This window comes from Meriones unguiculatus, chromosome 15, assembly GCF_030254825.1.
Source record: "Meriones unguiculatus strain TT.TT164.6M chromosome 15, Bangor_MerUng_6.1, whole genome shotgun sequence".
Classification (NCBI taxonomy): Eukaryota; Metazoa; Chordata; class Mammalia; order Rodentia; family Muridae; genus Meriones; species Meriones unguiculatus.
The window spans coordinates 77,804,656-77,922,468 of NC_083362.1; the positions used below are offsets into that span (position 1 = coordinate 77,804,656).

Sequence of the window (117,813 nt, forward strand, 5' to 3'; positions counted from 1 at the left end):
CATCTGAAGTCCTGTCTCAAAAAACAAAACAAAAACCAACAAACAAAAACCTGCAAGGACTGGAGAGATGGCTCAGTGGTTAGAGAAATGGCTGCTCTTCCAGAGGACTCGCGTGTGATTCTCAGCACCCACGCAGCAGCTCACGGCCATCTGTAACTCCAGTCCCAGGATATCTGATTCCCTCGCCTGGCCTCAGCAGGCACCAGGCTGTGCATATGTCGAACAGACATAAGTAGGCAAAACACTCATACACGTAAAATAAAAATAAAAACACTTAAAAGCTTTAATGATAATTATAGTCACATAATAGGAGAAAGAAGGAAAAAAGAAGAAGAGGTAAATGTCTCATTTTCATTGTTGCCATTAGTAGTGGGGCAGACTCTGACATGAGGGCACCTGTCAAGAAATGCTTGATGAGATGAGGCAGTCCTCACTGAAAGGAAGAAGTGTTATGAACTAGAAACAGGTGGAAACCTTCCCCATGGACTAAGGATGCCACAGTTGGAGCCACTGTGCCAGCCCTATGCTTCATGGGGAATCCTGACCTCTGGCCCCACAAAACAAAAGTTAAACCTGGTTAGAAACTCAAGAGAAAGCAATAAGGGAACTTATGAAAATAAGAGCCAGGTGCTTGAGTAGCTGATGCTGGAGCGCCGCTCGGCATAGACGCCCGGCACCAGCGCACAGTGAGACTTCATCTCTTAAGAAAACAAAAGGGGCTGGGCATTGTGGCGCATACCTTTAATTCCAGCACTTGGGAGGCAGAGGCAAATGTGAGTTCAAGGCCAGCTTGGTCTCTGTAGTGAGATACAGCATAGCCAGGGGTACATAGAAAGCCTGTCTCCTGAAAAGGAAGGACATTATATTGTCCACTGAGGAGCTAGCAGGTACAGGAAGGAGACGGTGCAAGAGATTTTAAAACTGAAAATGAAAAAGTAGCGGTACCGTTTTTCAGACCACATGACTGCCCCTGGAAAGAAATAACGAGAGCAGGTTGAAACTGCGGCAAGCCGGGTGGGGTGTGTGGAGTGACTGGAAACAAAAATCTTCATTTTTCTTAAGGACAAGTGCAAACAAATTGCAGACGATAAAATGGAAGCCAAGGTTCCATTTGCAGTAGCAATAAAACGGAGGAGTCCCAAGAAATAAAATTAACATGACATCAACATGAAGGAAATTTTATAAAATGCTTCCTCAAGATAGATTTTTGAACTGTTTGAAAAGGCAAGCTAGGCCTGACAGTGTGTGCCTGTAGTCCTAGCACTCAGGAGCTAGGGGCAGGAGGATCATGAGTTCAACATTACCCTTGGCTACACAGCAGTTCAAGGCTACATAAGACTTTCTTGAAGTGGTTGGGGAGTGGGGAGAGTCAGTGGTGAAGTGTTTGTCAGGTAAACACGAGGATCTGAGTTCAAACACTAGAATCCCTGTAACAACCCTAGGCATAGTGACACACACTTAAACACCCAGTGCTGGGGAAGTGGGGACAGACAGGGCTCCAGGACTTGCTGGCCATCTAGCCTAGGAATCCTCATATGATGCAGGAAGGGGAAGCCTGGTCTACTCAGTGAGTTCCAGTACAATCAGAGACCCTGTCTGAGAAAACAAAGCGGATGGCTACTGAGGAACACCCCTGAGGTTGGCCTCTGGCCTCCACACACACACACACACACACACACACACACACACAGTGAGCCTGTCTTCTTGAACACCTAGACTCAGTATCAGAAATTAATCCCTACAGTTTTTCCTAAAACACTGTGGCAGTTAGCAACATCAACAAAACATTTCAAGCAGAAGCGCAAACGTTTAGGTTAAAACTGACCATTAGGCATCATGACTAAAATCCTATAGTGCTGTGGGGTGAGCAAACCAGTCTTCAGCCACAATGACAAGCATTCACATACCTTCGTCATGCATCTTGGCGTGGTAAAACACCATGACCAAAAGCAACCTGGGGAGCTTACAACTCTCAAGTCACATGCCGTCCCTGAGGGAGAGAAGTCAGGGAAGGAACTCAAGGCAGAACCGAAGCAGCTTCTACTGCAATGGAGGCTGCACCTTCACCAGTGGCCTCTCCTGACACTGAGCCTCAGCTGCTCTCCATGACCTCTTCATGCCTTCAAAACCAGTGTCCCCTGGAAAACTCTTGCACATTACCAAGTTCAGCTGCCATGTGAGTGATGTACAGCCCTGGCCCCTGGAACACACCTGAGGAAACACCTCAGAGGCTTCACCTTAATGATGCTGGTGCTCTTCACCCCTGGCTGGCCAGTATCCATTAACCCAGAGGGGAGAAAGTTAAACCTGAGTAGTTCTGCTCTCTTGTTAGTTAATCACAGCCAATTCTCCAGCTCCAGATAACCAGACACAGATTCTTAATTCAGAATATTGAGTGGCCTGTTTAGAGATTTAAGGACCCTCAGGCTTTCCTCTGAAGCTTCACAAGCCATGCTTCCGTTGCATTCATAGCTCTCAGTTTTCTGATCATCCAGGCTCTCCCCAAGCAGCCCACTGAGCTCTAAGAATGCCATGTTGTTTCCAGCCCAAATTCCAAAGTCCTTCAACAATCCTGCCAAAAAACATAGTTAGGTCTGTCATAGCAATGACATGGTACCACTCATGGTACCAATTTCTATATTAGTTAGAGTTTCTATCGTTGTGATGACACACCATGACCAAGAGCAACTTGGGGAGGAAAACATTTATTTCCGCTTACAACCCTCAGGTCACAAGTCAATCACTGAGGGAAGTCAGGAAACTGTCGTCTACTGCTTCCTTTTTCAGGATCGTAGGATTCAGGGGCAGCACTGGCCCCCAAAGGGCTGAGCCCGCATGCACCACAGGCTTGCCCACAGACCAGTCTAGTGGGGGCATTTTCTCCATTGCAGTTTCTTCTCCTCAATTGACTCTAGCTGGTTTGTACAAGCTGACAAAAAATGCTGACCATGATGTCATGTCTGAAATTAAGAAGTCTTCATATCATGGCCAGAAGGAAAACCTTGAACATGTGATTGGATAGCTAGAGGTACTGGAAAAGGGTTAGGTAGGTAGTTCACACCCAACATCAAGAAGTGATGGAATCATTGAAAATAAGACAAACGAAAGTGTGTCGTCTCTGGGAGGCAAAAGTGCTGAGCTTTTCAGTACTACTGAAGACTTAGACAGCTATTAATGCCCACGGCAGGCCTTTAGCACACACCCCTTTTTTATTGGCCTTTTTCTTTTTCAAAGTCAGGGTGACTTGACTCCCTAATTGACGGCTATTAGACCCCTCCGTGATTATCATCCAAGACTGCGCTCCCGCCAGCTTAGATGCACTAACTACCCCATGAACCTCCTGAGGAGACTACGCTGAGACTACAGCTGCTTGCTGCCACAGTGACTGCTTCCACCTGCGTCTGAGGGACAAAATTTTGTCACCACAAAAGCCTTGGTGAATTGTAGATGACTCTGTAGTTATTTTTACCCAGGAAAGAATCGAGTACTTCTCCCAGAGGCCAAGCAAAAGGCCTGTGACTGCTGCAAACACAGCCCTTTGTTGGCATGAAGTCCTACACATCAAGTTGTCTGTTATTTCTCACTTCAGATCTTCACCACTTCTAGAGTGGGCAGGGACGGTAACAGGAGAGACGCTGCAACAGAATGGTCACAGTGCAACAGCAACGTTAGCAAAAGCTTCAGAGTGGACAAGCCAGAAACACAGGGAGTGGAGGCAACAGGGGCTGAAGAGGACTGTGGGCCTTGGTCACTGTATTTGTTCTAGGGATTCTGTTTGATTTAAGGGCTAAAGGTCACAGATAGTCTTACAAGTTTAACATCCTCTTATAAGTTACAACACTTTTGTAACTTAGTAGTGGTGCTTAGTTTTAGTTATCACTTTGACACATAGAATCACCTAGGAAGACAGTTTCCATGAGGAGCCATTATCTAGCAGGTTGACCTGTGCGCATACTTCCTGCTGATTAGGGACACAGAGTTCCTTGACGTCCAATCTTTGTCATCAGAATACACAGCAGTCCAGCAGTCCAGCAGTCCAGCAATAGCAAGCACAACAGCAGGATGAACCAGCAGCCAGGTGAACTAGCAGCAGTGGGGCCAGCAACAGGGGGAGCAGCTGTCATCACACTAGTGTGCGAGGCAAATCATAATCTCCGTCTGGGAAGCAGGCTCTGATCCCGCACTTGGGGTTAAAGCAGAAACATGTTCACATAACATAACTAGGCTTTTAAAGGAACCAAAACTCTCACCACAGGCATGTATCTTAGGGCTTTGCTGTGAAGAGACAGTATCACCGCAGCAACTCTTACAAAGGAAAACATCTAATTGGTGCTGGCTTACAGTTCAGAGCTTTAGTCCATTATCATCATGGCGGAAGCATGGCGGTGTACAGGCAGACAAGTTTCTACGTCCTGATCCACAGACAGCAGGAGACCGTGTACCACACTGGGCGTAGCTTCAGCATGTATGAGACCTCAGAGCCCCACACTTCCTCCAACGTGGCCACACCTCCTAACAGTGCAACTCCCTATGAGCCAAGCGTTCAAACACGTATCTGGAGGGGCCGTATGTGTTCAAACCACCACAGCATGTCTGGGGGGGGGCTGTCTTGATGACTTTAAGTGATGTGGGAAAGCCCAGCCTGAGAGTGGGCAGGACCGCGCCTGGATTTTAGACCCTGGACTGTATGGGTGGACAGAGGCTGTGGGGCTGCATTCACTGACGATGCACAGGACTGGCTGCTTCAAGCTCCTGTGGCCTTGGCTTCCCCACAGCAATGGCCTGCAGTCTGGAACTGAGCTGAAATAAACCCGCTTGCCTTTGTCAGGGCACTTTATTGCAGCGAGAGAGGTGAATCTAGAACACGCATCACTGCAGGCCTGCCTGGCCGCTGTAGCTCCCGCGGGCTCTGCCTGCTGATGCTGCTGTGCTTCCACTCACTGTTGACAACGTCCACAGTGCTCAGGAATCCAGGCCAGCTGGGCCCATTCCACAGCGATAAGCCTCCAACCTGTTGCCTACAGCCCTCCGCCTCTGACTTCTAAGGCCTAGAGTAACAGGGCCCAGCACTCCAGGCTTAGAGCTGTGAGCTCCTGCTGTTCCAGCACCTAAGCTAAGCCTACGTCACAGGGCCCGGGGCTGCCGTCACTGGGGCAGCTCCTCCTTGCTTACTTAGGATTTCTATCTGAGTGGAACAAAAGCCGACTGGAAACAAAATCCCAAACACAGTCAAAGAACCACACAGGCATGCTTGGACATCTGGAGCCTGGAGTGAGCCATCTCCATAGAGGACTGAAGCTAGAACCACAGCAAAATGGCTTCAATCCAGGACCTTTGCTAGTGCTGGGGTGGAAACAGACATTGGAGAACATCGCTCCAATCTGGAAGAACAGGCTCTTAGAACTGACTTTTATAACCTACATAGGGGTTAGGGGGCAAAATAGCCTAGCCAGCCAGAACCCACAAGTGACAGACCTCAGGAAGCCAGGAGACACACAGGGTCCCCTTTGGTAAAGCTACAAGGCAGATACACAGAACACTTCAGTTTAGCAAATTAGTAAAGACTGGCATGGACTAGAAGGGGCAGAAGGGATGTCAGCCTTACCATGGCCACAGCCCACTCATTAGTACAGCCCACTTATGGCCATAGACCCCACAGTCATAGACAACGCCCGTGGTCACAGCTCGCACAGTCACAAACCTCATGGTCACAGCCCCTATAGTCACAGCTCCCACAGTCACAAACCCCATGGTCACAGCCCCTATAGTCACAAACCCCATGGTCACAGCTTCCCATGTAAACAAGCCCAAGGGCAGGCTTGCCCAGGGTGTAGCAGATCCCCACTTCATGGAGGTCTACCCCTGAGAGAGGATAGTAGGGCTCTCTATCAAGGTTGCTGTTAGAGCCCTCGCTAACTGGCATAACATAACTCTGGCCGCTGGAGACCATGAAATGCAGCTTCATATCTTTGACCTCTGGGTTCATGTAGACCTTAGCCCTAGGTCAGCCTTAACCATTAACAGAATAAATATGCTCTCAAAATGTCATGGCATCTCTGTCCTGTCTGCAGGCACACAACCAACACTATTGTCATGTGTCTGATACACCTCCAAGCTAGCTGCTCCATTTTTGAGGAACATGCCTCCCTGGGGTCTCCCCTGAACCTCCACAGCAGGTCCCAGAGAAGCTCATGGGACTTAGCGGGTCCTGTTTGGCCCTCGCCCGGCACCTACTGCTACACCAGCCCTCGTCTCTCCTATGGCTAAAGGTGGTACCGAGCGGGAAAGTTTCTAAAGCCAGCGTGGTCTTGCCCCAGTCTCAAGGCTGTCAGTAGAAATAGTGTGCGAGATGCAAGCCCCTGAAATCACCCCTGAAGCATCCTGAGTCACGACATCCCAAGATCCCTCTGGAAGCCATGTCCCACTGTATATATCAGCATCCCAGAGAGACTCCTGCCTTCCCCATCCTCACCCGGCACTGGTTATGGCTCTTGACACCAGGCAGAGGCAGGCCAGCTGCCTGCCTTGGGTCACACACGGCCATTCCCTCCCTGTAGTTCTCAGGCTGGGGTGGGGACAAGGAGCAGGTGGGAAAGGACAAGGGAGGGGTCTCCACAGCTGCTCCCCACTTCAGAACAGCACAGCCGTCTCCACAGTGCTCAGGAATCCAGGCCAGCGCAGGGCTGGGCAGTTTTACAAGCAACTTCAGAAGAACTTGTCCCACACCCTGGAGGCCCACGCCAGGAGACACTGGCTGTGTGTGCCTGAGCCTTCAGATTTGAAGGAAAGCAGAGGGTGAAGAGTATCCAGGCCTGCAGCACAGTCAGGGTGGGGGAAAAAACCCCACTAGTCCACACGGACCTCTCCAAGTCCACGCCTGTGTCCCCGATATCCTGCCATGGCCTCCAGACCCACCGTGAGGAGTCCTGCCCTCCCTAGTGTCCCACTGTCTTAGGGAGTCCCAGACATTTGGGCACTGAAGACCCTTCCTTGATGTTCTCAACACAGCTGTATTTGTGGAGAGAATTTTATGAACGTCTAAATGCCCTCAGGCCGCCGTTCCTCAGCTAAGAAACACTAGAGTGAGGAAGGCACAGGGAACCCTGGGACGCAGCCCAGGGCCACAGTGTGTTAACACCCACGGCTTAGCCCAAGACTCCCCGCCCCATAGCTAAGCTTGTCTTCAGGGCTGTCAGCACCCACCTCAGATTTCAGGCAAAATCAAATCCTTTTTAAAGTTCGGGCAAAAATCTTGTGTTTTTTGATTTTTTTTTTCCAAATAGTTTGGGCTTGGCTAGTCTCGAGTTGTACTCTGCCAAGCCCTCCGCCCTCCTATAATTTAAAGGAGGAAAGAGCACAAGAGACAAAACCACTGTGCATTCCGAGGGAGCCGCGGTCTGCTGCTGCTACTGCCACGACCGTCAGAATTTATCCAGGCAGCAGAGAGGCCCTCCCCTACTCTGTGTACTTTTAGTTTAAGGTTATTTTTTAAAGCTTAATTAGGTTAAGTTAGGTTAGGTAGGGTAGTTTAGTTTAGTTACGGTAGGTTAATTTAGTTTGTTTAGTTTACGCTCCTCAATAAGGTGGTCTCTAAAGGGAGTTAGTGCCCTCCCAGCCTAGGCCACTATGGCCAGGTGAAGCCTGAAGAGGCCCTGTCTGTCATACCACTAAGTCAGCACGTGGGGGCCATGGGGAATTAAGATGGGAGGAGCTGCTTGTAGCGGTTCCTGAAAAGAGGCCCAAGCTCTGAGACCAGCCCTCCACTGTTCAGGGTCACTTAGCAAAACTTTTCCTGGATCCCTCAGCATCCCCCCAGGGAGGGACAGACAAGCAGAGGCCACCCTGGGGTTCCACAGTCTCAGCGTGCTTATGACACAGGAAGGGGCTGCTCTATGACACAAGAGCAGGCCTTGGGGGATGGGGTATACATGGCCTGGGACTGGCAGTCAGGAAACCAGGAGGGCTGAAGGGTAGCTTCTCCAGCAAGATGATGGCCCCAAGCCAGAATTTCAAGCCAGCCTGAACATGGGACTCCAGAGACCTGGCTAGACTTTAGGGACACTAAAGTTCTGGGGTTCTGGGGTCACTTCCTGGTCCCCAGCCCACCTGGGGTGCATGCCTTGGTATAACTGTAGTGGGGGATGGTCAGGGCCTTGGGCCATCTGCAGATGGGCACCACACCCTGTGGTTGCCGCTGAACCACAAGCCCACATGTAATGACAAGGCCAGCCGGCCTGTCCCTAGGGCTCAGAGCCAAGCAGCAACAATTCTGAGCAGTGGTTTCTGCTCCCTTTCTTAAAGAACTCGGGTGGGAGTCCTTTACTTCCCCTGCACCCCCAATTTTGCAGGTCAGCTGAGAAACAAGCCCTGGGGCACAGAGGCAGGCACATCAGGCCACAAGAGGCTCAAACCAGCACCCAGCCCTCACTCAGGTGCCTCTGTCCCCAGCCCTCAGGCAGCCCTCGTGTCTGCATCTCAATATAGCTCGCCAACATTTAAAAAGATGACTCAGTAAAGTGCCGAGTTCAACACCCAGCACCCATGAAAAAAGATGGACACAAGGGCATGGACCTGGGAGTACTGAAGAGTACAAAGGAGGACCCCTGGGGCTGGCTGGTTAGCCAGCCAAGCCTGCTCAGCGAGCTGAAATAAACCCTTCTCCTAAGTTGCTTTTAGACAAAATGTTTTAATACAGCAACAGAGATAAAATTAGAATGATGACTAACCTTTAAAAAAAACTATTATTCTTATATTTGTTGGTTTGGTCATTATTATTGTTGCCAATATAATGGAACAATGTAAAAAAAAAAAAAAGCAATGTATTTTGGTTAATGAGTTTGGGCTTAAAGTCCATGGTTGTTTGGCTCTCTGTTTCTGAGCAGGAGTGAGGCAGAGCATCAGAGGGCACAGAACATCAGAGGGGGTGCATGGAGAAGCAAAGATGCTCATTTCATGGTGCCAGGAAGCAGAAAGAGGTAAGAAAGGGAGAGTGTGGGTGAATCTTCCCAGGACTCGTTCCCAGTGCCCTGTCTCCCTCCGCAGTCCTACTTCCTAGGTTACTGCTGCCTCCAATAAAGCCACCACATCCTGAGCCCATCCATTGATGAGGTCAGAGCCCTCACAGTCAATTCACCTCCCACTACACTGAGAACACGGCTTCAGCATGTGAGCATGTGTGTGTGGGGGGGGTCCAGGTGTGACAGTGTACATGCACACACACACACACACACCTATGAGCATGCACATATCTGTGCGTGTGGAAAGCAGATGTCACCTCTGGCGTTATTCCTCAGGAATGCCATCCACCTATGTCAAAACATCTCTCATTGGCCTAGAGCTTGCTCATTAGACCAGCTGGAGTGCTCAGTGAGCACCAAAAATCTGCCTGTCTCTGCTTCCCCATTGTTGGGATTGCAAACACACACCCGATGCTCTATTTTCTGTTTGTTTGTTTGTTTGTTTGTTTGACACGAATTCTAGAGATTGAGCTCAGGTCCTCGTGCTTGCAAGGCAAGCACTTCACCAACTGAACCCTATCTCCAGCCTGAAGTGGTATAGTTTTGTAATAATTAAAAGCACAAATGTTTTAAAATTAAAAGTGTGTCACAGTAGCTGAGACAAATGCACAAGCCCTGCACAAGATTAAGCCAATTAAAATCCTAGCATGGATGGGACTCATGAAGTCCCATTCTATCTGAGGGGCTATCGGCACTTGATGGCTACTGGGGGACAGAGAGTCAATTTTCTTTAGGGAGACTACATATGGCCCACTAGACAGTCCTAAACCCAAGCATCTACAGGCAGCACTAAGTGGACTCAGTGGGTTTTAGGGGTAAAAATACAAGAAGTTGTAGGGGGGAAAAGTGAGGGAGATTGGTGAGAATAATTGGAAGAAAGGGTATAGGTTGGATTTGGTCAAAATATAGTAAATGCATGTATAAATTTTTCAAATGATAATTTTAGAAAGGTTATTTAAGCCAGGCAACGGCAGTGAATGCCTTTAATCCCAGCACTCAGGAGGCAGAGGCAGGCAGATATTAGAGGCTAGCCTAGTCTACAGAGTGAGTTCCAGAACAGTTAGGCTACACAGAGGAACCCTGTCCCGAAAACCAAATATATACACATATATATACATATATGTATATTTATATTTGTCTATATATATATATATGTATATATATATATAAATTATTTTTATAGCCCAAGGTATCATCAACAGAGATGATATGTTACCTGGAAATTGGACAGTACAACCAGTAAATGATTAGCCGATTTAGTGGCTCTGTGAGGTGAAAGATCACCATTTGGCAGTCAGCCTCTGCCACACGCAGCAACACTCAAACCCTTTAAAGATCGAGGCGCAGGATACAATCCCCCTTCACAAATTCCTCGTTGCTTACAATGCTTAGCTTTTTAAGAGAGGTGAACTATGTAAGCAGGTCTATATAATGAAAACTGTTAAACTTGGTTCAGAAGCAATCAAATAAATTAACCAAAGGGAAAGATGTGACAGACACAGTAAATTCTGGGATACAGACTCGAGTTTGAGATGGGATCTGTTCTCCCAGCAATAATCTGTAAATTGAGGGATGTTTCAGCCCGTGTTCTTGAGATTGATGGGCTGAGTTCAAGCTTCATGTGGAAAACATTTGAAAGAAAGGCCAAGGCACTTTAGAAAGTATGAAATGTGTATCCTATAAAACAGTTATTTAAGAAGGCTTGGCCCGGATACGTGCACAGGAGCAAGATGGGGTATCTTGAAGCACACAGCATATGAGTGCTGGACCCAATACCTGCCAGCATTTCACACTTGTCACTCTGGGAGGGGATGAGACCATCTGTCAGGGCGAAGCCTCAGGACTTGATCCTCTTCCCTGGAGAACCCCTCACAGACACACCCATAGGTGAACCCTGCTAACCCCCCATCCAGCCACCTGGCAATCAAACTGGAGCACCACACAGTTCTTGAATTCCACCCATTTTCTGCCCCACATTTTCTGCCCCATGGTTTTGTTTTCTCTTGAGTTCCAGCCATTTTTCCATTGTTTTTTTTTTTTTTTTTTTTTGAGATTTTTAGTCCAGTGGTGTGATTTTTAAGTTACTAGAAATCTGAACTTGATCAGAGTCTTTTTTTATAAAAATCTCTCAATTTTGCATTAGAGCTGCTTTCAAAATCTTTCATTGGGGAGAAGGATGGAGGTTGCTGTGTGACGTACTGTGTATGAACGATAATTCTCTTCCTGACTGATAGTATCGTACGAAGGAACACCGGACTCCTCGGAAGTCCATGTGGTCTATGCACTTCACCATATCCAAGAAACCCATCTAATTTAACATCTTCTAAATGATGACGGTGCTTTATCACTGTTGTTTCTAATGATGTGTGTGTATGCATACTCCATGTTGTCCACAGTGGGTGTGTGGAGGTCAGAGGACAATTGTGGGGAGTCAGATACCTCCTTCCACCTTGTGTTCTAGAGATCAAACACTGGCCATCAGGCGAAGCTGAGCCATCTTTCCAAGCCAACAGCCCTATTTTTACGGTCAGAAAGTATATTCTTTTGAGGTGTTCCAGGAGCCTATAGTTAACTCAAGGTTCAAATGAGACTTAATTTAGAATTTGGTTTGGGGAAGCTATCAATAATGTCAAAGGGTTTAAAACCCTTGCCTAAGGCCCCAGGTCATCGTGAAATAAAACATGGCAAGGAACGCACGCCTTTTACACTTCCCTTAAATGAGCAAAAGGTAATAAAAGGCAACAGGAAACAGGAAAAACTGATGAAATACAAAGTCTTTGTTGCATAAGCCAACTGCTTAAAAGAGGAGAAGAAGAGGAGGAGGAGAAGGAGGAGGAGAAGAAGAGGAGGAGGAGGAGGAGGAGGAGGATGTAACCTCATATCAAACCAAAATTCCAAAAACCTTGGTCCTCCCTCTCAATATTGAAACCTTCAACCATCAAAGTGTCATTGAACTTACTGTTTTAATCATAAAAGTAAGTGACTAGAAATGAAATTCCTTCTCCATAGACCTCCAACTTTCTCTACACTGAGTAATTGCTGGGATTGAGTGTTTGCTCATTTGCTTAGTTTTGAGAAGGTCCTAGCTCTAAATCCAAGCTATCCTCTTGCCTCAGTTTACAAGTGCTAGGATTACAGTAATGTATCACCACTATTCACAATTTTATTTAATTTATTCATCAGGTTTGATTTTAGTGTCTTTCTCCTTTTGTATTATATAATCAGTTACCTTAAGACAAAAGCACTCTTTTTATCTTTTAATTAAAACATGTCTTACAGTTTCTCTTATTAAAATCATATACTTTCTTTGAATATATTAAATATACAGTCACATCCCCTTCATCCATGGTTTTGTTTTCTCTTTTTTCAGCTACTGAGTGACAACCATGACCAAAGAAATATTATTTGACAAATTTATATAAGCAACTGCACTATATAAAAATCACAATTTATATACATTGCACAGTATTTTGAATATCGGGCAGAAATCTGATGTCATTTCATTGTGTCCAGCAGAACACAAGGTGGACACAATGCCATCCTTCCTTGTCAGGTGTGTCTATGGTGTGTATTCCACCCACCTGCTAGTCACATTGTGAGCTCTCGGCTGTCGGATCCACTGTCAGCACGAAGAGTTGAGAGAGATCATGCCCTCAAAACCCTCACGACAGTGTGCTGTCACGGATGCTCTGCCTTGACCTCAGTCATTGTTAGTCTCCTGCCGAACCTAAATTGTGAACCAAACGCTATCACGGGTTTGTGCATATAGGGAGAACAGTGCACACGACCACTGCTGCCCTCATTGGTGGAGGCAGGCACTGGGGGCTCTTCAAGTGTCTCCCCAGTTGATAAGAGGGGTAACTTGTGATTTTTACCCTTTTTTGTTTGGTTTTGTTCTCTTTTCAAGACAGGGTTTCTCTACGTAGCTAGCTTTGGTTGTCTTGTACTTGCTTTGTAGACCAGGCTGGCCTTGAACTCACAGAGATCCACCAGCCTCTTCCTCCCTGAGTGCTGGGATTACAGGTGTGTGTGGTTATTCCTCTTATCCCTATTAGTTTGGTAGTTTTACTGTCTATATTAATCAGAATTGTAAACCGTTGGTAACCTTAATATTCAGAGAAAACTAAGATGCACATTGGCCTCTGGGCATGACCTGGGGATCATCCTGACTATATTAACTGATGTGGGAAGATGGGTCCATGTGGGTAGGATCCCTCAGCTGGGGTCTCAGGCTGTGTATGTGGAGAAAGGGCACCGAGCTGAGCATCTGTTTCCTGATCGGCAACGGCATGTGACAACAGTCTCAGGCTCCAGCCGCCTTGACTTACCCACATGACGAACTGTACCTTGGACTTTAAACCAAAATAAACCTTTTCTAGCCTAAGTTTTGTAAGAGTATTACCACAGCAATAGGAAAAGAAGCTAAGACACCATGGAGCCCAAATATCACTAGTTTTTCTATAATAAGAAGCTGAAAAGTAGGAATTTAAAAGCATAGACGATCTGAACAGGTATTTTCCCACAGAGGACAGGCTGTCTTACACAATACCTAAGTTTGACAGCTATTTTTGAACAGGCCCAAGCTCTCTTATCCTACTCTTATTTATTTATGTGTGTTGGTGTCTTGTCTGAATGTGTGTCTGTGTAGCACATGCTTGCAGATGGAGGCCAGAAGAAGCCATTGGATTCCCTAGGGCTTCAGTTACTTACAGTTCTGAACCACCATGTAGGTACTGGGGATTGAACCTGGATCTTCTAAAAAGAGCAACTAGTACTCTTAACCCCTGAGCCAACTCTCCAGCCCCTCTGTTATTCTTTAAGTGTGTACAAGAACCAGACAAAATTATATGTAGCTTGTATTTGCAAGTCAAGCAAGGGTAGGCTCCCAGAGGCCTGGCTGCCCAGTGATTCCCTTCAGGCTCCTGTTCAGTGTGCTCTGTGGCCTGGTGTGGCCACAGCTTATACTCTTAAGTCATTGGTGCAGGCCTAACATAATGCCATATACTGAGTAATTTATAAAGTACAGAAGCATTTCTCACAGTTCTAGAGGCTCTGGTGGCCAGGAAATCCAAAATCAAGATGCCTACACCAGCAGTGGCCTTCCTGCACCAAAGAGACGCAAAGACCACAGGTGGGGATTGGGCCGGGTACTGCGCAACTTCTTAGAGCTGGGTGCTGAAACATCATGACCTTTACAGAGTGGCACTAATGGTACCAATGAGCCCCAGTCCCAACACTGCTGTCCTGGAGATGGAGTTTCCACATGATTTTTGAGGGACTCAAACCACAACAAGGTCTCTATGGCAACACAGCAGTGCTTTGGGTGTATGAAAGGTCAAGCCCTCGGCAGTGGGCTGTGGACTGGAAACTGAGCTAAGGCCTGGCCCCACTCCAGGAGCTTGGCCAACTTCCCCTCAGCTTAGTGTCTGCCTGTCCCTCTCCCTTGCACTGAGCAGCCCAATGGGACCCTTGGTGACTCATCCACAGAGTCACAAGGCTTCTGAGGGCCAAGGAAGGACTTGTTGGCCCTGGACAAGCCCTAGCATTAGACGGCCAATAAAGACATTGGAGGACGCTCGCCTCCAATGGCACCTTCCCTGTCACAGAGACAGACGATCGTACGTTGTGGTAAAGACTGATGCACCAGCATTTACAAAAAGGCAGAGGAATGATCTCTGGTGTTACAGACTCGCAATCCCAGCACTCAGGAAAACGGGGCAGAAGGGCTACAAGTTCAAGGCTGCCTGGGCAGCTTAAGGAAGTCCTGCCTCAAAACAAAAGAGGGGAGGGGGCTGTGACTACATAGCTCATTGAGAGACTACATAACAAGCCCTAGCATGTACAACGCTCTGGGTTCAACCTTCAGCACAAAGGAGTTTTGTTGCAGATTGATTGACAAGAGACAGAGGCCAGCTCACTTTGTCTCCTTCCCTCCCATAGCAAGGAAGAGACTAGCTCACTCTGTTGCCCTCTCCTGTCCTACAGTGAGGAAGAGGACAGTTGGTTGTAACAGGTCTTGGTGGACTATTCCTTCCCTGGGCACTGATGGTTCACTCTGGTCTATCCTGCAGCTATGACCACACCCCTGGCTTCTAATTGAGGTTCCAGAGGCCAGTCTGCCCCTCAGCTTCTGCTCAGGGAAGAAGCCCTGTGGACTGCGGGGCGGGGCGGGGGGGGGGGGGGAAGGTCAGCATTTTAGGTCAGGACTTGGGGTTCCACACCTTCATCCTGAAAAACTGTTCTCAGTTTTTAGCAACAGGGAAGTTGCCATCACGGCTCTGTTCCCCCAACCTCCACCACATTCTAACTGGTACCATGCCACTTTGGAAGAATGACAGTGTCACCCCTGCATGGAGCTGGCTCCGCACAGCTGCCTGAGGCTCCAGTCTACCGACCTGCCCCAAAAGGAACACCCTGTTCTCTTGAGCTTTGCTGGAATAAGATTCACATAACAAAATTGCCATAGACCCATTTACACCATTGTGGAAAATACCTATTCAGCTCCTTTCTCCTTTCTCCAGCTGACCTTTTTACCTTTGATTATAAAGCCTCTTTATATTTTCTGAACACTACATCCCTGTCACGGGTGATTTGCAAGAGTTTCCTCTGATCCTCTGGGCTGTCCTTTTACTTGTTGGTTACACTCCCTTGGTGCACAGTTTTTTAATTTTGACAAAGTTGAATTCATCTACTTTTTAAATTTTGTTGCTTGCCAAAAATCACAGCGAGGAATCCTTTTCTAAATCCAAAATGACAAAGGTTTTCACCTAGGATTTTCTTCTAAGAGCTTTATAATTTTAGTTCTTTGTGTCTTTTGATCCATTTCGAGTTCATCTTTGAGCATGACGTGAGGGAAAAGTCTGACTTCGGCTGGCCTGGCCTGGCTTGCTAAAGGGACTGACTATTCTTTCTCCTGTAATAGTCTTGGTATTCTTATCAAGTGACCACAGTTGAACACGCTTTATGTCTGAGCCCTCAATACCATTGATCTGTATGTCTGTTTTGATTACCATAGCTTTGTAGTGAGTTTTTAACGTGAGTCCCCAGCTCCAACATGGAGACTTGATTGTGGCTATCCAGGGAACATCCTACGCCTCGTCCAGGTGCCCAGTGGCTGGGTGCCTGCTGATGAAACAGGCCAGCATGTCCACCACCCTCTATGGTCTCTGTCCATCTTGAGAAGAAAAGCACTTTGGCATGAGGCCTTCAGGAGGAGGGTGTCTGTCATATCTGTCTGCTCCTATAAAGACAGTTTGCCAGACTATCACCAGAGAACAAGAGTCGAGGGCCAGTCCAGCTAGCCCAATGCCACCAGTTACCTCTAAGAAGGGCGGTCCACTTCCTGTGTCCACCTCCTCCCCTGGTTTGATTCAAGGATAGGACATACAACTAGGCTTGGCCCCTAGTCCGCTGCCTCCGGGTCAGCTCACGGCCGTGGGCTGTGGGTACCAGCTTCCTGGACTGTCATCATCAGCTGCAGCTGCGGGCTGCTTCAGTATTATTCCCCTCTTCTCTCCCTGGATTAGCCCCTGACTCTATGTGAGCAACACCCTCACACCCAACACTGTGGCTGGAATCCTCTTCCACATCCAGCTGCATCTGGTCGGATGAGACTGAACTCCTTGACCCACCCAGGATCTTGGCAATGGGCCTGTATCCCTCCCAGTCCCCAAGCATGGCTACCCTCAGGTAGGCAGTAAGTCCCCTCTCCTGCAGCTAGATACTGGCACTCACAGAAAGTACAGACCCTGCTGGCTCCCCTCCAGGTGTCAAGAAGCTGCGTACCCCAGCTGTCCAGGTCCACTGCCCTTGGCTCTTACCCTCTTTATAGAGAGGAACACATATGACACACGGGGTTGCAGCTCACCCACCGAGGCTGTGCAATGCCCAGGCCCTTGCAATGCCCCCTTTATAGCAAGACTACCTTGTGTGCCCTTTTCCCCTGCCTTAGGCCAGTGCCTACAGTGTAGACCTGAGTCCTGACCCAATACAAGCCCAGATCCTGCTCACCCAAGTGTACAGCTACCTCTCCTGCCTGTGTGGTGCCAGCAAAGGTTACTGAGGCCACAGCCACCTCCCACCAGGCCTACGGATCTTAGCAGAGTTGGAGGTGATGTCTACTCTTACTCTCTGTGTTTCCATGGCTGGTAGGTGAAGGTACCCTCCTATCTCCTGCGCTTTGTCCAGCTCAGCTCTGAGGTAACTCTCCCTAAGGATAATCCTGTGAGCAGCAGCCAGGAATCCCAAACGAGCATCAGCAGGGGCAGCAGTGTCTATAATAACCATCAGGAAGGCAGGGCCCCTCCACACTGCTCGGAGTGGCTGTGCCTCTGCTGCACCACCGCACAGCATCTACTCTAGTGTCTGGCCTTGAGTGAGGTCATATCTGTGGATGTGCACAGAGACCAGAGAGTGACATTGTCCAGGTGATGACGTGAGGGAGTTCCTAACTAGACTCCTGTTGGTAGATGATGGCCTTGCCCAGAGGAGGCTCAGTGCGTGTGGCTGCCACAGGGACCTGCCAGATATTCCGGCCCTGACCCACATACAGCGACGCAATATCGCAAGTTTCTGGGCCATGCTATAAACAACAGTGGAGCTCCCAAGGAGTTCGGTGGTCGGTGTCCTACATGCTTCTTCCTGAAGCAGATGGAAGTTCAGTGCGGTGGCTGTGGGTGGTGGTGCCAGTCCTAGCCCACCAGGCAGCCCTCGTCTCCACAGCTACTAACCATGCATGTTCAACTGGCCTTACCCACCTGGTGGAGATGGCATACACCTTCAATCCCAGAACTTAGGATGCAGAGGCCGGCAGATCTCTGGGTTCTAGACCAGCCTGGTCTATAGAGAGAGAGTTCTAGGACTACACAGAGAAACCCTGCCACAAAACAAAACAAAAACAGCCTTACCCTGGAAATGGCTGTTTTGAACACAGAATAAGACCTGGATCTAGGTCAGCCTAAGAGCCATGTCCATCACACGAGAATGATGAGGGCTGGAGACAAGTCCTCTGCCTCCTAAGGTTTCAGGAACTCTATCTATATGACTACAAAACCCTTCTGCTCCGAACCTCCAGAGCTGGAAGCATTGTGAAGCCTCGCCTACGCCAAGGGAAAAGCTGGCATCTGAGGAGGGCAGGTAGAGCATTTGACTCAGTGGAAACACCCTTCCAGAGATATAGACGAGGCTCACGCGGCTGCTGCCACACACACTCAGGGCTGAGCTCCGCTCAGCAGGCAGAGTCCCCGCAGGCCTCTGATGGAAGCCGGTTTTATGAAAAGAACAACCAGGCTGCATGGGCTGTAGAAGAACAGACCAGAAGTGGGCAGCTGTCTAAGCAGAAGAGTTACAGGGAGGCAGGCAGAAGCCCCGCGGAGAAAAGAAAGCAGATGAGCCTGGGGACAGCCCAGCTCCTACTGTCCCAGGGCCCTGAAAGTAACAGCATTCTGGTCTCCCTCCACCTATCAGCCAGGTGGAGAGCTTTGTCCAAACACATCCGACCTGGCTGGGAGGTCACCTGCAAGTTTCCTCTTTCCTCAGTAACCTGTCTCAGAGTCAGGGGCAGCAGAAACGAGAACCGTTCCAAGGATGCAAGGACAGCTGGGCCCAGAGCTGAGTTATCTGGGGCCATCTCCTGGTGGAGGTCTCGGAGGGACAGAAATGGGCTTCTGCAAGGGCATAGCTGCAGCCCATATGGGTGGCCCAACCTTGTCTGAGCAGCTCTTCTTTCAGCTGGCCTGGGTACGGAGACATGCCCAGACTTCCGGCTGATCAAAGGGACGTGGGATTCAGCAGACTCGAGCAGCTGCCAGCGTGCTGCCTTGATGTGGAGTGCCTGCAGGCAGAGGTTTGGGGCAGGCAGGGGGTAAGCCCAGGTAGGACCACCCTTGAGCAGAATGCATCCCCCAGCACCCCATTGCCCACTCCAGCAGCCCCCAGTAAAGGGGGAAATAGCACCTTACTTTCCATAGCCTGCACAGGAGCAATCTCTAGGGCCCATCTTGGTCTGAGACCCCTGTGTAAAACCCCAGATGCCATCCTGACCTAACACAGTAATGAGATTACATTTCCCCCAGACATGGAGTGCTCGGGGCAGAAAGAGGTAGGAGGGACAGCTCTCCAGTCCATCGTCCAGGCTCTGCAGAACCTCTCAGGGTCCTGCTTCCTTCTGGTAGAGACTCTGATGCCATTTGCTGAAAGATCCTGGTCCCCTGGGCTGCCCCAGGCTACCAGTAGCTCCTGAAGGCCAGTTTCCTCTTACCAGTCCCTCCCCCAGCTTCTGCTTCTTTCTCCAGGGTGCTATCCAGGGTGGGCTCCCTACAGGGGTGTGGGCACCCTAGGTTTTCCATATTCCCCAGGCACCACATCACCTCCTAAGAGGTCAAAGTGTCGTCACCTGGGCCTACTCCATGCCTCTGACCCCTGCTGCCTGCTGGCACCACTTTGCACCTATAACAGATGGCAGTGACTTTGACTGTTGGCTCTTTGGAAGTTGCTTTTGGAGCCACTGAAAGATGATCGTGGAGCTAAAGAGAACACAGAACATGTTGGTTCCACCAGCTGGGGGAGGTAGTGTCAGATCACAGGAAAAGGGAACCAGCAGGCCCTCAGCCTGTTCCCACATCCCTCTGGGAAGTCGGGATCTCAAACTTCTGAGAACTCAATATTCCTTACCCCCCAGATCTCTTCATGACTCTATGCAAGCTGGGTGCTTGGGGTCAAGCACTCTGTTGGCTTTCTCCCCTCAATTTCTTACTCCGTGACAACAGAAATGCAGGCCCTAGCTTCAAACAGCTTGGAGGAATGCAGTTTCTCTTTATGTTTTTGTTTTCCATTCATCCATGTCTGCTTTCTGTCTCACAACTATACCATACCTTGGGCAAGGGCCCCAAGGCATTCCCATGTGCTCTGCATACAGTGGTCCCAGCACCCATCCTTCCAAAATCTCTCATTGTAACCCCGTTCCCAACTTCTACAGGGGGTAGCCCTAACCAGGCAAAAACCTGGCTTTGACATCCAATGCCCTGTTGTGTGACAAGCTATGCCTGCAACAAGCTATGAGGGACAGCTAAGTTGATGCCTATGTTGCCTCGTGTGTGACTATATCCCTGCGGCCAGGAACCCAGGGGCAAGTAAGGCAGGGTCTGGTGGGTACACTGCTCATGTCAGGAATCACGTGGTTCCAGCAGCCAGCACTTGAGGATGCAAGAGCTCTCTCGCCACTGTTATCCTGCAATGTAACCACTCTCCCTTCTTGATAGGTTGGGGGCAGCAAGAAAGGAGGCTGTATGAGTGACGGAGGTTGAACAGAAGAGGCGGTCGTGTGCCGGGGTGGGGGGGAGCATCTTCTCTCTGTTCCTCCCCAGATCTTGTCACCTTGACTGCTGCTGGCAGCTGCAGCAGAACCCCCTCTGTCAAGAGGTCCCCTCAGCTCTGGCTGCCCGAATAACTATTCCCACTCAGCCTCCTTGCTCTTTATCACCAAGGTTCTGACAGGCCCTGCCTACCTAGAGCTGAGAGGACAGACGACCTACGTCCCTCCCCGGTTCTTGGCGTAAACTCTGTCTTGGCTATGGGCTGATGCTTTGGCAGAGCCTCACAGTACCTCCCAGAAAGGATGGAGTCCCTCTGTGAACTCTAGAGACAGCACCCAGCAGCGGGGCAGCTTGTTCCCTGCACATTTGGGACATCCCAAATGTCACGGTCAGCACTTCTTCCACCCCCAGAGGAGATGTGGATGCTGTGAGCTGGGTCCCTTCATGCAGCTGGTGAGTAGTGGACCCCATGGGTACCATGTCTGTTTCCTTTATCAAGGCTGAGGCAAGTGAGTTATCTCAGGTGCTACCTAACAAGGCCGACTCCAGAAGCTTTCTGTCACTTTTGGCAAGTGTCCTGATCAGTAAAAGCAGGAAGAGGAACTTGGCCTTGGCACGCCTCCAAAGGCCCCTCCCTGGGAGCACCAAAGCCACTGCCATCCCAGGTGCCCTACCCTGCAAGGGAGGGAGGCTGCTGGGGACCTGCCAGCCCTTATACGCTGCCCTCGAGATTCTTAGTCAGTTCCACAGCAGTCCCTAGCTGCTCACATGCATAGTCCCTCAAGGTTATGGAGAATCCACTGTGGAGAGGAGCACTGTCTTGGCTGCCAGTAGTGTAACCTGTGGAAAAAGTGCTAGGCTGCACCTTTGCAGGTAAGGTGCTAAGGATTTCCCTAGGTCCCTAGGGGAGAGGGAGCTACCCATACAGGGCATCATTTGACCTCGCATCATAGCAAGGGCCACCATAGCCTAGAGATCTGCCATTGCAGTCCAGAAATGGCCAGACCCTGAACCTTCCCTCAGGGAACTATCCAGGCTGGTCCAGTCACAAAGAGGCATGCAATGGTGATGGTGCTAGGTCACAGACAGGCCTCTACAGAGCCTCAGCCCAGGTGTAACCCTGAGCCAATTCCCAGGCAAGTGGTGGGAGGTCAGAGCACATGAAGAGCACATAAAGCAAGCAGGAGCCTGGACCAGGTGCGAGTGCCCTACTGACAGGGGCCCAAGCTGGCCAAGACGGAGTAGGCTTCAGCATGCAATGCAGGGGTTGGCAAGTCAGAAAAGTGATACAACGTAGGGTGTGGGGAGACCTGCTTAGCCTGGGTCTCCATTGGTGCTCTCGAGCAATGACTGCAGGGCATGGATGAACTGGGAATGCCTGAGAGTTATGGCAGGAATCCCAGCCCCTGAGGTTGGCACGGACAACAGTTTAGGACCACGGGTGGGACCTGAGGCATGGGTGATTAGGGGTGTTGCCACAAGCCATAGGCCCTGCTCAGCGGAACTCAGGAGCCCGGCATTATTTTGTCACATAAGGGTTATCTTATGGCTATCCAAGTGAGCCTTTCGTTTCCTTTCTTCCCATTTCCAGATTAGGTAGCTGGATTCACAGTCTAACCTCACTTAGGGACACTGGGGCTTTTACCCACGGGGTGGAGAGGAGCAGGAGGGGCAGTGGTGCCCACCGGCAGCTGCCAAGCAAGAAACTGCAGACCAGACGGGGTGCCAGTCACCTCCCCTCTCCCCCATCATCTCTGCAGCCGCGTGACAGCCGGTGGTGCTCCACACCCGGCCTGGAGCTGAGCTGCCCTGGATACTCTCCTGCTCACCCTTCTCTTTCCAGAGGTTACCTGCCACACTGCACCCAAGCCCACAGACCTGCCTCTGCCTGACTGCTTCTGCAGCCCAGCCCCTCAGGAGTCACGAAACACCCGCTGACAATCTGCAACAATTGAAGTCATTTGAGCTGGTTAAGTTTTTTGGCCAGTTCCCGCCTTCAGCCCCCTCACCCTCCTCCAAAACACGTCAGACGAGAACTGGAGCCGCGCAGGAACTGCTAGAAAGGACGTGGGGAGGCAGAGGCTGTTGTGGGGGAGCAGGTGAACAGAGAAGTGACTGATCGGGACTGAAGGCTGGCAGCGCTGAAAAAGCAAGCCCGGTACCTTAAAGGATGGCAAGGAGCAAAGAGGTGCCGAATTCGGCTGGGGGCGGGGAAGCCCCTGATTGGTCTGCGGAAGACGTGATGTCACGTCCGGCGAGGAAAGCCCTGCCTCAACTGCGCCCCCCCCGCCCCGCCCCTGCCCCCACCCCCACAGGTGGTGCCTCCGCCCTGGGCGCTGGGCTAGTGGGGGGGCTGCCTTCGGGGACCCCAGACTCGGCCTTTGCACTCAGGCTCTCCCCCGCTCCCGCCTCACCCGAGCGATGAAGCACACCTCGTGGACTGCAAGGGCCTGCGCGCCTCCCCCTCCGTAGAGCGAGGGAGCGCCTGGTGCGCCCCGAGCGCGCCCCCAGCCGCGCCCCGCCCCGCCCCGCCCCGCCCGGACGCTCCCCTCTTCCCGCCCGCGCTCCCCGCCCCTCCCTGCCCTTCTCCGTGGCCGCCGTGGGGCCGGGCGGGCGGCGGGGGAGGCGCCGAGCCGGGACTGCGCGTTCGCCCGCCGCGCTCTGGGCGGCCCGACTGAGCGGCCGGACCTCGCGCCTCGCGCCTCGCGTCCCGCGCCGCAGCCGCAGCCGGCTTTTGTTGTCTCCGCCTCCTCGGCCGCCGCCGCCTCTGGACCACGAGCCGCGCGCTGGGACCTTGGCTCTGCCCTTCGCAGACTAGGCTGAACGGGCCAGCCGGGACCGAGAGAGGCGCGCGCGGGCGGCCGGGAGCCGCGGGCCCCGCCATGGAGCTCCGGGCCCGAGGCTGGGGGCTGCTGTGCGCGGCCGCCGCGCTGTTCGCCTGCGCCCGCGGGGACCCCGCCAGCAAGAGCCGGAGCTGCAGCGAAGTCCGCCAGATCTACGGGGCCAAGGGCTTTAGTCTGAGCGATGTGCCCCAGGCAGAGATCTCGGGTGAGTAAGGGCGCTGCGTCCGGGGCCACCGGACCCCAGCACTTAAGAGGTCTGTCTTGGTCCCCTACCCGCGCCGCGGCTAGCCCCGGGCGCCGGGACTTGGAGTGGCCTCCTGCGCCTTAACTGGTCTGTACCCTGCGGCCCTCGCCTCCGAGCTCCGATCCGCTCTGTTGCTTCCCAGGCACGGCTCTCTGGAGTCCCTTCCCCACAGCGCTGTTCTGGCCCGGCTAGGGACAACCACTGGACCCCAGCGCGATGCGCTCCCTTTGGGCGTCTTCGACCCCCAGCCTGGCCCAGTGTGCTGGGGCGGGGAGGGGGCAACAGTCCCAGCTCCGGGACAGCGTGCCTGCCGCCCTTGCAGCAAAGCAAGCGGTAGCTTTGGGTCGCTCTGTTGGGAGGCAGATCCCGGTGGCCGCGAGCTGGGAACTTCTCTATGCGGACCTCTCCCACAGGCGTCAAGGGTTCTGCTTAAGAATTCACGCGGGTCCACAGCAGGAGCGGCCAAAGTGGGATTTGTAGGCAGATCCTGTCCTTCGAGCCTGGGTTCCAAGGAATTGTGAGGCCGCCGTGCGCTTCGGGCGACCCCAGGACTCGCGGGGATTCCTGCCCAGCAACTTGTGCCCGCCAGCGCCCCGACCCTGGCGCACTCGTGGTCGGACCGGCCGCCTGGAGCTGTGAGCCCAGCTGCAGGTGGTCGGCGTCTTGGATCCCGCCCAGGGGCCTTGTCATCTCTTTGTAAGAAGAGCGGCCCTCCTGGCGGCGGTCTCGGCCCTGCAGCTGCTGAGAGCAGCCCTTCCCCTCCCTTCCCTTCCCTGCCGCCTCAGGAGCTCTGGGAACCGAATCTTTATGAGCTTGGAGCGCCGATGCAATGTCCGAAGGACACCCCCCCCTCCAGCCCCAGGCTTTCCTGGATAAATGCGGCGCCAGGGGCCCTGGTGAGCAGGGAATTCCCATTGTAGGGTTCTTCTGCTACTGAGGGGGCTTGCAGGCTAGAGGCCAAACTCAACTGGTGCCACAGACACTCTGAATGAGGGAAGTAAGAGTATCGCCCAGAGGGGATGGCCTGTGGCCTTACCTTTTGTGGGAATGGTAGTAGGTAGCCAGGCCCTGGAACCCCTCTCTCTGGGGAGAGACAGAAGCCACAGACACCTTGCTTGGCCTGAGTCTCTTGACTATCTCCCCTTCAAATGCCCCCAGTACAGGCCTTTCTGTGCCTCTTTCTCTTCGGACAGCCCTGCCATTGTCAGGCCACCCCTGCACTTCTCTGGGCACTGTCCACCTGGGTGCCTGGCAGCACACGGTGTCCTGCTCGCGTTAACGTGCATGTGTAGAGCTTATACCCACACGCTCTTGTAGCTCTCTTAACCCTGCCAGACTCCAGCTCCCCACACATACCCGCCTGAGGCCTTCCAGCCTGCAGCCAGCTCCCCTCGGCATGGCCAGGCCTCCCCATCTTAACGCCTTCTTGAGCCTGTACCCACCCACAGCTACTGTGCCCATGTAGGCAGGGACTGGCAATGTAGGCAGTGGCAAGGGCACTGAGAGGGCAAAATAAAGAAACAGAGGTGTGTCACTTCCAGAGAAGCCCGTTCTCACTGTCCTGGGGTTGGGGGATGTGGGACGAGTAAGGATCTCAAGACAAGTGAAATGCTTTGATGTCTGTGATGGCCGTGGATACTGTCAGTCCAGCTGGGGTGTATGGGTCTCCTGCAGAATTACAGCAGTCTTCCAGTTCAGGATCACGCCACTTATTGACATGCAAGGCTGGGGCCTGTGTTCTTCCACCATCCCTATCGGTGCTCTACAGAGCTAGTGTCACACTGCCCTGGAGCCCCTTGAGCGGCATATCACAGCCCTTAGAGTGGGAGAGTACCTACAAGCCCCAGGGCACTGGAGAGAGTATTAGCACGTGGACTGAGGGAAACAGCGTGACCTCCCAGGATAGCAGCAGCCCAAGGGGCAGCCAAGCTCAGGGTCCTGTCTGGTTCTATGCCACCAGACCTGGATTCCAAGGACCAGGCGCCCTCTGGTGGCCCCTAATGGCACGGTCCTCTCTGCAGCTCTAATTCCTAGTGATCCCTTTCGTACAGTCCCCTGTCTGGAGTTCCAAAGAAGGCTCTCTTCTAAGGAGTATGGGAACCCCTGAGAAGATAGGTGCCTGCTGAGGTTCTGCAGGAGTTGTGGGGGCTGGGCATCAGAAGAACTTAGAACTGTCAAGCTTCTGGGCCACTGAGTAACCATGTTCCTGCCTGCAGTCAGGGTAGGCACCTCATACCAAAACCCCAGGTTGAGTATCCACTAAGCCCCAGCAGCACTCCAGTTCTCTATGTGGGCTCTAGCCTTCTGTACAATAGTTCTAAATGTGAGGTCCCAGGCCTGAGTGCCCTTCCCACCTCTTAGAAAGAGTTGTCTGACTTTCTCCAGAACCCAACAGAATCCTTGAGATCTGTGGCTCTCAGAAGTCACTGGCATTCCCCACCCTGGACCAAAAGTTTCTGTGGGCCCTATTCTTCCCAGGGAGAGATGCCCCCTGTATTGCTCAGCATGAAGCCCAAGGTGGTCCTAACTACTCCTCACTACCCTGGGGTGGTGCTAGGAGCTAGAATTTCATCATCCCTGGCACAACGGCCGGGTTTCTGTGTGCCCAAGGGAGCTGTGTTCCAGCAGGGCCATCTGTGTGATGCAATGGCCCAGGTCCTTGCTGTAGCACTAGGCTCTCCTGCTGGACAGGCCATCCTGCTTCTCCGTGGAAACTTCCTCTCTCAGGCTCCAGAGGCTTTCTGTAGAGTCAGCACATGCTGCACAGGTGATGGTGTCCATCATCTGAGAGTGTTCGTAGTGAACTGGACTCCAAAGAGGCATTTTTACAACTCCCTCGTGAGCACTTGGGGTCCATGTGAAACCACTGGACAGAAGAGGACAAGGCCCAAAACGCCATATACCTTCCTTAGAGCACTGTCTGGCTGATCCCAAAGCCTGAGCTGGCATCTGTACCTCAGGGAAGCCAGAGCAGACCTCCTTGTCCAGATTCTGTGCTCTGGAAGCTTCATGGCATCTCAGCTTGGAGACCTCAAGTAGGATTTTGCCACGCAAGCCTGGTGGTCCTCACAGCGGCTCTCTGTACTCTGGCTCTGTGCCCTCGGCTTCTTCTTGGGGCATAAAGTAATTCTAATGGATACTGCACAGAGCAGAATGGCTCTTCCCAGGCTCAAGGCACATAACGCAGGTGACCTAGAGTTTGCACAGTGATCTCCCGGCCTCACTTCTGGTCAGCCAAGGACAGACCCTCAGATTGTCGGTGACTGGGAAAGGCAAGCTTATCTTCGTGGGGGGGGTGGATTTCAGGGTCTTTCCTATGTCAGAACCTAGGCTGAAACACCTCCCTGAACTTAGAACCTCTGTCCAGCCCTGACCTAACCTGGCTGTAGGCATGGTCATCTGGTGTAGGATGCTGCCCACATGCTGTAGTGGCTTCAAGCTGTTGCCTCCTACCCAAACCCAAGCACCTTGCTCTGTCCTGATGGCAGCCTTTCTTGGTGGCGTTTGAGAGCAGGCCCGGGCAGGCGCCTGATTGCTTCAATCCTCCAGCATGGCAGTGCTGAGGCACAGTCCCCTGGTTGATATGGTTGGTCCTCTCTTCACTGGGCTCAGCTCCACCCTGTCACCATGAAAAGGCTTTTGTTCTGGGTAGGACGAGGGTGCCTAGATCTCTTAGTTGTTCTTCAGCAGCACCTCCATGGCAACCAAGGCATCTCTTAAGTGAGGGGAACACACTACCACTCCATTGTATGACAAGAATCCTTGGTGACCCCTTAGAAACCAGCTAACCTCACCTCCTTTTCTGCCTCTGCCCTCAGCATACTTTTCACCCCGGCCTCTCCTTGCCCTGTCACGTGACCCCTGCCTCCTAGGCCAGTCCCTCCTGTGCTCACCCAGGGCCACCCTGCCACTGGTGCCCTCGTTCCTTGACAGGCATATACACTCCTGCTTTGAATCTCACCTGAGCAGGTCTTAGGTCCATTCACGTGGTGAAAACTCTAAGTTCTTCTTATTTGCAATGTAGGGGACCAGCGCTGGAATTTGTCAGCATTTTCATTTCCCAGAGCCACAGTACCAAAGCACAGCAAACAGGAAGACATGTCTCTGCAGACATTTAGCTCATTTGCTTCATGGTTTGGGGTACTGGGAGGTGAGACCAGGCCCCGGGCAGAGACTTCCCTTCCTGTAGCTGTAGGAGACCACGAGCCCAGCCACTCCCAGCATCCTGAGATTTGCTGGTGTCCCTGGCGTGTAAGCCCACACCTTCACCTTTGCAAAGCTCCCATATCTCTAGCTCTAAACTTCTTAGAAAGACACCAGTTGTGTTTGGGTTAGAGCCCTCTCGTATGCTCTTAATAGTGTCTACAGAGACCTCACACACTAATGAAATTGCATTCTTGAGTTTGGGTGCGAGAGTCATACTTGCACATACAAGTTTTGGGAACTCAGCGATGACACCATGGTATCTACATCTCATTCTCGGCACTTGTTCGGCATGTTCTGTCCGGCTGCAGAAACCCTGGGCTCTCTGTTTCAGAGTCACACCTCTCCCGCCTGCTCCTTGCCCTTCCCACATGGGTCATGGTTCTCTTGTTGATATTATAGGCCTGACAGTGCTCTGTCAGTGGCCAGAACTGTAACTGCTAGCCACATCTCTGTGGTATGTCACAGAATCAGAGTGGTCGGGCAATGAGGTCATAGCCTGAAGACCCCTGGCTGGTATCCAGTGGCACCAGTTTACCTCAGACAGGCCACTTGTGAGCGGAAGAATCAAGCCAGCTGGGAGGCTCAGGCCTTAGACAGCTTCTGGGAGGAAAGTAAAGGAGCAAGGAGTGAGACAGACTGGGTCTGGTGGAGAGCCCCACAGCACGCCAAGCAGGCTGCCTCCCCCGGGGCGAGGGCCAGCCAAACAGGCCGCTGCTCACTTGTACAGAATGCTCCCTAGATTCTGAGGACTTGGCTAGGTGACAGGGTAGCCCCTGGGGGCTCTGTCAGTCTTGCTCCCTGGCCATCTGCCCAACCTCCCCCCAACCCCGGGAAGGACAAGGCCATGACAGAGGAAAACAGAAAGAGCAAGCCCTCTGTGAACTGAACCTAGAAGCCAGTGCCAAAAGGTCAGCCTGTTAGGTCTTCATGTGGCCATTACAGGTGGATGGCGTGAGCTCACTTGGCCCCTGGCCAAGGCAAGGGCTCAGAAAGGAAACCTTGCAAGATGCCTAGGAGGTAAATGCTCTTGAGCTCCTGGTACTGAGCCCTGCTTAGCATACACAGTCCCAGGCCTGCTACCCTAACTAGTTCCCATTTATACTCTGAGTAAGTGACAGCCCAGATTTGGCGATTGCCTGTTAGTACCAGCTGATGGTACTAACCTGGGCACTCACACTGCCTTATTTGAAGCACAGGAGACCTTCAGGTAGGCCTGTCTCATAGGTGCTGAAAATAGTGTCCAACCTGCAAGGGCGTGATACCATAGGGTGGAGATCTGGTTCTTAAGCCACAGACTCCCTGAGGTACAAGAAGGGGCAGAGAGCTAAGACAGCAGAGGCCAGCACTGGAAGGATCAGATTAGGAGGACATGGTACATATCCTCAGGGGCTAGGTGAGGACACATCATCTTGGCTAGCTGGCTGAGGAGACAGCGGTACAAGCTCGGCTGTTCCTCAGCTAGCCACACCCAAGTAGATTTCTTAAGGTCAGTGCTGGCCCTTCACTAGTCACAGATACCTGAGCCAAGCTGGCCTGCCTCCTCCTGAGGGACAGTAGAGAGCTGGCCAGACTGGAAGGCTCCCCTCTCCCCCCACCTTTAGTCCCTGAGTCAACACATTTAAGAGCTAATGATAAATTTAGTTGGGGCTTCCAGACCTTCCCAACTCCAGCGGTCCGGGGTCTCAGCCACACTCACCGGCCTATAGTTAAGATGGTGTGTTTGAGTTACGACACTACCAGATGTGGGATGGGAGGGTACCGATGAGGCCTTGAGGAGGTGCCTACCTCCCCGGAAGCTGTCCTGGCTTACTGCAGCCTCAGAAACACCTTCAGAGGGATTCCCAAACACCCAAGCCTGCTGTTGAGTATATCCCTGGCTGTGATCTGTGGGTGGCCCTCCCTCCTGATGTGTCTGGGGCATCTTCATTTGTCTGTGGCTACCTGTGGTCCCCATGGTGAACTGTGCTGACGTCTGAGTGTGTCCTCAAGTATCGTGGCCACAAGTGCCCACCAGAGGGGACTACAGGGAATACATCCCACCCACCTGTGACCATCTGCCAGTCGCTGGGGAGAAAGCTGATGTCACCTGCTGCCAGGGTTGGCTCAGGCGTTTACCCATCTGCAGTTGTCATGGAGCTCGGGACACACTGGACCACACAGTTCGCACTAAGGATGAAGCTCTTAGTGCGAAACTGTAATTCTTAGTAAGTCACCAAAATTCCTACTAATTCACCACTTCTAACCTCTGCCCCTCCCACATCTTGTTGTAACAGTACCCAGGACATCCTGATATCCTAGGACTCCAGGTTGGCACATCTCATCCAGCATGTGTGCATACAAGAGCTCTGAGCTGGTAGACACATGTCAGATGCCCTGGGCACACCCCTGCATGTGTGAGTTGATGCTCCAGGATCCGCTGCCTGGACCTTCAGCAGCGCACTGCTCGTAGCAGTTGTTGGGTGACGTGTTTAACGTGCTTCCTACCCCAGGAGTTGGTAGGATCTTCCACAAACACCAGCAGTACCAGGAGAAGCACTTGAGTGGGACGTAGGTCCACAAGTCATGGGGAACTTGGGGTGGGGAGAGGAAGTGGGGTTGGATCCGGAAGGCTAACAAATAGGCAGTGATCAGGGAAGTGCAAGCCAGAGGTCTTTACAGGAGCACAAGTGGAACTCAGGAGTTCAGGAATGTGGATGCAGAGACTGACTCCCAGCCAGGATGGAAGCAGGACCTGGGACTTGCCGCTTTTGTAGCAGAAAGCCCAGAATGTGGCACACCTACCACAAGTTGGAAACTCCAGTGGACATTAAACCAGCTACCAGGTCTCACCACATAGTGTGCTCATGGGGAAAGGTGACCGTAATATTCTGACAAATGTTTACCGCGTCTTCTGGGAAATAGAGGCTGGCTCCTCGGGTGAAAGAGAAGGCCTGAGTGTCCCACAGTCCTCTCATTTCCTGCTTCAGAAGTAAACTCAGTCCTGAGGAGCTGACAGCCTCCACCAGATGGCACTGGGGCCCAGAAAGGAGCCCAAGCCCAGCTGCATGGCAAGCCTGCCCAGGCAGGGCCAGTCTGTGACTAGGAGAGCCTGCCTCGGGGAGGGCTGGGCTGAGAAGTGAGTGTGATCACCAGTCTGAAGAGGTGTGGGAGGCTCACTAGGCCCTCTAAAACCCCCAGGGACACTGCTGGAACACCTGCTGGGTGCTGGGTGGTGTTGTTGGGGCTGAGACACGGCAGCAGACACAGCGCTCTCCAGGCTGTGCAGCTGATAGGATCAGCGGAGGCAGGCGGGTGTCAGTTTCCCTCTGAGCAGGGCCTTCATTGGCCCACAAGTAAATGTTGCTCAGGTCATTTGAAGGTATTAAAAGTACAGGGTTGTGGGAGTTCAGGGAGACTGCCATGAGGGCTCAGCAGATAAGAGTGTTTGCTGCATGAGATCCCCAAAACCTATGTAAAAGTGGAAGGAGAGAACTTCCTGCACAAAGTTGCCCTCTGACCTCTGTGAGCACACTGCACATGTACACGTTACATGGACACACACACTATAATAGTAAGTGCAAGGAGGGCTGTAAGTGTGGCCTAGCACATTCAAGGTCCTGGGTTTTGTCCCCAGGACCATGAGAAAAAGCATGTGCTGGAAAATGAGGAGGGCGTGGGAGTGTCAGCACTGAGACTGACAGCCACACACCTGCCCAGGTGCCCAACCCTAGGCTGCACCGGACAGGCCCAGGGCTCCCAGAGTACTGTCCTCCTGTGCAGCCCTGGCTTTCTCTTGGCATACAATCAAGCTCATCCAGTCGCAGTATGAAGGTCGCAGCCTTCTGTGTTACCTTGTGGGACTCCCACCTTGGACTGGGTGGGCACTTAGAGCTTTTCATTAACCAGAGGAGCCGGCCTATTTCCCACAAAACTCACCAGGATTTATAGCCAAAGCCAAGAATTTTGGAGTAGCAAAGTCTAGCCTGCTATGAGAGAACCAGAGAAGCCGTGCAGAAGGGACTGGAAGAAGCCACATGAGCAAGCCTTCAACAGGGTGGGAGGTTGGGGTGGGGATCACCCACTGTTACAACTGAAACTCCTGGCAAGAGCCTGCCATTGGTGACTAGCCTGGAAGGGACAGGTTTCCCTGAACATGGAGCCTCAGAGAAGGGTCTAGTCATAGGAATAGGGGCTAGATGGGGCAAGAAGGATGGGTATATTAGCAACTTTGTTGCCGCTGCAACAAAATAACAAGGCAATTTAAAGAACTTACTTTGGTTTACAGTTCAAAGGTGTATTCCAGGAGGATAGAAAGACACAGTGGGAGGAGCTTGAGGCAGCTGGTCACATTGTATCCACCGTGAAGAAGCAGGTAGTAAATGGCTGATGCTCAGCCTGCTTTCTCCTTTTCAGGTTGTTTACTGGCAGCCCTGGGGATCTGCCTTAGGTTGTTGCTGTGATTAAATGCATGAAACAACTTGGGAAGGAAAGGCTGTTTTGAATTACAACCCCCAGGTCACTCTTGCAGAGATTAGTCAGGGCAGGAACCTGGAGGCAGGAGCTAAGGCAGAGGCCATGGAGGGGTGCTGCTTACTGGCTTGCTCCTCAAGGCTTACTCAGTTTAGGAGTGACATCACCCACAATGAGCTAGACCCTCCCACATCAGTCACTAATTAAGGCATGACTCTAGGCTGTTCTTATGGAAGTATTTTCTGAACTGAGGTTCCTTTTTCCCAAATGACTTACTCGTATCAGGATGACATAAAATGAGGCAGAACAGGATCAGCCTGTGTGTGCTAGACAAGTGTTCTATGGCTGAGCTACACCTCCCTTTTTATTCAAAGACTGCGGCGCAGGAGATGGCACAACACAGGTCGGGTGGGTCTTCATACTTCAACCCCATCCAGAAACGCTGGCAGACATGTCCAGAAGTTTATCTTCTACATGATTCTAAATCCTGTCAAAGTGCTATATTAACCAACACGGGTGTGGTTACACCAGTGGCTGAGAATGCCGTGGCCTGTCTCCAAAGCAGGGGAGGGCTGGAAGTCAGCTCTGTGAACCCAGGGTAGGGTGCCTAACTTAGCCTGTGTCTCCTTGGAGTATAGATCTCTGAGCTACCCTGGAAGACACGGTCCATTCTGGGTGTCGGGATACAGCCAAGTTCTGTTCCCAGGCCTCCAAGCTTCTGTTTGGCAGAGTGGACAGTCTGGGGTCAGTGTGATAACATCTGAGCCATGCCGAGTGAAGACAGGAGGAAGGCTTGTGGATGGGAGCTCTTTGGCTGTTTGTGCTGTGTGCAATGGCACAGTGACACTGGGCTCTGAAGGAATGTTTGGCTGGGCCATTGGAGAAAGCCACACCCTTGGCTGAGAACCACTTCTTAAGGAAAGTGACCTACTCAGTGGCCATTATCCTAGAACCGAGAAACATCCTCTCAGAATCCAAGGCTGGTCTGTTGGACCTCACTAATCCGTACGGGCTCAAGGGCCAGCTCTGTACTCACTTGGCTGTGTGACTGAGGGTGGACCACAGTGCCTCTGTGTGTGTGTGTGCCCCCTTCAGAAGAGCCCCTGGGGAACAGGGATGTGTCCCTCACAGTGCTGTTTCCTCCAGGCAGGCTGTGAGTGAGAGAACCTCAGTAAAGAGAGAAGGCCAGCATCTAGGGAGGCTGAGGAGCCACAGAGAAGGGAGGTCCCCACAGCAGAAGAGAGACCCTAGCCAGCATCCCACAGTGCCCCTTCCTGAAGCTGTGTCAGCCGCTCAGCCACTGCTCACTGGTCCTGTCATACAAAGCCAGGGGTGGCAAGGAGGCCAGTGTCCCCAGGGTACAGCAGTGGTGGAGACAGGGCTGTGTGGATGGCAGGCAGCAATCACTCTCAAGGCCACTGTGGGAAAGCAGGAACTGACTTAGGGAGAAAGCCAAGGAGAGGGGACTGGGAATACACAGGTCCAGCTTCTTACCAGGCCTGTGCAGGCAGCAGCCAGCAATGAGAGCTTCTCTTTCCTGGATCCCCACGGCCTTGACACAGTGCAGTTGCTCCCTTGGGGAAGTGCTGGCTCCCTCTTTCAACTGTATACCTCCAGGGGTCCAAGCCGCCTGCCCCATACAGAGCTGTGTCGTCGGATCCCTGTGTCCCTCTGCCTGCTAGCAATCACTGCAAGAACCTAAGCCTGAGTGCATACAAAGTGGGGCCAAGACACCACCTCAGAAGAGAGCTATGTGAGCATCCCTGAGAACTGAGTTGAGGAGGCAAGGAGTGGTCCCATGACGCCACCTGCCCCTAGAGCCCAAAGGAGCTTTGAGGCTTGGGGACCATGCAAATGACAAAGACAAAACTCTGCTGGGTAGGAGTCCCAGGAGTGCTTGCTGAGGCTGGGAGGGGGCTTTATGGAATGGATTCTGAGTTTGTCACTAGTAACAGGAAAGGTGGCCCTCCAACAGGCTCTTGCCAGCAGCCTGGGGCCTCATTCTCAGAAAGGCTGGCCAGGACCAGACAGAAACTTTGCTGACCAGTGCCATGGTGACATCTGGCTCCAGCAAGGCCGACTGAGCCCTGGTTTTGCAAATAAGGGTTCATCTCAACTATGTCCTTGGGACTGCTGCTGAGCTAAATGAGAGCCCCAGAGGTCTCTCAACACCAGCCAAGCCTGAGCCAGGGGAACGAGCCCAGCATTGGCCCAGGATCTGATGTGGCTGAGTCACTTCACGCTAGGAACCTCTCTCGTCCCCTCTGAACTGTGTGCTTGTGGGTGGATGTCCATCGTTGACAGTGACTTCATTTAGGCCACACCCCATGTCTTAGGGTTTCTATTGCTGCAAAGAAACTCCAGGACCTACAAGCAAGTTAGAGAGGAAAGGGTTTATTCTGCTTATGTCGTTGTTCATTGAAGGAAGTCAGGCAGGGACTCACGCAGGGCAGGGCCTGGAGGCAGGAGCTGATGCAGAGGCCATGGAGGTGCTGCTTACTGCCTTGCTCCCTCATGGCTTTGCTCAGCCTGCTTTCTTACACAACCAGGACCACCAGCCCAGGGGTGGCCCCATCCACAATGGGCCCTCTCCCAGTGATCACTAATTAAGAAAATGCTTTACAGCTGGATCTCATGGAGGCATTTCTCATTTCTCAATTGAGGTGCCCTCCTTTTTGGTGACTGGCTTGTGTCAAGTTGACATAAAACTAGCCAGTGCACCCACCAAGGACTGCAAGACACAGCTGTGAAAAGGAAACCCAGCCAGTGGGTAGACAGTGCCTGGCTTCCCAGCATGGTGTGTTATTAACCGCTAAACCTCTGTCCCCATTAAACACTAACCCCCTCTGCTGGTTTTATTTTGTTGCTGTTATAAAAACACCCTAATGGGAAGCAACTTAGGGAAGGAATGCGTTTGTTTGACTTCTATGTCCAGTCTGTCATGGCAGGGAAATCAGAAGCAGGAAACTGAGACACCTGAACACAGCACATACACAGTAACAGCTGAGAAGAGCAAAGGCACCGTGCTGACGTCTTGTTTGCTGCCTAGTAGCTTTCTCCACTCTGTCCCAGGTCAGGTCTAGCCTGGGGGTGGTGCTGCCTACAGTGGACTGGCTCCCACAGGAGAACACGGTCTGTCTGGTTCCTCACTACTGGATCCCACAGGAGAACACGGTCTAGCTGGTTCCTCACTACTGGATCCCACAGGAGAACACGGTCCAGCTGGTTCCTCACTAGGGCTCTCTTCCAGGGTGATCCTAGATCGTGTCAGGTTGAAGGTCAAAACGAGCTGACGCGCTCTCCCTTCCTCCCCCACGTCTCACATGCACAGTTTCAGTCCCTGTCTCTACGGTTTTGACAGCCGTAGGGACGGCACTTGGCTTCTTTCACTGAGTATGATATCCATCTTACAGCATGTCAGAGTTCCTTTTTTGAGGCAGAACAATATTCCATTTTATAGTTACAGTTTATCCATTCGAACATCTGTTTTTACCTTTTGGGTCTGTGCATACTGTGTCTGTTTGATACAAACACATATTTGCCCTTTCAATCCTTTTGAGCCAATTTTTATATGAAAAATGAATGAATTGTTTATCTGGGACTCATGTGTAACTGGTGGAGGGGTGACATCTCTCAGAAGTAAGAGCACTTGCTGCCAAGCTGGTGACCTGAGATGATCCACCTAATGGAAAGGAGAGAACAGGCTCCTGCAAGTTATCCTCCGACCACGCATACTCTGTGGCACACACATACAAATGCATGTAAAAATAAAGTGTAACAGGCACCCTAGTTCCCTGCCCCCTGCTCTGATTGTGCTTGTGGGGAAGGGTAGGACCCACAGCTGAAAGCCACTGGCATGCCATGGCTGGGCAAACAGGTGCTGTCTAGGCACCAGCCTAGGGTAGCCATCCAAACCATGCAGCCCAGCCCAGGGTAGCCGTCCAGACCACGCAGCCCAGCCCAGGGTAGCCGTCCAGACCGCCACCTCTTAGCAGGGCATGTTGACTCCTGCTGTAGTCTTTGACTTCTGCCCGGGAATTCCCCTGAGATGGGAATCTAGGGATGCCAGCACTGCTTACATGGCCATTCCCAGCCAGAGACCTTGGGCATGTGGATTTGGCTGGCTGTATGCCGCCGGTCAGATGGGAAGTGATCTAACCAGGAACCTTGTGTGCTGAATGACCCGCCTCTTGTACCTGCTTGGAGGAAGAAGGTGTGTGTTAGTTTATGGCAGTAGCCTTGTTCCAGAAATGTCTGCACTGGGCAAAAGTGCTCCTACCTCTAGTATTTATACATGCTTTAACATGAGAGCTGACATGGCTGCTGGGGGGAGGTGAAAAAAAGGAAGTGGAGCTTCCTGGGAAGGGGGGACGGTGAGCAGGCCTTGCAGGAAGGTGTGGGATGGTCCAGAAGGAGAGCTACCAAGCCAGTAGGAACAGCTGGGCTGGCAACCAGTGGCCCTGTGTTTTTGTCCTGGACTCCATCCTGGTTATGACGTCTCTTTACCACTTCTGCCAGTTTGGTCCTTACAGGGTTGAGGTGGAGCCTGTACTATGTGCCTTTATTCCATGTGGACACATCTGAGGAAGCAGGACCAGTTTGTCCTCTAGGTCTCCTCAGCTGCCCTGTGGCCCAGAAGTGGGCTGGTGGTCTATCTAAATGAGAAGACAGTGTGGAGCCCAGGGGGGCTGGCATGAACCTCTGTTTCATGTACATCCCACTGGAATCCCCGCCTTACCTGGGGACGGACTGCTCAGGAAGGCAGGGCTGCAGTTCACTGAGTTGGCAAAGCAGCACTGAAAGCTCTGAGTGGGATTTCCCCTGCAGCCAAGTCATAAGGCGGGGTCTTGGTAGACATAAATGCAGGGTCCTCCTCATCTCTAATGTGTCCAAGAACACAGCATAAGCTATGGACACTGGGCCAAAACCTTTTGCCACAGTGGGACCTTTTTCCATATGAGGCACCCCTACCCAGCATTCACTGGTTAGATGGCCTGGGTGGAGAGTAGGCAGTTTAGAAGGCAGCCATTTGAGTCTCAGGGTAGAGCCCTTTCTTTGGAGAGTCTTCCAAAAGCCCTTGGTTGAACAGCTGCTCACCCAGCAGATTCCTGTGTCCGCAGCAGTGTGACTAGGAAGGCTGACGGGACCTATACAGTTCAGGGAGGAAGTGTGAGTAGGTGGTTTTCCCCAAGTGCAATCAAAGGCTGGAAAGGGGAGATGATCGGCAGGAGGGCCAGGGACCGTAGAGTGGCATGGGAGGAGTTTGGGGCTAGTTTGGCCGAGAGAAGCATCTCAGGGAACTAGAGGCAGGGGCTATGGAGAAGGGTCCTTGGGGCAAGGGGTATTAGGACTGGGAGACTATGGTGACCTTTGAGTGCCCAGAAAACAGTGGAGAGCTGGTGTTCTGCTGGAGAGGAACCCCCTCAATGCAGTTAGCTATCCCTCTCAGGAGGGAAGTCACCATCCATGGCCATCTCTAGCTACCCCTAGTTCCCCATGAGTATCTACCCTGCTAAGGCCATGAGCCAGAGCATCCACTGCACCCCACCCCAGCCAGGGGCTGGTAGAAGAGGCCTGATCCACAGGTCCTCAGAAATGGAGGACAACACCGCAGGCCTGGACGGGGGAAGGCGTCCACAGCCGCCTACTGTTTCCAGGGAGATGAGGCTGAGGTACACCAGTGAAGGCTCCTACTGCGGGAGATGCACTCATCCCGGGGCCTCCTTCAGTTGTGTGCGCCAGGGAGACTCCTGCTGCCCTGGGCTGCAAAGCACGCCGTGCTGGCGCCCCAGCCTCATCCTGGCCTTTTCCTGCCGAGTCCTGCTGCTCTGGCCACTTCACCGGCACCGGGAATCACACTTGCCATCTGGAGTACGTCCCCAGCTGGGGACACCACCGCTGGAGCAGCCATCCAGGAAGGGGGTTCTAAGGCCAGGAGGGTGTCTCCTGGCCCGTGCCAGGCTAAGTCTGCTAGCCACCATCACCGTTCCTGTCTGCATCCCCCTCCCCACATTTTCACCTCTCATCTTCAGCCCCATTCTCCCACAGCCGTACCCCACCACCACCACAGCCTCTCTGTGTCGCATCCCCTTCCCATCAAAGAGCTTGGTCACCAGCACTGATTTCCACTCATGTCTCTCCCGCTCCCATCCCCATCTCCCTGAAGTTGTCCTGCACCATCCTGGCTACCCCTCCCTAACCCTGTCCCTCCCTTTGCACCCCTACTGGCTGCCGCAGCACCCATCCTGCAGCAAGCCCCCTTTCTCTGCTGAACCCATCCCCCTCTCCGTGCCCCAACCCCCCACGGCAGCCTTAGAGCACCCTTTCCTCCCTGTCTGCCGCGCCCACTGCGGCAAGCCCCTACCCCGCCAATCACATCTCCCTCCTTCTCCTCCCTCCATCTCCTGCTTGCCGCAGCCCCCTCCAAGTCCCCCCTCTGCCTGCCGCAGAGCTCAGAACTCCGCACCAGCCGCGCCCACTGCACCAGCGCCCCCTCCTCACTGCGCTGCCAGAGCAGGCGCCGCCAGCATCTGCAGATCCTGCTTGCTGGCTCCAGCTGCACAGAACCATCCCTGTTGCGGAGGAGGCAGCGGTGGGAGCTGCAGGTGTCGCCCAGGCTTTTGTTCGCCTGGGCCTGGCCTGATGCTGGAGAGGCAGCTGGCAGGAACCCTAGCCTGTCTGGAGATGACCCTCCCATGGAGCCCATAGGCGTGCCAGCAGCCGATGCCCCCCAATTAGGGGTCCCCGTGCGTGATGGAGGCTCTTCTTGGTGATGTTGTCATTTGGGTGAAATGGAGACAGGGGCTTGGGGGTCGTGAAGGCATCCAGGAGGGTGGGAAGGATGGGGAGTGAAGGGGGAGGGCTGTGCTTGGTGCTTCATCAATTTCAGAGATGGGGTTGAAATGTCCTCCTGCAGGTGTGACCCTCAGGACTAGACAGGTTTGTTGGGGACATGGGGCAGGCAATAGTGAAGTCCCCTGGAGCCTGGGCAGTGAGTGGTCCCTCGGAAAGCTGGGCCATTTTCTCTTGGCTTTTTGCCACCACCAATCTGTCACACGCTGGAGACCCTCCACCTCTAGGACTGGAAAGAACCAGAAGCAGGGGGATGGTTTGCTTCCCCCATCAGTCAGCAGAAAGACCTGCTCCAGGAGCCAGCAGCTGGGTGGGGAAGAAGGCGGCCTGTGCGGCTCTCGTAGCTGTGCCTACTCTGGTGCCGAGAGCTATCCTCTGTACATTCCTTCACTGCCCGAGCCATGCAGGCTGTTGGAGTGTTTTAGGGGTGGTGAGGGAAGCAGGCTTTTCAGTTCTGTGAGCACAGGAAGCTTCTGGAGGGATGGGCTTGGGGGGAGGGGGTGTGGCATGACTCTGCAGTCTCTTGAGAATGGGTTTCGGAGCACTGGGTCCCTGAGGTGTCAGGGGAGGCCAGGTCAGAGAGGTGTGTGGGTAGCATCCGAAATGCCCTCAGGATGCTGGACTCGACTAAAGCCCTGGGGTGACTGCCAATGGCCAAGAGGGATGCTGTCTCTGTCAGGGAGGAGCAGACTCTGCAGCTGTCAGCAGGTGGCAGGCGGGTGTGACCCTGAAAGGCAGAATGCCACAGGCTGCTGTCTGCTCTGGAGAATAGTGGGGGAGGTGGGGTGCAGGCAGCCCGATCTGGGAGGAGGTATATAAGAGGTTGCTGCCCACGGGTTTGCTGCGACAGGATGCCATGCTGGATGTCACAAGAATCAGGAGCCTTGGAATCTGGGTAGGAGGCTTTGGGTTTGGGGCAAGGCTTAGTAAAAGGGGTAGGGTGAGGGAAACTGGCCATGAGTAAACAACCCCTTCCCCAAATAAAGCCTACGAACCCCAGGGGAGGACAGTGCCCGAAAAACCAATGATGGAGAGAGCTGGAAAAATGAAATCAACTCTGGTTGATAGAGATGGGTGGGATCAATGGGGACAACACTACAGTTCCCACCCACCTTCAGAGCTGAGAAAGAGGAAGCTGCTGGCGGGCTTACCCCGTTAGAGTGGAAAATTACCTTTCCCCAGCGACTGAACTGAGAGAAGGTGCTTCTCTGGAAGTGTGGAAGCCTTGCAGAGCCAGCCTTTGCTGCTCTGATGTTGAACACCTACAGTTTGACCTGCAGTTCCTGTCTAGGGCTCAGCGGGCAGCAGAGAAGCCTCCTGTCTTTGACCCTCAACAAGCAGTTCTGCCCTGCATGGGCTTCCGGGCAGCCTGGCCCAGCCTGCCCGGGGCCCTCAGGCCGGTGCCGGGCTCTGGCTCCGTGTCTTCACTCCCGTGTTTGTCCGAGGAGGGAGGGAGGGACGGGGGCGGTGCTGGGGCAACTGGAACAGCACAGGTCACCGGGCTGGCTGGGTGAGGTGGCCAGGCAGAGCCAGAGGGCTGCAGGGGAAGCCATTGGATGGGACGCGTTAATAGTGGCTGGCTGGTAACGAGTCTCCCGAGTCCCACTCATCCAGAGCCTGCAATGGAGAGTGGGGCAAGTGCCTGTTTCTTGAGTGTGTGTCCTTACTTAACTTCTTCCTGTTTCAGCTTCGTTCTCCTGTCTGTATGGGGAGGGGTCATAACTGGGTCCACCAAGATGGAGGAGGATATCAGGAGAGAGGGAACAGCGGAAGGGTCCAGCAAGGACGTGCCCAACTCTATCCTGCCAGTGTATCCTCACATTTTCTACCTGAAATCTTCGGCCTGCCACCCATGCCTTTGCTCTGAGTACTGCTGTCACAGCTGAGCCCAAGATGTCTCCTGAACCCCATACTGACACCTGCAGCCTCCGTCCTTAGGACTGTTCCCACCCAGCTCACTGCTGGAGTCAGGGACTGATGATCCTCTACAATGCTTCCCAGGATCCCTCCTCAGGTTGTAGTCACCCTGTAAGTCCCCCTACTCAGAGAAAGGCATGGCCTGTATCACCTCAGCACAGCAGACCATGAGCTGGAGCAGAGCCAACGGCAGGTCCTATGCTTAGCCCTGTGCCTATTGGGCAGGTGGCCTCCTTACTGACGGATAACCTGTGCTCACCCCTCCCTGCTGTAAAAGGAAGGGATTGGAACAGATGCAGGCCAGCGGAAAGGTCCCAGGCGTGCAGCTCCCACATGTCTGGACCCCACCCAGCCCCTCTTGAGGTTGGGTGCTTGATAACATGATGGCTCCCAGGATCTACAACTCCTGTAAGGGGCAGGTACCCTGGGCAGGAGGAGGAGGCAGAGGACACAAGGTAGGGGAGCAGGGGGGGGAGGGCCAGTAAGCATGTGCCTCCCATCTCTGACCCTTTTTTCTGGACTCTCCCAAGCACCCTTGAATCAGAATACAATTCCTTCTATTCTTCTACCAACTGTCAGCCACTGCCCTACTCTGGTGGGCCTCTGGGGACCCTGAGACCAGATGGGACTCAGCCAAAACTCCCCACAGGGTTCTGGATGAAGCACAGCTCCCCTACCTCAGTAAGCAGGAAGGGGGGCATCACAGTCAAGCCTAAAGCCTGAGAGAGCAGAGCTAGAGGTTGTTCTGCTGCAGGAGGGTGGGGAGTTAGAAAACGGATGGAGAGCTATCACCTATCCAGGCCCTTCTTGCCCTCTGGTGCCCCCTAACACCTCCCACCCCCCAACACCTCCATCTCCAGGCAGGCTCCAGGCACCAGGGGATATGTTTCTTCCATGTCAGGTCAAAGTCACAGAGGCCACACACAGGCCCACCCTGAAGCACAGGAGACAAGGATGTGATCATGTCTCTTAAGGATAAATGCAACCTCAGAATCATCCCTTAAGCTGGGATCTCCACTTTCATCTGGCTTCAGGTGGGCGAGGAGTCACAGAAACCTGGCCTCTGCCCCCAACACCACAATCACATCCTGTGGTACTTTCCAGCCCGCACATACTTCTTGACATGCTGTCCACTTCCCTCTTGCTCCCCTCAGGGGCCACTCCTGATGGCAGCTCTCAGCATGACATCCTTGAATCCTTTTCTCATCCCTCTCCTACCTTTCCATCAAGGCTAAGGCAAGACTATTTTTGGCACCCAGGGGCCAGCCCTTGCACCTACTCTAGGCTCTGGAAACTGCATCTCACTGGCTTTCTGGTGTAAGCCCTACAGTTATAACATCAAGGTCAGCATGCCAGGCTAAGGGAAGCTTCTAGAATCCCTGCTGACACTTCCCTCTTCCCAGACCCTCCACCTAAGGCTGGGTCCCTAACTCGACCTCTCCTCTGTCTGACCCATCCAGTTTCTGTGGGGTCTGTCCCTTCAGAGACAACCATGTGACTGCGAAGAGGGAGTGGGGCAGACTGGGGTCAGGGGCAGTGGGTCTTGGGTAACTCGGTTCCACACTAGGACAAAGCCTAAACTCCAAACCTCAGGTCCCCTGGTGTCCCTGTATCCTCAGCAGAGGGTTAGCGCCTCCCACTGGAAGTTTCTTCTGATAGCAGGAGGCCCTGTTAGGTATGGAGGAGCTGAGTGTGCTGTAAGGGCTCCGTGCCGGACACTGCACGGCTGATTGTGGGGCCGGAGCAACCCCCTGTCTGTAAGTGGGAATCAGCATTGTCTTGAGTGGTGCTGCCACAGTGCCACCGGGAGTGGCACCTCCACACAGCAGCACGGGATAGATACTGGAGAGGGAAGCTTCAGCCAGAACACTGGGACCAGGGACATGTCTAGCGGGGTGAGAGCCTTAGGCCAGGATTGGGTGGCCTCTGTTTGGGACCCAGTGCCTGCACAGAGCGTGTTTTTCTTCACCCAGACTGGTACCCAGGGTCCTGCAGAGTGCTGTCACTGGCACTGCAGAACTGTCTTTACTGGGTACTCCACTGTCTATTGGCAGTCAGCTGTGGAGCGAGGTAGACTCTGAGACTGAGGGGCCAAGAAGAAGCTGGGTTCTGTCTTCCTCCCTTGAGCTGAGGCACCTGTCTGCCAGGTTTCAACCCAAGTCAGCAATCCATGCGGTGGCCGAGCTGTCTCTTTGGGAGCCCTGATATGGCTCTGCTTGTGTGCCTGAGATGGGGGGGATATGTCACACAGCCCTCCTGCTCTGAGGCTCAGCGCTTGATAACTCAAGAACGCCTGTGGTACTGCATCCCTGAATCTTATCCGAGGACCTGGAAGTCAGAGCCACGGGAGCCGACTTGCCCTACCTTGTCTCTCTCTCTGCCTTTGCAAAGGGCTCCTAAAGTGAGCTGAGCCATGTCTTGGGCAGTCAGAGGCCACATCCCCCCTCATGCCACTGGTTTCCATCCTACAGGTGAGCATCTGCGCATCTGCCACCAGGGCTACACCTGCTGCACCAGTGAGATGGAGGAGAACCTGGCCAACCAGAGCCGAGTGGAGCTGGAGACAGCTCTCCATGACAGCAGCCGGGCCCTGCAGGCCACACTGGCCACTCAGCTGCGTGGCATTGATGGTGAGTAGGGGCTGGAAGGTGGGGGCTGGTGGGTGGGGGTAGGACTCAGGGGCTAGGATTTGGATGTTTAATGTCAGTGCAGGGTTTTCCTCTTCTTGCCAAGCTTGAATGGAACGATGAACCCAAGTGTCAGAGCCCTAGGGAGAATGAGCCTGCCCTTAGAGAAGAGCTGCTGTTCTTGGGGTGCCTCTGTGTCACAAGTAGAGTGCCCCTGAGGACCTACAGAGGGCTGGCCTGTATCACCTGCATCTTCTGGGGTCCCTGTGGTAGGCCCACTATCCCAGCTACCAGCCCCTGGCCAGGGAGCTCAGGCTGAAGGCTGGAAGAGTGCAGGACCTGCCCTAAGGTGGCTGCCTCTTGGCCAGGGGTAGAAAGACTCCTCCTGTGTGCTTCCAGAGACCAGGTTAGCTATCTTTTAGCATCACTTTTTTATGAACCCCTCCTGCAGCCTCACTGTATATGTGCAAAGGACAGAAGCCCAAATGGCGACAGCATGTTTAACAGGGACTGTATGGTACTGTGGGGTTAGAAGAGTCCCCTAGGAAGTGTAAGCAAGGAGGTTCACTGTCTCCAAAAGGGATACAGGACCCAGGCAAGGCTGCCCCTGCGGGGGCGGGGGGGAGCTGGGAAAACAGAACTGTAAAGCTGCAGAGGGAAAGCAGCTGAGTCTGTCTAACACACAGCTAGCCCATAGTGTCAGGGTTTAGCAATTCCAGCAGGCATCCCAGGAAAACATCAGCTGGAAATATACAAGAGCCCCTAACCATTTTGCGTACTCTGATACTTGTTGCTAAGCCTTCCTTGGTTACTCGGTGTGGGAGGGTGGAACTGAGCAGTCACAGACCCTGAGTCTCACTTCCAAAGATGTCGAAACCAGGGGCTCCCTCCCAGGGATGTGAAGTGACACTTCCCTTAACCTTAGAATCTTCGGTACAAACTCACACATTTCCACCCTCACCAGAAAGTACCCATCTGGGGTGCTGGGGTGCTGGGGTACTGGGGTGCAGGGGGTGGGTTTGCTGGAGAGCAACAGAAAGAGGTGGGTTGCTCGGGGCAACTGAGAGCACTGGGGTGGTGAGAGACAGGGCAGTTAGCAGGCAAGCAAGGGTCACTTTGGTTCCTCTCCCACCACCTCCACTACAGTCCCTCCCAGGATCAGTGAATCTTAGCCTCTGATGGTTTCTAAGGCCCAACTCAGAAATGTCTTCTGGAGAGTCCACAGGGACCAATGACCTCAGAGAGGACCCTCCTGACTTCTGCACCCCTAGTGAGGAGAGAGGTCTCCAAGAGCCTGAGGAACCCCCCACAATGTGGTACCCAGCTTTTTGACCATATAAACAGGTTCCCTGCCAAGCCCATGAGTAGACTGACAGAGAAGAGCCCTCTCAAGCTGCCATGCCTCTCTTCTGTGCCCAGACCAGTTCCAGCGCCTGCTGAATGACTCAGAGCGCACCCTGCAGGATGCCTTCCCCGGGGCCTTTGGGGACCTGTACACGCAGAACACGCGGGCCTTCCGGGACCTGTATGCTGAGCTGCGCCTCTACTACCGCGGCGCCAACCTGCACCTGGAGGAGACGCTGGCGGAGTTCTGGGCGCGCCTGCTGGAGCGCCTCTTCAAGCAGCTGCACCCCCAGCTGCTGCTGCCTGACGACTACCTGGACTGCCTGGGCAAGCAGGCGGAGGCACTGCGGCCCTTTGGGGACGCCCCACGGGAACTGCGCCTGCGGGCCACCCGTGCTTTCGTGGCAGCACGCTCCTTCGTGCAGGGTCTGGGTGTGGCCAGCGATGTAGTCCGGAAGGTGGCTCAGGTACACATGCTGCCCAGCACTCCGAGCAGCCCCTTGGAAGTCCCCCACGCTATGGCCTAGGTGCTTGGTAAACCCCGCCTCCCCCACTCACACCTGTTCACTGAGCCTTCTGGCCCTGAGCTTCACAGCTAGAGCCTATTATCAGTTGCTCATAGTGGGTCTTCAGATGTGAGTCCATTCTAAGCCATCTGCTGTCCAGTCCTGTGTCCTTGGCCAAATGAAGCTGTGGGCAGGATGGAGAAGGCCATTGGACTTGCTGGGCTCAGGAAACAAGAAAATGATAGAGTTGGGCCTTGAGCAAGCTGAGGCCTCACAGGCAAGCATGGTAGCTCCCTGCATGGGGCAGCGCATGGCAGACCCCCCTGGGGAGGGCACCAGCTTTAAACTGCCCCCATCCTTAGCTAGGTGCAGTAGGTCACCTCCCGACCTCCAGGCCTCGGTTTCTTACCTGCAGTGAAGACTAGTTACAGCAGTCTCGTGGGACTGTGACACTGGAATGTGTACCTGAGGTGGCCTGAGCCAGGCAAAGCTCCTCGGCCAGTTAGAGCAGAGCCCAGACGCTCCTGCTTGCATCTGAGGCCCTTTACAGCAGGGCTCCTTCGGGACTAGCTTGTGACCAGGTGCATGAGGACTTCAGGCTCAGGCTGCTTTTATGCTCCAGGTACCTCTGGCCCCAGAATGTTCTCGGGCCATCATGAAGTTGGTCTACTGTGCCCACTGCCGGGGAGTCCCTGGGGCCCGGCCCTGCCCCGACTATTGTCGAAATGTGCTCAAAGGCTGCCTTGCCAACCAGGCTGACCTGGATGCTGAGTGGAGGAACCTCCTGGGTGAGCTTTACCCCCAGGCTGTCTGGCCTGCCCTTGGGAGCACCATACAGGGGTCCTGGAAGGCAGTAGTCCCTGGCATGAGCCAAATGAAAGGCTTGAGGGCCTGATCTGGGTGGAGTTTTGGGGTAGAGGGACAGATTTTCTTGTCCCAAGGCATGTGGTGGAATAGCTGCCTCAACTGCATGTACATACACTTAAAACACACGCAGTCTGGCATACCTGTATGCTGCACTCAGTGGGCCTGTGTGGTGTGCACAGGGTCTCCCTGCCAATCACAGGTGTACCTACATGTACACACACTGGCATACAGACACACTAACACGTATGAATCACTGTGTACATCTGTCGATATGGGGCAAGTTAGCACACATACATGTCAGCACTGGTACCTAGCTGGCAGGGGCGGGTTATATGCTGATCTTTCATCCAACAGATGTGTTGGCACTGTGGGCCAGTGTGTGCATGCCGTTACATCTGTGCTGCATGAAAGCATGCACATGCAGACACACGGTTCACGTGTCCAGGGCCTCATGCACACACACCAGCCTATGTGGGCACATGGTGGGCCAGAAGCTATTCATGCATGTTCAACCCCTGTATGAGCTAACATGGATGTATTTGGACATGACCTAGGTAAGATAACAGATGTTCAGGAAACCTATGTGCTGTGTGTGGGTATCCACTCTTAATGGGGTCTCTGAGCTGCACAGGCATGTTAAGCTCATACAGTCTGAATGTGAGCTCACCTGACCCTCTGCTGACCAGTACCTCTGACTGGTACTGTCCAGACCATGTGTCATGCACGTGATGTATGTATGTATGTATGTGCATATGTATTAACAACTCTGCCAGACTCCATGGTGCTCATCACTGACAAGTTCTGGGGCCCGTCGGGTGCGGAGAATGTTATTGGCAGTGTGCACATGTGGCTGGCGGAGGCCATCAACGCCCTCCAGGACAACAAGGACACGCTCACAGCCAAGGTGTGTGAGGGCTCGGGCCCACCATGGGCACTGGAGGGTCCATTGCAGATATGGTCCTACCTGGGCCAGAGAAACCCTGCCATCCTGCCCAGACCCCCTTTGGTATCTCCCCAGGTCATCCAGGGCTGTGGAAACCCCAAAGTCAATCCCCATGGATCTGGGCCTGAGGAGAAGCGTCGCCGTGGAAAACTGGCACTGCAAGAGAAGACCCCCACAGGTACTCTGGAGAAGCTGGTAAGTTCAACCATCTCAGTGGCCACAGCGTATCTATGTGGGAGTGGACAAAGGCAGGCTTTGTCCCCAGGCTTCTCACTGGTCTGACTGCCATCCAACAGGTCTCGGAGGCCAAGGCCCAGCTCCGAGACATTCAGGACTTCTGGATCAGCCTCCCAGGGACACTGTGCAGTGAGAAGATGGCCATGAGCTCTGCCAGTGATGACCGCTGCTGGAATGGAATGTCCAAGGGCCGGTAGGTGCTCACCGCTGGCCACCTCTTCATGAATGTCCTAGAGCATGGGAAGCTGACTAGAGGGTCACACACCTACACCAGCTCCTAGCATCAAGCATATACCCCATACCATGGTGCCTGCATGGGTTACCAATGCATTAAGGTTCACTGGCTCTCAGGGCATCGTAGGGGTGCCATGTGCTATGCTTGGGCGCCTTTGCCAGAGCTAATGCAATGAACTGTGCTCTGACTGCCCCGTTGCAGGTACCTACCTGAGGTGATGGGTGACGGACTGGCCAACCAGATCAACAACCCTGAAGTGGAAGTGGACATCACCAAGCCTGACATGACCATCCGGCAGCAAATCATGCAGCTCAAGATCATGACCAACCGTTTACGAGGCGCCTATGGTGGCAACGATGTGGACTTCCAGGATGCCAGTGAGGCTCACTGGGGCTAGGGTGGGCTGGGGAGGGATCTACCCGGCTCAGAAGAAGGGTACAAGGCCTCTCCAGACTCCTATGCCAGGGGTTTGCCCTCTGCACTCTGCCCTCATGGGTGCCGTAATGGCCTCATGTCCTTGTAGCACAGTTGAAGGCCAGCCAGGATGTCTGGCTATCATGGAGCAGGTGGGACTTGCGGGAGGCAGACCCAGGGAGTTCGGGTGCAGCAGGCCTTAGACTCCCGGTGTCGCCCAGCACTCAGGTGCCCAGGTAGGAGGAGCCACTGCAGCCTTCTGTCCTCCCCAGGTGATGATGGCAGTGGCTCGGGCAGTGGTGGTGGATGCCCAGACGACACCTGTGGCCGGAGGGTTGGCAAGAAGAGCTCCAGCTCCCGGACCCCCTTGACCCATGCCCTCCCTGGCCTGTCAGAGCAGGAGGGGCAGAAGACCTCAGCCGCCAGCTGCCCAGAGCCCCACAGCTTCTTCTTGCTCTTCCTCTTCACCTTGGTCCTTGCAGCAGCCAGGCCCAGGTGGCGGTAACTGCCCCCTAGCCCCAAGGACTGTCTTGGCCAAAACATGCAACAGACAATATTTAATTCCCTTGGCCCTTGGGGCTGAGGGCAGGATAAGGAGACAGTAGCTCTGAGTGCTGGGGCAGGGTGCATGGGGTCCTGGCCTCCTGGGTCTGGCAGCGCCTGTCACCCTAGCTTTTAATTTTGTATCAGGTCAGCTGCAAGCCAGTGTCCCCAAAAGCCATGTATTTCAGGGACCTCAGGGGCACTTCTGGCTGCACACTCCTCCCTTCCCTTCCTGCACCACCCCAGAAGCTCATGAGGCCAGCCTGAAGGGCGGCTGTTAGCTACAACCCACCGGAGACCTCAAGTGAGCCTGTGCCTTCCTCTCCTGCCTCTTCCCACTGAGGACTCCCCACAAGACTCCGTGGGCCACAGACGTCAGAAATTTTGAGGCCCATCCCGCAGCTCCCCAGGAAGCCTGCGAGAGACGCCAGTATATCACTGTCCAGGCTCTGGCAGGGCCTTCATGATTTGCATGATACCTTCTGCTCAGAAGCAGCTCTGCAGCCAGGATACACACACACACACACAGAGATCAAGACCCTGTGTCACTGTGGAGCTCAGTGAATGTGGTCCTCAGAGAAGACCCACTGTGGGGTTCCCCTAGTGTGATGTAGGTGAGGCGGCAGCTGGCATGGCCACACTAGGCTCAACTCTGCCACACGGCTTGAGAGTATGCTCTGACCCCTCACATGGGCTCACAAAGACTGGCCTTGGGGGTCTACATGAGGAACCTCACTTCAGGAGACTAGCCAGCCACATCTAGCCCCTCTCTCACTTAGAAAGGTCACTTGGCCATGGGGATGCTGGGTGGCTAGTGAAACTTCAGCTCAGGGTCAGTGGGACCTGGCACTGCAGGTCAGGAAGATGTCTGGGGCCCTTCCTGACCCAGCCAGCTCTGTAGGAGCTGGAGGAGCATTGGCAGTCAAGGGCTTTTACAGACATGCACATTCAGACCCTCAGTGTCCTTGTCCACTGAGTGCTGCATCCCAGTCTTCCTTGACAGCACTGGAGAGGTCCAGGCACCACTTGGGTCCTGGTATCCTCCTGTGGCCTTGAAATCTGGGGGCACCTGGCTTACCATGGCTGTCAAGGCTCCTTCTTCCCTTCCAGGGCCTTGGGGATGCTGAGCTGCTATAGCCAAGAAGACAGTGGTCCTGATATGCAGAAGGCCTGGAAAAGGCTGCTTACTGCTTTTTTTGCTTTTTGTCACTGGGTTAAGGAGTCTACTGCCCAGTGAACCGAGGTCTGCCCAGTAGTCAGGTCCCAGGATGGGCATTCTCTGCGTTTGTTGGGCCCATGTCCTGAGCACACCCACCCTGCCACAGCCCTGCTAGTGCCACTCGGGCAGGGACGACCGGAGGCAGACCTGGGCTCTGGGATGTGAGTGCCTAGGTGTCGGGACAGCGGCACTTATGCTGCACGGGGCAGCCAGGATAGTGGCCAAGCTACTGTGTCCTTCCTCCATAGGCTCCCTGTCACTTGGTGCCAGTGGGTAACGTGTGTTCTTTGAGTCCTTGTATGAATTAAAGGCTGGAGACCTTCAGTGGATGTGACCTTCTGTAACCGTGGTGGGACTGCACGTGCATACGTGTGAGGATGGCATGCACACAGCAGAGGGCAGATGGGGGCGTATTGGAAGGGGCTTGAGCCTGGACTGTGCCTATGGCAAGGTCCTAGGGTTTCCATGTGGTGGCAACTATTGACCATCTGCAAGTCCGCCTGAGAAGAGGCCAGTCTTTGCCAACTGAACATGCCAGAGTTCATGGGGGGAGAGGCCAGGATACCAAGACCAACCAGCCTGTGCTGGCTGCACCTCTTTAACCCACCTCAATGCACATGTCATTGCCTTACCCATAGGAAGGTTCTCATTCCTACCAGGGTGCCTCAGAGGTACCCAGGAGAGCAGTGTAGAGACCAGGGATGTCCTGACACTCCAGTCTTCTCCCAAGCTGTCCTCTATCTGCATGCAGCTTCTAAGTAGCTTAAGGCATTTAGGGCTAGCTCATCCTCACCTCAAGGAGCTGGCCTGTCCCTTTGTAAAGCACACAGTGCCTGCCTCCATGGCTAGAAAGCTCAGTAGGCAGACTCAAAGACTCCCTGCTCAGCCAGGTGTGGCATGTCTGCTTTATTGGGGAGTTTTGACCCACACTGCTGCCTAAGTACATTTTACAGTATTGCATCCAATGGGTCCAATGTAAGCACAGGAAGCAGAGCCCCACCCCACATGCTGCTGGGCCACACATGCAAGGAAAACCTCCAGACAGATCTCAGGAGTGAGGCCCTTCCAAAGGGCATAGCTCCTGCTGGGTATTTGATTCCATCAAGGATATCTGCAGTGCCCCAGGCTCAGGGTGGCAACTGCGTCCTCACTCTCCACCTCCTGGGAAGCCCTGGTGCCAGGTGGCCCAGATTCTTCCCTGGGAGAGAGAAGTGGTGCAGTCCCCTCTCGGGTGGCCGGGATAGACAGCGTGGAGTGAGGCCGAGGCCCCTCCGTAGAGCCCCGGGGAGAGCTGGGCCACCAGGCGCTCACGGTGACTGCAAATGGGGTGCCATGTCGTGCACTCCAGCAGGGTCTCTGATCTGTTTGTTTTTGTGGACACCTGGCTCTTCAGCTTCGGGTTCTTTTGAGCTGGATACACAGACACCTGGTTCATCTGCTGCTTCTCACTCACGTTCTTTGTGATTTTGACACACATGGACACCTCGTTCTGGTTCTTGTTCAAGTTCTTTGTGAGTTCGACACACGTGGACACTTCATTCTGGCTCTGGTTCTGATTCTGGTTCAAGTTCTCTTTCACCTGAATACCCACTTCCACTCCTCTCGCCGTGGAGCCATTTATTCCCTGCCAGGAGAAGGAGAACACATGAAACAGGTACCCAACAAGGAACTCAGGAAGGCAGAGGTATCCTGAACAGCCAGCTCCCCCCTGAGCAATCCACACCCCCGCAGGCAGTCCTGCAGACTAGTGTGGGGCTTTTAGCCCCACACGTGCACTCAGCCATACTCACCCACTCAATGCCTCTACACTCCCAGCCATCTCACTCAGCCATACTCACCCACTCAATGCCTCTACACTCCCAGCCATCTCACTCAGCCATACTCACTCACTCAATGCCTCTACACTCCCAGCCATCTCACTCAGCCATACTCACCCACTCAATGCCTCTACACTCCCAGCCATCAAAGAAAAACAGCCAGCAAGGTGACACTGGGTGGGTTGGTGGGGTGCTAGGAATCCAGATAGCAAAGCTGCAGAGCTTGCAAGATGCTTGGCCGAGATACAGTGGCTGCTGGGTGAGGAATGGGGGCAGTCATTGCCAGCAGGCTTTCTCTCTGTATAGGAACTTCTCCTAGATGAGGAGTACCCCGTGTACACATAACTCAGGAACAAGTGAATTGCCCCAGAGGGTAAGACTTTAGTGACTGAACACTGCCTACTTTCAACACAGACCTGCTTCTAAGCTCAATCAACATAGCACCTGTGATCCAGCCCAAAGTGCGTAAGCCCTCAGAACAGGAAGCATCCATCAGCCTATGCAATCAGCCCAACCAACTTGTGTGATGAAATGTTATAAACTATGAATTGGAACAGGTTGCAGGAACACAGACTGCTAACATTGAACCCCTTTCCACACAAACATGAAAATGGTGTGAATGTTTCATAGTCAGTGGTACCTATGACCAAACACCATGGAGCAACAAGGTTAAGCTGCTCAGGAGAGACCAGGAAAGCTTAAGCTCTTTCCCATGAAGCTCCCATGAAGAGTCAGTGGCTGGTAACCATGTATAAAGAGCAAATGTAAGGGATCTGGAGGGCTCACCCACAGAGAAGCAGTGAGATGCTCTCAGAGAAAGAGAAGCCAAAAATCTCTGGAGAGGTGAGCTGAGATTTGTAAATCACAACATGGCAAACAGCTTGCCACCAGGACCAGCACCCTGGGAACCAGAGCACAGGCGAACCAAAATTGTCAAAGGTGTTGACAGACAGAAAGGGGGTAAATGGGAGCTGTAAGGTTAGGATAACCCTTGGTGGGTGATCTCTCTCACACACTAATTAGGCAAGTCCCAGAAGAGGAGGAAGTAACTCAGACTTACTTAAAGGCATAACAGCTAAAAAATTATCCAAATCTTGGTATGGGTAGATTATCTAGAGCTGAAAGGATTACAAGCAAGATCGACCTGAAAATGAATGCCTGAGACATAACCAGAAAAGTCAGAGCTGAGGAATTGTAAAGTCAATAGGAAAAGCCATCACATATAACGAAGCCTGTGTGTGTGTATCAGAATTTTTACCAAAGTTCTGAAAGGAAAAAAAAGAAAAGAAAAGAAAGGAAGGAAAAAAAACCTTTCAACCAAAAACACTATGCTTAGAAAAGTTGCCATCCAGAAATGAATGCAAAATATATTCACAGACTAAGTGAGATGAAATTCCCAGGTATCATGTCTATGCCTGCCTAACCAAAAATGTCAGTGGGAACTCTTCATGTTGACTTGATACCAACTAGCAATGTGAAAGCATGAAACTGTGCCACTCTAGAGGGAAGGAAGCGCACAGCTGAGCCCAGAACTCAAATGTCTCACCTAGAGTGGAAACAGGCAAAAGTATTTTTCTTAGTGTAGCTGCAATGGTTTGCTAATGGATGCACAATATAAAAACACTAGCATAAAATTCAGTGGGGAATAACAATGTAACTTTTGCAACTGAAAGGTCACTATAATGTAAAATAGAATATAAGGCTCAGGGAACATTGCAGAAGAGGGAACAGAAATATTTTAAGAGCCAGAGGACCTGAACATATGCTGTAAAATAGTGCCTTCTGACACATCAGGGAAGCTGCACCCATGAAATCTCAAAACTATGGTCACTGAAACAAGATCTCACAGTGACAAGCAGTCGGCGTGTTGATATGGATGGAGGAAATCTCAAGGACTACCACACCTAGATTAAGAAATATAGGCAATTAAAGACCTCTGAGAAAGGGATAGGTTATCCAATGCCAGGTAGTCAGCCCAAAATGTGTGTGTGTGTGTGTGTGTATGTGTGTGGTGTGTGTGTGTGTGTGTGTGTAAAACATTAAATGGACTCAGTAGGTTGTGTGTGTGTGAGAGAGAAAGAGAGTGAACATTAATAGTTTAAAAAGAGGTCATGAAATTGAGAGGGTGGAGGACATGAAAGGACTTGGAAGAGTGGGGGCAGTGGAAATTATGTAAATTCAGTACTCCAGTTATGAGCCACAAAATAGTTACACAAAAAATTTAACTCTTCTCAGTGCTTGGGAGGCAAAGGCAGGAGCACCAGGAGTTCTGAAGCCAGCATAGGGAACACAGCAAGGCCAATGAGGGTGGGTCAGAAGGATCCAGCAACACACTGTGTGTGAAATGTACTCCACCATTGTGGGAATGAGAATGGCACCTACAGGCTCATGTTTGACTGCTCTGACCCCAGCTGGTAGAGCTGTTCAGGAAGGGTTGGCAGAGGTGTGTCACCAGTGGGCTTTGGCTTTTCTCTCTGCCTTGTGAACTGTGAGCCCCCAGAAATGCTTTCTTCTACAAGTTGCTTTGGTCATGTTGTTTTCTCATGGCAATAGAAAGGTATTTAAGAGCATATATGGGCTGAAAGAGAAGGAATTTCAAAATATGTCCCATGTGAATACTAACTGAAAGACAGCAATAGAGGTGTCTCTGTCAACCACACAGACTTGCAGTCCGAACCGCAAGGTCAGCATAGGATCACAAGACGGCAATTCATGAGCAGATAATAGCAATTGTTACGTAAACGTGCACCTAATATCAGTGCATTAAATACGCAACAGACACTGGCAGATCTGAGGGGAATGTAAACAGTAACTTCTGCATCCCACATTCTGTGATCTAATCCAGACAGGACAAAGAAACAACAAACTTGAAAAGTATTAAGGACCAAGGAAGTGTGGTAATATGCACACAGATGAGTCCATACCCAGCAGAAATGCTCTCAAGCATATATGGCCATCTACTCAAAAGGCCAGGAGACTACAACAGGGAAATGAATGTGTGTCTTGGGCTATGGACATCTCTAGAGCAAAGCACTGATTAAAATGTTACCAATATCTTTTCTAACCACACTGGTATGAAATTAGATATTGGTAATATGAGGAGCTTGCAAAATTCACAAGGTTGTGGGATAGAGAGAAAAAGAAAAAAGTTGGAGGGGAAAGACAGAGAAGAAGGGAAAGAGCTAGGAACACAATCTCATCTGTAGTAACATTAAAAAGTAAAGTCTATATAAATATAAATAAATATAACCAAGATATGAAAAACTGGGAATTTAAAAAATTGACAAGTTTAAAAAGTAAATAAATAAAAGAATATAAGTAAATATAAGTAAATAATATATATAAAGTAAATAAATATAAGTAAATAAAAGAATATACCATGATCTGGGTTGAGAAAATTAACACTGCTAAAATGCTGATACCATTCAAAACAATCTACAGATTCAATGTAATCTCTATCAAAATCCTAATACTATCTTTCATAGAACAATCCTAAAATTCATATGAAATTTCATATGAAATTCACAAGACCCTTGAGAGACAAAGGAATATCTTTGAATAAAGAATATGGAGGTGTGGAGTTTTTTCTATTTAAAACTGTTACAAAGCTAAACATTAACACCTAAGATCAGACATGGCTAAGAATACACGAGGGCCAAGAAATGTGCTCTAGCATATACGTCCAGCTACTCAACAAGGCTAGGATGATGCGGGGGGGGGGGGGAAGGGGGGAATTGTGTGGCCCTCCACTAGGCAGCGTGGCCTGCAGAGGCCTGCGGGCTCCACAGTCACGGGAAGCCAGGGTCTGGGGAATAACAGGGGACTGGATGGCTTTCCTGGACTTTAATGAAACAAACTAGAGGGGGAACCAGAGCCAGGCCTCAACCACACTGCCTGTAGCACAGACCCTGGTTACCTACTGCTCCATCTCCAGAGAACACTGGAGTCCCCAGGCTTCCACAGGGAACCCTGGTGCCTGTGATCTAGGCTTCCATCTCCTATCACAACCCAAGCTACCCTCTCTGTTGCCATTCAGACCCTCTCAGGTCCATCCACATCTCCTCTGTCTCTACTCCCAAGCTCTGGATGGCGACCTGGCCTGGACCCTGGCAGCAGCTCACTCTCCCAAAAGCCCGGGTATGGCAGGGGGTTGAGAAGAAGTACCCATCCTTGCTGCTCTACGGCCAGACTCTGGCCCCATCTCCCAGACCCTGCCCTCCCTTGTTAGCCCTGTTGACTTCCTGGTCCATGTGGAGCCGTAATCCCTCCATGTCCATAACCTACCAGGTCTTGCCTCTCTCAGAGCCCCTCAGACACAACCTGCCTCTATACTGCTTGCTGGCCTAAGCCATCACATACATGTATGCGTGATGCATGCGTACATACACACATCACATTCCTGGCTCTTCCTGCTAGAGCGCTGTCTTCGTGTCCCACACTGACCTGAGTTCAAGTGTTCTCTAAAGGCATTGATCACTTGCCACACCCCATGCCTCACCATCCTGCCTCCTTGCTTCAGCCTCGTTCCCTGCAGGCCTCCGAGGGCTCAGGTGGAAGGCAAGGTACCTTTTTACCTACACAGAAAGAGTAGGGCAGCTGAGTCTAACCTAAAAGAGAACCCCAAATTCCAGGTGAGCTCTGAGAAGGGGTTCTGGAGGGATGATACTGGGCCCCACAGGCATTGGCACCTGGAGGGTGGCCTAAGAACCTATGGGGAAAGGGAAAACGGGTCTCCAGAGAAACGGCTCCTCCTCTCCTCCAGCCCCCTTAGGAGAGTTCCTAGGTGCCTCAGCATCATCAAGTATGCCAGTCTCTGACCCCTCTGTCATTCTCTCACCAGCCCGGCTGACCCCCATGTGCTCCAGGAATGGGACTACATGGGCTGGACCAGAGTTGTAACCACTTGGGTGTACACTGTGTCCTTTACACATTCAACCTTCCAGGCAGCAGGTCAGGAGCAGCCGGAAGACAGGCCTGTGTTTCCAGCCACAGAGGCTGTTTCTGCTTCCCTCAGCTCCTGGAAATCCCTACCACCTTCTCTGACTTCGGGGTGCCTGATGGAGGCACATGCACTTTGTAAGGAAGCTGGACCCTGTGGCCCTGCTGCACCAGCTCAGTAACCCCGCTCCCCCAGCTCCAGGTAAGGTGTGACTACCCAAGGGCTGCCTGAAAGTGCCGACCTTAGAACAAGTGAATGAACACACATCCCAGCAGGGATGGGATGCAGATTCAAGGTGGAGGCTCAGCAGATAAGTAGCCACGGCACTGGCAGCTAGGATCACCAGAGACAGAACAGAGTAGCTGTTGGGGCTTGAGGCAGCTTTACTGCCCCTACTGTCCCACCCCTACCTTGGGACAGCACAGAACGTTCAGCCAATTGCCTCAATATTATGCATAAGGCCCCTAAGACAGAAAGAGTGCTGGTGGCAGGAGCCACGGATGGGTTCTTAGATGCTGGGATGAGCAAGTGCTTGGACTTGCTCTTAGGGAAGAGTGGGTTAAAGTCCAGTGGACAGCAGGTGTGTGGGAGAAAAGGCCTCTCCCTCCATCTGGCTATGTGCAGGCCTCTCCTGCTTCTGTTCTATATGTTCCCGAGTGACCCCACAGCTCTTACAGGCCAACTGCCCCAGAATGCCCACTATATATCCACAGATTGCCCAACAGCACTGGGGCAGCAGCCCTACTGTGGACAAGGAGGGAGGAGGTTCTACTCTGAGGGCCAGCTTTGAGTGTCACCTCCCTTCCCTGCAGGCAGGAGCAGCAGTGGCATGAGACGTGGCCACTTTAAAACTTTCTCACTTTTTCTCTTGTTTCTTGGCGTGACAGTTGAGGCCTGCAGCTGCTCTGAAGTGCAAGTGAACCTGATCCCATGGGAAAGATAACTGCTCTGCAGGGGTTGCCAAGGCCCTGGGAAGAGAGGGAGGGGTTGCTCCTGGGAAGAGCATAGGTAAAATTCCTCCTGATTTCCAGCCCCAGCCCTGCCCTAGCATCTTGCCTCTTCTTCCGAGAGACAGCTTTCCCAGCTAAGAGAGGTTTCCTAGAATATATGACCCAAAGCCATAACGCTCCTCCTAGCTCTAATGAGCAATCCCAACCATGTATGTGGTGCCCTACCCACCCCCGTTTGCCCTCGGTTCTTCTTCCCACCATCACAAAGCAATTGTAACTAGATGTTCTGGAATGTGGGTCCCTGAGACATAGGGATCAGACCTTCCTGTCCCAGAGGGTGAGGGCTCACAAGAGTTGATCCAGAGGAGACCATGCAGCTCTGAGCCTGCAGCTAGCAGGAAAGGTACTCAGTGGAGGTGGGCATTGCAGGGAGGCACCAGGGGCCAGCATGTCTGTGTGGAGCTAAAGACAGGCATGTGCTGCAATGGCAGGGAGGCCCCTAAGCCTCGGAGCAGCAAGGAGTCTTTCGAGGAGTGGACAGAGAAGCCAGAAACATCTTTCACAGGCTTGGGGGGGGGGGAGGAGTGGGCAGGAAACAGGGCTTCACTGAGCTTTGCTTTTGAAGGAAGAGATAAGCTGACTCCCGTGGGTAAGATGTGGTATGGAAACCAGAGAGGAGCTATCCACAAGAGAGAAAATGATGGAAGCACAGCCTCACATCCAACCTGAAGGTCTCAGCACTTCGAGGGCCCCCACTGCCTCTCATTGATATCAACTGCAAAGTCCCAACAAGATAATTGGGTTTAACGTCCACACCCACAATCTATCTGAAAGGGCTTCTGGGAGAAATGAGTTGGCTTGTCCAGCAGACAGAAAGTGTCACAACACTGCAGGCTGAGGCTGCAGAGCTTAGCAGGGCTCAACCGCAGTGCACAGGGAGAGACACCAATACCAGCTAGCACTGTCCATCTTGGGGAAGACCCAAAACCCTTCAGTTCTAGGTCCATCAAACAGTGACATGCTAAACTAGCTATGGTCACCTGGGCTAATTGCAGCCCCATCTGGAAACCGCTCCTTCAGCCTGTCAGGGATAGACAGATCTGAACACCATAGAAGCTTTGGGGTGGTGCAGCTCAGGCTGCAAGAAGCTGCTTCACAGGTGAGAAAGAAGAGGAGTCACCGCACAGAAGCCTCCATATCAGAGAGCGTGAGAAGGTGAAAGAACATAGCCATGCCAACACAGATGTCACACAAGGTCACTGTGACGCTCACCTCTTTTGGGCCAACATAACCTCTGAGAGTGTAATCTAGAACACAGGGAAATCAACAGAGGGAAACCAACAGAAGGGATAAAAGCCTGATGTGTGTATGACCCTTTGTAGACTGAAGGACAAAACGGCCTGAGTAACAGTCTGGTGCTTGGGCCACAGCAACACTGGTCACACACTGATTTTGAAATTGCGAGACCAGCACATTAGAAAATTAGCTTTAGATCTCATTAACTGTCATGTTTCAGGCAGAAATCAGTAAAGGGTGTGTGTGTGTGTGTGTGTGTGCGCGCGCGCGCGCAAGGTATCCTAGAGGGCTGTTTTTGCATGTACAGATTAAAATGGAAATATAGCCCCCAAAATGTTCTGAATGAACACTGATATTAATATGATTGTCAGTATTATCTTCCTTTAAATCATTACGGGGTAGCTGGGGAAAAAATGGCTCAGTGGTTAGAGCCCTTCCAGAGGACCTGGGTTCAATTCCCAGTCATATAGCGGCTTACAACCATCTGCAACTCCAGGTTCCGGAGATATATTGCCCTCTCCTGCCTTCCACAGGCATCAGCCATGCATGTGATCTATATAGACATATGCAGGCAAAACACAATTAGCACCTATTTTAATTAGCACCTATTTATATAGAGTAAAACATTTGATGAAAAAATGTTGCAGGACAAATGGGTATCACCCATACTCCTCAGATATGTGGGTGTATGTGTCTGGCTGGTCCCCACATCTGTGTGTCTGGAAAGGTGTGGCCCCATTTGGAAGGGGACACGAGGTGACAGCCCTGTGTGGTATCAGGTAATAGGCATTTTCCTTTGCCTGCTTTTGTTTTACATATGGAAATGTGGAACCTTCCTTGCTAACCGATGGTGTGGAATGCTCACGAACCCAGATGTTAACATAAGCCACAGCACCCCAATTCCTAGGCCCCCACCAGCACTAGCCATCTGGAGCAAGGAGTTAGGTCACCCATGACAACTGATCAGTGCTAGAGGACAAAGCTCCACTCCCTGCCTGTCAGGAGCCCCTCTTGGAAAGCCACCTATGGCTGATTTCCATAAGCAACAGCTTGTTGCTCTGTCCATAGGTCTTGCCTGCCACCTCTGTGAATCTCCACCTTGGAGCAGAAACCAAAAGCCAGGCAGCAATATTGCTGTGCTGCTGTTGGGAGAAGGGCTTCCTGGCTGGGGTCCTTGCTGAGCCTCACGGGCTCTAGTACCCCTTTTTCACCCCTTCCCCAGTCCTATACCTAATCCACTCTGCTCTCTGCCCAGATGCCCTTAGGCCTGTCCACCTTCAGGCAAATGTGGAATGCTGTAGTCCTCACTTCCTGTTTCCCTCGCACTGTGAAAGCCTGATTCTCTGGGGCAGACTTGGCACCCTTGGCCAGTGACCTTGCTCCATCCCTGTCCTTCGGCCTCATCAGTCCCTGTGACTTTTACTTCCACTGTGGCCCCAGAAGAAACCCAGTGCACATGAGGCAACTAACGCACTGCAAGAGCAGCCTGGACCCCACCGGGAGCTGGAATCAATAGAAGGAACCTTGATAGCAGAGAATTAGTTTCTTGGGTCAGGAGATACCTACAACTGGGAAAGCCAGTGCCAGCACGAGTCAGAGCTGCCACTGTCCTGCAGTCAGTTCTTTAGCATGGTCCCTTGGCCTGCCTGTCTACCAGCCCTTCTACAGAGCCCAGCCCAGCCCAGGCCCTATGAGAGACCAACAATGTAGACATAGCTAGCATGGACAGGGATTCCAGGGCTTGGCCCAGGTAGTGGCAGAGCAGGGCACAGACTTGAGAACACACCATAGTCACTTTATTGCCAGGTCAGGAGGACGAGACTGACGTGCAGCAGTATCGCAGACACTTCTTGCCTGAGGCCACTTCCCCAAGCTCAGCACCAATCGTCCTCCCCTCACAGAGGTTATGCCACCCTCCAGGATGTTTCGTCCGAGCGGGAAACTGGGTGGATAAGAGGAGGCATGGGCAGGAGTGTAGAGGAGGCATGGGGAGGAATATAGAGGTTCAACTGTTTGAGCAAAGACTCCGGGAGTAGAAGGCCAGACCCAGGAGCAGCGACCACCAAGCCTTGCCACCTAGACCAAAATGCCCTCTCCTGTGCAGCCCCACTCTACCTCACCCAGAGATGGCCTGCAGTCAACCCTCCCTATGAGTGACTTGCAAGTGCTGCCTGCAGCAAGAGGAAGTCCGGCAATGATACCCTTCAAAGGCAACTCCCCAGCCCTGTCCCAAGAGCTAATGGCTTGGCAGGTGCCTCCTCCCAGGTAGTGGATGATGTCCCAGATCCCCCAAGCCTTTCACCACCCCAGTAAGCCCAGGGAGAGGAAGAATGGAGGAGAAGGAGCAGGGAGGTCAGTACAGAAGCAGACAACTGTTGAGACCCACATGGCTAGAAATCCTAAGCAGGACTGCCTGACAGGTGCTCAGAAGCATCCCAGATGTTAAGTGTCTTGTGATGAATGGTTCTAGCAGAGGCCTATGGATAGCAAAACCCCCAGGCACCCATGTCCCAGCTCTGCAAGGAAGTGACACACCCAACTTTCCAGGGAGTGGCCATGCTTAGTGACAGGTGAAGAAGGGCCAGGATGAGCCCCTGGCCCCCCTGGTGTATTTGTCCCCACCCGACCCCTTCCCAGACACACACACACACACACACACACACACACACACACACACACACACAAACCACCTACACAGTCCCACTTGTAAGTTCTGGAAAAATATGAAACTGAAGCACTTTCAAGGGAGATGGTGACTCTCTTCCCTACCCACTCCTGGGGCTTGCACCTTTGTCCTGGGAAGCAGTAGGCCCTTTACCAGTACTCTCCAACATGGTACCCAACCTACTTAGGTTCATGATGTCATTGCAGTCCTTTTTATGGAAGTCGGTCCAGGCCTTCGTCTTACAGTACTTGCTGCAGGTCAGGATCCCATAGCAGCGAGGACAGGGTGTGAGGCGGACCCCAATGGAGCGACCACATTGGTAGCAAAACTTGTAAAAGGGAAGGCTGTAACAGAATCCCCAGGTCAGGTCTGTGCCCACACCTGAGATCCTGAGACATTCATGCCCCATCAGGGCAGCCATCACATATCAACAGACCCATTGTCTCTACCCACTGTGCTCTCCACATGGTTATTCTGAACAGTTAATATAGATCCAGCCACAAAAAGGCTGCTCAAACAGTTCAACATGGCAACTGGAGGCAGTTTAAAGTCCCAGGGAAATGGGTTGTGAGTAGCACTGCCAGAATGAGCTAGCTACCTGAGGACAGACTTCAGAGCTGTTTAGGGTAAGACTCAAAACACAAAACTTCATTTCCAGAGGAGATGCCCCCCATCACCCTTCTTTATCCCTGCCCTGTCCCTCAGGAATAGTGGGGCTGATGTCACCAAGAATGCATGGGTTCTTCCCAGAGGGTATACAAGTGAATCCTGTGTCACAGAAGCTTTCTGCAAGAAGATGGCAGGGACTTGGTGGGGGAGGGGGGAGGAGGACAGTGGCTGAGCTGGGCTGGGCTGTAGACCACCCAGATGACACCCAGACAACCCAGCTCACTAAATCCTGAGACTCCATGTTTGAGCCTCATTGTGGCGGGAACCTGTGCCTGTGAGTTGAGAAGCCTGGCCAAGGCTACGCTGCTGGTGCTGCTCGAGAGAAGGGGGCCCTGCAGGGGTCGTAGGCCAGAGCCCACAGCACTTACTGCTGCTTTTCCATGGCTGCGCTCTTACTCAGGCTGGAACTTCTCTTCTTCAGCCTGTGAGAGGCGGACAGCTCCGCTGCAGAGAGATAGGAGTCAACATCTGGGAGTCAGTGACTAGGAGGGGGGTTGCTGCAGCTCACAGAGGGGCTCTCTCCATTGGCCATCATCTGCACTTCCGTAGAGTTTACCCACCCACAGGCCCTAACTAGGTCCCATCTTCACCACCCACTTCCAAGATTTGCACCACTTAAGGCTACCAGGCACCCTTGCCCTGTTCACAGACCCTCTGAAGGAGATGCCCTGACGACTTTCTGTTTTTCTCTGAAGTCCTGATTATTTTTCCTTGTTCTTTCTCAGAGGCCAGTTGCAACTTGCTTAGAAAAACCTGGTTTAGTGTGGTCTGCAGTGATAGTTAGACTCGTCAGCTTGGTGGGATTTAAAAATCACCTAGGAGACAATACCTCTGAGCATGTCAGTGAGGGCTTAACTGACACGGCTCGACCAACCCTGAATTATAGGTGGCGCTGCCCTGTGGGACAGGAGGAGCCCAGAGTAGATAAAACAGGGACATGCTCTGAGCACCGGCATTCGTCGTCCTCTGCTACTGGGCAGAGGACACAAGATGACCAGTCACTTCATGTCCCTCTAACCACGACTTCCCTCTTACACTGTGAACCAAAACAAATACTTAAGTTGCAGGTGTTAGGTGTTTTGGCATTATAACCAGAAAAGGAACTAAACCAGAAAATTGGTGCAGAGGAGTGAGGCTGGTGCTATGACAAATCTGGTCTTGTGGGGGAACTGGAGTGGGGAAGGAAGGTAGAAGAGTTTGGAGCTCGGGGATAGCCAAGTTCAAGACTGCTCTAAACAGAGCTCACTGGGCAGTTCTGGTGGAAGTTTGAAAAGGCAGAATGCCTAAAAGAAACATGGCCAGTGCGGTCTCAGTCCATGAAGCTTTCTGACAAAGAATCTGGCTTCATTCTGCCCATGTCTCAAGAGGGGAGATTAGTTCATAATGCAGCAACGTCTTTGGCAGGAGAGAGCATGGCGTCAGGCTGTGCCAGGGTCCCTGGTCACTGTTGTTATTCAGATCAACATTGAGGGAGAGCAAAAAGTGAGGCGAGCAGAGCTGGCACAGGAGAAACTGTGTGTGCCACGGTGGAACTGCAGCAAGGGCGATCAAAAGCTTCTGTGATTCCATATGATTCTAGAAAATCCGCACATGTTTAGGCTTGGAGCTGTAGGATTTGGTATTTGCTTTGTTGGGATTTCAGTCTGATTTCACTTCAGTCTGATATTCTCTTGCTGTCTGCCTTAGTTGCTTTTCTATTGCTTTGGTAAGACACCATGACCAAGGCAACCTATACAACAATTTATTTGGGGCTCACAGTTTCAGAGGGGTAGGGTCCATGACCATCATGGCAGAGAACATGGCATCAGGCAGGCAGGCATGGTTGCTGGGACTGTAGCTGAGAGCTTACATCCTGGTCCACAAGCCTGAGAAACAGAGAGCTACCTAGGAATGGAATGAACTTTTGAAAACCTCAAAGCCTGCCCCATTGCCACACCTCCTCTAGCAAGGCTGTACCCTCTAATTCTTCCCAAATGGCTTCACCAACTGGTGATCAAGCATTCAAACACATGAGCCTATGGGGGCCATTTTCATTCAAACCACCACTCTTTTAGAACGGAAATGTTCACCCATTTACTCGTCATGAGATGAGAATGTGACTCTAGGGACAGCAAGTAGAGTACTGTGATTTAAGAGTGATGTATGGACCAACGAGATGGCTCAGCAGGTATAAAAGCACTTTCCACCAAGCCTGACCACCTGAGCTCAATCTCTGGTACCCACATGGTAAAAGGAGAGAACAGATTCTTGATTCTTGAAAGTTCTCTTGATCCTTACATGTGTGACAAAGCACACATTCACTACCTAACACACACATACATATACAGAGAGAGAGAGAGAGAGAGAGAGAGAGCTAAATGTAATAATAAAACTAAAATAAAGTGATGTGTGTAGAGGTCAAGCTGACAATGGGTAAACTCATGATTGTTAATTGTGATAGGCAAGCAGCAGGATTTAGAATCACCAAAGAGTCAGAGAGGTTTCACTGACAAAGAAAGACCCTACCTTATTTGCATGGAAGTTAATGGATTTTGTTGACTAATCATTCCCTTATCGCTTGCACGATCCCTGAATCACTTGCAGAAATAAATAGTGGGGTGTTGCATTTTTGTTTTGTTTTTGTTTTTACTTTTTCCGTAAGTTTTGATTGTCTTGGGTCTGCAGACGATACCAGGTTACCAGATCAAAGGCTATTGCTAGATCTGTTATTTTACAAGTGCTATGTCTATGTCTATGTCTATCGTGTAAGAGGAGGAGGAGGGACTTGTATCCAGCTGCCTGCCTCCCAGTCAGAGCCCCTTCTCACACTTCCCAGGCAGGTGTCGGCAACTCTCAGCTGCTCTTGTCTGGGAACGTTTTTCATTTACCTCCTTCTTCTTTTTTTTAAGATAGTTTTGCTAGCTACAAAAAAAAAAAAAAAAAAAAAAAAACAAACAACAACAACAACAAAAAACCTTAGCTAAAAGTAGTTGCTGTGGCTCAGTAGTGAAGAGCACTGGCTTCTCTTCTGGAGAGCCTAAGTTCAGTTGCCAGAACCCACATGGCAGTTCCAGGTCCAAGAGAACCACCACCTTCTTCTACCATATCTGGACAGCAGGCACACTCGTGGTACACATACACACATGCAGACAATACCATCATGCACATCAAAAAATTAAAGATAGTTTTCAAAAAGAAGGGTAATGTCTGATGAGACATCAATTATTGGTACTCACTTGAAAGTATTAAGCCATTTTTTTTCTTGATATCCTGATTTTCTCCTGGCCTTTGGGTTTCTGACATTTCATTATAAAGTGTTTCTGGATTCCTCTGAACTTGGATTTCTTGGGAATTATCTTCTATAGACTATAGTGATTAGCACTTTCATTGCTGGGCTGGCTTCTGAAGTGTGCCTAGGACTCAGCAGAGTGAGTCAATCACTTTGCAGCTATTTGAGGGGGAGGTCCTCAAGGCCAGTCGCCTGAATCTTGCTTTGAACTCAGGGCTGCTCCTCTGCCCTCATTTCTCCTAGTTCTCTCCAGTTGCAAGCCATCCTGTAGTTCAGCCCCTGACACCAGGGAATCAGCTCCTTCCCAGGTCCATCTTGCCACTGGGCCTGAACTGGTCTAGGTGCTATTGAAAAGGAGTCTGCTTCTTTGTCAAAGTTTACTGCTTTTCAGTGTGGTGCCAAGGCTCAACAGCAAGGAACAGCAAATCTCTCCATGGGTGACAGCCCCTCTTCGGGATCTACTCAGTGATGGAAAGGAACGGTTGTGTGGTCAGATCTTCTCAGATGAGATCTCAGAGGCCCAGCATTCTCAGTGGTACCCTACCCAGGGCATAACCTGGGCCCCATGGGGGGAGTCGCATGTGAACAGAGGCATCCCCTTTTAGTTAGTCACACCAGCCAGAACTCAGCCTCCACACTCTCCATCCACTTCCAAATGGGACGGCTATTTGTGCCAGGGAAAGTGAGTATGTGTGGGCAGGGACAGAGGCACAGGAACAGTTAGTAGCTGTGCGTGTGTATGTGTGTGCGTACGCCGAGTAGGTTCTTGAGCATGAATGTAGAGTGCCAACGTGGTACAGGGCGGGAATGTGAGTAATGTGTGTGGGAGGGTGGTTGTGTGTCTGAGAAAGCGTGGCAGTCCATGTGTAAGACTGGGTGTGGGGATGGCTGTGCGAGCATGTAGCTGGGAACTACTTGTAGAAAACAGGGTGGGCAACCGGAATGTAGAGTGGACAAGAGAACACGTGTGGGAAAGTTGGTACAGGGAAGGTTTCGGTTTTGTGTGACTATGAGAGTGAGACCATCAGGGGCCTTGTCAGTGGGGGAGGGTATGGACAGATGTAAGGGAGCACAGCTGGGGGTGCACCCTGGCGAACCTCACCCACCTCTCTTGCTCAGGTACAGTGCCTTCATGTCAAACTGCCTCTCCTTGATGAGGACGGCACGCCGCAACTGCACACCCATGTATTCTAGCAACCTTTTCCGGGCCATGAATATCTCCCGCTCTGCTGGCATCAAGGCATGGAAGGGACAGTGGGCAATCTTCCGGTCCTGTGACAGAGCATAGGGTCACTGTGGATCCTTGGGGATGCCACTCTCCGTCCAGGCACATCCAAGACCACCCTCAACCCATACTGCAGAGTGACTGAGTTGAGCAGGCTCCCTCTCCTTCCTTGGCAATGTGACTGTGAGGACACAGACAGACAGACAGTCACACACAGGTGCCCAAGGCCTGTGTGTACCATCATGAAGTCCCCCACCCTGGAAGAACAGGCTTGGCTGTGGGCTCCTAGCCTTGCCCAAGAGAAGCCGTGTCTCAGAGGGTCCTGCTCAGAACGAAGCCACACCTGGTAGAATCTGAAGTAGCCATAGTCCACAGCCGTGCCCACTGCCATCCTTTCACCTTGCGTAAGTAACACGGGCTTCAGAACATCCGCCCCGTAGCTGATGAGCCGATCAATCTGCAGAACACAGGATCTGTCAAGCACACAGGCCACTGGAGGGGGTGACAGAAGCCACCTTCAATACTGGACTGTGCAGGGTAGCTCTACATGTGACCATGTCATGAGGTGCATGGCTCCCAGGTGGTGTGGACATTCACCTTGCAGGAGAGCACAGCTGCCCACAAGGGTTATGGTCCCTAGCCTTCTACATAGTGGTACTGGAGGTTGGTCTGATGCATGTTGCTGGCCCTCAAGATCTGGCTACATCTATGTTTGTTTTGTAAAGCTGCCTAAGACATACCTGACTGGCTGATTAAATGGCCCATACCTTGGCAGGGCAGAATGGGGTAGGCGTAGCTAAGGCTTGGAAAGGACAAAAGAATCACAGGACAGTCAGTCAGGAAGAGGGGGAAAGGAGGATGCCACAATGGGTTAGCATGGAAAAGAAACCATGTGAACTGGGAAGAAGGGCTCCAATGATGGCGTGAAAAGGCCCGGATAAAAAATACAAGCAAGTACCATGGGATTATGGATAGAAGGTAGACCAGATGAGGAGGATTAAGATGGATGGCATTGGATGGGGGTTGGGAGATGGTGAACATAATGAGACATATAGTATAGATGAAATATCTGTCCCGCCCAAGGTAAATAAGGCACTTACAAAATCTGACAGGTGTCTGTGTCTTATTATTTGTGATAGCAGGTTAAATAATGCCACTGTGATAATCACAGGGCTAATAATAACATTATAAAGTCAGACACAGAGAGGGTAGACAGGATTGGCCTTCTAGCCTCATCCTAAGATGCTACTCACTGGAGAGCCCTCTTTGACTCCATTCATACTCATGGTAGCATCAAAATTGCAATGGTCAAGCTGTAAGGACACTGCTTTACTTCCTGAGGCGTGAACAGAAGGCGGCACATACACGAGGTGGAACGTCAGCTAGCCTTTCAATACATCCAGCTCACCCAACTCAGCAGCAACCTCTGCTGGCATGCCAGGGGCCACAACTGCTTCAGAGCAACCTCCTGAAACACTAGCTGAGCTGTGACTTAGCCTGTGTATTGTGTGACCTGAAAGTCAACATTCATAGTCAAGACCAGAGCCCAGTAAAACTGTGACAGCTGCAGTTGACTGACAGGTGAAGTCAGGAGGGTGTGGTGAGTGACAGCTTGTGGACTAGATGTGGCTTTCAGTCAGTAAATTCCAGCTGGGTGTGCTGGACAGCTGTAATTCCAGTACTTAGGAGGCTGGGGCATAAGATTGTAAGTTTGAGGTTAGGTGGAGCTACCAAACAAGACACTGTCTCCAAAACAAACACACAAACAAAACCCAAAACACCTCATATAAATGAATTCAGGCATTGGGGAAGGCACAAATTACTGTCTGCTTTTTTTTAAAGGCACATTTCATTCACACAGGTCACATATCCTGGGTTCCAGGAAGCCCTCATTTCCCAAGCACTGGGAGGTGGAGTCTGGGTGCTGTGTCCTTTAGTCTACTTTAGTCCAGACGTGATCTTGGGCTGCCCCAGCCTACCCCGCCCTGGACCCAACCTCCTACCTCCTCCCCAGCATCCTCCCATGCTTCCCCTCACCAGGGCAATCTTGTTATCGGTGGTCCTCTGTTGCTCATAGGCCAGGTCACACACAACGCACAGGGCAGTGCCCAGGCCTTTGGTCAAAGGCAAGTTGGGGTCAGCTCCCTGGGACAGGAGCTCCTTCACAACCTGGACACACAGACAGATTTCTCAGCAACCATAATCCTGGGCACTGCCCATGGGGCCCGCCCACAGAAAACATGATGGATGGGAAGGATGACAGGCAAGCATCTTAGGGAGGAGTTGCAGTTCTACCCAGGGCCTTGTTCTGACACTATTTTGGTACACATACCAGTGCAGCTTCTCTGATGGGTCCTGCTCCTGTCTCACTTTCTAGCCTGGGAAAGAGCCTGGGCCAGGTACACACCATTCACCAGGAGTGCATCCTGTCTGGCCCCTGTGACCACTCCTCTCCAGCTCCCCTTTTTCTTTCACAACACTCATCAGCATCTAAAACTGTGCCACATGTGGATTTAGGGCCAGGCTCTCCCAGCTATAATGTGCATTAAGGGGATCCCCAAAGCAGAGGCTCTATTCAAAACCTCCTGCTCATAGTGGTGCCTGCCTTCCCACAGAAGGTGCTCAATAAGCAAAGGTTAAATAAAAGAGAAATGGATGAGAGGTTTTGGATGGGTAGGCCAGTGGGAAGGTGGATGGACAAGGAGGTGGGTGGGTAGATGGATGGCTGGGTAGGTGGAAGAAAGCAGGCTGCCGTAGCTATATGACTAGATTGGCAGGTAGGTGGCTAAATGGGTTGAATAAGTGGGAGACTGGGTGGTGAACCAGTAGATGGAGAAGTAGAAAAATGATATGGAACCTGGTGGCCAAATGGAGGCAGGGGCCAATGGTGGCAGAAATAGCATAGTTGCTTGGTGCCCATGGACACAGGATCTGGGTGCATAAGAGCCACGGGCACAAGACAGGTGCTGGGTGTACAGGTGCATACAGTCAGGCTCATGGGTGCAGAGGGCCTCACCAGGTCATTTCCACTGGCAATGGACAGGGAGAGTGGGGAGTGGCCACTCCACAGCATGTCCGGATTCGCTCTGTGGGAGAGGAGAAGCCGAACTATGTCCCTGGCACACTGTGGGAAGAAAGGCAGAAGCTCATGAAGTCAGAGGCATAACTCCCAAGGAGCCTCTACACACTGCACTAACACAATTGCCACCTTTAAAGCCAAGGCAGTCGCTCAGCTGCCCACTCCCTGCACCAGCGCCTCCTAAGAAAAAATGCCAGAGGGAGACAGGGCAGGGGAGATGGAGGATCCTCAGACAGGCTCCAAACATCCATTATGAGAAGCAACAGGAAAGGCACTGTCGAATAAACTGACTGGAAACATGTTTTCAAAGGACAGAGGACGGCGAAGGTAACGACCACATCAAAGGCCCCGATCTTTGACCTGGATGATGGAGGGAAGTTCTTCCACCTGGGATTACTTGTGAATCTCATCCCCCAGAACTGTTGGTGGTCAGTGGTCTCTCCATTTCCCCCACTGTGTGGACTCCTCCCTGGCTGCCCTACATGCTTTACAATGTACCCTCAGGTTGTCACAAGCCCTAGGAGCTGGGACCAATCTCCTTCCCCAGCCCCTTTCCCAGCAGCCTCAACAACCAGGCCCATGAGATGCCAGAAACCTGTGAGGAGCTTCTGGGTGAGTTTCCATCTTCAATGGAGAATGTAGGTGTGGTAGCTGGACTGTTACAGCCTCTACGCCCTCATGCATGCGCTCCGACCTCCATGCCTTCACCAGATGTCCCCATGACCTAATGACTGTTTTCCCATAACTTCCAAATCCAAAATACACATGAGCGGGAAAGTGTTCAGGCCCAGGCCTCATACTGGCCAGAGCTTTGGTCAGGCTGTCTTCTTGGAGCCTCCTGCCTGTTTCCAGCATGGGTTCCCAGCTACTCTCTAGGGTTCTGGTGAGGACGGTGGGACCCTAAGTCTAGCTCTTTCTCTGCCCTATAAGGAAGTTTCATCTGATAGGCCAGTGGCTACCTCTCATCTCCCCATCCACCCTTCCCAGCATTACCCAGGAGCCTGTGCTTGTGCCCTAGAACTCCCCTCTCCCAGCCTCCCCGTTCCCTGCCCTGGCCTCCTCCAAGTAGTTCCCCATACAGGCCTTGCTCGGATTAAGTCCCAAGGTAGACTGGAGCCAAGTGGTTACAGGGCTGGGGGACACAGGCAGTGGAGGTGAGAGGATGATGGGGGGATAGTGAGGGAGGAGTGAGTAGTCCCTGGATCCCAAGCGTGTCTGACCTGGATGCAAAAGTGGCATCCTAGGCCAAGCAGGATGTGGGTCCATGCATGGCTGGGGAGCTACTCACTGCATGAGTACTCATGGACCCTTTTTCATATTTTCTATTCACTTTAGCCTGCAGAGTTCAGCTCCATTTGGAAAACGTGGAATTTTTGTGGTGGTTTGAAAAACCCACCATAGCAGCTTCAGAAGCTCTGGCCTGGACACGGCAGCCAGGAGTCCCACATCAAGAAGCTGGCATAGGAAGGGTGCCCACTTATACCACAGCTGCAGTCTCCTACCCAGGCCTACAGCAGAGACTCATGGGTGCCCGGTGCAACACCCAAATATGCACACACCAGTACCCACATGTGTAGATACATGGACACACACACACTCCAACTTACAGGGGAAACTTACATACACACACACTTCACATTTGAACACAGCTCCTGCCTGCCCTAAGGTCCCTCACACAGCAACCCTCAGGCTCGGGGCTCAGCGGCCCCTCCCCGTCCCTCCCTCTACTGTCACACTCCTCACTGGGACAACCCAGCCCAGCCAGATCTGGGCTCCACGGCTACTCACTTTCTTGTTGTCCTCTCGCTCACAGGCCACATGCAGAGCAGTGCGTCCCCCCTCCTCGGGGACGAACTTGTGCATGGTGTAGTAGCTGCTGGGTGGGCCTGGTTCATTGTTGAGCTTCAAGCTTGAGGGCAGGAAGTCAATCTGTGGTAAGCACAAGGCTTTGAGGCAGGTCCTGTGTGTCCGTCTCCCTGGAGTGCCCACTTGTAGATTATAGAAGTGTCTCTAGAGCCCCGACACACAGAGCCTCTGAATTCCCCCCTGAGCCTCTGTGACTCCCACAGCACTCCAAACGCACTCTAGGAGTGCAGAACTCACGAGCAAGCACCACCAAGCCTGTTTTGTTGTGGTGGTGGCGGTAGTAATGTTTTTGTTTTCTTATGTGGTTGGTGCTGAGGGATATAAAACCCAGGGCTTCTGCATGCTAAGAATGTTCTGCCATTCTCAGCATGCTCTACCATTTGAGCCACATCCCAGCCCCTCCCCCTTTTGGAGACGTGCTCTCTCTGTGGAACTTACTATGTAGACTAGCCTGCAATGGAAATCACAAAGATCTGCCCACTACTGCCTCCTGAGTACTTGGAATTTAAAGGTATGTGTCACCATGCCTGGCTACACCTCTGGACCTTAATCGATTATTTTCGCCTGGGGTATCCAAAGTGTTTTGGCACTGCTTCCTCCCATGACCACTACGGGGTGCTGATCCACCTGGCCTACCCACACCAGGAGGGGCCATGGCCAGGAACACAATGATGAGAACATGCACAAAGGGGGGTGGTGACAAAAGAGAGTGGCTCTTTTGTCATCACCCCCCTTATCAGTAGGCACAGTTACAGGTTCATATGGAACCTCACCTTGCCAGCTTTGTATATGTAGTCTTGGTCAGCTGCCTTGGCATCCACATCGGTGACTGCGTGGAGCAGCAGCTCGGTGATCTGGACGCCCTCCTCCCCAGGAAGTGAGGCTGCGATGTGGAGTGGGGTCAGGGACTGCAGCTGCAGAGGAAGCCATGGTAAGGGGGAAACCCAAGCTGCAGCCAGGCAGGTGAGGTCCAGTTAGGCTTAATGTTGGGGCCCTTGGCTGCCTGAGCAGATGAAAGGGTGCATACCTTCCTGCGACAATTTCAGGCTCCCACATCACCATCTCCTTCTCATCAACCCCATGGGTACAGGACAAGAAGGCCCAGGAGGCCACAGCCAATGAATGGACTGAATGCTTACAACAAAACCCACAGGCGTCCAGAGCCACCGCTATGAATGCTGGGCTTGGCCCCACCTCTTTTTAGGCCATCTGTCTGACACTGTCTTCTTAGAGCAGCACCTCCTTGTCCCTGCCAGGCCCTGGCTCAGGTACCACCAACACGAGCCACATACCTCCTGACAGACCTTCTGACACTCCCCAAGGCATCCCTCCCTGCACTGTGTGAGCTGGTCCCTGATGGGCTATCTCTGAGCTCCAGCAACTCATGCATGGTCATGGGGGTCCCTGCTCTCAGAATAAATAGCAACAGCTGAGCGAGCCTACCTGGAGCAGGAAGCACACCCCACTTGTCCCCAGCCCAGTTCCCTTCAGTATGACCTTACTCAAATAGGAAGGTATCCTTGGAGGACACCCTAAAGGCAGGGTGCACTGCAGGGTACATCTGGAAAGTAGGTGGGTGTGATGCAGTAGGGGAATAGTCCAACACTGGGAACCCAGAGAGGTAGTATTAGCTCTACGTGGACACTGCCTGGGGCAAACTCCCACAGCTACTGAGCTCTGAACTACAGATTCCAGACAAAAGGACAAAGTGCATTTGATGCTACTGAGCCACCGTGAGGTGATATTCTTTACCCAGTCTCATAGCGCAGCCCCACAAGGGACACTGGGGTCAGATGGGAACTGTGCAGGAAGCTTAGCCTCACCCTGACCTCTCCCTAAGGCACAGGCCCAGGTGACTTCCAGAGACTTTGGGAGTTGAGGTAGTGTGGTTTCTGTAAAGGTGCTTCTAGAGCTGTGGCATGGGGAAGGATCGAAGGACCAGGCAGGGCTGGATGGCACCACTGCTCAGTTGGGCTGCGCATATGAGCAAGGTTTAAACAAACTGAGCTCTGAAAGCCAGAAAGTCCACAAAGAAATCCTGTGGCAACTCTGAGTTTCCATCCTCAGAGTTCCAGCACAGCACACCGGTCCGTGCACCAAGAGCAATGTGTTTGTCAGATACATTCCCCCAAGAGGTGAGCCTAGCTCAAAATGGGAAGCAGCTGGAGCCTGCTAGTGCTGTCCAGACCACCAGCTTCCAGTGTGGGCAGCAACAGTGCTCAGCCTGCAGGAGGGGCCAGGAAAAGTAAGGCAGAAGGGACATAGGTCTTGGAAGAAAGGGAGAAAACAAACAAAGAAAACAAAGAAAAAAGAAACAGAGGAACAAAGAGAGAAAGAAGAGAAAAGAAAAAAGAAAAAAAAAGAAAAAGAAAAAACAGAAAAGAAAAGAAAAAAAGAAAAAGAAAAAACAGAAAAGAAAAGAAAAAAAAATAGAAACAGGTACATGGGCAGGAAATCCAGGTTTGCTTTTTGCTGGCTGAATTTGCTGGCCTAAAGGGCTTCAGGCACAGTTTGCTTCAGTTGCTTCTGTCTCTCCATGAAGCTGATGCCATAGTGAAAGAGGGTGAGTCTGGCCTTTGCTCCTCCTCATAAGCCTTTGTCTTACATTTGTTCCGAACACAGAAAAGGGATTGCATTAGAAAATTAGAAAATGGAGCACTGTAAGAAACAATACCCCTTCAAAAACATAGCTAGTGACACCATGAAACCCCAATGGTAAGCCTTCCTCTTGTGATGTTGCCACTATCAACACACACCAATGAACCTGCCCTACTGCTGGCCCTGAGGAGCTGTGGGCTTTTGTGAAGAGGACCTGGGTGTGTGTGTGTGTGTGTGTGTGTGTGTGTGTGTGTGTGTGTCCCACATCCTTCTGGCCAATGACACCTACCTGTGGAGGAAACTGAATATCAGTCCGGGCCCCACTCTCCAGCAGTAGCCTCACCCCCTCTACGTCTCCAGCCTTCACGGCCAAAAACAGGGCCTGCATGGGCACTTGACACAGGTTGGGATCAGCGCCTCTCCGCAGGAGCAACATGATGGTCAGCCAGCGGTTTCTGCGCCTGCGGGTACCAGAAGGACAGGGTCACAGGAGGAAGGGAATATCCAGGGTGGTTACCACACCTGTGATCAGGGCAGGACTCCCTCCCTACCCACGGGGGTGTGGTATAGACACTGCATCCCAGTCTAATCTTTCTTGAAAATACCCAAGGTCTGCCTTTTCAAAGCCCCGGTCCTCTCCTTGGGAGGCTCGAAAGCAGAGCTAGCATCAGATCTCCCTGTGTAGGCCCGACCCAACCTCAGCTGTAGTCTGGCAGGGATTCAGCCTAGAAGGGTCACTTGGCCTCACTGAGGCTCATGTGAGATAGGAACTGGCCCCTCCTGGGGTGGGTGCCTAGCAGTGAAGTGGATGAGCGCACACACGCACCACACGCTGCCCATGTGCTGAAAATGCAGCCCACCTTGTGCCCTTGTAAGAATGCTGTCTTAGTTAGGCGGTAAAACACTATCACAGAAAGCAACTTGGAGAAGAAAGGGTTTGTTTTATCTTTCCCTTCCAGGTAATGATCCATCATTGAGGGAAGTAAGGGCAGGAACTCAAGCAAAGGCAAGAACCTGGAGGCAGGATCTAATGCAGAGGCCATGGAGGAGGGCTGCTTAACAGCTTGCTCATCATGGCTTGCTCAGCCTGCTTGCTCCTACAACCCAGGGACCACAGTCTCAGGGGTGACACAGCCCAGTGATCCGGACTCTTTCACACCAACCATCAATCAAGAAAATGCACTATAGGCTTGCCCACAATGCAATCTGGTGGGAGCATTTTTCTCAGTTGAGGTTCCTTCTTTCCAAACAACTCTAGCTTGCATTGACATGAAAGTAGCCATCACAGATTCCCAGACAATAGGATGTAGCCTCTGGAAGCAGCTCCTCGTGGTGGTGCAGGACTGTGATGGGTACCCGCTAAACACATGGCACACCCCGAAAGTGATCCTCCGTCCATACCACACAGCATCAGTGACTTACTCAGCCATGGTATGTGCCATTTTCCGCACAGTCCCTTTGTCTGAGAAGGAGGGGACCTGCACCAGCGAGCTGTAGGCCTGGGCACTCTTCTCCAGGATGTCCTTTGAGACGTGGATAGTGTAGTTCCGCACACACATAGTAGACTCAAAGTTTGTGTCAGTGCTGTACAGGGTGCTGGCATCCACATTTTCTGCCATGTCCTCTGACTCTTTCTTGATGTCGATGTTGCTACTCTTCACTGAGATTTCTTGCTTGTGGGGTGTGCTCTTCCAGCTGATGGACTCTAGGGACTGGACATCGCCCAGGACCATGGAGTCATCCATGCTGCTTGAGACATGCAGTGACGACGGCTTCAATTCCACTCCACCTGGGGTGAACATGCCCGCATCGATGAAGTAATCTATGCCAGGATCCCCAAACAAGAACGACATTTTGGGAGTGATCAGGGCTTTGGAAGGTTCCTGTGGCAAAGCACCGAAAAAGGTCTCATTAGAGGAAGGAACTGAAGCTCTTCTCCCCACAGCAGCCCAGTAAGAACCCGAGTGGTGGCTTGGTGGGCCCTATACTCCGTTGCAGGCCAGACAACTCTGAAATCACTACCCTAAACCAGAAGTAAGCAACCACTGCTTGGGGCTCACAGTGCACCTGTGCCCGGGAGCCTACAAAACATGATGTACCTAGAACACTGCTATCCAAGTCAAGGAGTAGCTGCTTGGTGAGAAAACCCACTCTTGTTCTTCATACACACAGGGCAGGGCCTGTACTGGATACTTCATGCTAAACAAAACGACATCATTAAAATTAATCTCACCATTTTCTATTTTTAATATGACTATTCAAAAAATATAATTATGTGTGTGGCTTGTATTGCAGCTTAAATTCTATTTCTGCCCACTGGCGCTATTCTGCATCTTCTCTCCTTAGGCACCTTGGCTCTCAAAGAGAAGTCCCTAGACTTATGACTTGCATTTCACCAGGAAGCTGTCAGAAATATAGATTCTCTGTCCCTCCCCAGCCACACTGTCAAGAAGGGTCCCTTTTCAGCATGTTGGAGAGAGGTCATGCCTCAGGACCCCAGGCTACTGGGCATGCAGCCCATAGGGAACACACACGCCTTGGCACATGTGGCATAACTCAGGATGCCTTTGGGAGTTTCTAGGCTCTCTCTTCTGACCCCTTCCCCACTAGAATTATCATCCCATTCGCCATATATGGCCCTGGTTCACGCATGACGGAGGTGGCTGTGGACGTTTAGGTAGAAAGACAGTAGGATGCATGGCAGATGGTGATGGCGTGGTGGCCAATGGGGGCTGACCTGACACAGGGTCCTCTCAGCAATGTTAGGATGGAAGGATTTACTGGGGTAGTAGTGGAGGAAGCACATGCTCAGGGCTGTGAGACCCTCGTCTGAGCGCTTGTTCACATCAGCCCCGTGGTCCAGGAGAAGGTTGACAATGTCACGATGACAATGCACCTAGAGAGAGACAAGGTTGGACTCATAAACACAGGAACTACCCCTCAGCAGGACATGAGGAAGACCACCTGGCATCTGTGCTGCCCTCACAAGGCTGCAATGTAACGGGACACACAACACTTGTGTTTGGTCTTGGTGAAGAGACAGTTAAGTATGTGATGGGGAAATGAATGGATTCCTCCCAGCCTGCCTCCATTTGGCCTTAAATATCACTTAGCTAGTGGGGTTTTGCTTAGCAGCAAGGATTAGCCAGCTCCTATCAGACACTCACGGTTAGAATAGGCCACACAAGGGAGCCCATAGGCCACTGTTCCTGTGGGAAAAGGACTTACAGCAGCAGCAGCAAGCACAGTATAGCCCTTGGCATCAGCCACATCAGCACAGGCAAGGTTGTCCCTCAAGATTCCAAAAATCCAATTATAGTCTCCTTCCTCAGCTTTCAGGATCATATCCTTGGAAATCTGCTCCTTGGGGCCACTAGGCCCAAAGCTGTCGCGGTTCCCCTCCAGGATGGCAGCTATGTTCCAGCTGGTATGAGCATTCATGTTCCTGGCAACACAATAGCCTTTACTGGCGTTAGAGCAGAATCTGGATAGCCCAACACATTCCCTGAGAAGGAGGCCAAGGGGAGCTACCTCCTTCCATCCCTCATTTTTCTGACCCATCAGAATTCCCCTCCGAGCCATGGGCTCTCCATTCTCTCAGTATCTACCAGTCCCTTATCACCCTGAGCCCTGATGGCTGCACTGCCAGCCAGTTACAATCTGGATGGAATACCCTGTGAGGGAGACATGTGACCCCGAGAGGTAGAGTGCTCAGGCTAAGTTCTGCCCAGCACGAATTGCAACTAAACCTTGCACACATCTGTCTCCTCTGGCTCACTCCAGGTTTGCTGGGAAATCAGCAGGACCTGAGTGAGCAGAAAGCTGCCATTCACGTGGCTCCACTTCTCAGAACCAAGCACATACAAGCCATCTTCTGCTCATTTGCTTCTGTTGGAGTAGAGAATACGCACGCCCCGTGGCCCAGGTCGTCACATAACACTGAAGCTTCTGGTGTACACAGAGTGTCATTCACAATCAAGAACTCATGGATTTTATTCACTCAATAGTTGTCAATGATTATGAGCTCAGCTGATGGCTGCACAATGGATGAATGGCATAGGTGGAAGGATGGATGAATGGGTGAATGGATGGATGGGTGAGTAAATGGAGTAAGTAAATAGATATGTGTATAGATAGCCATAGTAAGTAGATGGATGGATGGATGAGTGGGTGGGTGTGTGGATGGATGGATGGATGCATGCATGCATGGGTGGGTGGGTGGATGGATGGGTGAATTCAGGGATAGAATGGACAGGAAGGTGAATATGGAGATGTAGATGGAGTAAATAGATGGATGGAGTGAAAAATGGATGGATAGACAGGTGGACAGATGTTAAGGATGGCTGCATGGATGAAAGGATGAATGGGTGGGTGGACGAAAGAATCAATCAATTGCTGGATCAGTGGAGTGTGTGTGTATAGGTAGATGGAAGGATGGATGTGGATGTAAGACTAGATGTATGAGAAGATGGATGGAAAATATTCATGTGTGCTCATCAAATGCATTCTAAATGTTCATTGATAACTGAGGGCAATGTTTAAGAATGTAAGAATAATAGAAGGTACTTGAGTATTTTAACTTTTAAGGCACAGTTTTCCCTGATAGATGCTGACTTTCCCAGGGCTGTGGGTATGGAAGGTATATTCAGAGATGGCAGAGAAGTGCCAGTTTTCATGGCTTTCTTTGGAAAGGCCAGAGGTTTAATCAGTTTGCAGACCTCATTCCTTCCCCACATCCCACCCTCGGCTCTTTGTCAAACCCTTCATTAACAAATGTTGGTAATAGCTATCTCTTCTGTGCATAGGATGTACACAGGGACCTGACTCACCGAACCTCTAATGGCAGACAGGAACCTAGCCTTGAAGTGCACAGTCTCTGGCCTACACAATAGGGAAGGCACACAACTCCAAAGCCAAAGTTTGCCCTCAGGTGTCTGTTTGAGAGTTTACCCTAAGTCACACCCCTTCAGGGTTCCTCTCCAGTTCTGATACTGCAGCAGCTGCTCATTTACTGAGACATTTCTGGGCACTCCTCCCCTAGGGAGTGGACTAGTGGAAACCTGAAGTCCTTGTTCCCCTACACAGGCATAGATGCCTCACTGCTCTGCCTGGCTCCCTACCCTTAGGGCACCTGTCTGGTCTCAGCACAGTGAGGGTTGTTTGAAACACTAAAGCAAATTCTGGGTTCTCACTCATCCAACAAGCAATGCTGAGGGATACTCAGGCCCTTTAGCAGCAGTCCAGCAATGGAGAACACCAGAACACTTCTCAAAGGGGACCCCTAGTCAATGAGGGGATAAGATGGAGAGAAAGACCAAACTGATCACCTGAACTTGTAAGTTTGCTTCTGGATTTTGACCAACAAAGAAGTCTCATTTGTTATAAACCAGGGTTCTTCATCCTCAATGAATGGAGGGATCTCATTTAGGAAGATACGGTCATCCAGCTCTCTGCGCAGGGAGCCAGTCATGGGTAGGTGGCTGTTGTCAGTCGAATAGACATGCATTTCTGGAGGCAGCGTTAGGTCATCATTCAGGAGAAACTTTTTATATTCATAGAAGAAGGGGTCCTGCTTCTCAGGATCACTCCATTCCACCTTCTCCTCATCGGAGAGACTGATTCTGTCCCTTGAGTTTGTGAGGAAGGCTGAGAATTCTGGGTGGTTCAGCAAGGAGAAGCTGCCAGAAACCTCTGTCCCCAGTTTAAGGAGGTGCTCACGGAACCACAGACCAACATCCTGACTGCCATCAGGGTAGGTCTCGATGCCTGGCCCGAACCGTTGGTCCGCTTTATACAGTCCCTACAAGGGAAGCCCATAGGGCCAGAAGAGACACTCGGTCAAGCTTTCTACTAGGTGACAGTTTCCTAAAGTCAGCAAAAGAAAATGTACTCCCAGAAACATGTCCATTCACACATGCTGAGCTATGAGGCGCGCTGGGCTCTGCAGAAGGTTGGAAGAGAAAGGGCCAGGCTGGGAGTGGCCCCTCTCAGGTGAGAACATGACAGAGGGCTGCCAGCTGAAGCAGTGGTGGAGACACGCAGGTGTTCATTTCCTAGAGACCCCTGCAGCCCTGAAGCTGACTGTTAAGCGATTTACCTACAAGTGTCTATACTTGCGAGGATGGGGAAACTTCTGTCTGTCTTGTTGCACTCAATGGATATTCAAAGTCTTATTATTTATTTACTTATTTATTCATCCATCCATCCATCCATCCATCCATCCATCCATTCATTTCAGATAAGGTCCTATGGAAAAGCTTATTAGGAACCATACCATCCCATCTGTCACTCTGACTCACTTTAGCCCTAGAGGAAACTTTGCTCCTTGTGATGTTAACCTCCTCACAGAGTATATGGCTCTGTATTTTTCTGGACTGATGGCTCATGGCCAAGAGCTGAGCATGTCCATGGGTGCACGCATGGCAAGAAGCCTTTCTATGGCAATTGGCATCAGTCTCCCCACTTCCTACTCAATCAGTTGAGGGGGACACTGCCTTAAAGGGGGCCTCGAATGTTCTCCTTGCTCGCTGAAAGTGGCAAGCTTTCTCCACTCTGACTGCCTGGTTTGCTTTCACAAAGAGATGACTCCAGCCCTCGTGGGTATGAACCAGAAGGGGAAGAATAATAACAGAAAAAAGCAGAGTGGAGGAGAAAAAGGAAAGAAAAGTAATTGTGCCTTGTCTCCTATGCCCCCAAGGGGAGTGCAATTTTTAGGACTTTCCAAATGCTTCTATCACTAAATGTCCTGGGTATGCAGAGGAAGATCTTAAGAAAAAAAACAAAACAAAAAAAAAACCAAAAAAACAAACAAACAAACAAAAACCAGTAATCTGTGGCCTGGTGCAGGGGTCAAAGTCGAGTCCTGGCTTATCACAAGACACACCTCTTCTAAAATGGCAGCAAAAGCATGCCTGGAAGTCACTGGGAACTCAAAGGAAATAGGTCAGCCAAAGCCACAGGCCTAAAATGTGGAAACAGTGGCACCCGTGCCTTCATCCACTATAGGACAATCTCATCTCAGCATCCTGGTGGGTCTGAGATGGGCAAAAGGGATGCAAAGGGTCAGTAGCCTGCCAGAGTGGATGATGAGAAAGAGGAGGGCAATGTCTGAGGATGGCTTCACTCTGCAGAGGGTGCAGGTACTCCAGAAGACCCTGTAAGAGGCAAAGGCAGTGGGGTGGGAGGCTCGCAGACAGAAGAAAGAAGTGGAATGGGACATAGTCAGGGGTCAGGTGGTCTGTAGGCCTGATGGGCCTAGCAGGGAGTGTTGTAGTAATTATAAAAAGTGTTGGGCTATATGATGTCTGTTATTATTAGCCCTAAGATTATCATGGTGGTATTATATAACCTGCAATAACAAATAATAAGACATAGATACCTGTGAGATTTTATAATTGCCTTATTTACCTTGGGCCAGGCAGACATTCCTACTTAAGCTGTCTGAAGCACCTCACCATCCATCTCCCAGTCCCCATCCAATGCTATCCTTAACCATCCTATCTCCCATCCATAATCTTATAAATACATCCTTTTATTCTTCATCTGAGCCTTTTCAAGCCTTTATTGGAGTCTTTCCTCCTGGCCCCACATGTTTTTTTCTACAGGCTAACCCAATCGTGGCATCCTCCTCCTTCTTCTCTTCCCATCCAGCTTCCTCCGGTGATTTCTCCATCCTCAAAAGCCCAGGAACCTTAGCCATGCCTATCCCGTTCTGCCCTGCCCAGGCATAGGCCATTTAATGAACCAACCAGGTATAATGTTCAGGCAGGTTTATACAAACAAGGATAGGTATATGCAGTGGCAGTAACCAGATCTTGAGGGCCAGTAATTAGCATTAGACCAACCTCCAACAAGGTAGGTAGCATCCTTATCCCAAAGCTCAAGAAAGAAGAACTTAGGTAGGACACTCTGTAATAGAAACTGGGGAACCAAGTAAGACAAGGGCCAGAGGGAAAGAGGCACTCCAAGAGGGAATAAGCTGGTGTGTGTGTGTGTGTGTGTGTGTGTGCTTGCATAGTCCCCAGTGCTCTTGCTCAAGACTTAGCAGCTCTAATGGAAGAAAACAACTCAAGATGATCCATGGGTCTGGGAAGCCACAAGTTGGCTCCTCCCAACAAAACAGACCTATATTCCCAGCTACTCCAGGGCCAAGGCAAGGAGCTGTACATTCAAGACAAAGCTGTATTGCAGAGTGAGTTCAAGGTCAGCCTGGGTGAGTTAGTAAGACTCTTTTTCAAAACTTAAAGCTAAAAAAGGCTGGGGTTGTAGCCCACTGGTACAGCTCTTGCTTAGCACACACAAGTTCCTAGGTTTAATCTTAATTGCATTAAATTTATTCTTCAAAAAACACAGTTGAGAAAAGAAAAGATACCCCAGCGCTGAGAGCTATTTTAAATTGTATCACTGGTAAATACTCATATAACAGAATTAGCAAAATGAGCTCTTTAAGGGAAGTAACATAAACAATCCAATTAATATCACTAAACATAAACAGACAGTTCACCACAGAAGGTACACAGACAACAGACAGGAATGAGACAGAATCAGCATCACCTGCCACCAAGGTGTACAAGCCCACACCACAAGGAGATGACACAGTGTACCCAGAAGAATGCTAATGTCGAAAAGACAGACTGACAAGTGCTGACAAGAAAGTGGAGTCACAGCAACATTCCTTTATTGATGGCTGAAATGACATGGCTGCTCTACAAAGCAGCTTGAAGGGGTCTTATAAAGGTGATTGCACACTTACCATTGTAACTAGCGCTCTTACTCTTAGATATTTGTCCAAGTGAGAATAAATGCATGTATGTGCCTACGTGAAGAGTGCAAGGCAACTGTTTTTAGTGGTTCACAGTTACCTAAAATTTGAAAGAACTCAAAAGAACATCTATTGGTGAATTAAAGACAAACACACAAACAACAGAAGCAAGAACAAAACTGTGTGCTATCCACATAGTGAAACACTTCTCTATATTAAAACTACATAGGGCACAGGATCATGTGAGCCTCAGAAGAACCATGCCGTAAACAAAATAAAGAAGAGAGAAAGAACAATATGCAGCATGAGTCTGTTTATAAAATGCAAAGAATGATGTAAGAAAAAAAAAAGTACAACAACAACAAAAAAAGCATATCTTTGCTTGCTGTCCAAAAAGATGGAAATATGTGCTTTCAATAGATCAGAAAAAAAAAACTATGTAACTCTAAATAGGAAAATGAATTTGAAATAGTCTAAACCCACTTTTTCATGTTTCAAACCAAGAACTTATCCTGTAATGTTGGGGGCAGTCCTAAAAGGATAGAATGTAACACTTGTAAAATTTGAAAGAGCTCAAAAGAACATCTATTGGTGAACTAGTTAAAAACAACGAAAGAACAAACAAACAACAAAAACAATAGCAAGTATGAAAACAAGATTTTTTTTTACTATCTTGTCAATACAAATGAAGGTGACCAGAGAAGGGGGAATGCTGTACTGTGGGGTCTGCACAGCACGCACAAGGCAACAGACTGAATCCCAGATAGCATCTGCTAACACCAGACGTGGCTGGTCAGAAGCAGATGAGAAACCATTAGCTAAACACATGATTTTAAATCTTCCACTAGCCACACTACAAAAAGTAAAAATTGGATAAAATTCTAGTTTTCTTTAGACAGTCTCAAAAGGATGTCTCCCCGGCTGGCCTTGATCTGAGTAGCGAGGAAAGACACCGTCTGCTAGATTGCCAGCATGCACTGCCACATCAGGTTTCTGAGGTGCTGTGAAAGTACTCTACCAAGTGGGCTACATCCTCTGTCCTGAGGTGGAGCTCATTTTATTACAGTATTGATGTTTAGTTAGCTCTTTCCAAAACATTACTTTTGAATATACCTGATGTTCAAAGCTCTTCAGATATTTTGTATTTTTTCTTAATAAGTCTTTGTGATCTGGTCTTTGGGAGCTGAGGGTGTTGCTCAGTAGAGAACATTCCTGGCATGTTTATGGCCCTGGGCTCCACCCCAGCACTGCCAACATAAAGAGCCTGGTGTGTGTAGAGATTTAATGAACATCTCAGTCTGGAGAGATGTACCTCAACCATTCAATAAACACATCATAACGGCTTTTGGCCACTGCATGGGACAAGGCAGATCTAACTGTCCAGTGACCATATTGAACTACATTTCATTCTCAAATATACATTCTCAAAAAGTAAAAAGCAGAAATATCTAAAACTGTTTCAAATTGTGGTGACAGATGCACCACAGTGAAAATAATATCCCCAAATTTATATAACTTTATTTACATCAAAATTAGACATTGGGTCATGAAATGTTGAAGAGGGTTTTTTGCTTTGTTTTTGTCTTTTTCATTTGTTTGTTTTTGAGACAGTCTTTCTCTATAGCCCTGGCTATCCTAGAGCTTGCTATATAAACCAGGCTAGCCTACACAAAGACCCACCTGAATCCCAAGAGATTATTCTTATATAATAAGATATATCAGTTCATTATAATAAAAGGGAATAAAAGAAATACCAGGGACATACAATAACTCCAAAACTTTTCCTATTAAATAAAGATAACATGGTCTCAAAGTAATAGGGCTGAATGTGAAACTGTAAGGAGTAATTTTAAGATTTTTCAGTGGTGTTGAGACATTCCAATGTACCATGCTCAACCACTGGGAGAGTCAGTAGACAAAAGATAATAATAAATAAAAGACAGAAAGCATGTGACTCAGGAAACACCAGGGCCAACAACTGCTGAAATGCATTTAAAAGTTGGCCTTGGCCTCTACACATATGTTACAGTTGTGTAGCTTGGTCCTCTTGTGGGCTCCTAACAGTGGGAGCGGGAGCTGTCTCCTCCTCCTCTGCCTGCTTTAGGAACCCTTTCCTCCTGCTGGATTGCCTCATCCAGCCTCAATATGAGGGGAGGTGCCTACTCATACTGCAACCTGATATGTTATGGTTGGTTGATTTCCATGGGAGGCATGCCCTTTTATAAAGAGAAATGGAGGAGGAGTAGATGGGGAGTAGGGAGCAGAGGGGAGGAGGGGGTGAGGAACTGGGGAGAGGAAGGAGGGGAAACTATGGTGGAAACGTAAAAGAAAGAAAAGTGAGAAAAAAGGAAGGAAGGAAGGAAGGAAGGAAGGAAGGAAGGAAGGAAGAAAGAAAGAAAGAAAAGAAAAGAAAGATGTATTTATTTTTTAAAATGTTTGCCTTGTGTGAGATGAGAGGTTCAGCAGGTAGAGAGACTTGCTTTGCAAACCCAGTGGCCAGAGTTCCATTCCCTGAACCCGTGTAAATGTGGAACCAACCCCACAAAATTGTCCTCCGACCTCCACATGACCAAACAGATTTAAAAAACAAAAATGAATACTACAAAGTCAGCCATGCTGGATAGGCCTGTTGATAAAGGCTATTTGGGAAGCTGGGCAGGAAGATTGCAAAGACCTTACAGAGTGAGTTCAAGGCCAGTCTGTGTAGTTTAGTAAGACCCTATCTCAAAATGAATTTTAAAAAAGGGGGGGGTGGAGGGTGGCTGAAAATGTAGCTCAGTATTAGAGCATTTGCCTTGCATACACACGGCCCTAGGTTGGATCTTTAGCACCACAAAACAAAACAAAAACTGACCATAGTCTAGGTCAAAGACCCAAAATTATACAAATTAAGCAAACACACAGGAAATGAGTAGCAAAAAGTCAGCAAAAGCCCAAACTCTGAACATAAAAACAATATTCAGGACAGGAAACCAGGGTCCAAAAGCAATCAGAGGAGAAATTAAAATGCACTGGAAATGACAACATGAGGAAATCAAACCGTAGGACACAGAGCCAATGTGTACAGTCAGCAAAAGCAGGCGATCCTAAGTGCAAAAGCTAAGAGAATCACTGGGAAGGCCGGCAAGAGGGGGTGCACAGAGCAGGTAAACACAAGAAACAGACAGTAAAAGAGAACCAGACGGACAGATGAGCGGGACCAGAAGCTGATTCTTTGAAGGAAACAAGTAACAAAAGGGGTGAACACCTGGCAAGGGGGTGAAGACTTCATGACAGGCCGGGCTCCGAGTTAGGGAGGCTCTCGTCCACCACAGAGAGGCACACTGCTATTAGCAAAGCTCACTAGCAACATCAAGTGCTCACAGGGATGGAGACTGGCATCCTGCACCCACTGGTGCAGGGACAAAACATCATAGACCGCTCAGGCCCTTTCCCAGGGAAATGAAAACCTGCATTTGCTGTTGACATGCACCCACAAAACCAACCAAATGTGTGTGCACAGCAGCTTCATTCACAATTACCCCAAACAGGAAGCAGTCTAAAGGTCTTTCAGTTACACTGTGGAGGTTTTATACCCTGGAGACTTCAGTAAGCAAAGAAACAACACAAACATTGCGCCCTGGGGCCCAGGTCTGCCCTGCGATCTGGGAAGACGCTGGACGGCTCTGCAGGGCGCCACCGTGTGGCCTCTCTTGCAGAGGCACAATTTACAGGCATCAGGTTAGCCAGGCCTAGAACTGAAGGAGAAACTTCATACAAAATGGGGCAGTAATGTGGGGAGTCACTCTGTACCCAGAGAAACACAAACCGAGATTTGCTGAAACTTTCAGAACTTTCTATTAATAGAATGCATATAATTGTGACTTACATGTAATAAATTAAGGAGTGGAAGGGCATGTGCACTTTTTACCTCCAGGAAAAAATAAACAAAAATAAATATTTATGGTATTTTTAATCCAAATAACTTGATAACATCCCTTTGGGAATAGAGAGATGCATTTTCATTTTTTATTTATAATCTATTATTAGTATTATAGCCACTAAAATAAGAAATCTACTTCTACTTCAACCTTTCCATAAGTTAAATATCTTTTTCTCCAGTGTCCCAGGTAATAGCTGCACTCACTCCTCACCCAAACACACAAAGGCCCCACCAGACATAAACACACAGTGGTGCTACTCCTCATATGAACACAGAGAGGCCCACCCCTCCTGTGTGTGTTCACACAGCAGCCTCTTTCCCCATGAACATGCAGCTCCTCCCCTGACATTAAACCTGCCTCTCACACAAACACTCAACAGCCTGACCCTTGCAAACACATGGCAGTCCCACCTGTCACGTGATCACAGGATCTCCTCACCTGGAATATCTTTGCTTTCGTGAACATGGTGCCATAGCCTTCTCGTTGGCTGAGATAAAACATGCCTGTGAAGCTGGAGCCATCTGGCCATGTGTAGGTGCCCACACCATGGAAATGGTCCCGGTAAAACTGCCCACGGTAGGTCTATGGATTGGAGAAGTCAGTGAGCCTCCTATCTGGGAGAAGACACTTAACCTTTGAAACCCCAACCCTGGCAGATAACTGCTGAGCCAGGCTACAACACCTGCCTGGCAATGAATGAGGAACAAAGGATTGTGACAGGCCTCTTGAGTGCCCAGACGCAGGCTTCTTTCAATCCAGGCGGCCAATGTGACAATTAGGGTTGGTTGCTCAAAACGCCCAAAGAGGTCTCCAGGCAGCCAGCCCTGTGTGTTCACCCTCCCCACCCTCTGTTCTGGTTCAAACTTGATGCAGGGGGCTGGTGGGGGGGGCATCAGAACTGCCTGAAGCTGCTGCCAGACAAGCACCCACCTTTAGATTGGCAGAGCCCTCTGCTCTTAGGGATCCTGGCCTCAACCTAGAGAGTTCTCCATCAGGTAATAGAGGCCAGGCTGGCTGGAGGATGCTTGCTGGAGGGGACCCTGAGCCTGGATGAGAACAACATAGGGCTGACTCATGACTCCTCAGTCCTGGGTCCACTGTGAGCCTCTGTGCCCTTGTCCTGAGCCCTTCTGGTGAGTATGTCAGGTGTGTGTTTCAAAAGGCATGGGAGAGGAAAAGATGGTGTCACCCTCCCCCAGGTACTGTACTTGGCCTGTATGTTGTTAGGTGGCATCTCCCTCCTCAGAAGAGGCTGGACCAGGAGCTCTTAGCCACAAATTGTGAAGAAGTCATGAACAGTGGGCAAACAAGAAACCAGAACAAGACTTGAGACACAAACACTCAAGCATCACCAACATCATGGAGCCCCACACTGGCTCCTGACATCCCTGTGTTCCAGGACTGAGCTGGGGCCTCTGCTCACAGCTACTCCCATTCAGGGTCTTAAGGATTCCTGCCCTTCCTTCTTCCCTGACACGTCTCTTCTCCTCAGACCCAATCCTAAACAGCTCCTCTTTCCCCACACCACTGCTCTCCTCTGGGCAAGTATACTCCAGTGATTCACACACCATCCCCACCCCCATATAACTCCCTGCTCTGAAATGCTTCCACCAGAAAGAGTAAATGGTCACACCCATGCAAACATGAGGAGCATTAATTGGACTCATGAAGTATTTTTAAAAAGGGGGAGTTAAGATGGGAAGGGAAGCTGGGTGCGGTGGCACAGGCCTGTAATCCCAGTAATCTGGGAGGCAGAGGCAGAGACAGATGGGTCTCTCTGAGTTCTAGGCCAGCCTGGTCTACAAAGCGAGCCTGGGACAGCCAAGGCTACAAAGAGAAACCCTGTCTGGGGGAGGGGGTGCGGGAAAGATGGGAAGGGGACATGTTGGATGGGTTGGAGGGATTGGAGATTGGGGTAAATATTATCAAGACGAATTGTTTACATGTATGAAACAGTCAAAGAATAAACAAAATATTTTAAATAATAAAACCTTCACCCAGAATTAGAAACTATCTTCTTCATCCATAGCTCCCCAAACTCCAGGAAAGCACAACATGGTGCAGAAATGTGCATAGACCTCTGGAATTCTGTAGAAAGCTTTAGCCTGGTCCTATGGGTTGCTCAGAAGGCTCACAGCACTGGCTCTTGGGAGAAAGGGACCTCCTGAAGCCACCTACCTCACCTGTGGGCCAAGAGAACTCGCCAAATCCAAACTTCATGTTGAGTCCAAACTCCCCTCTGTAGATACAGCCATCCTGCCACTCCTGAACCCCTTGAATGAGCTGGATGGAGGACCCCTTCAGGTCCTGCTCTTTCAGGGAGTCTTCAGACTCATCCTCATCCTCCCTGAAATCCATTGAAAGGTCCCTAGAAAGACAGAGACAAGGAGCACTGAAAGAATGACAGTGTACAGAACACTACCCCTCTATCTCACGTCACTCTCCAGGTAACCCCAAGGCTCCAGATTCCCTCAAAGGGATACTGAGGCATCGAAGATGCAGTGATTGCCAGCATCGCACAGGAAATGGATTGTGAGAGAAGGTGCTCAAGCTGGCAAGAGTATATGTGCCCACTCCTGAGACAGGATCAGTCGGCCCCTCCAGCTACTTCCAGACAAATGTGCCAGTGCCCTTTTGAGCTCACAGTACCATCTCTATGCTGGGTAAGAAACAGACAGTTGAACACACAAGTAGGTCCCAGGAAAGGTCTGAGAGCAGCTGAGGGGCAGCAAACTGACAGACAAATGGACAGGCACAGGATGCACACAGCAATAGGGAGAGGTGTGCCCAAGGCAGGTTTGCTTCCCTCTCACCCTTGTGTTCTGAAGGGATGACATGTTACTTAGACAAGGATCTCAGCCTAAGCCTATGACTCTCCCCTCTCAGCTCTCTCAGGATACTGTGTGTTGAAGCTGAAACATTCAGCCTTGTGGCCTAAACAACTACAGATTCTTGACCTGTCTTTTAGGAGATAGCAATTGTTAGACCACTCAAACCACAAGGTATAAGTCACTTTAATAAATCATATCTATCATATATATACGTATGTATATACATATATTGTAAATATGCTTTATACATTTTATAATATAGACATATATTATATATGACAGATTATAACACATATATTCTGCCAGTTCTGTTCTGTTAGAGAACCCAGACTAACAAACCCCTGACACTGTCCACGACTCTCAAATGATGTAAAGGGCCACTGAGCCTAAGTTCAGCATCTACCCAATAGACAAAGGATCCCACTATAAGAAGACAAAATCCACATCTAGGGTATTATATTATTTCTGTATCATTATACACAGAAAGAAGCCAGGAAGGACACATACTCAGACTATCATGATGAGGTTGAAAGGCAATGTTGTGGGTTGCTATAAATTCTTTGCTTTTCCTTCTTGCTCTCCAACAGGTCTTCCTGTGGCACAAGCTGGCCTCAGACTTAATATGATTATCTATTATCTTGAACTTCCAAACCTCCTCCCTCTACCTCCCAGGTGTGGGATTGCTGGCATGCACTGCCATGACGGGTTTGTGCAGTGCTGGGGGATCAAACCTAGGGCTTTGTGCATGGTAGACAAACACTTTCAACTGAGCCACATCCCTGGCCTTGAGCTGGATTTCTAATGTTGTAATCCTAAAGATAAATAGTTCAAAAATGTCCTTCCAAGAGATAACCAATCAAAGTGAGGTCACTAGGCCAGTCTGACTAGTCCTCATAAGAAGGAAACCTTCATTTGGGCAGAGAGACATATGGAGGGGGGATGAAATGCACAAAGAGAGGGAGGAAGAGGTCAATACAAGCCAGGGAGAGAGAAGGGGCATCAAGCCTGAGGCCCTTTGATCTTGGGCTTCTGCCAGAAGTTGGCAGTTTGTTACAGAGTGAGACCTGGCCTACACTTCCTCCCTTCCATCATGGCATGGGAACCACTTGGATAATTTTGTAAAAGGCTATTAGAGAATGTTTTTCCTGAAAAATTTTTTGAAGTCAGTCAAGAAAATCAGAATGCAATTGGGTGAGCTGTAAAGCCCAGTGAGGAGGTGTTAGAGATGGTCAGTTGGAAGGGGCCCAGTCACCTGGCTCTGCCAACTCCAACTGCTTGTCCTAACTAGGCTCCTGGCTCTCTTTGTGATTTAGTTTCATCTGTGAGATGGACACTGTGTGAATCTTCAGGGCAGCTATGGGAATCAGTATATGAGGGCTTGCTTCCTAGAATCTTCTGGATGTGAGCTCATGTTTGTAGAGAAAGGGTGGAGAGAAAAAAAAAAGCAGAGCTCTGGTCTGGTTCCTTTTTCTCTAGTTATAAGAACTCTAGTCCTATCATGAGACTCCACCTCATGACTTCATTGGAATTTAATGGCCTTTCCAAGGCTAGCCTCCAAGCACCAACACATTGGAATTAGAGTGTCAACAGGAATTTTGAGATACCTAAGGATTCAACCCCAACCCATGGCAGGGGCAAGTATAAGAACAGTGAAGGTCAGGGGTTTATCACAGGAAAGGCTCTGCTGAGGCTCCCAGCCCAAGCAACCCCTGTTATTATCAGCTGAGCAGTGAAAGAACTATGCTGTTAACTGGATGGAACAAGGCCATTCCTTCACCTGCCTGGAAGTGGACAGGATTGTGCTGACAATCCCAAAAGCAGGCACTGTATAGATACCAGCTACCACCTACCTATCATTTCCCCCCTCCTTTGATTGGTATAATGTTGAGAGTTTTTCTCTCAAAAAAAAAAAAAAAAAGTTTACTCTCCTAGGCTAGGGAGGGTATTGGAGGCTGGATCTTACTATGTAGCCCTAGCTGGCCTAGATTGTCCTATGTAGGCCAGGCTGACCTTGAGCTGACAGAGATCTGACCACCTCTGTTTCTCCAACACTGTGATTCAAGTAGGTTCCCTTTAGCGATTTTTAAGGCCTGCCCCAATACTGAATTCCAGCTGATGCTTGGCCCGTGGTGCTGATCACACCTTCCTGTCAGTGAGTTCCCCTGCACCTTTTGGTAAGGAAGGTGTAGCTCTTCACGGACTCCTGGCTCTCGGTGTCAGCAGACTGACCACTTTGCCCCTCCAGACCTCTGGAGCTGTAAGTTTTCGAGCCTTGGGATTCCAGAGTGAAAAGGGAATGAGCGTCTTCCATGTCTCTCCTCTTCAAGTCTTCCATGCCTCTCCTCTTCAAACCTAGAAGGAAATCGGTGATCACCATTCGCCCTCAGGACTGTGGACAGTGGCAGCTAGGGTACCTGCCTGCAACCCCCTTTAGGAGTCTTCAAGTAGACCCCTCTAGCTCCTGAGCACTCACTGGTTTTCCTGGGGAGGTTGGGCAGACGGGTTCCCTGACCTTCCCAGAGCGGTCCCACCGCAAGGGCGGTCAGACCATGTGGTATCTAGCCTTGCCCGCTGACCTCGAATCGCCTTCAGCAGACAGACACCTTGGCCAAGACCACACGAAGCTTCTCAGAGGAGCTGAGTAGACCCAGTACCTTGGAGACACCACGTTGCCCTGGAGACGGCCACACCCAGCCCCAGCCAATCGGAGCCAAGTTGTGCTGACCCCTCCCTTCACTCTCCGATCCCGCCCCAGACCCAGACCTGGACAAACCTTGGCCAGTTCGCTGTGACTGTCCCAGCCCGTCCCAGCCACCGCCAATCCCTGAGCTGGCCACACTGGCTCTGCCACCGACAATGCTTGAGCCCTCTTGTAGACACTGGTAGGCTCTGCGCGTCAGCCCCACGCCATCAGTTCAGTTGGCCTCTCGCGTCAGCCCCACGCTGTCAGTTAGCCTCTGAGTCAGAAGCTGCCAGGAAGACCCTGGAGCCAAGGCTTGATTAAGGCCAGCTGATTGCGAAGCCCAACTTTATGTAGTGGGTACATACAGAGTCCTAGACCACCGCCTGGTCCTGGCAGAGGGGAAGACCTCACGGTGAGGGGCTTCCAGAAAAGGGTTGCAAAGAGGATGCAAAGGAATGCAAACCCAGAGGCACATCGAGAGGCTGGGTACCAGTGTGCCCTGGCCCCATGAGCCAAAACACGTGACATGCCGAAATTGTGTTTATATTCATAAATGTATATACATGGACACTTAGCATACAAAGATCAAGAAGCTGCATTTCCAGTTTGCCATGCCCGTTTCCCAGGCACAGAGGTACCTGTCCCTCATTCCAGTGCTTGGGAGGCTGAGGCAGGAAAATCTCTGCAAGTTAGACCACAGAGTGAGACCTTGCATACTCCCAACACCCACCCCTTCCCAAGATACTCAAAAGGAATGTTTTCATAATGTGTTAACATTCATTAAGAAAACCTAGGAACATTCGCTTTTACATTTTTGGTGAATTGGTAAACTTGGCAGATTCTACAGATTGATAGTTGGAAACTGATCACAGGCCAACCGGCTTTCAGCAAATTAGAGGCTTGTGTTGCCAAAATTCATGTTTGCAGACACTGAGCTGCCACTGTTGCTATGGAATTCAGTGAATCACTGGCTGGGAATGAGGCTTTTCTAGCAAAACTGTTAAAGACTGAAGAGTTAACAAAGAAAAATCACTTGAAATCACAAATTAGACACGATTTTGACATTTGGAAGCAATGGTGGGAGAAGTGAAATTCCAGAACTCTGCCTCAGTTGCCTATAAGGAAATTCTCGGTTCTCTCAAAACTGGGAGGCAGTCAGCAATGGGTGCTACCAACGTGCAGGCATCTCCTCGCCCGCGCCCGGAACTGCCTCCAGAACAAGCACATGCACACATGCGACAAGTACTAAGTGAGAACTCCATCGTTTAAGGTGTGTTTTCACTCTTGTTTTGGCTCTTTGACTTTAAATATCCTAAGACTGACTAAATGATAATGGCACATATGAAGCCATACAAAGGGTGGAAAGGCAGGCTTTCTGGGTCTACCCCAGCATTTCTGATTCAACAGCTCTTCAGCAGGCCTCAGAATTAGCACCTGTGGGCAGTTCCCATATGCTGCTGCTGCTGGAATGTGCTCCACTCAGGACTATTGAATGGTATGAAGGGCAACAGGAGCCTCAAAATCCAGGCTGAAGGTAGAAGAGCAGGCCCGTTCTACGTGTCTCACGTGTGCTCTCAGGGTCTTAAGCCTTTAGCCTGCAACCTATGATAATAACACATTATTCTAAGACTTCTTTCTCACCTCCCTCCCCCGCCCCCAAGATAGGGTTTCTCTTTGTAGCCTTGGCTGACCTGGACTCGCTTTGTAGACCAGGCTGCCCTGGGACTCAGAGCTCCACCTGCCTTTGCCTCCTTTCCTGGGATTAAAGGTGGGCACCGCTGCCACCACCACCCAACTGACCTCTTTTATACTATGGCAAAACAAAGCTCAGAAAAGGTTCATAGAGAGTTAACCCACTACAAGCACACACATGTAGTCTGTTCTTTTGTTCTATTTTTTTATGATTTTATTCACTTTACATCATGACTGCAGCCCCCTCCATCCTCTCTTCCTTGTCCCACCTCCTACCCTCTTCCCCCGTTCTCTCCCCCCTTCTCAGAAAAAAGGGAGAGCACCCCCACCTCCACTAACAACCCACCTGGAAACACCAAGCCTCAGCAAGAATAAGCACACTGAGGCCAGCCCAGCTAGGGGGAAGTGATCCAAAAGAAAACAACAGAGTCCATATCAGAGAGCCTCCACTCCGTATGGCAGTCACATAAAGACCTAGCTGCCCATCATACGTGTAGGTCTAATCCATGCATGCTCTTTGGTTGAGGGTTCTGTCTCTGTGAGCCCTAATGGGCCTACGTTAGTTGACTCTGTTGCTCTTCTTGTGGAGCTCTTGTCCTCACTGGGTCCCTCCATCCTCCCAATTCTTCCACAAGACTCCCCAAGCTCCACCTAATGTTTGGCCATGGGTCTCTGTATCTGTTTCAATCCACTTTTGTTCTATTTTTATTGAAAAATAAAAAATGTGCTCATGACCCACAGAACTGACTTGCCAACTCACACTAATGGTCAATCAGCACAACTTGCCAGATTCAGGACCCATCTCCAGGAAAACCCAGCTGCAGAGAGTCGATTCCAGCTCCCCAGAGAGAACAGCCCTGAGGTGGGCAGACTTGGTAAGCAACTTATGAGCTCAGAAGAGCTGAGAATGACACCCACCTTTAATGCCCTTTACGGCGGCATACGGAGTAACCCCAGATTAAGATCCAAGTCTGGTTTGATTCACTGGTCCCAAACCCTACCGATGACTCAGTTTCTCCCAGGCCCCCTGCCTATACCCAAGGTTGGTTGCCATCTGTGGTGTTTTGAATAATGGATTTATGTTTGAATGATTAGCTGCCAGTTGTATGGAAAGAATGAGGAGGTGTGGCCTTGTTGGAAAGGTGTGTTACTAGGGGTGGAATTTCTGGTTTCAAAAGCACTCCACAAAAACAAACAAACAAAACAAAAAAAGTACTCCACATTCCCACCTGTGGCTGTTGCTCTCAGTTACTATTTTAGAGCCATGCCTGCATGCCTGTTCTACGATCATCTCCATGACGGTCATAAATTCTTCTACCCTCTATGGCCCTGAGCTCCAAACTGAGTTTCATATTGTAAATTACCTTGGTCATGGTTTCTTAAAACAGCAATAGAAGAGTCACACAGCCACCATCCCAGGGTGTGCGGCCTCCCTGACATATGGGAGCATCCAGAGCTTGCTCGTGCAGCTGGAGAGAGACATGGGTGGCTCGTATAAACCATGTAAAGCAGTAAAGTCAGTAGGAGGAAAACTATACCTAGCTAAAGAGTCCACACTACTGACTGGACAGTTAGAAAAGTGAGACCATAGCTGGAGTGTTACAAATTCAGAGTTAAATGATGTGGGCTCTCTTTAGTGCCCATATGGCCATTCATTGCCCACATCTGGTTCTGACAAGAGCCAGCATTCCTCAGGAAGTTGTGAAGCTGGTTCCCCTCTACCAAAGGAGCTATTTCCTTATCACTGTCAGAAGGCATCTATGATAGCTATTAGCACAAAAAAAAAAAAAACAAAAAACAAAAAAAAAACTCATGCTGGCCTCCAGGCTCCCTCAGAACCACAAGAACTTGTTACACATTTCAGATTCCATAATGGCATCTTGGCTGTCCTCACCCTAGCCCTTACCCCAAACTTCCCCAGCTCATAGGCTTCCTCCCTGAAACTTACTGTCCTTATAACCCTACTACATCAGCTATGCCCCCTTTTCGCCCCTCTCTCTTGGTCCTCTTTTCTCTTTTGTCTTCCTCTCTTGATCTCTCTTGGCCAAGTCCAGTCTGGTGGCCGTGTTCAGTCTACTACTTTCTCCCTCTGCTCTGGACTCTTCCAGAATGCCTCTGGCTGTATTCTCCTCCATTTCTACAATAAGAACCTTTAATCCCAGCACTAGGGAGGCAGAGACAGAAAGATCTCTGAGTCTGAGGCTAGCCTGATCTACAGGGTTCCAGGACAGCCAGGGCTACAAAGAAAAATCCTGTCTCGAAAAACCTAAATAGATGAATAGATAACTTTCTGCTTAACCATGCCTTGGAGCAGTCATGTCCTTGGCTTATACACTAAAATCTATGACTATTTGGTAAAACTGTTTGGACTGTGTTAACAGACTACTAGCTTCCTCCAACCTAAAGGCTAAGAAATGTCACCAGAGAGTATCTGAAGCCTATATCAATGTCCCCATTGTTAGCATTTAGGCAGCCTGCTCCTGGGTTGCCTAGTAACCTATGATGTCATCATATGTCGATTGCCAGGTAGACACACCTGGCAGGCATGATTTAGTTGCTCCATAAAAGGACCAACTGCCCCTTTGTCTCTCTCTTCCCTTCTTGCTCTCGTGCTCTCTTGCTGTCTCCTGCTCTCTCCTCTTTCTGTTGCTCTCCTCCCCCTACCATGTCTTGCTCTCTTTCTTTCTCTCCAATAAACCTTTCCTACAATACCTGTTGTGTGCATGGCATCATTTTTAAGTAACTACTAACATCTGGTGCGGAAACCCTGGACAAAGCGGATACTGTGCCACTCCTACTCCCTCCCCCACCACCAGAGGGTTGGCTTGGTTAGGCAGCCTGCTTCTGGGTTGTCTAGTAACCTATGTCAGGTCAGCTCCTTCCTTAGACCCTCAAAAACGTGAGACAGCTGTGGGTAAGGCCTCCTCCACCTGGGCTGGGAGCACAGTGTTTAGCTAAGTGAGTGTTTAGAACAAGAGCATCAGGCTACAGGCTGCAGTCATGGCCCGGGAAGTCACCAACACCTAGCAGCAGGAAGGGAAAGAGTAGGCACTTTTTTTTTTTTTTGTAAAATCATTGAAGACTGGGGGTGGACGTAAGGAGTATTGGAAACTGAATTCTGGCTGCAAACCTTAAGCATGGAGGTGAAACCAAAAGTTTTCACTATTACAACAAGACTGAAACTTAAATTACCAAGTGCCTCGGGCTTGGAGATGGTGGTGCCTCGTGAAAACTAGTCCTCTAAAATTCTGGACATCAGGAAAAAATGTACTCTCATAGACACTACTTGTACTTCCAATTTTGAAGATTACGTTGTGAGTGCCTGTGTATATGAGAGGGCAGCCACGTGCAGGTCAGAGGAGGGGTCCAATCGCTGGTTCTCTGCTTCACTGTGTGGTCCCGGGAACAGAACCAAGCTTAGCAAGGGTACCTTCATCCACTGAGCCATCTCCAAGTCCTCACTAAATAATCCAAATAAGCTCTGGGGAATCACAGTACTGACCCAAACACTAATGATTACGGAAGAAAAAAAACCTAGTCTATGAAGACACGCATTCAGCGGTAGTTTTATTGACTATGAAACATGTTTTACAAAAGTTGAGAAAGCCAAGGCACTACTTGCTACGAAGCATTTAACGAAAGGGGATAAAGGTGCAGCTGGGGCCTGCTGTCCCGGGCAGAGGGCCTGCCCCAAGGCCCTCACAAAAGACGCTAGCCAGCGGGCGAGACCAGGCAGAAGACGGGGCGGGCCTTGCAGCTAGGTCGCCAGCTGCCGGGCCCGCCCACTGCCGACTGAGCCAATGCCGAGGGGAGGCCAGGAGAGGCTCCGCCCAACGAGCTGCGAGGTCGCCTCCTAGCGGCCAGAGCACGGACCCCGCCAGCTGCGACCCCCAGATGACCCTCGAGGTCGCTGGGGTCATGGGCACCTCCGAGGCTGTGCCGCCGCGGTTCGCGCGCGTCGCGCCCGCGCTCTTCATCGGGAATGCACGAGCCGCAGGGGCGACGGAGCTGCTGGTGCGCGCAGGCATCACCCTGTGTGTCAACGTCTCCCGCCAGCAGCCCGGGCCCCGCGCACCCGGAGTGGCCGAGCTGCGCGTACCCGTGTTCGACGACCCAGCTGAGGACCTCCTGACGCACCTGGAGCCCACCTGTGCCGCCATGGAGGCTGCGGTGCGCGACAGCGGCTCCTGCCTCGTGTACTGCAAGAACGGCCGCAGCCGTTCAGCCGCCGTCTGCACCGCCTACCTCATGCGATACCGCGGCCTCAGCCTGGAGCGCGCCTTCCAGGTGCGAGTCTTCCGGGGCGGGCCCCGCATAGAGTGGCTCTTCCGGGGCGTGCCCCTTCACGCTCGGGGCGGAGCCTCTGCGCCCTGGGCTGTCTGTCCGATCTCTCACCGCTGCTTTCCTGATTACAGTTGGTGAAGAGCGCCCGCCCGGAAGCCGAGCCCAACTTGGGTTTCTGGGCCCAGCTGCAGAAGTATGAACAGACCCTCCAGGCCCAGGCCCTCCTGCCCGGGGAATCCGCTGATCCCGAGTAAGCCGCACCGCTCAGCTGCTGGTTGGCCAAGAGTCTACGCTGAAAGAGGATTCCTTCCTTCCTTTTCCACTAGGCTGCTGGCCTCGGGTGTTGCCCCCTCTTGATAGTAGTACAGAAATGTGTTCTGAAGAGGAAGACTTCATTTATTTATCAGGTTTTGGTCAAATACAAACCAGCAAGTTTTAGGTAGAGAAGCTATAGGAAGGATCGTTAGAGTCTTGGAACTCTACGACAGCTGATAGGGAGTGACAGAACAAAGTCTTAACTGCTGGGTTTGTAGGCTGAACCTCTCCCTGCCCCCCGACTTCTTTCTGGTTCATATCCCAGTAACAGGCCATGGGCTCACCATCTTTAGGCTTCCAGCGATGCCATGGAAGGGAGATTTCTGCCCACCTCCCACCCTGTTACTTAACCTGTAGCAATACCAACACTTGACCTAGCATTATCAAGCTACCACTATGCCCTGTGCAGCATTCCCTCGCCTGCCATCTATCGGTTGCCACCTTGTGTTGATCTAGTTCAGGCACAGCCTCTCTTAGACTTCCTGTTTCCTTAAGGGCCCTGGAAATTTAGTCACGATTTTAAAAAGTAGTGAGGGAAGAGCAAAGAAAAACCTGGGCTATGTGTGTGAATTACAGATGGTATGTCTGTGGATAAACATGAAGCAGTGAATAAACCCCAGAATTGGTGGTATGGTTTCCTTTTCTGCTCCTCCCTGTTCATGGTCTCTGGAGCCTGAGTGGCCTGCCTGCATCCGCTTCTTCCTTAAGGTCATGGTCTGTCACCACCGAACATAATAGCCTCTGTTTTGTCCCTAATGAGCCTAGAGGGTTTGGTCATGTCTGCCTCTATGCAGACATGCCCGGGTCCCCAGGTGGAGGGTTCTCCCTTAGAATGAAGAGTGAAGGTTTTCAATTAGCAGAACTCAAAGTTGAGGGGACATGAGGCTCACAGCTCATGCTCAAGGCTCTGGGGTGCTAGCAAGCACCACCTTCCCTACCTGCCCCCACACTTACGTTCTCTGGCTTTGGTGAACAAGCCGTTCAGTGATCACTGGTTAAAATGCTCACTACAGCTTGAAGGAGCGTCTTACAGATGTGACCAGCTGCCACTGTCCATCCGGACTGCTGCTCAAGCTGGCTAACTGACCACTGAGCTATCCCCCCAGGTCCTTTATTTTCATCCCTTTAAGGAACCGTTGTTACTATCTGCATTCAGCCATTGAAGCTGCAGTGACTTGCAGTGAAGAGAGCTCCAGGCCCAAGTTTTCTTGAAGTGTGTAGCTGATCCCTGCTCACAATGCCTTCCAAGAGACCACTGCCTCCCATCAGGGCAGGACATACTTCCTAACCTGCTCACTTGCCTAGAGTCGAGTCACCTAGAGGTGACAAAGGTGCAAGGGACATAATGCCCAGGTCAGATTATCTGTGGAGTGTATCAGGCACTTTTTATTCCACTGGCTCTGTTCTTGGAGATATTTCAACTGTCGCTTTTGCCAAGCCCTGCTCTCCAAACCTCTGCCCTGGGAACTACAAGACACCCTCCAACCCCTCTTCACACACCAATTTCTTCTGGGGCCTGCAGTGTAACACTGACTGTAACCACAAGGGGACAGTCCAGCTAGCTCATCAGTGTCGGGGACAGGTTCTTGGGCTGGGCCGTATGACAGTAGAGGCATTTGGAGATTTGCAGTCTACTGACTCCAGAGTGTAAAATGTTCTCTGGGTCTCAAAAGAGCTGTGTCAGCTCCTTATGTAAATATGTGGTGGAGGCCCACCCAGCCCACCTTTAGAAGTGGAATAGCTGGATCAAGGCTGCCTCATACCATGCCTTCTGTTTGCAAAAGAAAGTATCACCAGGACAGGAGGAATAAGATGCCCCCCCCCCAACCTCTGCCGGTACATTTTGAGAGACAGGGTTGGGAGAACTTTATACTCTACATCAAGGAAAAAAAAGGGAGGGGACCTAGGACAACAGGACAGTGCAATTGAACTGAGGATGCCTGTGTAGACAACCTGGTGGCCAGGCTGCTGCACACTTGAAAGTAGCACTAACCTTCACTGGAGGTCCCTTCACTCTTTTTGTTAGCCAGGATCTCAGTAACCCGAGTTGGCCTCACACACTACATATACAGCCAAGGATGACTGGGAACTTCTGATGATTTTTGTTTCTGCCTCCCGAGTGGCAGAGTGCTTTCCATCAAGTCCGGTCTTCCGCCCTCCAATCCTTGCCTCTGAATGATAGTGTGAACCTTGGAGTGCCTGCAGTCTGAAATAAGGGTTCCACAAGGGATCCTGTGTACCGCCGGCTAAGAGGATACATGGAGATCTGAGGGCTTCTGCTTAAAGGAAGCCATGCTTCAGCGTTCAGGCTGCACCCGTGGCCGGCTCTCCACTCAGCTTCACCTCTCACCTGTGGAAGGAAGTCTGGACCACTTGACTGACGTTTCCGGAGACTGAATCCTGACAGCTGGGCACTCCCCAGAAGTGACATTACAATCACACCACTATCAGAGCAGGAGACAGAAGTGTGTCTCTCTTGACTATTCCCTCAACCCTAAAAGCCCCTCCTCCTCGAATCCGTTCCTGCCGATAGATAGCAGGACACCTCTGTCCACACCTTGTGTTGGTCCTGGTCCTGGACAGCTCAAGCTTTGAGCAGCCTTGAAGAGCTCGCCTAAAATGCCTCTGCAGCCCTGCGACCCTCATATTGGAGCCTCGACACAGAACGGCATTCGTCAGTGTATCTTCATTTCACACGCACCTCGACGACAACAAAACAAAACGGACCATAAAACATAGCCAGCGCAAATGGCAGCTTCTCCTGATGCTTAACTTGAATCTAAACGGCCACAACTGTTCCGGATTTGTACTCGACAGCCGTGCGTTTTCCCAAAAAGCTTTGCACCCACGGCTACTGCACAGGCCAACTGGAGGACTCAAATGGAATCGCGTCAGGAGAACTGCAAGGATCATTCCCGGAGTCTGAGGACCGGAGGCTGAGGTGTCACCGGCGTCCCTGGGAAAGTGACGGGTCCCGCCTCCAACGCTGAGCGATAAGCCGTTGCTGCAGAGCGCAGGCTGAGGACGCACAGCCTTTCAGGGCGTCCTGCCTCTCGTTCTGCTCCACCGCTTACGCCGCCTCCGCGCACAGGCCCGGGACCGCACACAGCGCCCCCGGCGGCTGCCGAGCCCAGCCGGAGCGGGGCGGCGCACGGCGCGGGGCCGGGCCGGGCGGCTCCCGGCGCGACTTCCTGTTGTGCCCGCGCCCGGCCGCCGCCACCGCCGCCGCCGCCGCCGCCGCCACCGCCAGTGCCAGCCGCACCGCCGTCCGGGCCTCTCGCCCACCGCCCGCGGCCCTCAGTGGGCGCCGCCCATGGATTTCACTTAGCACCGGTGGCCATGGCGGCGCAGTGCTGCTGCCGCAAGGCGCCCGGAGCCGAAGGCGCGCCCGCCCGCCCGCCGCCCGAGCCGCCGCCCGCCCTGGACGTTGCCTCGGCCTCCAGCGCGCAGCTTTTCCGCCTCCGCCACCTGCAGCTGGGTCTGGAGCTGCGGCCGGAGGCGCGTGAGCTGGCCGGCTGCCTGGTGCTGGAACTGTGCGCGCTGCGGCCCTCGGCCCGCGCGCTCGTGCTCGACGCGCACCCGGCCTTGCGCCTGCACTCGGTCTCGTTCCGCCGCGCCTCTGCCGCCTCCGAGTCGCCCTGCACCTTCGCCTTCCCTGCCCCAGAGTTGGGTCCCCCGCTGCCCGCCTTCGCCGATGCGCCCGGCGCGGAGTCCGCCATCTGCCCGCTGGCCTTCAGGCTGGACCCGTTCACCGACTATGGCTCCTCGCTGACCGTCACACTGCCTCCCGAGCTCCTGGCGCACCAGCCCTTCCAGGTCATACTGCGATACACCTCGACCGACGCCCCCGCCGTGAGTCCTACCCTGGTGGGCACCGGGTCTTTAAGTGGCCAGCGGGGCTCTGCAAATATCTCTTGGTTCACTGCTGGGTCAGAGGATGTTAATCTGCACGCTGCTTCTGGGACACTTACCGAGAATGAGGGGCAACCTGACCCGAGGCCTCCCTCGGTGGCCGCGGTTATTCCCAGATGTTGCCGACTAGTTCTTGGGACCTTTGAGTGGAGTCCCAGGCCCAGGCCCGGTGGACATTGTTGATACTCAACAGCATGTTTCTTGGGGTGGGGGTGGGGGGACTTCCCGTCAGGTGTTATGCCCCTATCTAGATACAAGAGCAGCTTCTGGTGGGGCCCTGCTAAACCAGTTGCAGGAGTCTTTGCAATGAGGGGTGTTCTGGGAGAGCCACCCTGTGATCTGGGCCTTCAGAGGGCTTGAGGACACCCGGGTCTGTTCTCTGGAGGTGGAAGGAGGAACAGTGGGTGACAGAGAGGCCCTGTAGGCCGTGAGGTTAGGCTTTGGACTCCCTGAGCTGTGTTGTGACATGCTGGGGCAAATGTGCCCCGCCTCCCAGTAACACACAGGGCTCTCTGCTGAGGCCTTCAGCATAGCGCACCCACCATCCCACAGGCCCTGACGGAAAAGCAAAGGGTGTAGGGCTAATCCTGTGGCAGCCAATGGGTTTGCAGAATGGAGCAGGACCTTTGACTCCTGAAGCTTGATGCCTCCCTCCAGCTCCCCAGGTAGTAGAGTGCTCATGTGACATCTACCATGGATACCTAATGCACAGGCAGCTCCACAGGGCCCTTGGAAAGTCCATCTGCCACTGCCTGGGGAGCCCAAATGAACAGGCCAGGAGCCACAGAGTAACAAAGCAACATCTGGGCAGGAAAAGGCCAGATGGGATTCACATCACACAGGCTTCCTGCACCCTTCCCAGGAGTCTTGACTGGGATCAGCCACCTCTTCCCAGAGTCCCTGTTATGTGCTGGTCTATGGGGCTCAACCCCTTACCTGCTATGGTAGTGGGGGGGCCTCTGCAGGTGTTAGGCCTGCTTCTTAGCATGCCAGGTGAAAACTGAGGAGTGGCCTCCACTCCTGAATGTGTGCCGTGTGTTTGCTCTGTCCATTGACAGCAGAGTGGTAGGAATGGAACCCTTATTGGCTGCAATAGACAAGGCCAGTGGACAAGGACGGCCTGGTGATGGGACTGTGGTTACTCCAGACAGGGAAAAGCTGCATGGTCCTCATAGCCTGGGTGGCTCCAGGGTAACAAAAGCTGACCCACAGCCATGGAAGCAGATTGGCCTCTAACCTCAGGCACCTTATGTTGCACATGTCCATTGAGCAGCTCAGAACTCACATCCCTGTCTGCCGTGTGCCTAGGGAGGATGCAGCAGGATATCTAGATTTCCCAGGAGGCCCTGACAGTGGCTCCAACTCCAGAAGCAGCAGTTTAGAGGTGTGGATTCTAGGGCTCCTCCGCACCCTAGCCCTTCATTCCCATCCCATCAAGAACAGCTCCCCCCCGCCCCGCCCTACAGAATCTGAAGTTAGCTAACCCATTTCTTATCCACTGGGACCATCAGCTGCTTTGCTCTGGAGCAGAGGACTCCCACCTCTGAGGCAGGGCCAAGCCCAACCCCTCCCCCTAGGGTAGCATTATTGGTGTCTGGAAAGGCAGCCCACCCACTGGAGCCAAGGCATGGTTGTGGAGCTATAGGGTAAGAAGTAGGCAGAGCCTGAGGGTTCAATGGAATAAGCGTAGCTGGTGTAAAAGAAGAATGTAGAGATTGAAGGGCCTTTGGGAGCCTGTCCTCCCAGAACAGACCAAGACCCCACTGGCCACAGGTTCCACCACAGGGACACTCCTCCATTCAGGTCCCTGGGTCCCAGGTTTCTGGAGGTTGCATTTTGGAGCTAGCTCCCCAGCAAAAAAGAAAGACACATTTGCAGGTTTGCTGTGGAGAGAAGACAATGATAGGAAGGGGCCCATGAATGCCGGCAGAGGACTGACCAGGTCCATATGACAAGCAACCCACTCAAGTTTGTGACCTAATGATAGGTAGCCTCCTGGGTGTGTTATCTGTGGGACAGGTGTCAGTCTCTGGGTCTGTTGAGGTAGGAGTCTCCCTCAGGTCTGGGTCTGTGGAGTAGGCATACCCCCAGGTCTGTGGGGCAAGGCGTTACTCCCCAGGTCTTAAGTCTTTGGAAAAGGCACATCTGGAGTCTATATGCAGACAGCACCCCAGATCCTGGGGTCTGTGGCATAGTCCCCAAGGTCTGGGGTCTATAGGGACAAACATTCCCACACAGCTCTGAGGTCTGAAAGCAGACATTCCGCTCTAGGTCTGGGATCTATTGGATGAATAGCTCCCTCCACACATACAAGGTCTGAGGTCTGTGGGGCGGGCAACTTTGCCACACATGTCATGATCCCTTATCTGGGGTCTAGGAGATGTCACCATGGACTCTGTCCCCCGTGGTGACAGTCAGCCTTGACTGTACACACTTGTCCATTCATAGAGTTGTGTTGGGGGTGTTTCCTATCTATGTCCCCTGGAAGGACCCATGTGCCCTTGATCACCAAAATGAAAAATTCACTTTGTTTCATTCCTGTCGTCCTAGCAGAGGGCAGTGTGGGGGCAGACATTGCTTTGTAGCTGGAGCTCCTCAGTGGGGGTGGGACCTGGCCTGGACAACTGAAGATTCAGGATGCCTCAACAGCCATGGCTGGGAAGGAGGTTTGGCTAAGCCAGCGACCTTGGCCCTGAGAGGCCAGGTGGCAGAAGAGTGGGAGAGGGAGGAGGGGGGCAGCAGTTACTGGGGATCACTCTTTGCTGCAGTCACCCCCCAGGCACTAGCCTCAGAGGATCTCCCCTTGACACTCCTGCCATATCGGAGCATATCAAGCCTCCACTCTAGCCCCACAGGTTTACCAGCACTGGGGCTGACTTCCTCTATACCAATGTAAGGGAGCACTGGTTTCCCACGTTTCCCTGCTAAGAAGAGATTGGCTATCAGCCAATCAAACCCAGGTTCTGGCCATTCCTCAGTTTCCCTCTAGAATTTCAGCTAATACCACAGTGGGCGTTTTCCTCCTTCCCTTTATTGTGGGCCAGCCCCAGACCTCCTGTTTGGGAACAAGGCTGGTGTCTGGCACACACAGACTGGATTGACAGTCCCTGCCAGGGAAAGGAGTGAGTGTACCAGGTGGGCAGGTGAAGGCTGCAGGAGCAGATGTGGGCCTGTAACAAACACAGGCAGGGCCCTTCCCAGCACCCATTGTCGCCAGGCTCTAGACCTAGCGCACTGGACCAGGTGACAGCATCTGCTTATGTTTCACCTTGCCCACAGATCTGGTGGCTGGACCCAGAGCTGACCTATGGCAATGCCAAGCCTTTCGTGTTCACCCAGGGCCACTCTGTGTGCAACCGTTCCTTCTTCCCCTGCTTCGATACACCTGCCGTCAAGTGCACCTACTCGGCTGTTGTCAAGGTCAGGATCTCTCTTGGGGCTGTTCCTGCCTCCTTCAGACACTGTAAGAGGCTGGAGCTTACTGTAGGCCTGCACACAGGCTCTGGCCCACCTCCTTTGTACTCTTCCTGCCTAGACTGGGATCCAGGTTGCTAAAGGCCATTGTCTTAGTGAGACAATCCTGCAGAGAAGTCAAAGACAGGCCTTATGGAGGTCAGATGGAGGGACCAGGGTGTGGCACTGAAGAAGTTAGGAACCTGGTAGAGGTTCTTGAGTTACAGCCAAAGCATGGCAGCCTCCAACTGGAGCAGATTAGGGTTCCAGTGTGTGATCCTATCAAGGGGACATGGTTCCTTGCCCCAACCTGTGAGGCTAAGAATCTGAGGGCTTCCTCATGGATATAGAGTTACCCCAACCTGCGTTGTAGTGCCCACCCCCCCCAGAGATGGAAGACTCCCTGATGGGACCATGGGTCCCCTGTCATAGATGAGGAGTCCTCTGAGATGAATTGTGGAATCCCTTATTAGGGATAAGTCATCCCTTAAAAGTGTGGTTCCCTTTCCTGGAAGGTGGTTGTATCCCAGTAGACTGCCAATCCTCAGCCTAGCCCATTGCAGGCCCCGTTAGGGGTACAGGTGCTGATGAGTGCAACTCGGAGCATGTACGTAGAGGAGGAAGGCGTCTACCACTTCCACATGGAGCACCCCGTACCTGCCTACCTCGTAGCCCTTGTGGCCGGAGACCTCAAGCCAGCAGACATTGGACCTAGGTAAGTCCCCTCTGCATGCTGCTGCACTGTTCTGGGTGACTGGGCCTCAGGAAGACACCAGAAGATGCCAGCCCATGCACATGCCTCCTCACTCACTGTCTTCAGACGTAAGGGACCCATCCCAGTGCCCTGCCTGTCATCAGTCTGGGGCTACCACACAACCAGCTGTCCCCTCCTGTCCTTACCAGTTCCTTCAGTTCATGGACAAAAGGATCTGAATACACCTTGGCTTTGTTATGCAGATCCCCTACCTGTTGTGGGAAGAGCCACATCCAGGGAGCAGGGCCAGACAAGGCTGAGGGAGGGATCCAGTGGGGTGAGTAAGGTCTAGACTCTTCAGCCTCGGCCCCCCTCCTCTGCCTGTGACAGGAGCCGTGTGTGGGCTGAGCCATGCCTCCTGCCCACGGCCACCAGCAAGCTCTCAGGTGCTGTGGAAGAGTGGCTGAGTGCAGCAGAACGCTTATACGGACCGTACATGTGGGGCAGGTATGTCCTGTCTTCCGCTCTTCCTGGCTGGCTACACCCTCTCCCTCAAAGAAAGAAGAGGGCTAAGCTGGGAACTCCTTGCCTGACCCCGTGTTCCCTGTCCTCTGTCTACTGAGAAGGAAGTAATACTGGAGGGCTGGGCTGCCATCCCAGATGAAGAGAGTAGCTGTGGGTTTGGTGAGTCGTGGTCAGAGCCCTTCCTCACCCTGCACCTGTGGGCACAGATATGACATCGTTTTCCTGCCACCCTCCTTCCCCATCGTGGCTATGGAGAATCCTTGCCTCACCTTCATCATCTCCTCCATCCTTGAGAGTGATGAGTTCCTGGTGATAGACGTCATCCACGAGGTAGCCCACAGCTGGTTCGGCAACGCTGTCACCAATGCCACCTGGGAGGAGATGTGGCTGAGCGAGGGCCTGGCCACCTACGCACAACGCCGCATCACCACGGAGACCTATGGTATTGTCTGGGGCGGCTACGGCAGGGGTTGAATAGCCGTGGGCCCTCTTAGGCACCACTTGCAAGGGGCATAGAGCCCTGCCTAGCTTCCAGCTTTGACAGTGTCTAGCAGTCTCTAGGGCTGGGTGGTAGGTAGAGAGGGGCAACCCTGCTATAGGTGCTCCAGCCTCCCTGACCTCTACCTTTTCTCTATTCTGACTCCACTCAGGAGCTGCCTTCACCTGCCTGGAGACAGCCTTCCGCCTGGATGCCCTGCACAGGCAGATGCGGCTTCTTGGGGAGGATAGCCCGGTTAGCAAGCTGCAGGTCAAGCTAGAACCAGGTATTCTCTATCCCAGGCTTACCCCTAGGAACCCATGTGTGGCATCCCCAGGCATCCTTTCCTGCTGTTTACTTGCCCTGCTAGGGCTTCTCCACCTCACCATGCTTGAATCCCTTCCAAGTCCAGGCTGGGTGTCCATAGGCCCCAAGGAAAAGCTCTTAGGTGTCTCTGCCCGACACAGTCCAGCAGGGGCTGAGCACTGGTTGCCACGGTGCAGAGCAAGCTCCATCACTGTGTACCAGGGTGTTGATACTCACGTAAAGGACTGTGGCCCTCCCGCTTGCCCGCTCCTCAGCTAGCTACTGCCCCAGCTTCAGCATGCAGGACACAGCTGCATCCACGTCCAGCTGCATCCTAGGTGTCCCCGCAGGAGTGAACCCCAGCCATCTGATGAACCTGTTCACCTATGAGAAGGGCTACTGCTTCGTGTACTACCTGTCCCAGCTCTGCGGAGAGCCTCAGCGCTTTGACGACTTTCTTCGAGTAAGCACGTGGGTCTGACCACCTCTTGTCCACAACTTCTTCCAGCTGGCAGAGTTGTCCTCTGGGGAGAGGGGACCTGGGGACCAGAGTGGGACCTGGCCTGCTGAGGTACTGTCCCTCCTTCTACCCTTTCGGCAGGGCCCGTGGGCCACCTGGACTGTGATGTGCATCTTTAGAAGATGTCCCAGTGTGCCTGCCCCACTCTGCCAGAGCTAACCATCCCCAGCCTTCCATACCTGCTAAGGCCATGCCCCTCATCTCACAGGCCTATGTGGAGAAATACAAATTCACCAGTGTGGTGGCCCAGGACCTGCTGGACTCCTTCTTGAGCTTCTTTCCTGAGCTAAAGGAGCAGAGCGTGGACTGCCGGGCAGGTGAGGCCACCAACCTTGCTGCAGGCTCAAGGGCCGGGAACAAAACGGCAGCAGTGGCTGGAGAAAAGCTTGTCAACCCCTTCTGCTCTGTGTAGGCTCTAAGTCAGGATGCCATCAGAGTAAAGAGGAGTCTGTACCTCCCAGTCAAAAGAATCATGGCAGGGAGAGGGGGTGGGGGCTCCCTGGAGGAAATGGCCCTAGACTAAGCAGGCTAAGCTAAGCAGCCAGCGGGAAAGGGTTGTGGAAAGAGCCATACAAAGTCCCTAGAGGATGCTCAGCAAGGTGGTGGGATTTGCCCTGGGACCCTGCTTGTGCATAATAGAGGTCTCCTGGGGGATCTGAGGGCTTGGGGACCAATGTAAGCATGGGAGGAGCTTGATATCCATAGAAAAAAAATGAGTTTGTGAGAGGGCTTCAAAGTCTTAAGAATGGTGACCCTAAAGTTTAGAAGGTATATGAGTGCTCTGTGGGACTGGGGGTGGTCCTCAGAGACCATGTGCTTCATTAACAGTACAGTGCAGAGCCTCCTCCGCCCTAGTTTTGTATACAGGACAGGTATGTAGTGAGTGGAGATCCCTTGGTTACTGACCAAGCTTCGTGGTCTCTCCCTGTATCCTGCATAGGCGCCCCCTCCAATGGCTCCAAGGGGAAGGCACAAACCTCTGGGGAATTGCTTATATTCTTTGAGGACTCTGGTCTCACTAGAAGAGACCACCTTCCAAGGGATATCCTCTGGGCTTGGGGTCTCCCTGGCCGTCCGCTCTGGTGGCCCCTCCCCAGCCCAGGCAGGGATCCCAGGCCTGGTCTTCCTACAGGGCTGGAGTTCGAGCGCTGGCTCAATGCCACAGGCCCACCACTGGCTGAGCCAGACCTGTCTCAGGGGTCCAGCCTAACCCGGCCTGTAGAGGCCCTCTTCCAGCTGTGGACTGCAGAGCCCCTGGAGCAGGCAGCAGCTTCAGCCAGTGCCATTGACATCTCCAAGTGGCGGACCTTCCAGACAGCACTCTTCCTGGACCGGCTGCTGGATGGATCCCCGTTGCCCCAGGGTGGGTCCCACAGCCAACAGGGTAGCCTGGGAAAGGGATCTGGCTCCAGCCCAGCCCTGACCTGCCCACCACCCCACAGAGGTGGTGATGAGCCTGTCCAAGTGCTACTCGTCCCTGCTGGACTCCATGAACGCTGAGATCCGAATCCGCTGGCTGCAGATCGTCGTCCGCAATGACTACTATCCTGACCTTCACAGGGTCCGCCGTTTCCTGGAAAGCCAGGTGCAGCTACATGCTGGGGCATGACCTGGGGGGCGGGACAGCCTCTCCTCAGTGGCCCATCTCAGCCATCAGACTTTCCACTCAGGCAGGCCAGGCATGTTCTGGAGAGGGGAATGGAAGCCATCGGGCCCAAAGTGATAGCAGAGGGGTCAGAGTACAGATGAGATGGAAGAAGATTGTAAGACTAGTCAGAGGGAGGCATGAACTCCACCACAGAGGGAAAAGTTGGGTACCAGAGTCCAGAGGTCTCTGCCGGCATTAGCCTTGAGCTAGCTGGGCTTTAGGCCTATTGGTATCCCCTTCCAGGTCTGGGTACAGGGCCCATTCAAGCTTCTCAGGCAGAGGCCAGCCTTCCCATTCCTTGCCCAGCCCTTGCAGCCCAAACTCTGAGACAGCCTAGAGGGAGAGGTGAAGGTGAGACTGATGAGGGCACTGTAGCATGTGAGTCCGGCCAAAGCCCTCCTGAACATTTGGGGGCGCGCCTGGCTCTGGGTGGTGGGAGGTGCACAGGGAACCTGCTGGTGTGACCGGGTACCTTCTGCAGATGTCGCGAATGTACACCATCCCGCTGTATGAGGACCTCTGCACTGGGGCCCTCAAGTCCTTCGCACTCGAGGTCTTCTACCAGACACAGGCCCGGCTGCATCCAAACCTGCGCAGAACCATCCAGCAGATCCTGTCCCAGGGGCTAGGCCCCAGTGCTGAACCCATTGCAGAGCCCAGCACAGAGCTGGGCAGTGCTGAGGCAGATGCGAACCCAGACTCGCCAGCCCTGCTGCTTGGGGATGAGGCCCCCAGCAGCACCATCTCTCTCAGGGACGTCAATGTTTCTGCCTAGCCTTGATGGTGACTGACCCTCGACCTCCCAGACACCACAATTGTGCCTTTTGTGGTCCGGGCCGCCATGACTGCGCCTTGGCTCTGGCCACGAGCTCTGCCCGGGACCATAAGCCCCTCCCATTGGCGCCAGGCCAGGGGCATGGGGAAAAGGATCTTGTGTCCATTGAGGCCCATGTACCAGAGCCTACTCTGTCCCTGTTCTCTTGCACTGCAGGCCCCAGGGCTGGCCTATACCCACCATGCCTCCTGTCTCAACACTGACAGCCATGCCTCACCCTGGAAGCCAGTATCTGCTGAACACTGCCTTGGGGACAGTGACCCCAGCAGTCTCACAGCAACAACCACAATGTGCCTTACATGTGCCAGAGGCCCAGGATGCACAGTCCTGGAAGTGTGCTTCCCTGTAGAACCCTGTGTCTGGCCCCTGGGCTAGAAACCTTGCTTCAAGGACAGAGGGAAGAGGGGCAAGGACACTGGCATTTCATCAGCATGAGGGCAGAGGACAGAAGGAGAGGATGGAACTCTCAAGCAGGCCTCAGTTTCTGCAGTCCAGGCCCCAGAGGTACAGAGAAGGATGGTCTGTCTCTGTGGCTACCTTGGTACCATCGGTGCTCTCTGTAACCTGCTTGTTGGGAGAGACACCAGGCTTGGGCTTCAGCCTGGGACCACTGCAGCAGGAACCATGGTGACTGTCCATTAAATCTCCATTCTGCAGACCTGACCTCCCTATTTGTCGCTACCCTGTTTTCTACACCCAGCCAGCTGCTAGAGGTAGGGCTGGCAGAGATGAGAACTGGTTACAGAGTCGTTGTCATAGCCTGTCTCAATAGACAGACCCCAGAGGAGGTGGGAACCTATCCTGGAGCCTGAGGTGACAGGGCCAATAGGTGGCCCCTTGTTCTTCTCAACTCCTCTCTCAGACCTTCAGGACCCTAAAAAGGATGTTTGTCACCCTTGTACTGGACTTTGATCTCTGTGACTCTGACCATACCTCTGCCTCTTAGCCTGGGGTACCCAGGCCTCCAAAACCAGAGTTCAAGAGAAGCGTGAGTAACAGGGATTAACAGGGATGCGGAGACTGAACTAAAGCATGGCAAGCTGTGGAGTAGATGCCCCAGCTAACAAAGGAAAGGTCCATGTTCACAGGGTGTCAAGTGGAGCCACCTGTCATGGGTGCTCAGAAGCTGATGACAGGGTCAGCGTAGGCAGCAGTTGGTACTCTGAAGCCTCCAACACTGGCAGTGTGCTGCAGCATACCTTTTGTCCCAACCCGCCACCAGACCCAGCCACAGCCAACTCCATAGGTGGTTACAGGAAACATGAATACCACCAGCCACCAGAAGTCTCATACACCCCAAATGAGACCAGGACTCAGGGTCACATCTTTGACAGCTTATCTGCACAATGCCCATCACAGTACTGCCTGAGGCTCAACACTATTCAAGAGTGAGAACCATTTCTCACAACCAGCACGGGGCAGAGGGGACAACTGCAGTGACACCTTGCAGAAGAGAGATGTTACTATTCTCATTGCTGTAACAGTATCGGACAGAAACAAATAACAATTTGCTTTAGCTGTTGTCTTAGGCCATAGTGGCAGGGAAGGAGTGGTACCAAGAAAGGCTTGGTCAGTGGCAGCATGCGTCTAGGGGACAGGGGGTCACACTTGCTGAGATTCCTTAGTACTAGACAGCAGAGACAAATATAGCTGGAAGGCCAGCCAGGTCCCATCTCCTAAAAGCTCCGTAGCCTTAAATATAGCACCATACACTGGTTCCAAATTGAGCCTTGGAGGTGAGAGAGACTTTCAGATTTAAAACATAATGAGCGCCTGGGGGGTGGGGGTGCTGTCTGAGTTTAAGCCCCATCAGGTGGCATGGCCAAGAAACCCGTGTATCCCATTCATCTTTGCTCTCTCTGGCCCAGGTGCCACCATCCAGAGAGCCCGTACCTGAAGACATCCACACAGTGCTTTTCAACAGCAGAATCGCTCTCAACTTGTTCCTGCCAAGACTACCTTCAAGTCTGTCATCACAAACTCACTTAGGCTTCTCATTTCTTTGTCAAGACACCTTTGTGGTCTTCCAGAGGATTGATACCAGTTCTAGATGCTCCAACTGTACCCACAGTGCCCTCCAACCAGTACTTAGATCTGTATGAAACCAGAAATGAGCTGGGCGTGGTGGCGCAGGTCTTTAATGCCAGCACTCAGGGAGGCAGAGGCATTCAGATCGATTTTAGTTCATGCCAGTCTGGTCTACAAAGTGAGTCTTGTGGGGTATATGTTGTCTCCCCTCCCCCAGAGGGCTAACTAGGAATCTGTGCCAATGGAAGGGATTTTAAGAGATTCCAGGAAATGTGCCAGGGATTAAATGACACGGAGGGGGTCTTGCCTATAGTGCAAGGCTACACAGAGAAACCCTGTCTTGAAAAAAAATCAGAAATTACAACTTAGGTAATTCTAGGTTGGGTTGCCCGCCTGGAATGCTATCCTCGATGTCGCTCTGTCGTGGCTCTGCATGCCATTAGAGGCACAGAGGAGCATTATTTTCAACTACATCCTTGTAGCTCTGGTCTTCATCTGTGTCCTTCTCCAGCGGGCAAAGCTGGACTGCCTTAGAGTCTCTTCCCTGTAATTTCTTGCTAGGCAGGCCATCACTCACAGCCAGTGCTTCCAGCCTCCTCCACTGCACCTACCCACTCTCTGTGAGCCATCAACAGATGGGTTGTTCTCACATCCCATGCAAACCAACATTTCAGCTGGCGATGGTATGAGGATCTGCATGTCACCTAGGAGCCTAGCTAAAACTTCCCGGGACCCTTTCTTCAGGCTCTGTCCTGTGCAGTCTGGAATGTCCATTAGCACGCTCCTCCACAGAGACTTGGAAAGTGTTCTGGAGAACTTCTGGCATAAAAACAAGGCACCACCGAGAGCAGCCACTGGTTAATGCCAACAATGCACAGAACATCAGTGAATAAACCAGGCTAGCACCTGAGACACAGTTGTGGGACACTGGCAGAAGACTTCAGAGCACACAGCTTAGACATAAACAGGACAGGGTGTAAAATAGAGTACACTGATGGGAATGTGCCCTGTGAACAGTAACAGTGGTAACAAATACCTGGGACATTTTTAATTTTTTTTAACTTTATTTGCTTAAGTTGTTCAGTTTATATCCCAATTATAGTCCCCATCCTCTTCTCCTCCTGGCCCTATCTTCCCTTCCTCTTCCCCCCTCCCCTAGCCCTTAGGAAATCCTCCCACCCCCACTAACCCATGAAAGCACTTCAAGTCACATCAAAACTGAGCACATCCTCTTCCACCGTGGCCTGCCAAGGCAGCCCCACCAGGGGGAGGTGATCAAAAAGCATGCAACAGAGTCCATGTAAGAAACAGTACCCACTCCCCTTACTAGGGAACCCACAAGAAGACCAAGTATATATGTGTGGGGGTATGTATATAGAGAGGGGCCTAGATCGAGTCCATGCATGGCCCTTGGTTGGTGCTTCAGTCTCTGCAGGGCCCCTTGGGCACAGGTTAGTTGGCTCCTGTCCCTTCTGTGTCCTTCTATCCTTCCCCCAACTCTTCCACAAGGCTCCCTGTGCTCCCCCCAATCTTTGGCTGTGAGTCTCAGCGTCTGTTTTGATCCTTTGCTGGGTGGAGCCTCTAAGAGGACAGCTGTGCTAGGCTCCCATCTTGCTCAGGATAGTCTTTCCCAGTTCCATCCATTTGCCTGCAAATTTCAAGATTTCCTTGTTTTTAATAGCTGAATAGTATTCCAGTCTCAATTAATATTTTATATAAAAAACACTGGAGTTCAAGATGGCCTTTTCATATATTGTACTCACTTATTACCTTCTCATGGCCCCTTCTCCACCAACAAATTTCCTCCCATTCCCTTTCTCATTTCCGCCCTTCTTCGTTCTTTATTCTACATATATATATATATATATATATATATATATATATATATATATATATATATATAAAAAGGTTGTCCGAGTCTGGCTTCTTTTTTTTCTATGTATGTGTTTGTCTATGTGTATGCAGGTCATCTGCAAGAGTAGCCAGTGTTCTTAACCACTGAACTGCCTCTCCAACCTCCCCAGCTTATTTCTGTTAACATCATGCTCTCTATCAAATTTCCTACCAAGGACATAGTTTCACACTTCTCTGTAGCTGAATGATACCCCACTGTATTTATTTGCTGCATTCCCTTTATCCATTCATCTGTTGATGGGCTTCTAAACTAACACCATATCTCATAGTGATCAGTGCTACAAGCAGATACACATGTGTCTCTGTTGACGGCTGATGTAGGTTCCTTCAGATACAAACCCAGAAGTGGCTTTTGGCTTCAACAAACCATTTGTTGAAGAGGCTGTCTTTGTCCACATGTTTTGAGCACCTCTGTCAAAAATCAGATGTCAGTGCTAGCCAGATAGCACAGCATGTAAAAGTGCTTGCTACACAAGCCAGGTGACCTAGGATCAGAACTCCTCTACAGGTGAAAGAAGACAACCAACTTGACAAAGTTATCTTCTGATCTTCATACACACACAGAGACAGAAAGAGATTTAATCAGATGGTTAAATGAGCAAGCCAGACAAGTTGTTTGAGGTTTATTTCTGGGTCCTCCCTTCTATTCTACTAGTCTATGGGTCTTGTTTGTGCCACTACTATGCTGGCCTCACTGCTATGGCCTTGTAGTAGAATTTAAAATTAATGATACAAATAGTGTTGCTGTTTCTGCTCAGGATCTTTTGTGATATTATATGAATTTTAGGATACATTTTCTATTTTGTGAAGAACGCTCTTGGAATTTTGATGAGAATTACATTAAATCTGTCAGCCATTTTGGCAATAGAACCATATTAAAATTTTTTAACTGAAAATTTGTTAGAATGCACACAGTGAAGAGAATCATGGGCTGGACTACCAAGACTAGCACCTCTCATTGGCTTCTGCCAGTTCCTATTTCCAGGTTTCTGACCTGTGCTTGAGTTCCTGTCCTGCTTCTTTCCAAAGCTGCCATGTCCTTTCTGCCTTCTATACTCCCAAGTGATCAACTGCTCTGTCTTAAGTGTGAGTTCTTCATTCATAAAATGGGAGAATAGCTACATCTGAGGCTCATATGAGTCAGAATCCCAACATGTCAACATGCTTTGACTCTTGAAACCCTTGGAATCTTCCCAGACAGTCCTTTCCTCATTCTCTTCAGGGAAGACTGTAGGGAACACAGATAATTTCTCTGCCCCAACATTGACTGGAAGGATTCCTCTAGCTGGAAGCAGTCTGCTGAGGAAGGAGAGAAACCCAAGCTTCCAGAACCTCAGGTCCACTGCACCCTAAATGAGACAGTTCCACAGAAGATCAATTCATACTTGGCTGCTAGTCCCCCTCAAAGCCATGACCATAACTAGCATTGCTGTTCAAGAACCTCACCTCACTACCTATGCCCTGAAAAGAGTGGAGGAATCTGAACTCCCAAGGGTGCTTCCCTAGACATACTTCCTAGATTCATTGAAGTGGATGCCAGGCTCCCATCACCACTGATACTTGGGGTGAGGGGCTACAGGACGTGCACCGTGGCAGCTGGTCCTTTGGCTCAGGACCTAATAACACAGGGGACCCACAAAGTCCATACCAGCCTGCTACCATTAAGTCCCTTATGGGGACAGAGGGAAGGCCTTTCACCAGAGACGAGGCACCAGGCCTGCTCCTCAGCAGGGCATGGGCTGCTGGTGTGAACTGCCCCTGCTTGACATGCCGAAAGTGCCTTGCATTTCAAATCTGTGCACGGAACTGTGTATGTGCCTAACCCACGTTCACATCAGGGTACTTTTACACTGTTCTGAGCTTCCCAAACCGACGGTATGTTTGTCTCCCCGTCCTGCAGGACCTGCCAGATTGTCTCTATTGACATGCCACCTCTAACACTTGCTGGCCTGAGCTTGCTATGTACAGGCCGTTCTGGAATGTGTGATCCACTTGCTTCCTCCTCAGTGCTGGAGTTACAGGCATGCTCCACCACACCCGGCCTTTGTCACTACTCAGCACGTTCCTTCTAGAGAACTGAATCTGTCCTCCACTAAGGCTTTCAGATACTAAGAAGGGCTTGTCTCTGACCCCAATGCCAAGTGTGATTTTTTTTTTTAAATGGCAAGCGTGCTACCTTGCTTTGCTCACTCCTGGGGTCCTGACTCTCTGACAACAAACCATGTCGTCTTGGGTGGGTCACAAAACACGGTGACTTGCACGTTTGCCTTTTCTTGAAGTTCCCTTTGGCAAAAACCTGCCATCGTGTAATTAGCTTTTGCAGAGATAAGGCATGGTGGCCACACAGTGAGGAAGTAAGGCTTCCCTTGAACTTGGAGTGGATCCAGGCAAGCCTGCAGATGTGTTCAACCGTAGTCTCACATCTTGACCTTATGTTCTGAAAGACCCTAAATCAAAACCACAAATGACTTGCTCCCAGTTCCCAACCTAAGGAAGCTGTGAGACAATGTCGGTTGCTATGTAGATGATGTGAGCCTAGTGCCTGCATGTCTTGCCACAAAGACTCCAAAGTTTTTAACAGAACAATTACATCTAGAGTGACCACGTGCTCAATAAGCTCCAAACTGAGGTGACTTGCCTGACCACCCAGAACACTTATCAGTATTGCTGTCTGTACCAGGTTCTCAGTACATTGGTCTTCTGTCTTCTGGCATGTCACTGTGTGGCTACAAGCTGACTTGAGCAGTTAGAAGCCGCCACACATTGGCCCTGTGGCTGGAATGGGATACATCTCTTTGTATTTTCTGCGCACCACACCGGCAAGACGTCAGCAGACACCAGGCTGCACTGTGTGAGCCCAGGTG

At 51.5% G+C, this 117,813-nt stretch overlaps 3 protein-coding genes and 1 long non-coding RNA gene across 11 annotated transcripts; 2 read left to right on the forward strand and 2 right to left on the reverse strand.

The window, feature by feature from the left end:
• The first annotated feature begins 22,905 nt into the window (after positions 1-22,905).
• On the forward strand, positions 22,906-50,099 carry Gpc1 (glypican 1). 4 transcript variants are annotated; one of them, XM_021632062.2, is made up of 9 exons: positions 22,906-23,377; positions 43,312-43,470; positions 44,887-45,278; positions 45,940-46,105; positions 46,958-47,088; positions 47,203-47,322; positions 47,424-47,557; positions 47,801-47,976; positions 48,286-50,099. In XM_021632062.2, exons 1-9 carry the CDS (start codon positions 23,212-23,214, stop codon positions 48,516-48,518), a joined length of 1,677 nt encoding a protein of 558 aa, XP_021487737.1. In that variant the 5' UTR covers positions 22,906-23,211; the 3' UTR covers positions 48,519-50,099. The 4 variants fall into 4 exon arrangements, with proteins under 4 accessions (XP_021487737.1, XP_060224860.1, XP_021487738.1 ...); XM_060368877.1 differs by lacking the exon at positions 22,906-23,377 and adding an exon at positions 38,673-38,817; XM_021632063.2 differs by lacking the exon at positions 22,906-23,377 and adding an exon at positions 38,706-38,840.
• Positions 50,100-50,657: 558 nt separating this feature from the next.
• Positions 50,658-91,989, reverse strand: Ankmy1 (ankyrin repeat and MYND domain containing 1). The gene is made up of 17 exons (XM_060368880.1): positions 91,831-91,989; positions 89,010-89,199; positions 87,270-87,413; positions 79,475-79,947; positions 77,376-77,592; positions 76,885-77,043; positions 75,570-76,030; positions 74,437-74,608; positions 72,323-72,463; positions 71,472-71,612; positions 69,621-69,728; positions 68,642-68,773; positions 66,948-67,061; positions 66,486-66,651; positions 62,480-62,555; positions 61,626-61,786; positions 50,658-51,399 (listed from the first exon to the last, which is right to left on the reverse strand). The coding sequence occupies exons 1-17, from the start codon at positions 91,971-91,973 to the stop codon at positions 51,311-51,313; spliced, it is 3,087 nt and encodes a 1,028-aa protein (XP_060224863.1). The 5' UTR covers positions 91,974-91,989; the 3' UTR covers positions 50,658-51,310.
• A 5,588-nt stretch (positions 91,990-97,577) lies between these two features.
• Positions 97,578-100,767, reverse strand: LOC132648127 (uncharacterized). The gene is made up of 2 exons (XR_009586512.1): positions 100,630-100,767; positions 97,578-98,698 (listed from the first exon to the last, which is right to left on the reverse strand). It is a non-coding gene; the product is annotated as an uncharacterized LOC132648127 (long non-coding RNA).
• A 1,057-nt stretch (positions 100,768-101,824) lies between these two features.
• Rnpepl1 (arginyl aminopeptidase like 1) lies at positions 101,825-111,670 on the forward strand. Of its 5 annotated transcripts, XM_021632061.2 has the most exons (12): positions 101,825-102,503; positions 105,828-105,968; positions 106,565-106,716; positions 107,086-107,202; positions 107,427-107,662; positions 107,871-107,984; positions 108,280-108,467; positions 108,733-108,841; positions 109,657-109,887; positions 109,967-110,109; positions 110,416-110,523; positions 110,654-110,790. In XM_021632061.2, exons 1-11 carry the CDS (start codon positions 101,976-101,978, stop codon positions 110,497-110,499), a joined length of 2,043 nt encoding a protein of 680 aa, XP_021487736.1. In that variant the 5' UTR covers positions 101,825-101,975; the 3' UTR covers positions 110,500-110,523; positions 110,654-110,790. The 5 variants fall into 5 exon arrangements, with proteins under 5 accessions (XP_021487736.1, XP_021487731.1, XP_021487733.1 ...); XM_021632056.2 differs by lacking the exon at positions 110,416-110,523 and having other exon boundaries at positions 110,654-111,670; XM_021632058.2 differs by lacking the exon at positions 110,416-110,523 and having other exon boundaries at positions 108,355-108,467; positions 110,654-111,670.
• The last annotated feature ends 6,143 nt before the right edge of the window (positions 111,671-117,813 follow it).

Bases quoted from the DNA above. Each gene is read 5' to 3' on its own strand.
- Gpc1 (XM_021632062.2), top strand. From the start codon at position 23,212: ATGGAGCTCCGGGCCCGAGGCTGGGGGCTGCTGTGCGCGGCCGCCGCG. The intron at 46,106-46,957 runs GTGAGCTTTACC...CAACTCTGCCAG, and splicing joins TGAGTGGAGGAACCTCCTGG to ACTCCATGGTGCTCATCACT. The intron at 47,558-47,800 runs GTAGGTGCTCAC...GCCCCGTTGCAG, and splicing joins AATGGAATGTCCAAGGGCCG to GTACCTACCTGAGGTGATGG.
- Ankmy1 (XM_060368880.1), bottom strand. From the start codon at position 91,973: ATGGAAGACGCTCATTCCCTTTTCACTCTGGAATCCCAAGGCTCGAAA. The intron at 89,200-91,830 runs GTGCAGGGGAAC...CTGTCTTTCTAG, and splicing joins TACACCTTCCTTACCAAAAG to GGACCTTTCAATGGATTTCA. The intron at 61,787-62,479 runs GTAAGTGCTGTG...ATTCTGTTACAG, and splicing joins GCAGCCATGGAAAAGCAGCA to CCTTCCCTTTTACAAGTTTT.
- Rnpepl1 (XM_021632056.2), top strand. From the start codon at position 101,976: ATGGCGGCGCAGTGCTGCTGCCGCAAGGCGCCCGGAGCCGAAGGCGCG. The intron at 107,203-107,426 runs GTATGTCCTGTC...CTGTGGGCACAG, and splicing joins GGACCGTACATGTGGGGCAG to ATATGACATCGTTTTCCTGC. The intron at 109,888-109,966 runs GTGGGTCCCACA...ACCACCCCACAG, and splicing joins TGGATCCCCGTTGCCCCAGG to AGGTGGTGATGAGCCTGTCC.